This window comes from Polychytrium aggregatum (genome assembly GCF_025602895.1).
Source record: "Polychytrium aggregatum strain JEL109 chromosome Unknown BJ171scaffold_28, whole genome shotgun sequence".
NCBI lineage: Eukaryota > Fungi > Chytridiomycota > Chytridiomycetes > Polychytriales > Polychytrium > Polychytrium aggregatum.
The window spans coordinates 13,719-138,816 of record NW_026516230.1 but is presented as its reverse complement, the minus strand read 5'-3'; the positions used below and the strand labels follow the sequence as shown (position 1 = coordinate 138,816).

Here is a 125,098-nt window from a genome sequence, read left to right as displayed (position 1 = left end):
ATCCATCTTCCGATCTTTTTCAGGCACTTGGACGTGATCTTTTGGTCCAAACTTGAGGATGAGGGAGCCTTCCGCGTTCCATTCCAAATCTCCATCATGAGTGGACCGATGTTCGAGATCACATGCATCAGATCGAGAGGAAGACAGAAGCTGAGCTCGATGGACTCAAGTTGAGTTACACCTGGTCGCCCCACGATCCCTGATCAACATAGTTAATGTTAACATCGGAGTCGAAAACAACGCCCTGACTCGTCTCGTTAACGTACCGTTTCGGGGCATGCCGTCTTGATCGATGGCCTCCCATATTCTGTTCAGACTCTCTTCGGTGCGGTATGGACTGGGAGTGTCACGTTCATAGAAGCACATGGCACCCCCGGCCCTCGTGGCCGTTATTTCGCAGAGACGACAGCCCTTCGTGGCGGTGTGCCCAGAAAATTTACCGAATTTGTTGGATCCGGGCATGTCACTCTGGCAGTACAGCAAGTGACCTCGGAGAGTGAAAGAATGTTCCACGCCATTTTTGTCGACCCTTATCGCCTCAACACCTGGGAGCGAGAGACATTGCTCCGTCAGCAGCGTGCTCTCGCGAGGATTATGTGGAGTGACCAAGTGATCCACACCAGAGGGGCTTACGCACCGGTCTCAAGTCTCTTCATATCTTCGAAAAACGGCTTCAAAAATGTATCAAAGTCACGAGGCGATCGTGGACCAGGCGTAAGCAAGACCGTAATGAGATTTTCCTTTTTGTAGCGCAGAGCAGGTGGAAGATTGAAGTTGATCAAGATGAAGCCCCACGATTGATGGCTTTGCCTACACCAGATACAAAGGTCAGCTGTGGTTATAATCTGATTTTGAAACAGAGAGCGGGCGTACCTCTGATTGATATTGAAGCCATCAAAATGCAGCCCGAGAGCAACGTCGGTGGGCTGCTGGAACATTGAGCGACTACAAAGGTGCTGGTAATATTCGGCATCGAAAATGTCGCTCATGACGCCTGAAGATTCAGATTTGGTGAGTTCAGAGCACCATATAGCAATATAGTATTGGGAAATAATACGGGTGGAAAGTACCTGGTTCGCTCGCTCTGTTTGCTCTGTACATCATCAACTCTGCCATAGTTGGATTTCGGTAGAGTGTCTGAAGTATCTGAACAAAATCGAAATACTTGTAGGTCTGAATCGGCCTCAGTTGTGGTTGAATGCCGCCATTCAGAAGTTTTTCGTTCACCGTCGCATAAGCATCCTCTCCACAAAACGTGCATATTCGACTCTGGTTATCATTGATGTCGAATCCCATGCAGCTGTTTGGGCAGCAGGGAAGCCTCTGAAGATACTCGTTCCACTCGCAACAAATGATCTTTTGGATCTTGTACAGACTGGGTGCAGCTGGTAATGACAATCCTTGGAATTTGTTGCAATGATTAAGGACAGATTTGATGGCTTTGTCGGTAACATTGCACTCGGTCAACACCTTGACCAGCTGCGAATAGAAGGGCGGGATATCTGGGGGAAAGCCGCGGGTGAATACATCAATTCGGATGCTACATCGGATTGCTATCTGTCCTTTGAATTTGACTCACCATCTGATATGCGGGGCTCTTCGTCACCAGTTTCTTCATCATCTTCATTCATTTCAAGCAGTCGAAAGTGGCCGAGGAAGCTATCCGGATACTGTCCTGGAAGGTGAACCGTGGCATTTATATGAGTCAACCGGACTCTGAAGCAAGACCAGGAAGATTCGACGATACGATCAGGCTGGGTGACGTTGATATCTCACCCGAAATGTCATCGAATTCTCTCGGTGAGCTTGAAGTGGTGTCTTCTGAGTCTATCGAAGAGTCTTCAGAGTCTTCGTAGTACATGGACGCTTCTTCAGAGTCCCGCGATGCCCACATGCTTGGCGACCACGAAGGGCAGCGTTCAAATTGAGCTGGAGCAGGGCCTTCGTTGTCTTGGGTGCATTGCTGAATAGATGCTCCTGTTTGGATATCCATGCTCTCGTGCTCAAATGCGCGGGGTGAGCCTTTGGGCCAGGCCAAGGATGAAGAAACAAAGTCGGACAAATCGAGAGTGTATTGGTCATTTCGTAGTGAGCTCTGGCAGCGTCCAAGCACAGATCACTGATTATTGCTCAAGACTGAAACCGTGACGCACACAAAAATTTAGCGAGAATGTGATATCAGGTGCTCAGTCTTACCCAATGAAGGTCGCTGCGATGTTATCCCATGTGGTCGCAGTTCATCTACCACCAACACTGGGGGATGAAATGTCGGCGAAGTTCGCAAATTGGGGTTATTTTCGCATATGCTTGTAATAGGACGGTGAGGGAACGAAGAAAGATGGCCAGCTGTGTTTTCTTGAGGATCTTTGAGCGAGTACATGTGAACAGGGGGGACTCCAGGTGGAAAGCCATAGCGATAGAAGTGGTCGTAGTAGGTCGTTCTGGAGACAATCCTGAAGCCTTGCGAATCGGTGCTACACTTGCGACAACGACAGATGGATCTGTTCTTGGGAAGCCCATCGTGAGCCCTATTTATCGAGGATGGTACCCTGGTCGATGATATTGGATATGGAGTATGCCTTGGGTGATCGTGCCCAGATGGTTGAGCGGCTGAACTCATGATTAGAGTCGGATGAGAAGGTCGAGGGGAGAAAGGATCAAGAGGAGATTGACGAAGCAACTGGGGGCGGAAATGCCCGGTTTTTGTCCAAGTCCGAAGGCTCTGATGACCCATGAACACAGATGAGTCAGGAAAGCAGCCGGGGGTCATGGACAGTGAACGAGTCGCGGAAGACAGTGAAAAGCCGGGATGACTCGGATGCCATGTCACGTGAACGGAAGCAGCCCATTGGCCGAGGGCTCCACGGGATGTGGCAGTGCGGGTTCGGGGACACCCAGGGAGCCAGCAACCTGGACGAACAAGGAGAAATGCGGGTGACCCGAGCCCGTCGCGGTCGCTTCAGTGGCCAGACGCGACCCCCAAGGCAAAACAAAACGCGAGAAGACGTGTTTTTCCTTGTTATGCTGAGTCCGGTGGGGGATTTGCGAGGGAAGTATTGGCCAACGCGTAATTTACACGTCAGCTTTTTTTTCATAGTGCTCGCATCCGCATCCGTCACGGGTTGAACAGCATCTGAACATTCCATTTGTTTGTATTTCATGTAGCAATACCACTCAAACGTCCTCCCCGTGAGGACAGGATTGGTTCGGATCAGGGAGGTTGGAATCAAAAATGTCGTTCGAGAATGTATTCGATTGAAGGGAGGGGGAGAGAAGGGTGTATATCGTATGCAAGAAAAGAGAGGCAAATCAAAGAGAGCCATGGCAAGAAAGGGATGATGATCAAGAACTTTTGGCCGGATGGAGGAGCGGGGCGATAGGATTATTGGCTCTTCTCCAAACCCATCAAACTGCAACCGAGATGAATCATCGAGAGTTCATGGGGGTTGCAGACACATTATAAGCCCACAACCCAGAACAAGCGTCGCACGCCATCTCCAGGATCCGGAAAGGACTCGGCCAAGGCAAGGGATCAAAGGAAGGAAATTATTCTACAGGAGGAGATTGAGAGCCAAGCAAAGATGGTGGAAGGGAGGATGGGTCAATCAGGAAGTGCAAGCGGTTGCGCAGCGCCGTTTTGCAGGACGCTTAGATCTTGGGGCCGGCACCCTTGATCTCGTCGGTGGCCTTGTCTTCAAAGTTCTTGAAGTTGTTGGAGAAGAGGTTGGCGAGCTTGGTGAGGGTGGCGTTGAAGGAGGCCTGGTCCCCGAGCCAAACCTTGGAGGGGTTGAGGATCTCCGAGGGGACGCCGTTGACGTGCTTGGGGATCTGGAGGCCAAAGATGGGGTATTCTTCGTACTCGGCGTTGGCGAGCTCGCCGGCGTGGATGGCATCGATGATGGCACGCGAATACTTGAGCGAGATACGCTTGCCAGTGCCGTAGGCACCGCCGGACCATCCGGTGTTGATGAGCCAGGCATCGGCCTTGTGCTCGGACATCTTCTCGGCGAGCATGGAGGCGTACTTGACGGGGTGCCAGACCAGGAAGGGCGAGCCGAAGCAGCTCGAGAAGGTGGCCTGAGGCTCGGTAACACCCTCCTCGGTACCGGCAATCTTGGCGGTGTAGCCGGAGATGAAGTGGTACATGGCCTGGGCGGCTGACAGCTTGCTGACGGGAGGAAGGACACCAAAGGCATCGCAGGTGAGCATGATGATGTTCTTGGGGTGGGCACCGACACAAGGAATCTTGGCGTTGGGGATGAACTCTGTGGTGAAGGAGTGGAAGGCAAGCAAGGTTAGGCCACTTGTGGTTGACAGGAACAGATGGAAGGGGAGAGGGCGGTGCGCCCGTTCTACAGAACAGAGTCGATGAATCCTTCGAGTCACTCACCGATGGGGTAGGCGCAGCGGGTGTTTTCGGTCAAGGAGGCGTTGCCGTAGTCAACGTCGCGGGAAACGGGGTCGTAGACAACGTTCTCGACGACAGAGCCGAAGCGGATGGCGTTGTAGATCTCGGGCTCCTTCTCGGCAGAGAGGTCAATGCACTTGGCGTAACAGCCACCCTCGATGTTGAAGATGCCATCGTTGGACCAGCAGTGCTCGTCATCGCCAATCAGGAAGCGGTGGGGATCGGCCGAGAGGGTGGTCTTGCCGGTGCCGGACAGACCAAAGAAGAGGGAGACATCACCGTCCTTGCCCTCGTTCGCGGAGGAGTGCAGGGACAGGACACCGGCCTTGGGCATGAGGTAGTGCATGACGGTGAAGACACCCTTCTTCATCTCGCCGGCGTACTGGGTACCGAGGATGACCATCTCACGGCGCTCGAAGCTGATCGAGATGGAGGTGGTCGAGGTCATGCCGGTGGTGTAGCGGTTGGCGGGGAACTCGCCGGCGTTGAAGATGGTGAAGTCGGGCTCGCCAAAGTTGGCCAGCTCCTCGGCGGTGGGGCGGATGAGCATGTTGCGCATGAAGAGGGCGTGGTAGGCACGGGCACAGACGATGCGGACCTTGATGCGGTACTTGGGGTCCCAGCCGGCAAAGCCGTCGAGGACGTACAGGCGCTGGCGCAGGTTCAGGTAGTCAATGGCGCGCTCACGGTTGACCATGAAGGACTTGGCGGGGATCTTGATGTTGACGGGGCCCCACTACGAGACGGCAGAGGAAGGGAAAGCGTGGTCAGCATGGCGTCGACTGAAGCGGAGGAGCCGACAGTGGAGGAAGTGGAGGGAGAGGGTTGCGACGGGTTCGGTAACATGCATGTGCTATGACAGGGCATGACAAGGACAACGTGGGGGTTTGCAGGCCAAACAAGGAAACGGCGCGGCAACACGGTCGGGAGAGCCGATCGGACAGACCAAACGGAGACAAGCGCAATGGCTTACCCAGATGTCTTCGACGGTGGAGGGCTCGTCGGCAATACGCTTGTCCTTGGGAGAACGACCCTTCTTGGCACCCGAGTCGGTGAAGAGGGCACCGGACGAGGTCAGGGCAGTACCGGCCTCGTACTGGAGAGCCTCTTCGTAGAGGACGGCAACCGAGGCGTTGCGGATGATGGGCTTGGTGTAGTCCACATGGGCGAGCTTGGCCAGGGCCTCGTGGATTTCGTCGTGGATTTCGGGGTTGGCGGATTTACCGTGCATGGCTGAGGTCATGGGAGGAGGAGACCAGGTTAGAGGGAGATGTCTAGAGACACATTTGCTCTGGAGAGAAGAACAGCAGGTCATGGGCGGAGACGGCTGCGGCTATTTATCGGGGTCGCGGGGCTCTGACGGCGGGTGAGTCATAATGTGTGGGGATCGACGCGAACGAGATCGACCGGGGTGGGGAAGGACTGCCATGACGAGAACCCAGGTGGCGGGAGGCGGCGAGCAGCGAGGGCGGGAACGAGGAGCCGGGAGCGGAGAGGCCGGAGTGGGCAGCCAAGCCGCGGGCGAGAGGCGAGGCGGGGCCGTCATGGTGACGCTGCCGCCACCGCGATCGCTCGGTTGTCGCGGCCTGACCCAACCTGACCCCAACACGATCGCAGCGACACAAGCGGCCGACAGCGATCGGTCGCGACGGATTGTGACGGGCTAATGACCCACATCGAGCAAAGATCGCTAACGCGAGCGATCCAGGCCGATAAAGCGGGGGATCAACGTCTGCCGCACCGCCCTCGCCCAACGGCGAGCCAGCTTTCCCCCAAGATTGCCGGGCAACGGCCAAGCCAAATGGCCAAGCCAGCGGCCGCAACGAAGCGAAAATGCAAAGAAGAATGGCAAGGGGCCAAGTTCACGATCGCGAAGGAGGCAGTCGAAAGTGACAACCACGCGTATCAAAAAAGCTCCAAACGCGCAAGGCAGTCGGAAATAACGCCCTGCTGAAGGACGACGACCGCCATGAAAAAACGGAGAGCGAAGAGCGGAAAACAGCGGTTGTTTGTGGCAGACTCACGCCGAGGGAGGGCACAGTAACAGCATGGCTGGGGACACCAGGCTGCAGAGGCGACAGGATCACGGCGAACACGGCGGCATACCTGGAGTAGTCGCAGAACAGGTCTGGAAGCGAGAAGATCAGGGCAGAGACTGCGTTTGCAGAGTCCAAGAGGAAAAGGCGATCGGCCTGGAGAATAGATGCGATGGAGACGGTGGAGACGCCGCGGCGTATTTAACGAGGGCCAGTGTCGAGGGAGGGAGGGGAGGAAGCGACCCCGGCCGGTCTCGGGAGGTCTCTCGGGTGGTCTCTCGGGTGGTCTCTCTCGGCCGCTCTCGGCTGCTGTCGGGCTGCTCTCGCCGGCGCCCCCGCAGCACAGCGGGCCCCACAGCAACACATGAATTCCCGTTCGCCTCCGCCGCGTCCGCCGCTGTGCGACATGCGGAACGGAGCCGCCCGGTGCACGTGATTCCCCTTGATGCCGCCCGGTCTGTGGCGGTGGCCTGGGCCGGAGGCCGGCGAGGCGGCAGGGGGCGACGCAGGAGCAGTGTGCTGGAGCAGTGTGCAGGAGCAGTGTTGGAGCAGCGTGCTTCATAGAGATGCACTCGACTGAAGTGCTTAACAGAATCGCTTGACAGAGGCGATCAACAGACGCACTTGTTGGAGCCACTCGATGGATACGCCCGATTGATGCGTTCAGCGCAAGCGCTCAGCTCCACTTAGCTGCATCGACCCGCACTCGCCAGCGTCCGCACATGCTGCCATCTGCGCAACCAAGACAAGGCCGGCCTCTTGCGGCGAATCGCTGCTGTTCCGGGACCGCCCGTCGACGCAACCGCGGTCCCGGGATTCCGCGAGGGCAGACGGGCATGTGTCTTTGCGTTGCTGTTTGTTGGCCTTTGCCGATGCTGCCCGGCCGGTTCATGGCAAGATGGCCGCAGAGCGCTGCGTGGCATGCGACGGCTCCGTCCTCCCGATCCGTCTGGCACTTGCTTACGAGCCGTCATCAGCTGCCAAGTGCGGCCACTGCTCCATCACCCGGCGCTGTGCTGGGGGGCCTCACTATGAAAAAAAAGCTGACGTGTAAATTACGCGTTGGCCAATACTTCCCTCGCAAATCCCCCACCGGACTCAGCATAACAAGGAAAAACACGTCTTCTCGCGTTTTGTTTTGCCTTGGGGGTCGCGTCTGGCCACTGAAGCGACCGCGACGGGCTCGGGTCACCCGCATTTCTCCTTGTTCGTCCAGGTTGCTGGCTCCCTGGGTGTCCCCGAACCCGCACTGCCACATCCCGTGGAGCCCTCGGCCAATGGGCTGCTTCCGTTCACGTGACATGGCATCCGAGTCATCCCGGCTTTTCACTGTCTTCCGCGACTCGTTCACTGTCCATGACCCCCGGCTGCTTTCCTGACTCATCTGTGTTCATGGGTCATCAGAGCCTTCGGACTTGGACAAAAACCGGGCATTTCCGCCCCCAGTTGCTTCGTCAATCTCCTCTTGATCCTTTCTCCCCTCGACCTTCTCATCCGACTCTAATCATGAGTTCAGCCGCTCAACCATCTGGGCACGATCACCCAAGGCATACTCCATATCCAATATCATCGACCAGGGTACCATCCTCGATAAATAGGGCTCACGATGGGCTTCCCAAGAACAGATCCATCTGTCGTTGTCGCAAGTGTAGCACCGATTCGCAAGGCTTCAGGATTGTCTCCAGAACGACCTACTACGACCACTTCTATCGCTATGGCTTTCCACCTGGAGTCCCCCCTGTTCACATGTACTCGCTCAAAGATCCTCAAGAAAACACAGCTGGCCATCTTTCTTCGTTCCCTCACCGTCCTATTACAAGCATATGCGAAAATAACCCCAATTTGCGAACTTCGCCGACATTTCATCCCCCAGTGTTGGTGGTAGATGAACTGCGACCACATGGGATAACATCGCAGCGACCTTCATTGGGTAAGACTGAGCACCTGATATCACATTCTCGCTAAATTTTTGTGTGCGTCACGGTTTCAGTCTTGAGCAATAATCAGTGATCTGTGCTTGGACGCTGCCAGAGCTCACTACGAAATGACCAATACACTCTCGATTTGTCCGACTTTGTTTCTTCATCCTTGGCCTGGCCCAAAGGCTCACCCCGCGCATTTGAGCACGAGAGCATGGATATCCAAACAGGAGCATCTATTCAGCAATGCACCCAAGACAACGAAGGCCCTGCTCCAGCTCAATTTGAACGCTGCCCTTCGTGGTCGCCAAGCATGTGGGCATCGCGGGACTCTGAAGAAGCGTCCATGTACTACGAAGACTCTGAAGACTCTTCGATAGACTCAGAAGACACCACTTCAAGCTCACCGAGAGAATTCGATGACATTTCGGGTGAGATATCAACGTCACCCAGCCTGATCGTATCGTCGAATCTTCCTGGTCTTGCTTCAGAGTCCGGTTGACTCATATAAATGCCACGGTTCACCTTCCAGGACAGTATCCGGATAGCTTCCTCGGCCACTTTCGACTGCTTGAAATGAATGAAGATGATGAAGAAACTGGTGACGAAGAGCCCCGCATATCAGATGGTGAGTCAAATTCAAAGGACAGATAGCAATCCGATGTAGCATCCGAATTGATGTATTCACCCGCGGCTTTCCCCCAGATATCCCGCCCTTCTATTCGCAGCTGGTCAAGGTGTTGACCGAGTGCAATGTTACCGACAAAGCCATCAAATCTGTCCTTAATCATTGCAACAAATTCCAAGGATTGTCATTACCAGCTGCACCCAGTCTGTACAAGATCCAAAAGATCATTTGTTGCGAGTGGAACGAGTATCTTCAGAGGCTTCCCTGCTGCCCAAACAGCTGCATGGGATTCGACATCAATGATAACCAGAGTCGAATATGCACGTTTTGTGGAGAGGATGCTTATGCGACGGTGAACGAAAAACTTCTGAATGGCGGCATTCAACCACAACTGAGGCCGATTCAGACCTACAAGTATTTCGATTTTGTTCAGATACTTCAGACACTCTACCGAAATCCAACTATGGCAGAGTTGATGATGTACAGAGCAAACAGAGCGAGCGAACCAGGTACTTTCCACCCGTATTATTTCCCAATACTATATTGCTATATGGTGCTCTGAACTCACCAAATCTGAATCTTCAGGCGTCATGAGCGACATTTTCGATGCCGAATATTACCAGCACCTTTGTAGTCGCTCAATGTTCCAGCAGCCCACCGACGTTGCTCTCGGGCTGCATTTTGATGGCTTCAATATCAATCAGAGGTACGCCCGCTCTCTGTTTCAAAATCAGATTATAACCACAGCTGACCTTTGTATCTGGTGTAGGCAAAGCCATCAATCGTGGGGCTTCATCTTGATCAACTTCAATCTTCCACCTGCTCTGCGCTACAAAAAGGAAAATCTCATTACGGTCTTGCTTACGCCTGGTCCACGATCGCCTCGTGACTTTGATACATTTTTGAAGCCGTTTTTCGAAGATATGAAGAGACTTGAGACCGGTGCGTAAGCCCCTCTGGTGTGGATCACTTGGTCACTCCACATAATCCTCGCGAGAGCACGCTGCTGACGGAGCAATGTCTCTCGCTCCCAGGTGTTGAGGCGATAAGGGTCGACAAAAATGGCGTGGAACATTCTTTCACTCTCCGAGGTCACTTGCTGTACTGCCAGAGTGACATGCCCGGATCCAACAAATTCGGTAAATTTTCTGGGCACACCGCCACGAAGGGCTGTCGTCTCTGCGAAATAACGGCCACGAGGGCCGGGGGTGCCATGTGCTTCTATGAACGTGACACTCCCAGTCCATACCGCACCGAAGAGAGTCTGAACAGAATATGGGAGGCCATCGATCAAGACGGCATGCCCCGAAACGGTACGTTAACGAGACGAGTCAGGGCGTTGTTTTCGACTCCGATGTTAACATTAACTATGTTGATCAGGGATCGTGGGGCGACCAGGTGTAACTCAACTTGAGTCCATCGAGCTCAGCTTCTGTCTTCCTCTCGATCTGATGCATGTGATCTCGAACATCGGTCCACTCATGATGGAGATTTGGAATGGAACGCGGAAGGCTCCCTCATCCTCAAGTTTGGACCAAAAGATCACGTCCAAGTGCCTGAAAAAGATCGGAAGATGGATCAGCGAAGGCAGGATTCAGATTCCAACAGGCTTTGGTGCCTCTTGTCGGGACCCTGTCTCATACAAAAGCTTCAAAACCGAAGAATGGAAGAATTGGATTATCATGTACTCCCTACCTCTGCTCAATGCGGCGGGCTTTCCACTAGAACACTTGTAAGCTCTTGATATTGTACCCTGCTCGAACCGGGGCCCGTCCTACGGTCGATGAGATACTTGATTCGAATTGATCCTAACAGTGATGCTATTGTGCCTAGATTGGGATGGAGGCGCTTTGTCTATGCCCTTCGATTGATGCTGCTTCCCCAGTTGAATGTTGCTCAATGCAATCAGATCGAGAGAAATCTTCAGAGGTTCCAGGAGTACTACACAGAGCAAGTAGCACGAGACAGCAGTCCCTTCACTTGAGGATGTTGGGCAGCTCACTAATTCTCAATATCTAACCACGTATACTCGAAATGTATTCACCAGGTCAATCGCAAATCTCCCAGAGTCACTCGAACCTCCTCCAGACAGAGCTCCAGACCTGTCTGGACTTCGTTTGATGAAAACCTACGTGCATCAGCTCCAACACTTGCCTAGGTGCATCCGATTGTTTGGACCCTTGGTATATCAATGGCAGTTTGAAATGGAAAGAACCTGTGGTCGCCTGAAGCTCATCGGGCGATCGAAGGTCCATCCAGTGGACAATATGGCCAATCGGCTCGTCCTCCAAAGCTCTCTGAGCGGTCCAAGCATTGCTCCGAACTTGACCTTGAGAGGAACATCCAGGTTGGGCGAAGACCCTGGGATATGGCCATCCTCCTTTGCAAACAATGGGCGGGCCTCGAATCAAGATAGCCGCGGAACCTTGTCTGGCCAGCAACAAAAGCTGAAACTACCTTCTGAACAAGTCGCGAAGCTAAAGAGCGCTTATGCCAGGACGATTTCTGCCAATTCCTCATACGGCTATCGTGAAGCCTTGCAATATGTCCATTCACTTTGGGATCAGAATTCGGACACTTGCTCCAAACACACCAAGATGGACGCGGGGGAACTACATGTCATATCTCAATCACATCGGATGAGCACGGCACATCATCGGATGAACTCTGTTGTGAAGGTAAGGCATTCGGCAGCGCGCGATAGCGAAGCCTCATATGAGCTAATGCATTCTGAATCTACAGGTTTGGACCAATATGCCCGATGCATCAGCAAGCAATCACCCATATTCTTCTGTCCGCTTCTATCAAGTCCAATATTTCATCAGCCACTCCTTTGATGGAGAAACAACAAACTGGGCATACTGTGTGATTCCAAAGATCAACATCAGATATGGAGATGACAGTTCAGGATACCGCCCATGCAACGAGTGCGCTACCTTCCACCTCGACAGCATGGAGTCAACGAATCATATCTTTGTTCCAGCCGATGCCATCGTTTCTACTGTCGGATACTTCGAGATGGAAGGCGGTGGGTACAGCTTTGCTGCAATTGGAGAGGCAAAGTCAGGCTGATACTTATATCAACCATTCCAGGTGGCTTTTATATTATCGAGCAAGATCCTCCGATTTGACAAGTCGATGCAAATGTCGCAGGTAGTTGGGCCAAAAAGTGCTTGAGGCCGCTTGATGACGAAGGGAGTTTGTCCGAACTTGACCCATAGTGACCATATCAGTGTAATGACAGGTCAAGTCGGAAGGTTTGGAATATAAATATCCCCCCGACCACCGCTTCCTGCCCGCTTCCGTCGTCAGGCTCAAGTCAATACTCCCCTCAGGCCCTCTCTATCCTAACTTCCTCGGCGGGCCCATGAGCCGATCGATGACATAGGTGCCGTTAAACGCATGCATATTGAGGATGAGCCGCATCATGAATATGTCTCTAATGTTTTTAACTCTAACGCTTCCTCTTTCACTATCTTGAATATGTCTCGAATGTAGGAAGCCATCCAAATCCAAGTAAGTCCCTTCATGACGATTGAGTATCATCTGAGAGAGCTCGAAGGCGACGCTTCAACTAACCGCATCGCTCATTCCCTCCAGATATCCTCGCCCCCATGGGACATTATCTTGATTATTATCATTTCGGGTTTGTTATCACTTGCGTTTTTACTGAACACGGCATATCATACCGCATTCTGTTTGCGACTCTGAGGTTAAACTGGCTGGTGGAGCAGTGACCACCGCGGGTTTGACCTAATCCTGGACTAGTTAGAACGGCCGAGGATTGCCCCAGGAGTTCACGGTGCCGCCCAACGGCGGTCGGAACTGGGGTGTCCGAAAGGCAGTTCTCAGAACGGGTCATGGTGAGGGAGAATGAGGATATGAGAGGTTCGGGGCCGGGAGAAACCGGGGCGGAGGGGTCCCGGAACGGAGCGGGACGGAGCGGGACGGCAAGCGAATGCCAAATCGGGCCAGAGCACGTGTGGGAAGCAACGCTGTTGATTGGCTAGCGAGCAGTCCCAAAATGGCATCGTTCGGACGAGGCTGCACCAGACTGTCGGCACACACGTGACTCATTCTGTGTCTTAATGTGCCTGCTGACCAGGTCCCGAGCCGAACACAGCCACTGTAGAGGGGTCACGTCCTATTTTTTTCATCGTGCCTGCATCTGCTACGTGACCCCACCAGCGCCGGATGCACGATGAAAAAAATAGGACGTGACCCCTCTACAGTGGCTGTGTTCGGCTCGGGACCTGGTCAGCAGGCACATTAAGACACAGAATGAGTCACGTGTGTGCCGACAGTCTGGTGCAGCCTCGTCCGAACGATGCCATTTTGGGACTGCTCGCTAGCCAATCAACAGCGTTGCTTCCCACACGTGCTCTGGCCCGATTTGGCATTCGCTTGCCGTCCCGCTCCGTCCCGCTCCGTTCCGGGACCCCTCCGCCCCGGTTTCTCCCGGCCCCGAACCTCTCATATCCTCATTCTCCCTCACCATGACCCGTTCTGAGAACTGCCTTTCGGACACCCCAGTTCCGACCGCCGTTGGGCGGCACCGTGAACTCCTGGGGCAATCCTCGGCCGTTCTAACTAGTCCAGGATTAGGTCAAACCCGCGGTGGTCACTGCTCCACCAGCCAGTTTAACCTCAGAGTCGCAAACAGAATGCGGTATGATATGCCGTGTTCAGTAAAAACGCAAGTGATAACAAACCCGAAATGATAATAATCAAGATAATGTCCCATGGGGGCGAGGATATCTGGAGGGAATGAGCGATGCGGTTAGTTGAAGCGTCGCCTTCGAGCTCTCTCAGATGATACTCAATCGTCATGAAGGGACTTACTTGGATTTGGATGGCTTCCTACATTCGAGACATATTCAAGATAGTGAAAGAGGAAGCGTTAGAGTTAAAAACATTAGAGACATATTCATGATGCGGCTCATCCTCAATATGCATGCGTTTAACGGCACCTATGTCATCGATCGGCTCATGGGCCCGCCGAGGAAGTTAGGATAGAGAGGGCCTGAGGGGAGTATTGACTTGAGCCTGACGACGGAAGCGGGCAGGAAGCGGTGGTCGGGGGGATATTTATATTCCAAACCTTCCGACTTGACCTGTCATTACACTGATATGGTCACTATGGGTCAAGTTCGGACAAACTCCCTTCGTCATCAAGCGGCCTCAAGCACTTTTTGGCCCAACTACCTGCGACATTTGCATCGACTTGTCAAATCGGAGGATCTTGCTCGATAATATAAAAGCCACCTGGAATGGTTGATATAAGTATCAGCCTGACTTTGCCTCTCCAATTGCAGCAAAGCTGTACCCACCGCCTTCCATCTCGAAGTATCCGACAGTAGAAACGATGGCATCGGCTGGAACAAAGATATGATTCGTTGACTCCATGCTGTCGAGGTGGAAGGTAGCGCACTCGTTGCATGGGCGGTATCCTGAACTGTCATCTCCATATCTGATGTTGATCTTTGGAATCACACAGTATGCCCAGTTTGTTGTTTCTCCATCAAAGGAGTGGCTGATGAAATATTGGACTTGATAGAAGCGGACAGAAGAATATGGGTGATTGCTTGCTGATGCATCGGGCATATTGGTCCAAACCTGTAGATTCAGAATGCATTAGCTCATATGAGGCTTCGCTATCGCGCGCTGCCGAATGCCTTACCTTCACAACAGAGTTCATCCGATGATGTGCCGTGCTCATCCGATGTGATTGAGATATGACATGTAGTTCCCCCGCGTCCATCTTGGTGTGTTTGGAGCAAGTGTCCGAATTCTGATCCCAAAGTGAATGGACATATTGCAAGGCTTCACGATAGCCGTATGAGGAATTGGCAGAAATCGTCCTGGCATAAGCGCTCTTTAGCTTCGCGACTTGTTCAGAAGGTAGTTTCAGCTTTTGTTGCTGGCCAGACAAGGTTCCGCGGCTATCTTGATTCGAGGCCCGCCCATTGTTTGCAAAGGAGGATGGCCATATCCCAGGGTCTTCGCCCAACCTGGATGTTCCTCTCAAGGTCAAGTTCGGAGCAATGCTTGGACCGCTCAGAGAGCTTTGGAGGACGAGCCGATTGGCCATATTGTCCACTGGATGGACCTTCGATCGCCCGATGAGCTTCAGGCGACCACAGGTTCTTTCCATTTCAAACTGCCATTGATATACCAAGGGTCCAAACAATCGGATGCACCTAGGCAAGTGTTGGAGCTGATGCACGTAGGTTTTCATCAAACGAAGTCCAGACAGGTCTGGAGCTCTGTCTGGAGGAGGTTCGAGTGACTCTGGGAGATTTGCGATTGACCTGGTGAATACATTTCGAGTATACGTGGTTAGATATTGAGAATTAGTGAGCTGCCCAACATCCTCAAGTGAAGGGACTGCTGTCTCGTGCTACTTGCTCTGTGTAGTACTCCTGGAACCTCTGAAGATTTCTCTCGATCTGATTGCATTGAGCAACATTCAACTGGGGAAGCAGCATCAATCGAAGGGCATAGACAAAGCGCCTCCATCCCAATCTAGGCACAATAGCATCACTGTTAGGATCAATTCGAATCAAGTATCTCATCGACCGTAGGACGGGCCCCGGTTCGAGCAGGGTACAATATCAAGAGCTTACAAGTGTTCTAGTGGAAAGCCCGCCGCATTGAGCAGAGGTAGGGAGTACATGATAATCCAATTCTTCCATTCTTCGGTTTTGAAGCTTTTGTATGAGACAGGGTCCCGACAAGAGGCACCAAAGCCTGTTGGAATCTGAATCCTGCCTTCGCTGATCCATCTTCCGATCTTTTTCAGGCACTTGGACGTGATCTTTTGGTCCAAACTTGAGGATGAGGGAGCCTTCCGCGTTCCATTCCAAATCTCCATCATGAGTGGACCGATGTTCGAGATCACATGCATCAGATCGAGAGGAAGACAGAAGCTGAGCTCGATGGACTCAAGTTGAGTTACACCTGGTCGCCCCACGATCCCTGATCAACATAGTTAATGTTAACATCGGAGTCGAAAACAACGCCCTGACTCGTCTCGTTAACGTACCGTTTCGGGGCATGCCGTCTTGATCGATGGCCTCCCATATTCTGTTCAGACTCTCTTCGGTGCGGTATGGACTGGGAGTGTCACGTTCATAGAAGCACATGGCACCCCCGGCCCTCGTGGCCGTTATTTCGCAGAGACGACAGCCCTTCGTGGCGGTGTGCCCAGAAAATTTACCGAATTTGTTGGATCCGGGCATGTCACTCTGGCAGTACAGCAAGTGACCTCGGAGAGTGAAAGAATGTTCCACGCCATTTTTGTCGACCCTTATCGCCTCAACACCTGGGAGCGAGAGACATTGCTCCGTCAGCAGCGTGCTCTCGCGAGGATTATGTGGAGTGACCAAGTGATCCACACCAGAGGGGCTTACGCACCGGTCTCAAGTCTCTTCATATCTTCGAAAAACGGCTTCAAAAATGTATCAAAGTCACGAGGCGATCGTGGACCAGGCGTAAGCAAGACCGTAATGAGATTTTCCTTTTTGTAGCGCAGAGCAGGTGGAAGATTGAAGTTGATCAAGATGAAGCCCCACGATTGATGGCTTTGCCTACACCAGATACAAAGGTCAGCTGTGGTTATAATCTGATTTTGAAACAGAGAGCGGGCGTACCTCTGATTGATATTGAAGCCATCAAAATGCAGCCCGAGAGCAACGTCGGTGGGCTGCTGGAACATTGAGCGACTACAAAGGTGCTGGTAATATTCGGCATCGAAAATGTCGCTCATGACGCCTGAAGATTCAGATTTGGTGAGTTCAGAGCACCATATAGCAATATAGTATTGGGAAATAATACGGGTGGAAAGTACCTGGTTCGCTCGCTCTGTTTGCTCTGTACATCATCAACTCTGCCATAGTTGGATTTCGGTAGAGTGTCTGAAGTATCTGAACAAAATCGAAATACTTGTAGGTCTGAATCGGCCTCAGTTGTGGTTGAATGCCGCCATTCAGAAGTTTTTCGTTCACCGTCGCATAAGCATCCTCTCCACAAAACGTGCATATTCGACTCTGGTTATCATTGATGTCGAATCCCATGCAGCTGTTTGGGCAGCAGGGAAGCCTCTGAAGATACTCGTTCCACTCGCAACAAATGATCTTTTGGATCTTGTACAGACTGGGTGCAGCTGGTAATGACAATCCTTGGAATTTGTTGCAATGATTAAGGACAGATTTGATGGCTTTGTCGGTAACATTGCACTCGGTCAACACCTTGACCAGCTGCGAATAGAAGGGCGGGATATCTGGGGGAAAGCCGCGGGTGAATACATCAATTCGGATGCTACATCGGATTGCTATCTGTCCTTTGAATTTGACTCACCATCTGATATGCGGGGCTCTTCGTCACCAGTTTCTTCATCATCTTCATTCATTTCAAGCAGTCGAAAGTGGCCGAGGAAGCTATCCGGATACTGTCCTGGAAGGTGAACCGTGGCATTTATATGAGTCAACCGGACTCTGAAGCAAGACCAGGAAGATTCGACGATACGATCAGGCTGGGTGACGTTGATATCTCACCCGAAATGTCATCGAATTCTCTCGGTGAGCTTGAAGTGGTGTCTTCTGAGTCTATCGAAGAGTCTTCAGAGTCTTCGTAGTACATGGACGCTTCTTCAGAGTCCCGCGATGCCCACATGCTTGGCGACCACGAAGGGCAGCGTTCAAATTGAGCTGGAGCAGGGCCTTCGTTGTCTTGGGTGCATTGCTGAATAGATGCTCCTGTTTGGATATCCATGCTCTCGTGCTCAAATGCGCGGGGTGAGCCTTTGGGCCAGGCCAAGGATGAAGAAACAAAGTCGGACAAATCGAGAGTGTATTGGTCATTTCGTAGTGAGCTCTGGCAGCGTCCAAGCACAGATCACTGATTATTGCTCAAGACTGAAACCGTGACGCACACAAAAATTTAGCGAGAATGTGATATCAGGTGCTCAGTCTTACCCAATGAAGGTCGCTGCGATGTTATCCCATGTGGTCGCAGTTCATCTACCACCAACACTGGGGGATGAAATGTCGGCGAAGTTCGCAAATTGGGGTTATTTTCGCATATGCTTGTAATAGGACGGTGAGGGAACGAAGAAAGATGGCCAGCTGTGTTTTCTTGAGGATCTTTGAGCGAGTACATGTGAACAGGGGGGACTCCAGGTGGAAAGCCATAGCGATAGAAGTGGTCGTAGTAGGTCGTTCTGGAGACAATCCTGAAGCCTTGCGAATCGGTGCTACACTTGCGACAACGACAGATGGATCTGTTCTTGGGAAGCCCATCGTGAGCCCTATTTATCGAGGATGGTACCCTGGTCGATGATATTGGATATGGAGTATGCCTTGGGTGATCGTGCCCAGATGGTTGAGCGGCTGAACTCATGATTAGAGTCGGATGAGAAGGTCGAGGGGAGAAAGGATCAAGAGGAGATTGACGAAGCAACTGGGGGCGGAAATGCCCGGTTTTTGTCCAAGTCCGAAGGCTCTGATGACCCATGAACACAGATGAGTCAGGAAAGCAGCCGGGGGTCATGGACAGTGAACGAGTCGCGGAAGACAGTGAAAAGCCGGGATGACTCGGATGCCATGTCACGTGAACGGAAGCAGCCCATTGGCCGAGGGCTCCACGGGATGTGGCAGTGCGGGTTCGGGGACACCCAGGGAGCCAGCAACCTGGACGAACAAGGAGAAATGCGGGTGACCCGAGCCCGTCGCGGTCGCTTCAGTGGCCAGACGCGACCCCCAAGGCAAAACAAAACGCGAGAAGACGTGTTTTTCCTTGTTATGCTGAGTCCGGTGGGGGATTTGCGAGGGAAGTATTGGCCAACGCGTAATTTACACGTCAGCTTTTTTTTCATAGTGATGTCGTCCATGTGCTGTGCAAGCGTCTGCATTTGCGACATCCCGGCCATCCGGGCCAATGTCTTTGGGAGTCATTTGGCTGTGTCTGAGACAGACCGAGCGATGCATTCAGCGACATCTGTCCAGAGACGCTAACCACAGCTGCCTCTTGCCAGACCCGGCCCTTCGTTCGACCAGGCTGCCCGGCCCGAACCCGTCGTCTTTCCAGCCAGGCCGTGCTCTGCGCCAATCGGCATGCGTTCTCTCTCGCAGGAATCGCATCGGCCCGCCTGGCGCACGAAGCCCATCCGAGCGACCCTTGCCTGTCTGCCACCGCCACTGCGTGCCGCGCCCGCATTGGCTGGTCGTCTGGGGCCTCGCCGTCGGCAGTCCCGGCTTCCGTTCCCACTCCCGGCCTTCTTGACGCAACGAAAGAAGGAAAAAAAAAAGTATGGTCAGCCCCACTCGATCGGCGATGGTCTGGTTCGCCCGTGCAGCAAGCTGTATTCCGTTCGTCAATGACACCATCTCTCGAAAGCGGCTCGTGGCTCAAAGACCATCGACTTTGGAGGCAACCGCACCCCGAATTGCGCTATTGGGCGAAACTATCGGGCAAAGCCATCAGGGATGCTGACACACGGAAGCGGTTGTCCCGAATGCATCGGCCTTCTTGTGCCCGAATGGGCAGTAGCCAGAGATTTACGCAGAGAAGCAGCTGGGCTCTGCCTCCCCCCTTTCAAATCCTCGCTCTGTTGTTGACTCGGCCGGGCGCTGTGCCCTCTGGCCTTCGCCAGGCATCGCCGCATGTCATTGATCATCCGCGGCCGAGAAGCGCACGGACGGCTGGCGGCGTGTGGGCAGCTTGCTTGCCATCGGCGTCATTGACACCTGCCGCGACGATGCAGCCCCAGGCGTCTCCATCACCGCATCAAACATGCGCGTGTCGCTGGGCTCGTTGCCGATGCCTTCGTATCCGGATGTGCGCTGCCGGATGCTCGTTGGCGTTGGAAGTGGTGATGGTGCTGGCGATGGACATGGCTCTCCAATCATGCCACCGTCGTGCTCGCTTCCTTCCGGGGCCATGGTTGCGGCGTGGGCGCTGGCGTTGGCACGGTATTCCTTGATCAGCGTACTTGGGCTCCGTGTGAGCGACCACTGGACAGGGAATCTGTCAGGCGGTCACAGGCGGTCGCAAGTGATCACAGGCGGTCGAACAGACATCACATCAAACCGATACGGCGCGTCAGCAGTGTTTCACTCGGCCCCGTGGTGCACAATCCGAGTCCATCCGAGTCGATCTCGGTCACTAGACAGCCATCTGTGCCGCTGTGTCGCCTGGATGCTTCCTGTGCCTTGTCCGGGCCGGAATTCCGGCTCTGTTGCTGTCCTCGTCACCCCAGGGATAATTCGGCTTTTGGCGACTCACCGGATCGGTCTCTTGCGCGGAGTCTTGCCCGTCGGAGTGTCAATGGCAATCACCTGGCACGCAATCTTTTGCTGCATCTGGTCGATTGTAGAGTCGATCTGATCGAACAGATCCTCGGATGCGGAACCGGTGAACTCTTCGGTCTGTCAAGCGTCGCACACCAAGGGATTGTGAGGATATCGCCTTGGCTTGGAAGCCGATCCACCACCATCACCACTGCCGTCAAGTTTTATCGCGCCTTTGCTTGCCACCGATCTGTCTGCTCGTGACTCATCCTGCTCTTCCAGACGCAACCCCTACATACCTCCTGTGCCCATGCACTCAAGTGCGCCAAGGTTGCCTCGCCAAGTTGACTTGATCGTGTCTTCATATCGTTGAGGATACTTTGTGTATCCTGCTCTGCAACCGTGGCCGTCTCGGCCGCAGCTTCGTGTCTCTGTTGCCGAGCCAGTTGGGCTAAATCCAGGTTGAGACAGTCGCATCGGTCACATTAGTAGCGTCAATGGCGTCATTCACATCAGTCGAGTAGGCTGCGCCAGTGGATACCCAGCGACTTGGGTTGGCCGGGCCTTTGTCGCCCAACCTCCGCTGCATCAACCGTCAAAGACGCCCAAAGACTCGCCCGACTCCACAACATCCATCATGCACAGTTCGTGTTCTCACCAGCCTCGACAGTGGCCGCCAGCTTCGTGGTGCCTTGCTCAACGGTATCCACGGTGGCTTCAGTGTGCGCCTGCAGGGTCTGCTGAACACCATGTGTACCATCGACAAACGACCGCATCTTCTCATCCACCAGGTTGCTTCCGAGTGCCAACGTTTTCTCTGCGTCGGTCGATCGTGTGCCTAGCTCCACAAGTGCCGCATCGTGCGTCTTGACCGAGTCGTCGGCAAACGCCGCTGCGGTGCTAAAGAGACCTTCCAGACGTAAAACACAGCCACTGCAAAGTTATGGACTAACAACATCGCGCTGTAGCATCACCAATCGCATCCTTGCCCTTTGCGGATTCGGTCAGTGACTCTTGTGAAAAGGGTCTCCCTCCATGCTAGCCCAGACCGCTGCCTGCGCGGAGTAGCGGGGGGAGACTCAATCCTGACCAAACTCCACGAAGCCAATCGCCACCCTCTGCCGCATTCATAAAAAGGATATGATCAATCCGCTCTTGGGCAGCATCGCACTGTCGGGTCGCCGTCTCAGTGAATGCTTGCTCTCGGCGACTAGAGAACGCTGTGACCAGCTGCGTGATATCCGAGAGCAGGGTCTGCGTTGCCAAAGGCACGGCCTCGCGTTCCTGTGCCAGCTGCTCACGCAATAAGCGGTTTTGCTCCTGCAGGGCAGTGATCTGGATACGCGTGGAGCGGAGGCAATGAGCTGCATAAGTACAAGCAGCACAAGGAGACCACCGCTCTCATGAGTCCAGACACATCGGTGTCCTGACCACCCGAATCGCAGTCGTCGCATGACGCTAATGCGCACATTGATGCGCAATAACACCATGCAGGCGCACAGGCCAAGGTCTTGCTGTCCCAACCAACTCACCGCCGACGCCACCCCTTCGCCCAGACCACGCCTCGATTCTACGAATCGCTCGTGCAACGCACTACTCACCTCGGCACGAAGCACTTGCTGCACCTGTGCTTCTCGCTGTGACTCGGCGACCTTGCGCTGGTTGATGTAGCCTTCCATGGTTGAGAACGCAGCTCGGAGCTCGCTGCCAAACTGCTGGCTCCAGACAAGCATCTAGCAAGAGTTTCGTTGGTTATCCCACCACAGACACTCTGCCGGTCACCGTCGTATCCCTCCCCCATGTTGGCTACAATTGATCGTCTCAGTTGCTTCTGTTGAGTTCTTTACCTCGGTCTGGTGCTGTCCGAAAGCCTGCCTCATCGACTCGAACACACGCACGTTGCCCTCGACACTGGCACGGGCTCGGTCGTGTGCCTCTATGCGAATGGCCTTGATCAAGTCTTCGAGCTGGCTCAAATCACTTTGCAGTGCTTGATTACCGGTATCAAGTTGGGCCTTGATTTGCTCGCTATGGCCGAGCAAATGATGCAGGCCAGCATCGTGCTGGGCCAAAGCATCAGCCCAGTCCTGGAGAAAGCATTAGCGGGAACGTGGCGATGAGGATGTTGGAGCAAAGTCTGTTTAGTTCCGATATCTCGGCGTGTGTGTGTGTGTGTGTGTCTTTGTCGGTTTGCCAAAGTGCCCCAGTCGCCGAGTAAAAAAAGGTGGTTAAGCTACCTTGGATAGCTGTGACGAACACAGTCCAAATTTGCTGGCGAGCGAATCCAGAAACTCGCTGGTACTGTTTCTCATATTATCGACTTGGGTTTCGATCGTGTGGACATGGCTCTGCAGGTCCTCTTGGAATTCCGAGAAGACTCTGGTGTTTTGGATCTCGAGGGCCGACTTGCGCTCTGTAAGGTCGATGTAGATACGAGGGACAAGATGTGAGGATGTGATACGAGGATCAGATACGAGGACCAGATACGGGGACCAGATACGAGGACCAGATACGAGGATGAACTCAGATGCGGGGATTGGTGGCGGCCAGACTCCGTTTTTGTCGCTCCAAACGCATATCGCAATGACTGGGCAAAGCATAGTACCTAGCTTGGAATGCAGTCCGTGAATATCTTGCACGCTCGACTTGAGTGTGGAGACGAGACCGGAGGCGAGCGCATCCATGCGCTTCTCGGTTTCGGCATAGGCACTGACGGTGCAAGTGGGGTCAGATCAGGCGCACAAAGGTCAGGCATGCACAGACCCAACGTATTCCGGGCTGTGAGACCCTCCTCTGTCACCCAAATGCAGCCGCCTCATCGAGGTGGTTTCAAACACCGTTGTCCTTATGAATCGTCCTTGCTTGCGATCCTCAGTCACGTCTGCCTATCCTGTCACTCTATAACCTACCTCGTGATGATGATTTGGTTCTGGAGGGAATCGCGGGTGGTTTCCAATTGTTGGAGGGTCTCATTCAGTTCATTTTTCTTCTCGTCAATCTCATTCTGAGAGGGAGTAATGGCGTTTTTGACTTGTCAGTGGAGGTTGCATTGCTCTCCAAGGTGGCGCATGCGATCGGCTTCGTCGCTGCTCCGCCATCAGGATCTCCGCCCCTCCCTTCCTTCGTTTCGTTGTCCTCACCAGGGCCGCAGTCAGACTTTCGTTCGTGGTCTTGAGCAGCTCTGTGTGTTGCTCAAACTTTGTCTCGAGATGACGGATCATTTCTTGGCGGTGCTCGATGTTCTTCAGGAGCTCCTCGATGCGCTCCTTTCGTCCCTGGCTCTCACCAACGATGCTTTGGTAGGTCTGGTGCATCCGAGCGGGGTTTTCCAATGCAACAGTGATCAGAACGTGCCGGAGCAAGGTCCGTGCGGTCGACTATACCCCCCTCGATTGGTGTGCATGCGTTCCCAGATTGCAGCCCTTTCAACCCGGGGCGGACATCTAGAAACCCAGAAATGGAAGCACACGAGGAAAGCAGTCTTGCATGCCCATACCTCCTGCGACAAGTAGATGCCGTTCTTGTCTCGCGCAGCCTGCAGGTCGTTTTGCAGCCTCTCGATCTCGAAGGCATACTCGCGTATCAGCGCCTTCTTGGTCATCTTCTGGTTGACTTCGGGCTTGTTTCGGATGTTCTTGGCTCGACTGGCGTAGTCCAGCGTGGACTGCGATTCTTCCAAGTTGCACTTGGCCGGAGATACTGTGGGCCGGCAACGTATCGGCAAGCCCGTGTTATGGTGCGAATCTACTCTTCTGGACCGGCCGTCTCGCCAGACTTACCTGCAGCAATGATGCAAGTCTTGGTGCGGCCACCTGATTCGGGGATTCAAGTTGAAAGTGGAATCGTTAGCTGCAGATGGACGATGCCCCAGATAATCTCACTGCCTGTCTGCTTGCCGAGAGTCCAGCCTACCGAGTGAATCTTGGAGGAGGCGAGTCAGTTTACTCTCGCGATAGGGAATGTGCGGGCTGCGACCCACAAGGGCGTCGATAACGCGGCCCAGAGTGAGCAGGCTCTAGATATGATACAAGCGCAGGTGTCCAGGTCGATCCGCACGTTAGTGGAAGAGCGTCGCGTGCATTCGGGAAACTCGGTCCGATTCGGAATGACGCAGCGTAAGCGCCCTCAGGAACTATGTTGGTGAGTATTCATCCAGTGCTCTGTCCCATGTATGCTGCCGTCTCGCCAGTACCTGGTTGATCATTCCGGCCTCCTTGGCTCGCATTTTCTCGGCACCGGATCGGGCAATGTTCTCAGAGCCAGCCAAGTCGACAAGATTGAGCTTTCCGATCTGTGAAACGGAGTCGAGCGTTTGTTAATCAGCAGCAGTAGAAGTAAGCTTGTCTGCCGGTGCTACGACGGGCCACATCGGCGCTGTGACAGTCCATCCTGGCTCCCAAGAGTTGCATCGGCTCACCTTCAGCAGCTCCTCTCCATCAGGCGTTGACTCTTTGGTGTGGACGGTGATTGAAAAGATGCTGTGGGATCGACTGGAGGGGTTGGTGGTGGTGTGTTAGCACAGCCTTGGTAGTAGCACGTTGCCGCCGCCCAGCCTCTGTAGTCGACGTCAGTGCGCACCTCGAGACTTCGTTCATCTTGGTGGCCGCGATCTGGCGCTTATGCGATCCCTTTTGCAGGATTGAAATCACATCTTGGGCGTTTTTGACCATGATCTCCTCCAGCCCTTGGATCACCACCGATCCCTTCCGAGAAAGATCGTCGTAGATCCGCAGCTTTCGGAAATCGTCCTCGGGAGAAAGCAGGTCCTTCAGCTCCTCATTGTAGAGCTCAACAAACTATAGGAGCGCGCAATCGGTCCTGTGAGTCGACTCGACTCTTTCACTGATTGACTATCCTTGCCCAACAGAGCTGTGGCCGACGGATGGGCAAGTTGTACATACCGAAACTCTGACCGTGTACTCTGCGCATTCGCCGTCCAACGCATCGAACAGTGCGAACAGGGTTCGCGGGATCACACCAGCATCAGGGTGATTGGGGTCCGTGAGGTTGCCCTCCATCGTGTAGGTCTTGCCGGTTCCCGTTTGGCCTACACCCCCCCCCAACAAGCGGAGCATCATCAAAATGGACGTCGTCAGCAACCGCAGACCGTGGCTGCTTCGCGGACTGTGCGATTCCAACAATCGTCCTGTCCCTGCGCAGCTTCCCACATACCATAAGCGAATATGGTGCAGTTGTAGCCCATCAAGACCTGTCAGTTGTCCGTTGAGGATTTTAAAGGCGACAGCGACAGTCAATGGATGCAGTTAGCATAACGTTGAGATGAGGGGCCATAAGATGGCGAGTTAGACGGAAGAGCAGACCAAACGTGGGCACAGGTCCAGCTCGTTCGTCCTCAAATCGGGCTTCATTGCCACCACCGTCTCTGGCACAGCGATCAATGCCGCTCGTCAGTCTCACCTCCTCCAATATGGGAGAGACCACTTGATCGAAGACGTTCTTCTGGGTGCTTTCTGGCCCAAAAACCTTGTCGAAATGATAGGTCTTGGTGCTCATCGAGCTCGAGCCCGGTCCAACCTTCAGCAGCACTTCCTTGCCATTCTGGGCCGACGCAACCGAAGGACTGTTCTCGGCGATTTCCTTGGAGTTCCTCGGCCTGGTCGAGATATTGATGTTTCGGGGAGGTCCAAAGAATACGAATGGCAGTCGGCGGCATCAATCGAGAGAGAGACAGCAGGTTGGTGGCATTGGTGACATTGGTGGATGAACATACAATCATGACAGGGTTAAAATCTCGAGGCAACTTGTATCTGCACGAGCTCATGAGCGATCGCCGTTTGGACCAAGGACCAGCGCCTTCGCGAGGCATGTCCAGCAAAGCTTTCGTGCCGCTAAAGCCCAAGATCAATGCGAGACATCGCTCTGCTTCCGACCTCGAGGGCCGCAACCAACCTGCCCCTCAACATCGTCACTCATCGGTTGATGGCACTCATACCTGACTCTCACGATCACATTGATGTTTGTTTCTTTGTCGTTGTCCTTGCTCATCCTGGCTCCTCTCTGCGGTAGTCCGTTCTGGTGCGTTCAGGTCTGCTCTGGTGCGTTCTGGTCTGCCCTGGTCTGTTCTGGCGTGGCCAGCTCTGGAAGGTGTCCGCTTGCAGCAGCATCGATTTGGGTGCTGGGCACCTCGCCCATATTTGGGAATATTGATCCGGCAGTCCACGTGATGCGACTCCGACAGAACAAGCGCGGTTTCCAGCCAATCAGGGCGCGGCGCCGTCTCACTGAGTGCTCCGTCGGTTGCTGATTCCCCATGTTGAATCCGATGCTGCTCCATGCTTCGTGCCCCGGAGCACAGTCGTTCGCTCCAACTCGATCATCTCTCGTGAGGATTTCCCAGGGAGCAGAGACGGTTCATATATTTACTGCTGCACCCATCAGTATCGAATGCTCTCATCGTCAGGCTTTGGCTTTTGGCGATTCTCCAAGGCCTCCTGGTCGTCCGGATGCCCAGAACTGCCGTCATCGGCATCGTAGCGTTTGCGGGACATGACGTCTTCTTCCAGAGACTCGATGATCTCTTTAAAGACGCTCTTGCCCGACGAGGGTGCCGACGAAAGATCGCCAAAGACACCCAGGGTCCGTGCAACAGGCTTGGCCTGCTTCCATTCAGTCCGGCCGATGTGTTCCAGCCCAGGAGCGATCGTGGCCGATCCCTTGTATGCAGACTTGTCGCGCGGCAGCCCCTTCTTTTTGGATCGCTGGAAGCTGAGCTTCACGAGACTAAGATTGATGAGCCGCTCGCAGTTGCGCTTCAGGTATGCCGCCTTTTCGGTATCGGTGAAGCACGTTGGGAAGCGGACGCTGCGAGAGGAGCACACTGGCGGTGAGCTTCTTGCGGATATGAACGCAGCATCCCACGAAATCCTCTCCTCTCCTCTCCTCTCCCGAGCCGTGACCTGCAGCGTTACCTCAGCCAGAGATAGAGTGTGATGATCTTGTGCATCCCCTCGATCACACGCAGGGCCTCGATGGTTGCGGGAGGCTGTCGCGGCAGCACAATCTTTTGGTCGATTGGGCACTCGCGCCGTTCGATAAACGCATCCACAAAGAGCATCATGCATTTGTCTGCAAACCCGCCGTCGACTGAGTGCGGGGCGTTTGTGAAGATGAACCGGTCCCGGAGTTCGAGCGGCTTGTTCTCAAGAAGCGTGGCAACCTCTTTCTGGTTTCTGAGATTGCACAGAAAGTAGTCGCCATCGAGCCTCGAGAGATCCTCGTATCGCTCCTGAGCAGGATGCAGTCGTACGAGCACAACGGACGTTATTGACAGGCGGCGAGCCTTGGGCTAGTTGCAGTGCTTTGACTAGCTGCGGTACCTTTGCGTCGACGTCCTGACATCCACCGAAGCGTAGCCAACCCCGACAGTGACCACACACGACAGCCCGCACCGACTGCCGCACAACACGACGGTTACGTACGAGTAAGCTCGTAAAGCCCATGCTCGGGAACTTGTTCGAGAACTCCTCAACCTGTTCGAGTGTTGGAAGCAGACCGGCGGTCTGTCGCCCAAGACGAAGGGTGGCGGATGGTGTCAGGGGCCGGAATCAGGTTGCTTCTGTCATTCGTGACCGGTCCGTAGCACAAACCTCGACCAAGGGCAGATCGGCGTTCATGTAGTACTTGAGCCTCTCGTGATCGATATCATCGAGTCTGTAGACAGCGTTGGTTGACTGGGCGTGAGTATCCTTCATACTTGAACCCATCCATGCACACAGACAGCTTTGGCTGCTGAAGCTCCTCCCAATATACTCGGCTGCTCAAGGTCCTCTGGCCTCATCCACTCATTTGGTTCCTCTGACCTCGCATGCTCATGCTCTTTGAGAGGTGGAATCGGGGCTGGACTCACGCGCAAACGTATCCTTCAGGGTGCTCGGTACCAAAGCGTCCCGCACGGCCGGCTATTTGCTTGACCTGCGAGACACTGAGGTAGCGGCTGACCTCTCCGTCGAACTTTGTCAGTCGCTCGAAGACGATACGCTTGATGTTTCTACAAGGGAAGTATTGTGTTTCCGAGTAAGTCATAGCCACAGACTTTATAGGCCTCGTGTATACAGTTCTCTGGGCAGTTGGACCATCCACATGCATCTTGGAGAAGAACCTACAGATTGAGTCCCATCCCGATGGCATCCGAGGCGACGAGCACATCAAATCCGCTTCCAGGCTCGTTGAAGAGTCGCGCTTGCTCAGCCCTGGTTTCTGCCAGCAAAAAATGAAAATGAAAGCGACAAAGATTGGTCGGTTAAACACTGAGTTTATCACTGAGTCGAGCACCGAGTTCAGCACTGAGTCGAGCACTGAGTTTGCCAGTGCCCTCATCCTGCCGCTGCTAGTCCTGCGATTTTCCAGAATCTAGACACAAGGCAGTAGTATTGATATATACCCACGCACTTTTAACAGCCGTTGCGATCCGCAAGGAGGGGGGGCAGTCGGCTCACCTGGTGGCAGACTGCCGTAAATCACCGCACACTTGAATCCGGTGCTCTCCTCGATGTGCTTCTTGACCGCAAAGATGTTTCGGCGCGAAAACGTGACAACAGCGTCGCCCTTCTTGACATTGCCAAATTGGCCATCGAGCGATGGACTCAGATGAAGCGATGTCAGACGATTGTACTGATTGACTTCAACGTCCTCGCCTATCGAGGCACATATTCTCTTGATGAGATCGACCACGGTGGACTCGCCGCACAAGTGAATCTCTCGAGCCTGCAAACCTGCGAAAGCACGTCAAATGTCAGGACAGCCGAGGACATGCATCGGCTCCGAGTCAGATATCGGCACGTCTGGCATCGCGAGCCATGGCCACGGAGGCCAAATCTACCGACCTAGCAGGGCCTGTGTCCATGCCCAACCGCGATGTTCGTCGTTGATCATTTGGATCTCGTCGATGATCGCAACGTCATAGATCCGGTTCAGAGGCGCCATCTCAACCGTGGCCGAGTACAGATCCACATCGTCACTTTCGCGTCGCTCTTCGCCCGTGAGCAGGTTGCATGGGACACCCTTCCGATTCATTTTGTCGTAAATTTCGTGGGCCAGGAGTCTCAGCGGACCGCAGTATAGTCCGCTGGCACAGTTCTCGAATCGAGAAAGTGCTGAATAGGTCTTGCCCGAGTTGGTGGGGCCGACGTGGAGAATGATTTTCCTGGGCAGCATGGGGGGGGTCGGGGAGATTAGAATGCAGCTGCAAGACGTGTAGATCCAAGTGGCGGAGTGAGTCCTGGCATGGCCGTATCGTTCGCCAAGGCTCTATCTCGGGTGAAGGAGGTCGCTTGTTGCATCGTCTAGGAGTGGGCCTCCCTCACCGCGACGGTCTTCCACGGCCATTGAGAGAGAAACATTGTAAATGGAAAGAGCTCACCTGTCCATGCGTCGGGCTGCCGGAAACAGCTCGGTTGGAGATGTGAGATCGGTGGACTCGAGCATGGCCGACATCACCAGTGCCTTGGCGGGCTCCATCTTGGCAAAGTACTTGAGGATCTCAGGCAACAGGATCCGGTTCAAATTGGCTGTTCGTTCTCATCCGTTCCAGGCGGGTTCGGCAGGCGGATTAGTTTTGGTCCCATTCCGTTGGAGGTGCCATGTCGATTCAGGTCGATTGGGGGGGGGTTTACGAGGCCGGTTGGGGTTAGTCGAGATAGCGCCGTGGGCGATTATCAGGAGTTGTTCACAGCGAACGATCGAGCACGGATATGGTCTCCAGCGACCACAGAGCAAAAAACCATATTCATCATCATGTCTCGAGACACGTTCACGGCCATAATCACAGCCATAGTTGGAATCGGGATTGGGCCTGGGCGGCACGTACATCTCGCCTTCATGTGGATGATCAGATGCTTCAGTGTCAAATCCAGTTTTCCGTCCAGCAGATCGGCCCGGAAGGCAGAAATTGCGCGCCGATAAACTTCGGCGCCGATACCAACGGCAAAGCAGCGCGCGAGCAGGATGCGGTTCCTCGGGAGGTTCGTCAAGATCGGCTCCAGCTCTGAATTCATGAGCAGGATTGGCGGTGTGAGCAAGAACAAGTGCGGCGCACGGATGGTTGGCTCTGATGTTGCCCGCTTCGGCTGTACCATGGCTCTCCCACTCCATCTCTCTCTACCACTCGCCCATCTTCTGATAGCTGCGGCTCGCATTCCTCGTCAAACTCATGACGGCTTTTTCACGCGAGGTGTACTCACTCTGCATATACTTGTGGAACTCTTGATCGGAGAGCTCCTCGTTCAGGTCAATCAGTCGAGAATGCGGGATAAATTCGGTGACGGAGCTCTGGTTCTTGGGCGAAAGGGAGGACTCGTTGTGTCCCCCCTTTGCATACTGGCGAGTCGAGTACGTTGGCAGGTTGTCGGGTCGGTTGACGATCTTTTGGGCTTCGCCCGAAGACTTGCTGCTGCGGAAGCGAAGACTCTGTCCGCAGAAAGCCCCCAGCTGACGATAATGGCACGCTGTCGCCACCATCAAACGCCTTGGGGAAAGGAGGGCTCTCTGCAGAGCATAAGCAGAGACATGGAGACGCATTCTCGGCGAATGCACCGGTCGCTGTGGTGATGGCTGTGGCAGAGACCGATCCAGCCCAGATCGGGTCGGCTGGGTTTGGGCCGGAGGCTGCGGCTCGGCATCACTGCGGTCATGTGACGGGCGCCGACTCCGCGCCACAGCCGATCCTGGCCGCGCCACGCCGTGTTATATGTAGCCACATAGCCACGGCATATTCAAAAAAATGGAGTCCCTGACGATTGCTCCTTGGGTAGCCCAGTGTGGCTGCACCCGCCAAGGACAGCCTGAGTCCTGGACTACGTCACCTTGAATCAAGCACGCTGACCTGGGTGCAACGTCGACGCTGAGATTGATGTGCTGTCAGCCCGGCTTCTATCTGCATCTCAGTCGCCGCACCTGCGGGAGCCGCCATTAGTACCCGACACAGTCGCTCGGATCTTTTGACTCGGTCTCCGATACCTCATCGCATGTGCCAGGGTTTTCGACTCGGACTGCACACTCTGTCACCTTCCCACGGCCGCGTTCTGCTCCAAGATCGATTGCATTTGCCTGGGCGTACGCTTCGTCCATGTCTCCAAAGGAAGGGTATCTTCAGGTTGTCGATCCTCGGTCCAGCGAGGGCGGGCCTGACGCTGCGTTGTTGCTGAGCCTCGACCGCGAGGATCCATTCCTGTTGGAAACGCTCGAAGCCCTCATCGAGTCCCACGCGAAACAGGGCAAGTCCTTGATTCTCGCACGGGTGCAAACGATCGACCCAGCGGCGCCGCATCGGCCAGTATTCTTCTATTACTATGCGCCATCTCTGAACAAGGTTATTTTCCGAAAGTATGGTCGGCGACAAGAGTATCTCTTCCGGCTGTTTGCGCTCAACCCCCTAACCAACACCGAGATTGTTGGTGATGTGGACTACTTCATGGTCGAGACCACGGACAACAGCAACAGCAGTGACCAAGTCTCGTCCTCTCGCTCCACACCGGGCATGGGTATGAAAGCTCTCGCACAGCGATTCAACGAACTGGCCACAAACTTCCCCAGCAGCCCTCCGGTCAGTCGCATTTCTGTAGGCTCCAGGGACGCGCGGCGAAAGCTCTCGCTCAACCAGCTCATGCTCAACTCGGTCGGGAGTCTCAACTCGCTCAAGGTTGCCGAGATTGTCGGCCCAGAGTTGAACAAGTCCACAAAGACTCTGGAGCTGGGAACCGCCGCTCGAAGCCGGGGCTCTTCAGCGGACTTGAAGATCGAGCCGGTTGTGGCCGCATCCAGGGATGATCTCATGGTGCTGCAGGCCTTTGACGAGCTGCAGCGACTCAAAGACTTGCAGAGCACCACCATGGAAGAGTGCGTTCGTCGTCTGCGCTCGCAGCACCAGAACTATGTGAAGCAAGTGGCCAGCAAAAGCCACGAGCATCGAGGCAGCATCGGCCATCGCAACATGGACACAGCTTCGCCAAAGAGCATCGAAGATCAACCGGATCAAATCAAGAGCCCAAAGGACATAAGCGCACTATCTTCTATTTCGATTCAGGACATTTTTGAGCCTTTCGCCAACATGGGGTCTAGCGAGTGCCTCAACGGACCGAAGGCATATAGATCGGTCACGAACATTGCAGCTTCTCGAGCCGTTGCAGGTGATGATCTAGGTCACTATCCGTCGGCAGAGTGTCTGGATGCCAAGCCCACTGGCGACAGCCCCTTCTCACCAAGCACAGGGGCCGGCTGCGGCCAAACGAGTCAAGCTACGCTTAAACTGACGCTGAGGAAAAAGTCGATTCCCACGGAAGAGGTCTCGGGCAGCATCGCTGCGATCCGAACGGCGACCTTGGAGAAGAAGGGGGCTCCGCCGACAGGCGTCTTTGAGTCGAGTGACTGCGACAATGATCAATCCGAGGCCAGCGGGCATTCTCAGTACGGCGAGGACGAAAAGATGCTCGAGCAGGGCGAGCAGAGCCCGGTCGAGGCATACTCGTCCATGATACGATACCGGGCCGTGTTCATTGGCACCGACGATGACTATCTGGCACGAGCTGTCGTGCGCAAGCTCTTCGAGGTCAACGCCCTGGACCCGGCCGATTGCCAACTGTTTGACATTCCACGCGAGGCCCTGGAGAACGAAGGTTCGAATCCCACAGACAGCCATTCGCGGCAAGGGCCTATGGCTGGGCATGGCGAGCGAGTTGAGGGCAGAGTGGCGCCAGGATGCTCGGCTGCAACGAGCCTCGTAGCCATGATGACGTTGTGTGTCGGTGGCCAGGATAGCATGCGCACGGTTCAGCGTTTGAGGGAGTCTCCGATGCCGAAGCATGTTGCTCTGCGGGGCTGCCAACGAGGCGCGGCGCTTGTCGTTCTCATAACCGCGAGCAGTTGCCATGCGGGCTGGGAAAGTGGAGCATCACAGGCCCCTCAGATATGCGCCTCGAGCACACTTGGCTCACGTCCTTGTGTGGTTGTTCGGCTCTTGCTTCGACAGGGATTCAAATCGAACTCGACGAAGCTCAGTACGATGAAGTGATCGGACCGCAACAACTCGAGTCCAGTAACCACCCTGGCTTTCGTCCGTCATACTGGAATCGCCCGAACGCCCACCTGTCTGCCGTGGGCTTCTACGGGCGGGCCCGCCGAACCCTTCAGCCGTACTCGATCGTCATGGGCACGTTCTATGTCGTCCTATCGGGGCTGGTGCTGATTCTGACGTCGGGAACTCTGACAGAGAAGTCGCTTATGAGTGTGACCCTGCTGCTGATCTTTGTATGCGTGTTGCTGGGAGTCAAGGTGATGGACTCGAGGATGACTGCCCGATGGGGAGTGCTGGTTGATGAGGAGAGTCTTGTGGAATCTGCATCATGAATCGAATGCGCATCATGAATCGGTATGAAGGGTCGGGCCCGGCTGGAGCGGGGGTGTCGCCCCGGGGTGAGCTCTGGGCAAGCTCCCGTCCGTCGACCACTCCAAAGCCTTGTTGGTGTCGATCGCCGTCGGAGACTGACGGTGGGCCAAGCGACCCCGCCCTCGTGGCTCAGGGTCGGGGGGGGGTGTCCCTTGCAGGCATCTGGGGTCGGGGACCAAAGGGTGCAGGCGGGTCGAGGATGCGCAACAGTACCATGACGACCCAAGGGTGCCTTTGGAGGGTGCCTTCCGTGGTGGGTGGCAAGACGCAGACGGGATGCGATGGGATGGCGATGGGAGGACCCGTGTGAAGAGGAAAGCCTGGACGGGTACCAACCGTGGGATACAAAGTGACCGACAGCAGCGCTGGAGGGAGGAAAGATACATCGACAGCGATCAGGGCACCGGTGATCGTAGCATGAGTGATCATAACGTCGGTGGTCATAATATCAACGATCGTTACTTGGGCGATCATCGCTGCCGAGGCGGTCGTTGGATCGATCGATCGCCGACTCTGCAATCCCAGCACAAGCGCATTCGCGGAGGACCCTGTACCTTGGGGGTTTCAGTCTCCGCTGACATCGACACTGTTGCGGCATGCTTCCGCTGCATGCATCTTGCTATCGTTAACGCATACATTACTGCTAACACTCGCACCAGCACTCGCACCAACACTCGCACCAACACTCGCACCAACACTCGCACCAACACTCACATTAACACTCACGTTAACACCCCCAATAACAATAGCACCCCTCTGCATCCAAACATTCGCCCTCGGCGGGTCCATCCCGGCGGCCTGACGAACACCCTTGCGCTCCCCCCGTCGCCGTCCCTCGTTCGCAGCTGCCGTCTTTTCTCTGCCCTCCGCCCGACCCCAAGCTCGCCCAGCCCTCTTCGGGCTCGGGCAGACGATCGGCGTTGCCTCCGCCGTGCGTCGGTACATAAAAGTCCCATATACCTCATCTCTCGCAGCTGGGTGATCTCTGCTTTCGTTAGTGCTGCTTCGCTCACACTGGCCCCTGTCCGTTGCATATCTCGCCTGGCTCATCACTGCCACCTACGCTCCTATCCCAAAGGACTCATTGCCTCTGTTGTCAGCATGGGTCTCATGCGTCAGCTTCTTGTACTCGCCATCCTGATCTGGGTGGCTCGTCCCCATGCCATCGACTCTGATTCGCCCCGTAGAGGCAAATGCAGCAGTCATGAGCCTGCTCGATACCACCGCGACGACAACGACGATCGCTGCCGCGGCGTCGACTGGCGCTCGCTGGTTTGCTCGGGCTTCCGAGATCAAGACTGCAGCTGGGACGAGTCCGTCTATGAGCACGAAGACGAAGTGTGGATCAAGACGGTTGTTTGGCAGCGAGTGAAGCATCACCGCAAACCCGAAAAGTGCTTGCCAAAGCGCCCCCCGAGCCATTCTCGAACTTCCCAGCATCCACACCGCTCCACCAGCCGGGCTTCGGTCTCGCCAACGCACTCTCATAGCACCCCAGGCACCTCGCCCACTTCGCACATCCGCCGCTCCAGAACCCATGTATCTGTTGTTCCGACATCTGCAACCCAGCTCGCTCTCTCGGCCACAACCGCAACCGCAACCACCACCACCACCACCACCACCACCACCACCACCACCACCACCACCACCTCTACTACTACTACTACTACTACTACTACTACTACTACTACTACTACAACTACCACCTCGCCCAGCCCCGTTGCAACTTCCAGTTCTCCCTCTGGCATCGGAGTTGTGCCCACATCTGTAGCTGCATCTCCAACGGTCTCTGTCACCGGCAATGCTAATACTGTGCTGCCAACTGCCACAACGTCTGCCAGCGCAAGCCCGACTGGTGACTGCACCGCCTCGGTTCTGTCCTCCTGTAGTACATCGCAGATGGGCTCGTATCGCTGCTGCGACAGTGCCAACACTGTACAAATGTGCGCTTTCGGATCCAACTTTGGCTCCCTGACCTCACCCGAATGGGTCACCATTGCCGACTGCGGTGCTCAACAGCTCAAGTGCGCTCTGGATGACTGGGAATGGTAGCTATCCTGTGTTTTGCGCACCGCTGCTCTTCCGATTGTATCAATGCTGAAGGTCGTCTCTCCGAGCCGCAGCTATACTGACAGCGATGATGTTTTTTCTTTGATGTCCTTTAGTGTCTCCCCTTCGCAGCTCGGGCCTGATGGTCGTCTGGCTTGAACCGCCGCCTGCCCGGCACTCTGGGCCAGATTGTGTGCTTTTTGATCGCAGACCACTTTTTTCTGCCTACCCCCTGAACGTTTGCTGTGCAGTGCGTGCCGTTTCATGTTTGCTGTGCCGACGGTCTGTGCCGACGGTCCTGACGGTCCGGCCCTACAGACCATCTCTGTTCGACCAGTTGCCGTCTTATTGCTGTCCGCCAGACCAGACCGGACCGCTTCCGATCCATCCGATGCAATCGAATATCATTCAGTTAAAACAGTACCAGGCGCAGACCGAACGAGCCGGTCGCCCTATCCACGATCGCTGTCGGGGCCCTCTTCCAGACGACCGAGCAACTGGCACGCGCCCGCCTCCGGACATCCAGCGGGGTCTTCCGATCGCGGAGTGGCGGATGGGTGTGTATTCAGGCTTCGAAGAAGAGGCGGCCATCAGCCACAAACACACAACATCCCAGCCCCTTTCTCAAATACTGAGAGTGAAGGAAGTGGTCATTGGACTCATATGCCAAGGTGCCCTCGAGCTTCAGCTGACGAGCGTTGTAAAATCTGACCGTGAAGCGACCATGTGGCATCGGAGTCTTGGATTCGGTACAATTAGAGAACCTCAATGTAGGCAGATCCTAGGGCAATCTCTCGACCGTTCCTGAGCTTGTGGATGGTCAGCCCGATGTCGACGCCATCGATGGTGAAGGGGATGTGACCCTCGTGGTCGGGAAGGGCGTAAAAGCAAAGCGTGTACAGCGCCAGCTCAAACTCGGGGCTGAAGTCATTGCAGGGACGGAGTGCGAAACAGTGTCGTTTTAGATGGGAAACAACCATTGGTGCCAGTTGGCCTAGCAGTGAGCATTTCCTACCTGACGCCCATCAGAAAGGTTGAAACGGGCTTGACGCAACCGTGCCATTCAAGCTGGCAGGACATGATGTGATCCCTGCCCGTCGGCTGGACCACAGCAGAGTTTTAGTGTCTCCATGCCGATCCAGGTCTACATTGCAATCTACGCTTCCGCAACCCTTGCGTGTCGCTTGCGCGCTGGCAAGTGATCTGCTTACATGGTCCAGCTTGGTGCCCTTTCTCTTGGGCGTGATGTAGCCACGATAATTGGCGTTTCCGCGACTTTCTTCGATATAAAACTGGATCCAATTATGGAAGCCAATCACCTGGTTGTCGCGGATCTCGCCCAGGAACGTGTGTTCGAAGGGACAAGAGTCGTTCTTGCTGACTCTTCTGTACATCTGTAGCGCCATTGCGTCACGGTGGCAAGGTTACCAACGTGGTCCATGACCCATGTGTCCCGCTTCGAAGACACATGATGCATCGGCACAAACATAAATCTTCCAACATCCACGGCAGCGACATCAAACAAACAGGCCCAGGCGGAAACCTACTCCGAACCAGAGATGGATGACATTTCGCTTGAACTCATTCAGGTCGCAGTGGGTGAGTCCCTTGGCCTTCAGGTACTTGTACAGATACGCACCGCATTTGGTCTTCAGGACAGAATCAACAAACTTGTGCTGCTCGGTGACTTCGGCCGCAGTCTCATGCTCCTCGATGCCAACGGTAGCGTGATAATTATCCAGGAGGCTGATGAAATACTTGAAGGTTGGGCGTTCGAAGATGTCTTGGTGAAGGTTCGAGAAGAGCCTTTCTCGAGCGACGTCATCTGCCAGCCAAGGACTTTGTGAGCAGTCTGCATTATCGCAGACATGGACGCACCCGATCCACGGCGACTCATGCCCAATGCAGGATGGTGTCCATAAGTCCATGCGACGCATGTCTGGGAGCAAGGTTGCGCGGGCCTTTGGCTCTTTCGCTACTTACCGGCATTAGAGACAAATGTCTTATGCTGGAGATTGAGTTGGAAGTTCTGTCCAGGGGCCAGGCGGTCTGTATCCAAGTTCCACAGCTGTTCGACCGCCAGAGATATATCCCCCAGTTCCTGAGGTGTGGGCTCAGGACAGTCCGCCGAGGCATAAGTTGTAGTGACCGTGGAGTATGAAGTGGATGTGCCGAGGTTCGATGTGGTAGTTGTGGTAGTCGTTGTGGTGGTTGTGGACCCACCAACGGCTCCGGCTGCGGCGTGGTGTGCGTAAGAATTGTCAGCAGAGCCCTCGTTTGCAGTGGTAGTAGTGGCGGTTACATGTTGGGCATAAGTTGTAGTAGAGCCACCCGAGTGCGAGGTGGTCGCCGAGTAGGACGAGTGGACTTTGCCCTGCACTGGTTGATTATAGGTGGCGGCGGTCTGGTTGCCAGTGCTACTCGACGGTGGAGGGGGGAAGTTTTGGTCATAAGGCTGCTGCTGTTGGTAAGGTGGTTGCTGTTGGTAGGATTGCTGCTGTTGATACGATTGCTGCTGTTGGTAAGGCGGTTGCTGTTGGTAAGGCGGTTGCTGTTGGTAAGGTGGTTGCTGCTGCTGCTGCTGCTGCTGCTGGTGAGATTGTTGGAACTCGTTATGTAGCTGCCCGATGATTTGCCCCGCGCCAGGGATCTTCTTGTCAACTTCCTGCTGGACTTTGTTGATGATGTTGTTCAGGAACGACATGGCGGGCCGGTTATCCTCGTGGTCGTGGTGTTCGTGATGGCGGTCGCCGTGGCGGAGGGTTGGTGACGAGACCGGCGGGTGGAGGCCGCCATCCACCACGGCGGCGCTGCCCTGTGGCGAGCACACCATATGCACAAAATGGGGAACATGAATTTCATTAGGCTTGCGCCCCGCGGTCTGCTTGCCGCTCCAGGCCACCCAGAACCGACACGGCCGTCACAGCCCCGCAACGAGATCTCGGGGATTCCTGGCCCACCAAGCAGCCATGTCGACGGGATCGGTCCAGCGCACCGGGAGAGAGCTCCCGGCCAAGGAGTCTGCTCTGTTCAAGTCGATCCTGGTAGGTCGGCCGCTGTCCTGTTGTTTGTCACCCCCCCGGATTATTGCTTTGCTGCCCGCCAGCGGTGCCAAAGGATCGTCTTGCATCCGACTGGATCGTGACGGTGGCCGCCCCGGAAACGATACCAACCATCACCAGTATCAAGCGGCCTCCTGGTCCAAACCACGCAGCTGGCTTGGATGCCACCACTCAACACCCGGTCCATGACGGCGCTCCAGATCACCGCCACCTCGGGTGCCCGACCGACCTTGGGGCAGGAACGACACCTGAGCACAGCTATCAGGCAGGCGGCAGATCGACAGCAAGTCTGAGTCTTACCAGCCAAATGACCATGAGTGGGTCCATATGGCTGGCGATCGGATGATTGTCTGATGCCGCCACTCAGAACCCTATTCGGATGGGATCGCAGCGACCACACAAATCATTACCGGACATGATCTTGCCAAGCCCACGAGGATCGCCGCTCAGTTCCTTTTGGGATCAGTCCCAGACGCATCGCTGAAACAAGTCATGGAGTCGTCTCCAGCTCAACCAATGCTGTCGCGGATCGTCCCCAGCCTATGACACGCCATATTCTCGGGCACATGCATATGGTTTAAAGACATGTCCTGCACAACAGTACAGCAACATTCCGACTGACGTACTCGGTTGTGGCCTTGCAGAAATTTTATGAACATAAGCAGTACAAGAAGGGAATCAAGGTTGCCGAGCAAATCTTGAAAAAGTTTCCCAATCATGGAGGTCTGCACCCGCCCTAAGTCGTGCTGCCAAACTTCCTGGCCTCCGTCCGCTGTGGAAACGACTGTTCTGAGAACTTGAACTCTTTGCTCACGAATCCTGCGATGGATATTCCACCATACCTACAGAGACTCTGGCCATGAAGGGTTTGTTCTGCGGACACCTGGATCGCAAGGAGGATGCCCATCAGTTTATCAAAAAGGGCATCGTGGCCGATATGACGAGCCATATATGTAAGACAAATGTGCTCCGATGTGTTGGAGAGGTCCCTTGTCCTTTGCGATGGACGCCCTTTGGTCTGCTATGCCTGTGGGTGCTTTGACCGTTGGGCTACCATGCCAGCGGACGGATCTTGGTGCAGTAATGCCTCCTCTAACCAAGTTGACTCCCGGGTCTGCATCAGGCTGGCACGTCTACGGATTGTTTTACCGCGGCGAAAAGAACTACGAAGAGGCGTCCAAGTGCTACATCCAGGCTCTGAAGTTTGACAAGGTACCCGCGCTGTGACCTGGTGGCAAACTCATTGGCGGTTCGCTTCGATCGATCTTCCACCGAGAGAAACTCTGGCAGTGAATCTGACCCTCAGCTCCTTTGGCCGGATATATGTAGGAAAACATCCAGATCCTTCGAGACTATTCGCTCCTTCAGTTGCAAATGCGCAACTACGAAACGCTCAAGGACTCGCGTCTTTCGCTTATCCAACTGCGCTCGAGCAACCGACTGTTTTGGGTCGGTCTGGCAATTGCCTACCACCTTCTTGGGAACTACGACCGTGCCATCGATGTGCTCACGACCTATGAGCAGTGTGATGCCGGTGCCATCGAGGGTCCTCTGGCTGCCTTCGAGATCAGCGAGCTACTCTTGTACCGCAACTCTCTGATCGAGGCGTCGGGTGATCTGCAGAGGGCCTATGACGACCTGGAGGACATCAAGCGCCGCGTCGTCGACAAGCAGTCCTGGAAGCAAGCCAAGGGCCGCCTTACTATGAACCTGGGCTACGAGACCGCGTGCCAGCAGGTCTACGAAGATCTGGTTCGCTCTAATCCAGACTGTGTCCAGTACATTATCGGATACCAAGGCTCCTTTGGATGGAGCACCGTCGCCGATGACAATATCGAGGAGGTTTTGCAGTTTTACGAGAAATTGTCCAACGCGTACCCAAGGTCCAACACACTCAAGCGCATACCCCTGCAATATGCCACGGGTAAGGCGCAAGGGCTGTTGCAGCACATGCCACCGATCTGTACTTGCCGAGTCCAAGCGCCTTGCATGACACTTGTTACCAGCAACATCCTACTCCTGCCGGACTCGCGCGCGTGTAGCACAGTGGCGATCCGCAACCGCCTCGCGGCTTGGTCTCTGGATGGGATATTAACTCAATTCGTGGACCCTAGGCGATCGCTTCGCGCAGCTGATGGATGTGTATCTCCAGAACAACTTCCGCAAGGGTGTCCCATCTCTCTTTGTCAGCCTCAAGGACTGTCTCAAGGATGCAAAGAAGCTCCGCGCCATCGAGGACTTGGTCAACGGCTACAAAGACTCTCTTGAGCGTACCGGTCGCTTCGGTGCCGAAGGTCAGTGCAGTACGATTGTGGGCTGAGAGGCAGGCAGCATCCCCATCAGCATCAGGGCTATCTAGGATCAGTCACGCGTGCAGCTGCGGTTGATCCTTCCGAACTTGCCAATCCCATTATACTTGGTGCCTGAGCTATTGTTGTCGTTGAAAACAGGCGAGAAAGAGCCGCCAAGCACCTTGCTGTGGGTGCTGTACTTCCTGGCCCAGTTCTATGACAAGCAGGGCCAGGCTAACACGGCGCTGAAGCACATAGAGGCCGCCATCAAGCACACCCCTACCTCTGTTGAGCTGCACATGACTCGGGCTAGGATTTACAAGGTATACAATGGCCTGCATTTGGTGTCGATTTGCGTTTCGTGTCTGCTTTTGAGATGGGTCGGGTGCTACGGCATTGCATTTGGCCAGTGAGCAATTTCGGATCTGCTGGTGTTTGTGTTTATTGCCTTTGAATCGTTGTTTGGCGGGGGTTCATTTGTTCCGACGTGCTGACCAGTTCGCCTCCCTTTCTTGCCGCCCGGGTTCCCTCCTCACTCACTGTGTCCTTCGCCGAATACTCTGGATTTGCGCTGTCCGCATGAATCCAGCACGCCGGCGACAATCTCAGCGCAGCCAAGTTTATGGAGGAAGCTCGCGAGCTTGACTTGCAAGACCGGTTTGTCAACTCGAAAGCCACCAAGTACTGGCTTCGAGCCGATAACATCGCGCAGGCGGAGAAGACTGCTGGCTACTTTACAAAGGTAAATCCGACGAGTTGATACAATCCGCTTTCAATTGTGCTGATTCGCGTTATGCAACCTTTCTCGCTCTGCTCGACGAGTCGCTGGCTTTGCTAACAATTTCCCCGCCGCCACCCTATACTCTGCATCAGCACGATGCACCTGACCCCGTCAGCGACCTCACGGACATGCAGTGCTTTTGGTTCCTGGTGGAAAGCGCCAAGAGCTATGTCCGGCTCAACAAGCCCGGAATGGCGCTCAAGCGCCTCAACTTGGTCGAAAAGATATTCAACGATATTTACGACGATCAGTTCGACTTCCATTCATATTGTCTGCGCAAGATGACCCTCCGCTCCTACACCGAGTTCCTGTTCCTCGAAGATAAGTTGAAGAGCCACCCCTTCTTTTTCCAGGCTGCCGTTGTGGCGACCAAGCTGCTTATCAATCTTCACGACAAGCCAAAAGGTCTTGGCGACATTGACATGGAAGAGTATGGTAAGCATGCTTGGGTCGGATGATGTTGACGAGCCATGTCCGGTTTAATCTGTCGCGTGTGCGACCTGATCGAGGCTGTGCGACGACATTAGGCTCAACCTTGGCTCTTTACTCGACCCCACATTGTAATCCTCCATTTCTCTCTTGTAGCCAACATGTCCGCTTCGGACCGCAAGAAGGCCCAGCGTAAGGCTCGCAAGGCTGAACTGAAGAGTGCAGCGGAGGGCAATGTCACTCCAGCGGCCGGAGCCACGGCCGTTACAGTGGCGGCGGGCTCGAGCAGCAAGAAGAAGCCCGTTGACGAGGATCCTTCTGGCGAAAAGCTCTTGAATTCCAATGACTTCTTGGGTGATTCCTTGAAGTTCCTTCGCCCCTTGCTCGAACTGAGCCCAACTCGGATCGAGAGCCAGTACCTGGGTGCCGAAGTCTACATCAGAAAGAGTATGTCATTGCAATACTTGATTCGCATGGCCAGCGATTGTTTGCTTGCTCGCTCGTCCATAATGGCGGTGTACGGTAGCTATGCATCGTGTAAGCGGCGTGCCATGCCATCTCTAATGCGTATTCAAATCGTATACAGAGAAGTATTTGCTTGCTCTGAAGTGCATCAAGGCTGGCTTAGCCATCGACCCTCGCGACAGCAATCTCCACAAGGCCATTGTCCGCTTTATTCGCGACGGTGGGTGCAGACTTTCCTCCGAGCAGCTTGATACATATGTTTTGGGTCTTTGTGGCTGCTAACAGCGACGGCCCTTCTCTCTTCAGTTCGCAATCCTGAAAATGAAGCCGATGCAGCGGTCGCCGCCTTGATCGATGAGGAGCTTGAAGCCATTATCCCTGGAGCTTTTGGCGATGTCGTCAAGTACAACGACCGATTCTGTGAACAGAATGCGCTCAGCCTTGCACATGTCCTAGCGGCAAGCGAGATCGGCTCGGTGCTTGGCTCCGCACACAGCAAGGCCCAAGGGGCCAAGCAAGTGAAGGAGGCTTTTATGAAGGACGGCTGCGAGTTCACACTAGAGGTATGGCTGCCTCCCCCCCCTTTTCTTACCTGGGTGGCCCGGTGATGACCCGTGGTATCCGCTCGCTGCTTGCTCGCAGTTTGAATTCCAGCTGGCGTTGGCTCACACGCTCGTCCTATACAACAGACGGCCGTTGCTGCATATGCGTTTGTCAAGAAGAACAGCGATTCTGCTGCCATTGAGGCAGTACAAGCCAAGTGCAAGCAGTCTTTCCCGCTGGCTCAGGCTTCGTCGTTCGCCTAGAACAGCCCCGACGGTAATGGAGCTGGGCGGGGTTGGCGAGGTTATGCACTCGCATCACCCTCCATATCCATTCTTCGATCTTGGCTAAATTGCAGCGTTCATGAAGGGCATTGTGTATTCATGGAGATTGGCGTCTCTTCAGGAACTGAATACATACACGTTCATCCATCCATGACGCACTTTCGCTGCTGACCGGGATGAGTGCGACTCGGGACGAGCCGCGCTTCCGGTGGTTCGATCACGGGCCTGAAGCCCAATGTTCTGCAGGCCGCATGATCATCCCAAGCATGCGAATGTTTCTTACACTTTACTCAGGGGGGAATGGGACACTTGCCCACAACCCATTCGTCAGCGTAGTATGCGATGGCATGCGTCTAACTATGCCATAAGAAATAGAACAGATCACTTTGGCAGCCTCCGAGTGAAGACCACCGGGCGCAGTGCAGCGATGCGGAAATCGAGGGTGATGTGTTTGGCCATGATTGCCATGATTGCAATGAGTGGGTGGGTGTATTCAGGTTCCAGAAACAAAATATATGTCCTGGTTAAAAACGGGGGGGGGGATGTCGCATTTCATTTTGGAAACGCTGTATTGTGCGCATGTTCGACGATTTGCACAGCCCCGTGCAAAGCGCGATTTTCTCGACATCCGAAAGTAAAACAGGGCGCCTCCATTTCATTTTTGCGAGCGCTGCCAGGCAGATGAGCTGGCAAGGTTGTATTGACGCGAGGTGGAATGCACAGCTGTTCAAGATGGCGCATCGTTGGCGCATCGTCGGCGCGGAATGGCGCCGGAATCAAGGCGCTCACATCGGCGAGGCTTAATCGGCAATGTCAGTGATTGCAGGGCATACAACGGTGATATCTCCGCTCATCGAGGCAGAGGGCCTGGTGCTGTGAATATGGGTCCAGGGTGCTGCACCGACAATGCGAATGTCGACGGGGCTCTTGTCCATGTTTGGTATGATTCGGATGGGAATGCGCTCAAACATGCCGACTTTTTGCACGTAGATCCGGCTCTGATCGATCTCCTGTTTGTACGATCGATCTGCGGCGAGTTTCGATAGCATATCGGAGTAATCTTCGTGGGACACGGTCTCGTCGACAGCCGGTGCGCCGGTGGCATCCCGGATCCAAAAAATGTACAAAGCCAAACCTTGTCCGTCGTAATGGCTTCCAAGCGCCAGGCCCTCATCCACCAAGTCCTCCACATAAACACGCTTCTCAAGGCCGTATTTCTCAACGATGACATCGAAGCTTCGGCTGGCAACGTTGTAAACCAGAGCGGGCTCGGTGATGCTGTCATTCCCATCAGATTCAAGTCTCTTGGCAAGGAGAGCACAGAGAAAGAGCCGCTGCGAGGCATCTTGTGCATTCTTAGAGTTATCCTTTCTCAGGTTGCATTGTTTAGCAATCGCTTCGATACTCTTGAGACTGTAAGGGTTCGGCTCTTTTCGGAGAACAAAGTCCAGGGTACGGTGGACAACCAGATCGCAATATCGCCTGGAAGAATTGTACAAGTGCCGTTGGCGTGAATGTGCGGAAGCATGAGCAATCGCATTCAGGATTGCGCATCCAGGATTGCGCATTCAGGATTGCGCATTCAGGATGACGCATTCAGGATTCCAATCAGGATCGCAGTGTGCTGCTCCTAATTCTCATCGGATCGGTCGTGGCGACTCAGCAGAGTCGCGCAACTTATCAACCAAAGCGGCATGACAGCGCCGTCTTCTGCCAATCACTCTGGCTGTAGCCAATGCGAGGATCCGCCGGGTACTCAACAGCGCTGTATGAAAGTGGACTGTGATAAGTCACATCCCTCACCTGATTGGGCTTGTAAAGTGCGTATACAGGGGCACGTTCAGAGCATAATGGTGGAAATAGGACAAATCAACTGATCCGGTACAAAAGTATTTTGCTCGTTGCATTGGCTTGATGCAGAGCAGGCGAAGGACCTGCCGAATCTCGTTGTTCTCGATAGCATCGAAAGATGCCTGCAGCGTGGAGCTGGTCTCGGGATTGATCTCGAAGCCCAGCTTAGCAGCCAATTCGATAAAGGTCACCATCGATCCTTTCGAGGGCGGTGAGTGCTGGCGGAGTAGCGAAGCTTTTGGGAAAGTCTGCGAGATCTTCTTTGCAACGGACATATTGGCGAGGAGCATGAACTATGAAAAGAACGACAGGTTCACAGGGAGGTTACAGGAGTTACTAGGCGATAGCGGCATCGCATCCTCGTCAATCACAGATTCCACAAAGTGAGCCACAACGACGATGGGCGCTGATCGGGGCCAACGGAAAGAAGGTGCAAGGAAGCACGGGTGTCTCTCAATGTCGAGCGGGGGGCTTACCTCTTCTATGAGCTTGTTGGCCTCCTTGATCATATAGACACCTGTGTCGGTGGGGTTTTGGTCTTCATCCAAGGCAAACCAAAGCTTGATCGAGTTGATGGCTAATGCACCGTCCTCAAAGCGTCGCTTACGCAACTCTTTGCTGATTTGATACAGAATGAGGATGTCGTGTTTGAGATCACCAAAAGTGTAACCATTTGAGATTTGCACTGCTGGCAAGCCGTTCCAATCGTCCTTCCCTTCGATTATGGCTTGTGCGTGGTCATAGCTAAGCTTGGCACATGATTTGATAATCGAGCGCCCAAACCATGGGTTGCCTTGGATGTTTCCATTCCGATCCATCTCCCAGACGACTGAGAAGGCAAGGCGCTCGACTCCAGGATTAAGACTGCAGAGTTCTTCGCAAAGAAGGCGTGGCAGCATTGGGATCGCATTTTGCACCAAATAGACGGTGGTGGCACGATTATAGGCCTCCACGTCGAGAGCCGAGTCTTGCGGCACAAAGTACGACACGTCGGCAATGTGAACGCCGACTTCGAGATTGCCGTTTTCGAGCTCGACACACGAAACCGCGTCGTCCAAATCGCGAGCTGTTTGAGGGTCGATGGTAAAGATACGAGTGCTTCGGAAGTCACGTCGCGATTCATATTCTTGTGCCGGGATATGCCACGGCTAGGTGAAGTCGTTTCGTAGACGAATGTTACCGGTCACATTCCACAAACTGACATTGTTGGTGCTTCGCACGTACGATCGACTGCAACCCGGTCACCTACCACATCAGGGAGACACTGAAGTACGCTCTCGGAAAAGTCCTTCCAGGCGATTCCATTGTCAATCAAGAGTGCCTCTGTTTCGATCGGAATCTCGCCGATTTGACCAATAGTGCCCATGATGCTTCCAAACGGGAAGTTGTCGGACGCCCTCCACTTGTATATCCCAGCCTTGAACAGTATGGATGAAAAAGCATCGGGATCTTGGAAGAATTCTTTGGGCACACCATTCTCAACTGGGATCATCATATAAGGTGCACGCTTGTCGGTCTACCCGGAGGGTTAGAAAGTGAGCAAAAGATCAGCGACTGGCCTCGATCAGTGTCGGATCGCTCGATAAAGTGTCTGCTGTTCTTCAACCGAGAGTCGACCAGCTGTACATCGCTCCTCAATGCAATCGCCATTTCCGCCAGCTGGAGAGAACAACCCTCCGTATCCTTTCCCCGCCAGTGAGGGATATTCGCTGTGCTGACACCTACAGGTTTAAACCATATGAATCGCAAAGGGCGGCCTTCTCTACGCTTTGGCTCAGCCGAGCCATTGTTGATATCCAAATGAAGTGTACCGCTGAAGTATTGATTGGGCCGACGGTCCATAATGTACACGACTTTTCCCAACGGGCGATCTATATCTGGATGAGCAAGCACGGAGCGTCGGTGATCTCATCAGCTTTCTTCACCATTTCCAATGATCAGTGGCCTCGACGATTGGGGCTGCTATTGCAGTCGGCTTCGGATCGAGCCCCAGGTTGGTTGGCTCTCCGCGCCGTCGAGCGCGCGATTGTCCCGGCGATGTGTAGATACCGATTCTGCGACATCACAAGTTCGTTGCGCCAGTACCCACCTTCAACTTCTTCGTTGTTTGCATCACCCGAAAAGACATCGACCTTTTTCTGGCGAGTTTCTCCATCCATTTTTCTCTTTCGAACAAACTGCAGCTCGCGTGATTTCTCTGCGGTCAGCTCCTTTCCTTCCAAAAGCCTAACAGCCACCATGTCCCCTTCGAGCGAGCGGTTGCGCGATATTTGCCCGCAAATCATGACATCATCATCCATGCCCTGAACAGTGACGTATGCATTGGAGCGATTGACTTTGTTGATCCGAATCGAGCCAGAAACAAGCTTTCCGGAACGAAGGCCTTCTTGGAGCTCGCTACTGGTGATGTACCTTCGGCCAGAAGATGCGACATGAGCATATGCGGTTAGTCTTGGGCAGTACGCTTATCCATTCAGATGTACTCGCTATGATCTCGTCATTATCCAGCAGCTACGGCGCAGGTCCTTCGTGGGACGTGCTTGACTTACTCCTCGTAGAAAAGCCGGCGCTCAGTCGGGGTTGAATTGCTGGCGCTTTCGCCCGACTCATCATTTTTCGCAGCGACAGCATTTGCAGACTGTCCTCGGACGGGAGTTGCAGAATTGGGGCGCGATTGTGGGTTGGATCCAAGCGGAGACGCATTGTCGATTTTCTTGGCATGGTTGCCGCGATCAGACCCGTTTCCAGCATGCAATTGTCCTCCAGCGCCCTCTTCAGCTTGCTTTACTCGGGCTCGACGATTTGATCGAGCGGCTCGTCCATCGCTTCGAGGGGCGGTGGCAATGCTGTCGCTCCGAGACCCAATTGGCTGCTGATCTTGTCCACGCTCACCAGAGTTGACAGTCGTGCTGGAATCTGCGCTAGCTTGCGGACGCTCGGCAGAAAGGGCGTGTTTCGGAGACTTGGAGGTCTTTGGGTACCGTTGCGGTGCAGCACTTGAACTGGCCTTGGCCTGGCGCTCTGATCCGACACCACCGGAAGGTGTGCTTGCAAAGGTAGAAATCTCGTCCTCGATCGCGGTCGCTGAGGCTGTTGGCACAGCAGACGGTCGGTTCCTTTTGGGCCCAGCTCTAGATTGGCGCGTCGGTGTGGGTGTCGGGGGAAGGGCGTGCTCGAGATCTTTGAAGTCATAGATATCGCTGCCATCTTCCGTCACCTCGGGAGGAGATGAATGCGCAGTGCTACCGGAAGGATCGCCATCGGGGCGGCTCGCGGATATATGACCGCCCTCAATTGAAGACTTGGGTCGACGCTTTTGTCGTGCCCGGCGCGATTTATGCGGACCCGGCTCGCTTGTGGTAGCTTCTCCTGCAAGATGATGGACATATTAAGCAGCGTCAATGTTGATCAAAATAGACGATAGAGATGGTGCGGGAAACGGAAACAGGATGCTGGACTCAGTGTCCACATGAGAAGATTCAGATTTAAGATTTGGAACAGACTGAGCAATGCTCAGAGCGCTCTGCTCGGACGCTACCGGACCGAATCTGGGCTTTCGGAGCTGACACGGAGACGTTACCGGAAATGGTGGCGGCAGAGGCGGACGCACCTACGTCGGCCGGTTGTTCTTCCGCCTCGCCTGGGCCCTGGGGCGACGTACTGGACGGGTGCCTTGGATTGTCACGGTTGGACAGCTCTTGCGAAGAGCGATTCGAAGTCTGTGTGGATTTTGTCGATTTTGACTGACGTGGCATGAGCCAATATATCGTTGGAAAATATGCATTCATTGAGCTGGCCAACAGCTCTCACTCATACCCTCACTGCCTTGCGCTGCTGACAAGACTTACTCCAATCTGATCAGCGATAGGAAGCGGCTCTGCAGGGACAGCGCCATCGGCAAGCTCCGTGTCGTCGTGGTGACGAGATCGCCGTGGACGACGCCGTCGCTGAGGAGATGCTGAAGGAGCGAGAGAAGTACTAGAGGCCTCAGAGGGAATAGAGAGGCCTCCCTCTTCGATGACCTTGGGGTCAAGGGCGGGTCCGTATGATCCTGGGTGCTGGGCCCGGACAAACTCCACCTTCTTGGTAAGAATGCTGGATTTGGACCGGCGTGGTCTGGTGCGCGGGGGGCTGGCCGTTGACATGGGCTACTGAACGATGAAGTCACACCGAGCGGTCAATGAGGGAAGAGAAAGGAATGGAGTAGTAGACGGGGGCGATTTGGACAGGCTGTGATGTCTTGCGGGTGTGGGTGCGGGTGGGCTGGGCCAGATCGATCGAGCCAGAGACGACGGGCCGATCGGGGCTGCCGCAGAGTTGGGCCGTCATGTGGGTGTCACGACGGGACTGCGCCGCTGCTGTCCCAGCCCGCCACCACATCGCATTCCAGGAAATTACAGGCAATCCAATAAAAAAGGACACCCGGGTTTTTGACCATTCATCGAATATTTTGTTACCCAATGTTATCGCGCGCTGGCCATGACCATTCGCCACACATCCGACTTTCGCACCGCCGCATTGCGATGCTACGCCCTCATCCATAGCCTGCGTAAGGTCGCCACCATATTCAATGTGTCCAAAAGCACCATCCATCGATGGCACCGAGGATGCAAGCTGGATGACCCATCCCGGGTCCCAGCTCGCAGATCCACTTTCTTCGAGCAGGCATGTCCAGTCATTCGCACCCTGATTGAACAGGACCGTTCCAGACTGGTCCTGTGTTGCGATGCAAGCTCGAGTCCATCCTCCAGAGGAAAGTTTCACTCTCACTCTGCCACACTGCCATCCACCGAGCAGGTCTCTCGCACAAGAGGGCAACACACCTCTACAAGTCCAAGCGACTGGATGAGCGAGTGGCACAGTTCAGGGACCAGGCCCGCTCCATCGACCCACGACGGCTCGTTTTTGTCGACGAGACAGGGATCAGGAGATCCATTTTCCCTCTCTACGGATACTCGCCGAAGGGTGCTCCGCTTCGCCAGCTCAATCACATGAAGCACAAGTCTGTCTCGGCTGCATTTGCCATCAACCACTCTGGTGTGCTGCATCGCATGTACATCCCCACATCATTCAAGACACTCGATGGTCGAGTTCTTTGAGCGAGCGAGCTTCCCAGACGACTCTGTGATTGTGATGGACAATGTCAGCATGCACAAGACAATGGCTGTCCTGGACTACATCGAGCGCCGAGGATGGTCAGTGATCTTCACCCCACCTGCCTCGCCCGACTTCAATCCCATCGAGAACTTCTTTGGGGTTGAGTCCCCACCGATTTGGGGTTGAGTTCCTCCAATTTGGGGTTGAGCTCCCCAATCACGCCGCCATTTTCGCTTTCACATCCCTGGCTTGAACCTCTCGGCGATTTTTGAACAGGTCGCTTCCCCAACCAGCCCGCAAAGACGGGTTCCTGCTCTCGGGTATAAATGCCACACCTTCGTCCTGCTGCTTTCTTCCCTCATCTCGCCTTGATCTGATCATCGCGCTATTGTACGATAAAAAAGTCTCTGCTCTGACCAGTACCACTGGCAGGCATCCAGCATCCTCTGTCCCCATGCCTCCGAAGCGCAAGGGTGCCGGTGATGGCCAGCCTCGGCCACCCAGGCCCAAGAAAGCCAAGTCACAGTCGGAGCCTGTCTCTGGTTCGTCTTCTGACCCCACGCATGCTTGGTCGTCTGTTGCTCCGTCGCTCACCACCACTGCTTCTGCAGATCCAATGGATGTCGATCCCACCGAGCCTGGTCCATCTACTTCCTCGAGTACCGGCAAGCGATGTCGCCAGTGCGATGGCACCGATCACGAACGTTGCAACACCAGCAAGTGTCCAAAATACCGGCCCCTCAAGAGTTCTGTCGTCCCTCTCGTGGATGGAAGGTCATCCGCCCCTCAGTTCAGCTGCTTCAAGCAGACGATGGATGGCTGTTGTCTCAATCCCGCTCTCCGCGACAAGATCCAGGCCACCGTCGAGGCCATGACCCAGATCCAGTTCGAGGCATCCAGGCTGCTCAACCTGCACATCCTCCGGTGCATCGAGCAGGATCTTCCCGTCCCCGTCATCTCCAAGTCCACCCCTGCTTTCATCCGCCAATGCTTCACGATTGTCGAGGCCGATGCCCTCTCGCCGACCGGGGACAATGAGAAATACAACGAGCATCTGGTCGCTTCCTTTCGCGACTACCAGACCACTCGGCACGCAGACCTGCCTCCGGCCCCTCGTCTGCCTGATGGTGCTCACAGTCAGCTTCTCACACTGGCTGTCAATGCCTATGCCACCAACTGCACCACCCACCTCGACCTGGCCTACTGGCGACTTCTTCGCCGCTTCTGTGCTGCCGTCTTCCCTGCCAACAAGCATAAGCACGACGCCATCGAGGCTTGTCTCGAGCTCTTCGAGAAACCGGACTCGACTCCACCCAAGGCCGATCTCGAGTTCCTCTATCCCGAGTTTGGCCACGTCCTGGACGAGTTTCGGTACAGCAACGACCAGGACCGCTTCCGGGCCCTCCATCGCCTCTCACACCATGTGAGAATCCTCGCCCGAGACAAGATGGTCGACAATGTCCACAAGTGGATCGACTGTGACATGCCCGCCCTCCGAGTCACCGAGCTGCAGCGCCAGGCCAAGCTGGACAAGCTCACTACCCAAGGCATTCCCTCCGACGACAAGAGGTTCACCACGGCCAAGTCGGAGCTCGGCACCACCAAGTCCAAGATCAACAGGCTGGCATCCAGGATCAAGTGGGCACTCAAGCAGCTCGCTCTTGACACTCCTCCGGCCGTGTGCACGATGGTTCCTCTATGCACTGCAAGGGCCAAGTACATCAAGATTGACACCGTCACTCTCTGGCAACTCCTTGACACCGAACATCGTCTTGGACTCACCAGGGACATGCTCAAGGAAGAAGGTGAGGACGGTGTCAACAACCAGGATCGTCTCTGGCGCAGTTGCTTCAAGCTGCGTAGTTCCCTCTTCCAAGAGCGGGACGTGAACAAGAAGCTGTTCAACTACGAGATCAGCACCGATGGCATTGGATGCACCATCGGTCTCGTCAAGTTTGTGCCTCGAACCGATCACACCGAGACCATCGAGCCTCCTCCGACTGCCGAGCAGCGCATCCAGGCCCACATCGGCGACCCAGACCCCGATCGCACCACTTGGATTGGCATCGATCCTGGAGTCGGCTCCATCTTCACGGCGGTCATCCAAGCACCGGGCCACCAAGACGAGGTGGTCTCGTTCTCCAATGGCCACTACCAGCACATGTGTGGCCATACGTCCAACACCAAGTGGTACACTATCATGAAGTATCGACTCGGCATCGAGACCTGGATGTCAACCACTCCCTCGCCCAAGGTGTCATCCTCGGAGGCCTTCAAGGTCCATCTCACCCATGTCCTGCGACCGGAGCTGCGAGTGCAGCTCGACTTCCACCTTGGCAAGAAGGCCCGTCACCATCGCTTCACGGGCCACAAGAGGCGCCAAGTGGCCGTCGACAGGATGTGCAAGGCCGTCCTGAAGCACGCCCCGAGGGAGAATGATGTGGTGATCGCCTTTGGCAATGCATCATGGCGTCAAGGCAAGGGCTATGCATCCAGCCCTCGGAGGCAGCGGTTTGCTCGGTACTTTGAGCAATTCGAGCACCACCGCCGCCGTCCCAATCACCATCATGGAAGCGTCAAGGTGGCCTCGACGAACGAGTTCAACACCTCGCAAGTGTGCTCCAAGTGCCTGGAGCCAGTTCGGTTGGAAGGACTCGATGCGCCCAGTGTTGCGAATTCCCACTTTGTCAGGAGCTGCAAGAATCCCAGCTGCCGGACAGTGTGGAATCGCGACGTCAATGCGGCGCGCAACATGATCGCAGTGTGCAGGTCGATTGTGGAGATCGGAGAGCGACCGGCGGTCTTCACTCGGAGGCTGCCAAAGTGATCTGTTTTATTTCTTGTGGCTTTGCTTGACGCAAGCACAGCACATACTACATGTTCATGGAAACGGCTATATTGTCCCGTTTTTTTCTGAATAAAGTGTACCGCTGCATTGGCCGATCGCCGCTCATCCAGACCGACCTGCGGGAGCCATGAGCATCCAGGGCTGATGGAAGCTCCACCCAAAGCGCGCTTGCCAGCGACTGATGACCGATGCGGTCAAGTAGAGCCACAGTGAAATCTCATTGATAAACCGCTCATATGCGTGCTATATGAACATTCAAGAATAGCGTGTGACATGATGCTCCTCTCTTGGCAGAATCTCGGTGTCGGATGTATCAAGACAAAGACGTCAGCCCCTGGTCTAGTCCTCCCGACGCCGCCCCGACTTGGCGTGGTTGCCAAATGTGTGCTCGCCGTCCCTCTTCCGCTTTACGGAGGAGGCATGCGAGGAGCGCCCGAAGGAGCTTCTGGTACCATTATCGTGGGGTTTGGAGAGGACCGTGGTGCGACTAGCTCGACACTGTTCCGCCTCATCGCTTGTTGCATCTCGAATGCTCCCATCCGGGGCGCTCGCCGTAGTAAGGAGAGCACTTTTGACCGCTTCAACTTGGTCAACAGGCACCAGCACCGTCAGAGCCTCGCCTGCGGGATGCCGATAGACCCAACCAGGGGAGAATCCACAGCTGGTTTTGATTGCGTGCTTGAGTGAGGTCAGAAGCGGACCATAACGGATATCACAGATACGACCAGAACGAGGTCCAAGCGGCGAACGAGAAGAAGACATCAATGATGAATGAACTATAAAATGGGCCTGTTGTAGTTGCTGGCCTGTACCGCCGCTATCTGGGCTCTCTGCCAACTTACCTTGACCTCCTTAACATCAAAGTCGCCGAATCCAATCAGAGTCAGGGCATGCTCATCTTTTTGCTGCCCCTGATTTCTTCCAGCACCTCCGCCGCTGCGGTTCAGTCTCTTTGCATCAGACCATCGCTTTCGCTCGTGGGTGTTGTCGATGGCATTTTGATGCTCTTCTTGGCTGGCCACGCGGACAAAGACTTGCGTGTTGGCGATGCCATGCTCTGCCGGAAGCAGGCCAGGACCGCCAAGCGCCTTGACGGCTGTTGAGGCTGACGATTGGCTCTCCAATACCGCATATGCAAACTTGTCACCCATGTTGAACACCACCGATCGGACTGAGGCTCCGGCTCGGGAAAGGATATCCTGGTCAAGAAAGACGAGTTTGGTGAGAGTTGGCTCAGCGACCGGACAGGGTGTGGCTCTGTCGAGTTGATGCCGAGTAGTGCGATTCCAAGAGCAGGGCCATTCCGCTAATCCGCATGCACATTCAACGAGTCGGGCAGAGACGTCGTGCATTGGTCCAAACAGTAATGGATTCCACTCAATTGCATTTTGCCAGAAGTGCTCGGCCAGATCTCACTGTCCCTGTGCCCATGTCTGGGCTTGACATGGCGGACATTGGCGACAATAGCGAGCCAAGGCGCCCAACCAACCTTGATATCTTCCGAAAGAACGAGCGAGCCAAGTTCGCCAAAGTAAATAACGGAATCGAGTTCATGACCATTGGGCCGCTGGGCCTGGGTTTCTTCACGAGGTCTAGGGTTTCGGTATACAAATGCAACAACCAGGCGGTAAGTGCCGAGGCAGGGCCAGAGTCTGCGTTCGGAATGGTCCCGCCGAGCACAGGGCTGGCCATGAGAGTTAGAGCCAGGCCCCCTGAATCCTTGCTGGGCATCGATGCTTACACATGAGCAGACACCACTAGCTTGCGGTTGTAAGCAATTTCGGATCCAATCGCCGCCTTGGCGGAAGCCTCGTTCTGGTATTCAACTACAGCTGCGCCCTGGGTATGAGATGATAATCATGCCAGATAAGCCCGAGCGGCGCCTTTGTCGCTCGCTTATCCATCGCAGCAACCAATAGCGACTACGGCCATGGCGAGCCTCAACCCACTTTGAACCGCTTGGATGCATCGCGGATCAGACGAATGAAGGCAATCGGGCCGAATTGCGACATCAAGTTCTCGATCTCTTCCATGGGATTATCAAGACTGCCGTCCAGGCCGCGCTGAAGATGGCGCAGAATCAAATCAGTCGAGTGCGTACAAAAATATTGCTGATACCAGCTGAAATCGGAGGTAGTAGGGATGCAAGCTTAGGACCTGCTTGAACACGATAGAAAGAATTGTACCGAAGCATCGCTGCGAAAGGTCGCCGATGATGGCGCACCGATGAAGAGGAAATGCCACTGAAACGAACCAAGGTACCGCCGATGACCCACCAAAAACACCGAAGCATTGACTGAGTTCTTCATGGCTTCCTCCGCGACAAACTCGGCAACACGCCGGACGGAGCGATGGTCGCTGTTGAGCTCGAGGACGGTGCAAGTGGCAAGGACTTCAGCGACGAGGCCTTCATCGTTGGTCAGGCTCTCCATGCGCTTGAATGACATGATGAGGCTGATTGGCACCCCTAGGTTGTACATGGCAGACGTTCGATGGGGTTCAGCCAGCTGCAGGACGACAGTTGGGCCACCCGAGCTGGGCGACGATCCGCTGCAAATGATCTCGTTGGCATCGAGCCCATTGCACAGGCCTCGATGCTTGCCTTCATTGCCAGCAGATAGACTTACATCCTCCCTCTGCCTCCTCGATCTTTGCCCTCATAAATCGATCTGAGAGCAGGTTCCGATCTGCAACAGACGCCGCAGTCAGCATCAAGCAGCGGAGTAAGGCTCCAGTCCAAGGCTCCTTGCATGATATCCAGGTTGCCGAGATATTCAGAAGCAGCTCGACAGTGCCGAACACAGACAAAGACCAGCGAGGACCTACCGCTAAAGTAAAACTCGATTTGCCTTTGGATCTTCTGTTTGAGCTGATGAACGGGATCGAAAGCTGGGGGCACGCTGTCGTCGATCGTCTGATCTCGTTGCTTCTCCAGCCGCGCTGCAGGGCAGATCACCTCCGAGGGAGCCACAGTGTCGGCAACAGGGCTCGAGGCAGTTGGCTCTGCAGCAGCAGCAATCAGAGCGTCGGCAGGGGCGGGTTCAGCCATGATCGATGGCGCTTGTTTGAGAGAGTGGGAGCGAACAAGTGCGAGCACCAGATCGACAGAGTGCACTGCGGGCAACCAGATCCGGCGACGGGGCCGAAAAAATTGGTCGCCAGGAGCCGGCCCACTGCGAGGTTGCACAGACGCTGGGGTGGCGGAGCAGTGGCTCGGGTGGCTCATTGGCTGGACATGGGCTGCGCGTGCGCAGCCAGGGCAAGGGCTGCGGCCTGGGCGGCCCTGGTCTGACGACAAGGACGCCGTGATGAGCCGAGGCTCTTGGGTGCTCTTGGATGCTCGATGCCGGTCGCCCACACACTGGATCGCCCTTGGGGACGACCGCCGTCATGGAGATTGCATTCTCGGATCAGCAGTCCATCCGCCCTTCGTTCGTTCTGGACTCGGGGCAATGTGTTCACCTCTCGGATCCTCATGTCTCAGTGCAGCGTCATTCCGGCCAGTCGAATCCCAGGCAACTTGGTTCGGCGGACTCGTCGGAACCTGGCTCCGGTCCGGTCGTCGATGGCCTTTACGACGATCTCCTATATATTTCCAAGGATCATTCTCGGCCCCCAGTCGTGGTGTGGACTCGCTCGGGCATCATCAAGCAGACCCTGACCCTGGACACCCCAAGATCCGATCCGTTGCCTCAGCCGCTGGCTTCGCAGGCAGCGATCGCATTCGAGCCAGATCTGGATCTGGAGCAACACCATGATTTCAATCGCGATCAAGACGGCGATCAACACCAAGCCAGAGATCAGGAAAACATCGCTCGATTTCATCTGTCGAGAAGGGACGATTCTTCCAGCGCCCGTGATTCTTTATCGAGCTCTGGTGCCTCGACTGCAGTTCAGGCCGCTTGGGTCTACTTTCCGGCCGACACCTCTCCAGCCAAGGATTCACATCAAGATTCATCCGATTCTCTGATCAAGGCACTCTGCGTTTTGTTTCCAGAGTATTTGCAGATACAGTATCTCTGTGGTCGGCAGTACGTCACTCCTCTGCCTTTTGCCATGCAACGGCTTTGGCCTCTCGGTTGCGGAGTTTTACTCGAGCGCAAGGAAGCAGCATCCGGCGAGTCGCTACTAGGATCCTCATCCCTGTATATTCTTGAGCATCCTTTGGATAGTTTGCGCGCTGTCTCCATCAGCGAACAACCATATCCTATTCTCAGTCTGTCGGCCCACCGATCGGCCCACCACCAAGATGGGGGCTGTGCTGATCCTATGCCCACGGGCTCCACCTGGACTGGGCAGCCTGAATCAACCCCATCCGAAACCATGCTGAGAATGTCCGACTCGCTGGCCTCCATTGTCGGGCAGAGGATCGTGCATATCTACATCGATGGCCCAAGACATTCAGGGTCCGGTTCCAAGATATTGTTGACTTCCCACTCGCCGACGACGATGAGATATTACATATGGAGCCTTGTCTCGTCAACGGCTGGACCAGAAGAAGCAGTCGCTCCGACCTTTGTTCATATGAGCACTGCACCTTCAACAACTGCAGCGGAGAAAGATAATGGAAGCACGGCACACAATCCAAAACTGGATAACCAGCGGTGCAGTAATCGAGCCTCACCCGCGACAGTCCTTGATCGCCCTTCACAATTTCGACTCCTATGCATATCATGTGTAACGCACAGGTGAGTAGGTGTGGATCTAAGGTCGCAACTGATGGCGCACAGTGACCGCAACGATCCGCAGAGGACGTGTGGCCGTCTGGTTTTGGTGTGAGTCTGGTGTGAGTCTGGTGTGAGTCTAGTGTGGGTCTGGTGTGCGCCTATCGATGACCGGTGCTGAGCTCATCATTTTATTTTGCGATTGCTCCATAATTCTGAACCATCCATATCTTGGCCGATCTGCCTGTACTTTGCGCAGTTCCGTGTACTCTCCCTCCCAACTCCCATTCCTCACGACTACGCCGGTCTCAGGGTACTATTTATGGTGGATCATGAACAGCCAGCGACAACAGCTTTGCTGTTTGCCGCTAAGTGTCGATGCACCGATACACAATTCTGTGGACGGGAGTGTACCAGAGTTTGGAGCACGCCGCTCCTATCGGGCCCTCACCGCCGTTCCAGTCACGGCAACAAGATTAGGCGACCAGGATGTCCTGATTCTCCAGCCCGACAACACTCTCGCACTTTGGTGCGGCCTCGAGGATCCGATTCCATGCACAATGCCTCGCAATTTCCAGCGCCGTGCTTCAGAGACCTTTCCGTCTTTCGTCTCGACCAAGCGACGTCGCTCATCGTCGACTGAGGATCCCCCTCAAGCCACGAGCCAAGCCGCGAGTCAAGCCCCAAATCACGGCACCGGGCCATTGCCGGAAACACTTCGTTCCCCCTCGAAAGAATCCCGAGTTTGCGATCTGCGCCTTGTCTTGGGCAATCGAGTAGATGTAGTCTTATCGGACGGAAACTCTGTGCGAATCGCACTCCAGTTTTGCTCCGAGGAGCCTCTTGTCAAACAGTGTATAGCTGCCTTGCGAACGGTCCTACCTGCCAGGTCGCTGACACCCTTCTTGAGGCGGCATCTACTCTGCCAACACTCGCTTCAGTATGAGGAGGAACTGAGCTACGGACTGACTCCATGGGAGCGCTTTTTGATTGTGCTTTTCTCTTTTTTACATGGACCCGCCCCAACGGTAACGATCGTGGGGGATTGTGCTAACAAGCATGGCTCAACAGCAAGCTCACAACCCTTTCAGGAGCTACTCAATCGGCAGCCTGTTGATTTCGGATGCCCCGAATATGAATGCTTGAATGCGAGTGCCGACTGCCGTCCGAGCACAACTCTTTCCATCAGCAGTCGCCTTGAGTATCTTTACACCATATCGTTGCGGTTGAAAAGTCGTTTCTATCCCTTGGAGCCGGACATCACCGGAGACGGCCCCCTGATTTTGCTCACTTTGCATTTGGTGTACGAGGATCTCAAACTCAATACCCTGCGGGAGCAGGCTCGTGGTCACTTGGGCGCTGCTCTCTGCGTGCTGGCTCACCGAATCCAATGGAAATCATACGTCGACTACTACCGCCGTGACGGCGTCTTTCACTCCGATGTTTTTAAAGGTTCGCTATTGCCCGCCCATGTACGTGCACATGTATTGTTCTGTCGTCTCCGTCATCAGACTCATGGCCGTACTATGATTATACTGGCGACATGATCGCCTCTACCATCGATCCTACCCTTGGAAATCTAGGGTCAGCCCGACCAGAGTCCCTTCATCAATCCCTCCAAATCTTGATACATGCTGCGCCCAACATCTTCGAATGGCTTTCTGATAGCGTTGCTGGCAAGGAAGTCAAACCTTTTCTGGATCTGGGGCAACTCTCAGAAGTTGTGCAGCGCAACCAGGATGCAGCTGTCTCAAAGATAGCCACCGGTTTCTACGACCCTGCTGAGGCCGTTTTCTCAGTCCTCAAATCGAGTCTTGATTGCAACTTGGCATGCGCACAAACCACCCGAATCGTCTGTTTTTACAAGGTTATCTCGGATCCAGACTTTGACCGGCATCCAGAGGCCCTGATAGCCGCAATGAGTCTGTGTCGGTTTCAGCATGCGGATTTGCTGCTACTTCCAGAAGGTGTCGCTATTCCACTGCGCGAAGCCCTCTTCCGCATCCGAAGCACGCCGCCTTCAGAACAAATCACTCGCACCTGGCCCATGGAGGCCTTCAAACTGATCGGTGGGTTTGCGACTTTCTTTTTTGCACTGCATTCACATTCCCAATGTGGCGATGACTCGGCCTGTTCAGAAACTTTGCTGCTGACGATATATCGAAAACTGATCCGAAATCAAGGTCGCGAAGATCTTGCCGAACAGAGGGCTACCATCAAAAATCTCCTCAAAGCACGATGCTTTTCGCTGAAGCGATCATCCAATTCGGTATGAGTGTATGATCAGAGAGAATCGCTACGAGAGCATATTTTCGAGAATCAGCATCTCGCCTCCAGTACTTTGGGGTGTTGCAGAAGACGCGGAATTGGCAGTACTGGGCAGCCCTTAATCAAGCACTGTTGCTCCGAGCCGATGGCGCGCAAATGAGCATTTCAGTGGATCGATCCAAAGAAGGATGGTGATTCCCGGAAGCCTTGCATTCGACCATGGCGCGCTTCTGGCCGAAGCAAGCGGATCGAGAGTCGGGGGCGGTATGTTCACAACAGCTTACCAAATGCCTTGGTTCCGGCGCCCAGGCTTCTGAGGGCGCAACGCACAGCAAGATGGATACAAGCATCGTCTCTCGACTCAGATTTATGATTGATGATCGAATCAAAGATGTCCAGGACATGCTTGGGGTCAATCCGAGGCCTTGTGAAATGGATATCCATATTGATGGGGAAATGAGGTTTGTGTCTGTTCCGACTGACATGGTTGTGCCGACGACGAGTCTAGCATCTGGCGCGCATGCCAGCCAATACTTTGGATACCGGTGTTGTATAGACTACTTACCAAGATCTCTTCGTGATCGGTCCAAGCGAGCACGACATTGCGATCGAGCAACAGTCTCGCCTGATGATCCTCGCCAATCGGGTTCTCTCGCTCCCATTCGGACGAGCGGCTTTGATGTTCAAGTCAACGCCATTTCACTCTAACAGCCAAATCAAGTCGTTGAGGCCGATTTCCATATCAGCCAAGATGCCGCCTGTGGGCTCGGTTGTGACTTTAGACCTGACTCAGTGTCTACCTGATTTTCTGGAAGGACCGGAATTTCACGAAGGTGTTGCAGATGGACTTTGCGTTGATGCAAACGAGAGCGAGCTCGATGGCGCGTGGATTGCCTTCAACAAGCCCGACGATCTCGACCCACATCATGCCGGATTCCTATTTTCGATGGGGCTTCTTGGTCATCTCCGAAATCTGGTTCAATGGCGCGGCTTCCACTATCTCACCCCAAAGCACCCAAGCACAGTAATGGCCTATCTCCTAGGACTTGGGGCGGCCCACGTTTCCACCTGCGAAGAGCAAGTTGCTCGTATACTCTCCGTTCACATCCCTGGCCTGCTCCCTCCAAGCTCTCTTGAACTCCAGATTGCACCTATCAATCAGGCTGCTGCGACGTTTTCTCTCGGCCTCGTATACATGAGTAGCATGCACAATGTCATGGCCAAGTCCATGCTCGATGAGATGCAGAGCCACACTCGCTCCGACACAGACTCGGCCGACTCTTGCCAAGAGAACCTGGCTCTGTGTGCTGGATTTGCCTTCGGCATGATCACGCTCGGTCACGGCAGCAAAATCGGCGGCATCGATAGTGGGAAGGCTGTTCAACGGCTCGTTGCGATGCTGGAATCAAGCACCAGTCAAGAAACGTCCTTACATGGTCAAGTCTGGTATCGCAGATCATACAGCGGCGGCAACTTTGCGACACCCGAGCGCTCGAGTCGAAGCACGGCCTGGTTGACTTCAAGTGTTTCCCCCGATGTCGTTGCACCCGCTGCAGCTGTGGCGCTCGGACTGGCTTTTTTGAAGACAAACAACCGACAAATCGCCAACCGATTGGCCATTCCAACCTCGCTCTACCACCTTGACTTTCTCCCTCCAGATCAAATTGCCTTGAGAATCCTCTGCCGCAACCTGATCTTATGGAGCTATATCGAGCCGACAGAACGCTGGATTCGATCCCAGATTCCAGAGTCGGTCAAGCGCGGCCTATTTGGCAAAGCCGACTCGATGGATTTCACTCGAGTTGCGATTCCCAAGATTGCGCTGAGCAAAGATGACTCGCTTCTCTACTCATACTATGGCGTGATTGCTGGATGCTGCCTTTCCCTGGGGCTGCGGTTCGCTGGAACCGCTAATCAGATGGCCTGCTCCGTTCTCTTGAATTATCTGGATCTGTTCCTCGATTTGGGTCTCCCAGAAGGTATGGCTGGGGCGACTCGGGGGCGTTCGTGTGGTCCATATCCGATATTTAAATCCAGAGTCGATCATGAGGACACATGCTCTGATCGAATACTGAGGCGCATGGCACACACGAAGATGCCCGGTTGACTGTGGTTGTGCATGGTTATGCATGGCTGTGCATGGTTGTGCATGGCTGTGCATGGTTGTGCAGCGGTAACGGTTAACGCCTGACCACCGTTTCTAATCGTGGCCGTACTTCTATCCCATGCGGCATTGATTTGTGCCATTGTAGATGCCGGCTTTCGGCCTCAATTGCAACACTGTATTGCCTTGTGGTGCCAGGATTCCGTCGTGATCTCCGTTGGATTGGTGATGGCTGGAACAGGAAATCGAGCCCTCTTCCAAAGATTCACCCGACTTCACGAGCGTCTCGTGCCGCACGTTTCTTTCGGGAGTCATGTAGCCACTCATATGGCCATCGGATTTCTCTTCCTGGCTGGCGGCACGCGGACCCTTGGCACATCGAGCAAGTCTGTCGCGGCTCTGTTAGCCTCGGTGTTTCCTCGATTCCCTTCATCGGTCACCGATCAACGAGCTCACCTCCAAGCCCTTCGATACATGTGGGTTTTGGCCGTCGAGGATCGATGCCTTGTTACACGCGATGTAACGACCCGCGAGCTGTGCTGTGTGCCCGTGTCGATCAAGGTCTACGACCAAGTGCATGGAGGCAACGTCAATACTTTGAGCCCGGATCAGAGACTCGTGGAAATGCGGATGGTTACCCCTTGTCTACTGCCGCCGTATGAGTTCATCCATTCAATACGCATATGCGGGCCTCGGTACTGGTCGTGGATACTCGAGTTGGGAGCCAAGCGACCAGTCGATTCCCAGAAGCGGATTGAACTGGTGGTCAAGCGCAAGATTGGCCAACTTGGCTATTTGCAGGTCAGCGTTCCTGGCAACGGTCGGCTGTTTATATCCGATCGGCAATCGAGCCGTCTTCTTGATTCCAAAGATGTTATTTTTCAGTCCTGATGCTTAGCCCCGGAAATCAAACCTGCCTGACGGAGCAACCGGGCCGATGAGGGGCAAAAATAGACTAACCGCTTGGTTGTGCACAACAGGATCCTAAAGGTGTCGAGTCATTTATTGGTCAAATGTTTCCGCGACACCATAGCTTCTTGATCAAAGAGTCTCATCAAGACTTTATTCAATCCTTTTCGGCCGATCCACAGATCTTGGCCTTTGCCGAGTATTTCTGTGGGCTTGGAAGCAACGACCGAGCGTGGCAATCAAACTACTCCGCGCCAAATCCACAGAGGACAAGAAAGTTCCATGCCTCCGTCCTGTACGAGTGTCTGGCGCATGATCAACCGGAAATGATTCAATCATTCTTGGAGATATACGAAGGTGTCCGCAATCTTCGAAGGTCGACTGGTCTATCCAATCTCTGGAGTGCAATCATCGTTCTATCCTTCTACGAAAGGCAGTCGGTGAAACCGAAGATTCAAGGACTCGCTCGATCAAACTCAGCGGCCCCTGTTCGCGAGCACTTTGCAAGATCCCTTCGACATGAGCTCGAGTCCTACTTTGGCCATATTTTCGGAAGCAGCTCCGTGAGGAGTTTAGGGACATCGTTGCGGTCGAAAGCGCTCGGCGCCAGGGCATCGTGTAGTATCTCAACTCCTGTGCCGCCACCCCGTGATACCGATAACGCCAAGCCGCCGAGCGGAGCCACAGCCACTCAATCGCATATCGAGGCGCCGCCTCCATCGCGATGTGCGTTGGACGCTTTGGGCGATTCATTGCGGGCCATGATCCAGAGCGATTTTGAAGAAGATTTGCCGGTTGTTTCAGGTTACCCCAGCCCCAGGGATCTTGCCCTGTACTTGACGTTCGCCCGGTGGCCCCTCAAAGGCGATCTGGAAGCCATCTGGTCTCTTCTCAACCAATTGAAGAATGGTCGAGCTGGAAGCCACCTTGGCATATCAGGCCACGGTTCAAAGGAATTACCGAGAGGGCTTTCCACGCACCCCTTTGAAAGGATAGCTCTGGTGATCCTCTGCAAGCGATATCCGCAAACACCGACATCCACTCTGGGCCAGCTGGTGTCATTGTTTGTTGAAAGCGAGCCCGGGGACGACCAAGATACGCTCTGCCAGTGACTCCAGTCCCGGACCAGGAATACACGCATCTGTCCGCCACTCGCCATGGCCATCCATAGATAACTGTATTGGATTCTCCTTTACTGGGTCCCGGGCGCTGTGGTTTTGTGGAGGAAGAGGAAGTTACACTGTATTCAGGGGGAAATGAGGCATCACGGTTTCATTACGAGTGCAATACACACACAGTAACCATCCACCCCTTGGAAACCACGGCTATGCCTCCACTCTCCGCCATATGAGGCTCCTTCGCTCATTCAAGTGGCCCCACACCGCCAGAGCAAGTCCAATCAAGACGACCATAACAAGCGGCGTCAATGAGCTATGGATGAGCCATTCCTGAGTGGTGCAAGAGTGGCTGACCCAATATACATGTGCTCCCCTTCAGAGACATGCCAAGGTACTCTGCGAGTGATTGTGGTGATGCGCTCTCAAATTTATTCTTGAGGTGAACCAAGCGCACATAAAAACAGAACGAATGCGCACCGACCTTGCTGGAGAAGAGCTGGGAGTTCTCCTCGTGGTATTTGGCAGATACAGTGGTGCTATGGACACGTGGAGTCTAGATCGGCATATTGCTGTTGGACAAGTCACCGAGGCTCTCAGTTCTACCAAAAGTTGTGGGTTGTGGCGACAGCTCATCGGAATCCAATTGTGCGTCTGAATCAGCTTGGGCCGAAATCGCGCCTTCGAAGAGATACCGGTTGGGAGGGATGAAGGTAAACGGAGCGGCTACGACGGGTGCCGCTTCGTTGACCGCTGACACCGAGTCGCCCTTTAGAGACTGTGGCGCGGCTGGAAGGCTCCACGAGAGCCTCCGGCAGAGCTCTTGTACAATGACGTCACAGTATCCAAGTAGTTGGATGTCAAATCCGGCCATATGCGGGAGCGCCTCCAAGTTGATCAAAATTTGCGGGACATCCCGGGGGATGTGGTCTAGTGGCGCATTTGAAGGAGATATAGGTCAAAACCCAGGACTACTGCTGTTCATCCAAGAACCTTCCGCTGGATGGAGGCAGCCAGTATTCGCCATCGGTAGATTAGTGCTCTACCTTTCACGTTGGCCACTGGTGAAACTTTGAGCGAGGATCCCATGACAATAAGTAGATCAATCTTGTCGCGGTCCTCGGCAAAGGCAGCATCGAATGATTGCGGGAGCTTTTCACCAAAAAACACAATATCAGGTTTCATGATGCCGTCGGCCTCCTCAGGGCACTTGGGACACAAGGGTACCGTCTTGGGCAGTGGAGGAGAGGGGCCATATCATTAGAATTCGTGACCGCTCGGATATTTACTCAAAGCACCAGTAGTTCTTTCGCAGCTCCCGTACCTTGGCCAAAATATCATCCTTGATAGCCTTTCCGTCAACTTGATGCTTGCATACGATACATGACGCTGTGGCAAACGAACCTAGAGTGACGATGTCGAAGACATATTTAGATCGTGCCATGCAGAGCTCTTTGTGTGGGTGCGTGGAGACTGAGGAAGTTGTCCCTTCCTTGGCTTTAGAGAAGCATTTTCGGGACAATCAACTGGAGCGACGCCTTGCCACCTGAGCAAACAGATATCCAGGAGCCCTCATCATACCGTGACACTGAACCACATTTCCAATTTGCGCAACTTGCTCGAGCGTGTCGATGTTTTGCGTGTAATTTCTCAACAGCTTTCCTTTTTCCTCAAGTAGCTTCACAAACATGTGGCTTGGCGAGGGTCTGAAGTTGCTGGGAAAGATTTCCTAGAGATGATGGCGACAGAACCGGTCTGTTATGATCGATTGCTGAGCCGGTGCATTCTTCTTGCCGCATCTGCTCGTGTCCCTATGCCGGGATCTCATGAGAGAGGATGGGCATGCGGTGGAATGCCTTGAATGGCGATACCTTTGCAAATGAATAGAAAATTTCAGGCCGATACTTGAAATATTCAAGATCAAACATTTGTTGGGGATCCTCAAGCTCGAATTCGTCCAGTCGTGAGTAGATACCGTTCTTTGATCGAAAATCCGGGATGCCACATGAAACCGAAACGCCTGCTCCAGTCAAAACGACAATGTTGTGTGATTCTTTGATGAGCCGCACGGCATCGTCGATGGTATTGATGTGCGCAAGCTTGGGTCGTCGTGAGAGCCCAAGAAGAATATGCAGAATATCTGGGCGGAATCAGAAGGGGCCCAAGGTACTTCGTTAGTGAAGCTTGTCGCCAATCGATCGGAGAGCAGAGCCTCATCTCCCCAAGACCGGCTGAATCTGCCGGGACACTCAAGCGCCCCGGATAGGCTGAATCAAAGGGCCCATGCATTTTGCGGAGGTGGCGGCTGACTTGTCTTGACTTCTAGCGGCACTTGGAACCGCAATGGCTCAACAACGAAAGCATGATCCTGCGTCTGGCTGGGCCAAGATCAACTCACCCAAGCTCTGTCCTCGCTGTTTCAGAGCCAGTGCCAGAGACTCGAGGTCATCCGAGTCGTAGGCATCCGAATCATAGCCATCCAGTAGCGGGTCCTCGCCAGAATTCAGGTCATCAAGATCTCCATTTGAAGAGACAGATCCCAGTCGACTGTCGTCGTCGTCGTCGTCCCCCATGGAACCACTGCCGCTGTTGATTTCTTGAGCCGCTATGTCTTCATCTTCGATAGCGCCATTGGCAGGTAACCCAGCGGGCTTTTGAGCGCTGCATTCGTCACCGGCAAGGCTCGACCGCTTTCGCCTCTTGAAATCTTCCTTCGACGGTGGTTTGGAATCAGGCGAGATAGCAGTGTGCCAAGCACTGCCATCCTGTGATCGGAGTCGCTTCATCGATGGACGAAACGTGTGGTGTGTTTCGGCCTGGAGAATGAGATTGGCCGATGAGGGCAGGGGAAGAGGGAATGAGATCTACGATGGACCGATGATAGGCCAGGATCGCAGCCGCCTCCGGGCACTCCCTTGGCCGGCGGAATCGCCCGGATTTGAGGAGTCGGTGCAATCAGGAGGCAGTATACCTGAGGCAGGCGTGGGTCGGATTCAAGAGGCTTATCCATGGGCTTCTCTGGAGTGCGCTTCTGGGCAAGCAAGATGCTGTCTCAAGCCAAGGTCCTCCCTCACAGGGCCGGCCAGATTCGGCGAGCCGGCGCTTTGCTCGGTTCCCGCCCAGGCCCGACAACGAACACCCCCCGTGAGCGTGGCGAATGCCGACTTGCGCCAGCGATGCTTGATGCGCCCGGGTCTCCACGGCCGAGTGCGTTTTCTTGAACGTTCAGCTCGACGGTGGGGTGGTGCGCAAAAAATATATAACTTCAGTCACAGGAGCGGACTCGAGGGTCCGGCTGGTGATTTTATATCTACTTTCTAATGTGAAAGAAGTATACATACAGCACGACAACCAACACAAAGAGGACCATATAGAGAAACCACCGCCCGGTCTGTGTCTTGGCCATTTGCTGCAAGCGCTTCATCGACTGGCCAAGGAGGTCGCCTGTCGCTCCGAATTGCGTTTCCTAGCCAAGGGTATCGATCGGTCGACCATCAGCCGGGGAAAGCGCACCACTCAAAGCAACATATCGAATGGACCAACTTGGGGCGATGCTTTCTATCATTTGGATCCAACTCGGCCGAAAGACTTACCATTCCACGCAGCATTTCCTGTTGGTTGCGGACCTCGTCTCCGAGGCTCAAAGTAATCTGAGGGTATGTGTGGGAGTGGCCGGTTGGATGACTGAGCCGCTCCATTCGCACTCAACTTTGGTCCAGTTCTCGGTCCTGGTTGCCTCTCCCTGGTGGTTTCCGGGCGATATGCCTGAAGATGTCCATGATACTCCTCAACAGCCCTTTGCGAGCAAGATCTCTTGGCTCACCTCTCGAAGTTGACTGGTCTTTTGCGAGAGCAGATCGACCTGCTCGTCGTTCTGGTGCTCCATGCTATAGCCAAAGTCATCATTATATCGACTTCCCGTTGGCCTAGAGAGCGCAGTTTGAGTAAATCAGTTCAGAGGATGCACTTTAGGAGGCAAAGCTGGCGCTCATAGGGCTTTAGGATTGACAATCGCTGCTGACGTGACTGGATCGTGGCTGGAATCCCAACATCGATCGGGTGGTGCAAGGATCGAATCTGGCGGCATGGGCTGATGGAAACCGACCTTGAGACAGGACGGTTGTAGCGATTCATGATTTGCTGGGCCTTGGGCGGTTTGACCGGAGCTGCAGCGGCGCACGCTGTTGGGACAGACAGCGGATTGGGAAAGGGGATGAGGTGGAGGTTTCGGGCGCGGCTTTTGTTCTTGCTGGCACAACGGCTGCCACGGCCTCCTTGACCCTCTGGGACATTGAGCCTCGAGAGAACATGGTGTTTCGCACAGGAGCGACCAGGGCTCTTTTCGGCTGTGGCAAGCTTCCAGGACCCAAAGCACATACATGTCCATCTAGTGTGACCATGAACACCATCAGCCATCGTTCGAGGGGCTCACTTTATTCAGGGAAACGGGACAACGCACATGGTTCCATGAACATGTAGTATGTACCGGCTTGTGCCCAACAAAGCCACATGCAATTCAACAAATCACCTCCGAGTGGAGGCATTGGGTCGCTCTCCGGTCTCTATTCGACCTGCACTGCTCAAAGTACCGAGCAAACCGCTACCTCCGAGGGCTGGATGCATAGCCCTTGCCTTGACACCATGACGCATTGCCAATGGCGATGACCACATCGTTCTCCCTCAAGCGTGCTTCAGGACGGCCTTGCACATCCTGTCGACGGCCGCTTGGTGCTCGACGCAGTCCAGGACAGCCCCTGTCATGTGGATGCTGGCATTGTCCATCACAATCAGACAGTTGTCTGGGAGAGTCCTGCTCGGTGGATGGCAGTGTGGCAGAGGGAGAGGGACACTTTCCTCTGGGAGATGGTCCCGAGCTTGCATCGCAACACAGGACCAGTCTGGAACGGGTCGTGTTCAATCAGGGTGCGAATGACTGGACATGCCTGCTCAAGGAAAGTGGATCTTCGAACCGGGGCACGGGGTGGGTCATCAGGTTTGTGTCCTCGGCGCCGGCGGTGAATGGTGTCCTTCGACACACTGACAAATAGTCATGGCCAGCGCGCAATGGTCTCCGGTGACAAAAATTGATCCATGCTCAAAATCCTGGATTGACTGTATTCGGGATGGCGCTTTCCACGACATATATCCGCAGCCATGGGTGGTGGGCACTGTTGTGATCACGAAGCAAATGAATACCCGTGGTTGGGTCCACCGAAGAGCCGCCACAATACACCCCGAGGTCCTAGACCCCAGGATCTTTGGAAGGAACTCATCGAGCGCGTGAGCGTTGATCAAAATATGAACAGATTACATTTCGTCGGATACAAGACTTCCACACTTCTGAGGAGCCGCGCTTCTCGGTTCGAGACATGTTTTCAGGCCTCGGATGCTGATCCACGCAGCCGGAGCGGGAGAAATCTAGTATGGAACTTGTTCGAACAAGAATGACACACTCTCGCCGTTATGAATACGACGAATGGCTTCGGCGAAAATGGCAGCCACATCAAACTCTCTGATCTTGGAAGATTGTTCCATGTGCGTCGCCTGTGGGACAGTGTTGCTGACAATGACCTCGTCGATCGGTGATTCTTGGATGCGGCTGATGGCATTACCGGACATGATACCATGGGTAATCACAGCGTATATCTTCGTTGCTCCTTTTTCTACCAAGAGGGCCGCGGCTTTCGTCATGGTATAAGAGGTGTCGGCAATGTCGTCAATGAGGATGCAAACTTTGTCCTTGACATCACCGACAAGCATCATATCGGTAGCCGAGCTGGCAGCATGGCGTCGCTCCTTGTGGATCAGGGCGAAATCCATGCCGAGTTTGTCCGCTACAATTGTGGCTCTATAGGCAAGTATGGTCGGGATGAGAGTCTGTCAGGCGGGCCGCTGCATACTTCCAAACTCAGGTTGGGTCTATATAGGACGCTGGCGGATTCGGTGCGTCGGTATTTTGATCAGGTCGACACGGCTGAATCCGTGGACATACTTTACCGTTTGGCGCCGCCTGCATCAGGCGATACAATTACAGCCGATCGGTAGTCGGGGATATGCTCTTTGATGTACTTGACAACCAGAGGCTGGCTGACAAGGTTATCCACAGGGATATCGAAGAAGCCTTGGAATTGAGGATCGTGCAGGTCCATGGTGATGATATGATCGGCGCCTGGATGTTGATGCACACATCAAAGTTGCGATGATCAGCGGGCTGTTTTGAGTACGTTCGAGGAGGGGCGGCGCCAAAGCCGCGGGGGCTTGGCATTGAAGAGCTTCACGCAGCATAATAGACGCTTGGTCGGTAGGGCTGGCTTGGGGATACGACAAGAAGAGAGCCGGCAAGCAGCGGCTTTCGACAGAGTACAGAGGCGTTTCCAGATCGAGCCGCAAAAGCTTACCGGCAGCGACAAGCAGATTTGCAATCAACGTTCCAGACCGAACAGTCCAGTGTTTGTATCCACCGTTTGTCGACGAGCTACCCCAGTCAAAGGCTGCGGGATTCAATGAATAGTCGAGGCTTTGGACAGACGATGATCTCGTTTGAAAGAGCTGGGGACTCGAATATGAGAGATCGTGGTCGACGACGATTTCATCCTTGTGGACCGTGCCGACAATTTCCGAAAGTGGAGCATGGCCGCCCGTCATGCTTGAAAGCCGCTCGGCATCTCCAGGGGACACACGCGCACTGATGCCACCGCTCCGCTTATAAGGCGTTTCGGGCTGACGGGCATAGGGGAAGCACGGAATAACCGCGGTGACTTTTCTAGAGAACCAGAAACCCAATGAATATAAAGGGCACCACTTGTGTGAGCCGCGATCGGAGCCAGGAGGCCCAAGCAGTGGCCATAAACCTCCAGCAGTTCGGGAAGAGCCGCGGCCGCAGGGTTTGCTCAAACGGCGCGTTGGCCACGATGCGATATCGGCATAATACTGCCAAGACAGAGGCGCGTCCGCGGCGATGGAATAACGAGTGGAGGGGCGCCAGACTTACCGTGCTGAAGCGGTTCGGCACGCAGCGATCATAATGAGGAGCTCCATGAAGTTATCATTGACGTGCCCGCATCCAGACTGGATAATATAGACATCGGTATCGCGCACAGATTCGGAGATTTCAACGTTGGTCTCTTGATTCGAAAACTTTGAGAGCTTACACCTCGACACGGGTATGCCTAGCTTCTGACAGATCTTTTCTGCAAGGGCCGGGTGCGAGGTGCCTGAGAAGATGCTGATGTCGCGCATGTGTGCAGTCGCCAAGGATCGTTGCGGAAGTCGGCAGGGTGCTGAAGCGTGGCGCTGACGGGTAGTCGCTGCGATGAGAGCCCGAGGACAGACGGCAGAGCTTGCTTGCGAATACTGCAGGCCGTGGCCGAGAGGGCTGGTGGAGATGAATCCAGGGTGCTTGAAGGACAGCCAAGCGGTTTTTTCTTGCAGGATGCCGGGCGGGGTTCAGGAAGACCGCTCCAAAAGGGGCCATATTAAGAGCGTGCCACGAGCCATCAGGCGGAGCTCCTTGGTGATCGCAAGGAGCGTCTGGATCTGCGGCCTCACGCTGATCAGCAGCATCCACGGCCGAAAGTGCTCTGACCAGAATCGCCGGATCCAGGACGGGAACGGCCAGTCCGATCCCCACAGCACCACCATACACCGCGAGCGGCTCTGCCCAGATCGATCATCCCGACACACATGGCCACATCGGCATTGGAGGGGTCTGCGCTGGCTACCGGCAGACCCGAGGAGGACATTGAGCCGCAGGCCAACATGGTGAGTCGGCGAATAGCTTATCGGGCGAGTTCTGATGGCTCGGATGCTGCGCCCAGACAACTCGCAGCCGGCGCCTGGCAGTCCCTGTATACGCGGACAGGAGCATTCCTGCTATGCATTGGGGGCCAGGATCGACGCCATATCGAGAGCAAACATGCATTCGCTAATGAGATCGAGCTTTGCTGCCTTCCCATCATTCTCATCGACATCGGCATCAGGTCGTCCTTCACCTCGCCGAGTTTTGCTCTCGACTTGTCGAGATCGCGCGAGAGCTTCCCAGCCAGCCGCCCGCCCAACTGGAAAGCTTCGTGAACGAGATGCTGCTGGTATGGGTGTATGAAGCAAGGGCCTCACATCCGGTGACCTGTCGATGTACCGACGGTCTTATCAGTATTGCGCCAATCGTATACTTCGTATTGCTTCAAGCTCATGATTCTGAATCCAATTGACATAGAAAGGGCTCGAGGATCCTGATAAGTTACTGACGCAATTCTCACGGTATGGACGGTGACGCTCAGCCCATGTGCTCAGCAAGCGAGTTCAACTACATTATTGCACAGGCTCTTCTCCATCGGGCGATAGCTCTCGGCACTGAAGGCCACACAACACTCTCGCGCGTCTCCGAAATGTTGGAGGAGCATGTTCACATGATATATAGCAACAGGTGAGACCCGCAACGCTGAGACGAGCCCACATTGGTTCCGGACAGTGCGGGCCATGAGTCTGTCAAATGGAGCTGATTATGGTAATTTTTTTTTTAATTGGATGGTCCAAGGTCGAAAGTCGTCCGAGAAACAGCGAATTGCATCGGCCCTCTTTCCAGAGAGGTAGGACTGTTTATATCGAATGTGGAGACGTCAGGTCGGTTGTCACAGGGAGATATGCAGAAGGTACGTTCGTGATGGGCTTCGAATCATCCAACTAGTTCATTTCTCGAGTGCCATTCGAGTGCCGTTCGAGTGCTTCGGAGGAGTAGTCCGAAACGGGATGCGCGAGTTGGGTGAGCATTGAGCGGGAAACCGGACTCGTACACTTTTGGGGTCGATGTTGGCTCGATATTCGGGCCCATAGTAACACGGATTGCCAGTTTTCTGAGCTCTATGTCAGCTCATCGGCTTCCCCGAGCTTGGATCTGGTACGGCGGGCAGAATTTATGGGTAAGTATAAAAGCCGACTCTTTGGTGGTGAGATCTCAAGGGGCCAAGTCAACCCCGACAGGTGTACTGGCACCGTTCGTAGGCTTTTGGGGAGATGTGAAGCTTCTGACACCGAGAGCGAATCTATTGATAGATGCGCTGGTTATACATCTTTTCGGAGAAATGCGGATATCCGATGTTCCCAACGCCAGCGAAAAAGCTTTCATATTGGCATTTATCTCGAGTGCCATTCTACTCCCAGACGGATCGGTGAGTGCGCGACGGCATTGTTGATCCGACCAAAGACGTGGCTTCGAGCCAACAATTGGAGAGAGGCAGTCCCTCATTATCGCTCTATCTTAATTCGACGCGGACGGCAGCTCGATACAAGTAGGGTGGAACCAATGAAGGAGCGAATACTTGAACTTGGGGGATTACTTGAACGCGTTACTAGCACCATCGAGGTTAAAAATGCATTTCCAGAACTTCTACAAGCTCTCGAGTAAGTTGCGAGAGAGGATTTAGGAAGCTCAACTGGGTTTTGAACGAAAGGCACTAATGTCAATTGGCTGATCAAACACATGTACCTGCAGACATCCGTTAACATCGATGGCATTGCTACATTGGATTTCGAAGATGCTGGAAGATACTGGTTTCATCGAGTCGGATATCATGATGGGTGACACGCCTCTCATTTTCTATTTGTTAGACGAGGTGGGCCTGAGAAACGAGCTGATCATTCATGAGGGCTGAATGATGCTACTTAAAAAAAGTTTGCGCTGTCGTTGTCCGTGCGTATGGTCTGATTCGGTATTTGAACGGTTCTCCAGGCGACAATATTGAGGCCATTCCAGCGTCCTCGCATCTTTGATATCTGGACTCAAAATCTTCGCAAGAGCTTCGATGGAAAAGATCCATTGATAACCTCAAGGTTCAAGGATGCCTTCGTTGACCGAGTTCTTTTCATGGCTGGTGCTGGCTATCAATCTCCGATTATCGAGTATTTTGAAAAACAATCAGAGGAAATTGATGAGACCGTGATGACATACTTTATCAAGAAGGTAAGTGAGTCATTCGATGGACGGACAAAATCTTGCCACCAATGCCACTATGACTGGGCGTTGCGCTGCTCAAAATTGGCTTGGGAGACTGCCCACCCACTCACAGAGAAGTGCAAAACCGTTTAACATGCATGATGTCCAAACTTTCTGCCGAAACTGTCGGGCTGATATAATCGATACCTCCAATAGCTACTTGAACGAACAGAGCCGCCCTATCCACGAGAAATGGCACTTTCGTTGTTGGCGATGATCAATGGATTGGACTCTAGGAGCCCACTGAGGAGACCCGAGTCGATCGATCATTATAGCAGATTTATGGCCGCCTGCGCGGATCCTCTCAACGACCTCCCTCCACAGGCACAGGCATTGGCCGCAGAAATGAATGCCCTTTGAACTCGTTGGCACAATCTCGAGAAATCCAAACTGTGGAGCCTGTCCGACGAAACCCCAGATGCCGCAGAATTGACAGTTTATTGCGAAAGCCGATAAATGTTTTTCAAGAATCCCAGGGCTCCACTCACTCAATCGCGTGAGAGTTGCGCCGCGGCTCGATACGACCCAAGGTTTGCTGTGGGCTGCATCGTCCTGAATACAAGGGTACGATCGGCAATGGATCGGAATTGAAAATGATAGTATCTTCCCAGCGCATACATGAACCAACAGAACACCTGCTGACGAATGGCAGCATATTCAAAGCAAAAGCCCCCTTGTTTAGTAGTAAATATCCATGATTTGTGGGCTCCGAAAACGAACAACGATCATGACCTGTGCCGATGGAGACTGACGGTTGTGCATGCTTTTGGAAACAATTGTGGAAGAGAGAGATGGAAAATGCAACAGATCCAAGCAGAGCCTGGGTTACAAATCATTAATAGCTCAGCCATAGCCAATACGACTAAGCGAAGGGAAACACAACGAGCGACCCGTTCGACCCGACTATTATGAGGTCGGGAACCGAGAGTGATGTTAAGATGGTCTTGATTGAGAACAAGACAGCCGCTTCCGAAGATGGATGCAATTGATCATCTCCACAATGGAGACGGGGATATTTGAGACTGCGTTCCCTAAACCAATACGTGGGAGTGGCTGATGTGGGGGGTGATGACGGCACAGCTGCCTAGTTTCGTTCTGGAAGAGCTGAATCGCTGGCATTGAAACCCGGGGTTGTGATTGATGTTTCAAGTTCAGATATTTGCAGATCCCAGCGGCAGATATTCAGGAACAATATATCATAAAATGGCCATATTTGGCATTTTTATGTGTGATGGAGTGATTGAAATGGATCAGATTGATATCCTGTGATCTCACAAAAATTATCGGAGTAATACGAACATTCAGGTAAAATCAAGCATTGCATATCGATGGGCTCCAGTCCGTTTCCATGTTAATACCGAATGGTAACATAATCTGGAAGTCGTGAAGGACTGGATTCAGGGTACAGGGACTTGCAGTGAAAATTGACTGTTCCGCATGCGAACGATTCCCGATACATCAAAACACAACTTCACAGTCGTATTGACAGGGTGACAAACTGGAATGTCAATTGCTTGAATAAGCCCTGAGATGTGCTCAAAAATGAATGATCAAAATATCAATTCCACAAAAAAAAATTATGCACATGATCAAGAGGAGAACACCACATATATAAACCGATCAGAAGGGTGAAAATGGTGCACAATAGCTTCGTGTAGTGTCAGTAAATGGACATGAGAGCAGGACAGGGCCAGAGTGGAATAATCTGACTGGAACTATGGTCATCAAGATGATTGATAATCATTTTTTGGGATGATGACTCAAGAACGTTCATTCAGAAGGAAAGATAGGTGGTCTATTCGGTTCAGCGCTGAGCGCTTTCTTCTCGCATTCCAGAGAACTATTCAAGCTCCGACCTGATACTGCACGTGGTAATGAATGGCGCGTCACACGATTTGGCTTTCGAGTCCAAACAAATGGTTCCTGAAGTAGAGTAGAATGCTGGAGATAGGGAAACTCCGAAAGTGCGGCTCAGAATCTAGAGATAACGAGGGTGAGTTGTTTCACACATTGGGATATCAAAGGTAATATATGCTAACCCAAAACCTTGCAAGGATTTTGGGGGTAGGGTTTCCATGTTGTACTTTTGGGGAAATTTGCATTCAGGAATAAATGGAAGAGCTCAGGAATTTGATTGCACAGCTATCATGATGATCCTGGAAAATACGATAGATACACATAAGAGAAGCCTTATGAAATCAGTGGATACTGTATCAGAATATTGTAAACAACGACGATAGGAGTCTAAGTAAGGAAACGAGTGGGGGATTGCCAGATAAGTGACAATAAGTCAGAGAAATATGAATAGAACTTCATGCAGGATGAAATCTCGAATAGACGGACAATACAAACACAATGGAAATGGGGCTCCAGAGCAAACAGGGGCAGCATGAATGCAATATAGAGATCTGAAGTTGATAAAATACGAAGCATAGTATGTAGAAAGCCTAATTGTACAGCGCATAACGCGGAGCATGATAGTAAGGAGGTTACCTCTGACGTTGACAGTGTCAATGAAACAGATTTGGACTCGCCAAAAGTCCCTCGGTTTTCCAAGCCGCGATGAACGACATCTTCCGCGAGTTCATCGACGATTTTGTGTTCGTCTACATCGACGACATCCTGATCGCATCCGAGGACGAGGACCAGCACATCCGCCACATCGAACTGGTCCTCGACAAGATCCACCGACACGGCTTCAAGATCCGACCCGAGAAGTGTTCGTTCTTCAACTCGACCGTCACCTATCTCGGCTTCATCATCGGCGAAGGACGCATCCAAGTGCATCCCTCGCGCATCGACGCCATCAAGAACTACCCGCGACCAACGACTGAATACGAACTCCGCAGCTTCCTCGGCCTGACCAACACCATCATGAGCTTTGTCCCTGGCTACGCTGCCCTCGCCGGTCCGCTCTCGACGCTGATCACCACCCGCTCCGCCAACTCGACCAAGTCCGTCGTCTGGGACGACAACGCCATCGCCGCCTTCGAGCAGCTCAAGTTGCTCTCGCCTCAGTCGCTGCACATGGTCAACCCGGACAAAGACATCCACCTCTTCACCGACTGGTCCGAGTCAAGCGCATCGATTGGTGGATGGATCGGGCAAGACATGGACGGATCCGGCACCGTGCGCCCCATCGCCTTCAACTCGCAGAAACTGCACGGATCCGAGCTCAACTACTCGCCCTACAACGGCGAGCTGCTGTCGATCACCCGCCACCTCGACAAGTTCAAGAACTACCTCGTCGGCCGCAAAGTCTTCCTCCACACCGACCAGAAGGCGCTCAAGCACATCCTCGACTCCAAGACCCTCAACAAGCGCCAACAACGGGCCATCGACACGATGCTGGACTTTGACCTCGAGATCCAGTGGATCCCCGGCTCGTGGAACAAGGTCGCCGACGTGCTCTCGCGCACACCGACTGTGACGACCCGGCGTGGTCGCCACATCGGGCGTGCGTTGGCTTGTTCCAAGCCACGCGCGATCGTCTCTTGCTAGGCCTCAGTATATAAGGGCTGCCTCTCCGGCCGCACGAGAGCCCAGCAAGAGAAGTCATCTGTACTCTCCCGTCCTGCAATATATTCCTGTCCAGCTCCCAGTTTCGCCTTTCGGCCCCGTCCCCGTTTGCCCTGCCTGTTCGCCCTGCCTGCTTGCCCTCGCCTCGGTCCACCCTCGCCCGTCCGTTACATTTGACTTCTCTTCCTCACCCCGTCCTCGCTATGGCTGATCCCGTCATCCGTCTCCCCGACCCGTTTACCGGGGACCGCCGTCAACTCAGGACCTTCCTCACGAAGGTCAACATCGTCCTAACCCTGAACGATGCCCGCTATCCAACTGCCAGCCACAGAGTTGGCCTCGTCGGTTCGCTCCTCTCCGGCCCGCCCGCCGACTGGTTCGCAAGCCTCGTCCGCACTGAGGACCCTGCGCTTCAAGACTTCCGCCAGTTTTGCACCATCCTTGAGGCCCGCTACGGAGACCCAAATGCCTCCAAGAGGGCCGAATCCTCCCTGATGAAGCTCATGCAAGGCAGACGGCCCGCCACCGTCTACGCCTCGGAGTTCCAGCTGCTCCAGTCAGAGGTCAGATGGAACGAACCAGCATTCGTCGCTCAGTTCTACCGTGGCCTGAGCGGCGAGATCAAGGACATGCTGGCCATCCGAGGCGACCTCCCCGAAGCCCTCTCCGAGTTGATCGAGGTGGCCATCCGCCTCGACGCTCGCATCCATCAACGCCGCCTCGAGGAGTCCCCCGGCCACCGCTACCGTCCGACCATCCACCCTGGTGTCCACCCAAGCTCCGAGTCCAGGTACGCCGACGATCCCATGGACGTCGACACGGCCAACGCTGCCTCTCTCAGCGACCGCGACGTACAGCACCGCCATCGCCGCTCCAACAATTTGTGTCTTTACTGCGGTGAAGCAGGTCACTACATCAAGTCGTGCCCTCGTCGCAAGCCCATGAACAACCAGGGAAACGACAAGCGCCAGAGCCTCTAAGGGCCTCTGCTCTGGCGCTGTCCATTGACAACTGCAATAAAGTCGCCGTCAACCACAGCACTTCTCCAGTTGTCCCCTCCCCCTTGGCCCTACCTCTCCGAACCATCGACCTCCGCATGCGACACCATCCAACTCCTGGGGACACCTCAGAACTCCCGTTCCCGCCGAGACCAGCGGCTACCCCGACCAGCCCATGCCGCCACCAGCCCGACCTCCCAGGTGCTCCCAATGGTGCGTGCTCATCCCAGAGCACGCACCCCAAATCTTCAGCAATCCCCACGACGTCCGGGACCTCAAGCCGCGTGCCCGACTCACCCATCACCAAACAAGGACTCCCGCATCCCCCAACGCAAGCCACGCCCCCAAACGCCCCCAACCTGGACCAAATTCGCCCAATCATATCGGCAACAACCACATGCTACCCCAACGCCAGTTTGTTCCTCATGCCCATCACCCTCATGCAAAACGACATCCGCGTGCACACCACAGCAATGTTGGACAGCGGGTGCACCACATGCTTCATCGATCCCACGTTCACTCGCGAGAACGACCTGGCCATCTGCCCCAAACCAAGCCCATTGGCTGCAATAGCCATTGACGGCCACGTTCTTCCACCCGTGTCGGAGGAAACACTGCCCATCGACACCATCGTTGGAGACCACATGTCCACCGTAGTGTTCGACCTCCTCTCGTGTCCGCATGCTCCTGTCGTTCTGGGACTGCCCTGGCTGCGCGAGCACAACCCCAACATCAATTGGACCGCCGGGGTCATGGAGCTCCCACGGGCCCTCGTAGCTGCTGTTTCAGCTCTGCCCAAGCTGGCCGCCTTGCCTGAAGGCCTTCCCGCAAAGTACCGAGACTTTGCCGACGTCTTCGCCAAGGGTAGTGCAGACCGGTTACCCGAACATCGACCCTATGACTGTGGGATCGACCTCCTCCCTGACATGGTGCCACCATTTGGACCGATATACAGCCTATCGACGGACGAGACCAAGGCGCTGCGGGAGTACTTGGACGAGAACCTCGCCAAGGGGTTCATTCGCCCGTCCAAGTCTCCTGCGGCCTCCCCGGTACTGTTTGTTCGGAAGAAGGACGGATCGCTTCGCCTCTGCGTGGATTACCGAAATCTCAACAAAATCACCGTCCGCAACCGATATCCACTCCCGTTGATCCAAACGCTGCTGGAGCGCCTGAGCGGGGCGAAAGTGTTTTCCAAAATCGACCTGCGCGGTGCCTACAACCTTGTACGCATCCGCGCGAGCGATGAATGGAAAACAGCATTCCGCACCCCGTTCGGCCTCTACGAATACCTGGTGATGCCCTTTGGGCTGACCAATGCGCCGTCTGTATTCCAACACTTTCTCAATGACGTCTTCCGTGACGTCTTGGACGTCTTCGTGGTCGTCTATCTCGACGACATCCTCGTGTTTTCTCAGTCCCAGGAGGACCATGACAGACATGTCACCGAAGTCCTGACCCGTTTACGACACCATGGCCTGTTCGCCAAGTTGGAGAAGTGCCTCTTCGACTGCCAGGAGGTGGATTTCCTTGGGTATATCGTGGCTACGGGATTCATAGGAATGGACCCGGCCAAGGTGCAAGCCGTGATCGAGTGGAATGCCCCATCGTCAACCAAAGGAGTCCAACGCTTCCTAGGGTTCGCCAATATCTACCGACAGTTTATTCGAGACTACTCCTTGATTGCCATCCCTCTCAACGCCACGACACGCAAGGATACTCCTTTCTCCTGGACCCCTGAAGCCCAAGCAGCCTTCGACACCCTCAAGGCCGCATTCACCACCGCCCCGGTCCTTGCCCACCCACAAATGGACGCCCCATTCGTCGTAGAGACGGATGCGTCTGATTTTGCCATCGGAGCGGTCCTATCCCAGCCGGACGGAGATGGAGTACTACACCCTGTAGCATTCCACTCCAGGAAGATGCTGCCAAACGAGAGCCGCTACGATGTGCATGACAAAGAGCTTTTGGCGATCGTTGACGCATTCAAGCGCTGGCGCCACTTCCTGGTCGGATCGCCGCATAAGATCACCGTATACTCAGACCATAGGAACCTGCAATACTTCACAAGCTCTCGAACCCTCAACGGGCGACAGGCCAGATGGGCCATGCTCTTGTCAAACTTTGACTTTGTCATCACCTACCAACCTGGGAGGATGCATGCAAAGGCTGATGCCCTGTCTCGTCGGACGGAGCATGGCTTTGAGGAGGGAGAGGGCTCCGCCAAAGTCGAACAGCCCCTTCTTAGGCCCGAGCAGATACTGGCCAACGCACTGCACCTCCGCGGAGACGACGAAACATCCAACGACGATGACCAAAGCGATGGCGACTCCGAGTTAGCAGACCTCGACGATAGCGGCGCGAAGACCGCCACCGACGACAGCCAACCTCCCACCCCCGACGAACAGCTGCAACTCTTGCGAGCTTACCATGACAGCCCCATGGCAGGGCACTTCGGAATCGCAAAGACCTACAAACTGCTGCGCCGCGACCACAAGTGGCCGGGAATGAAGCGCATGGTCACTGAGTACGTCCGTTCATGTGACACTTGCGCTCGCGCCAAGGCCCCCCGACACGCACCGCATGGACTCCTGATCCCACTCCCGATCCCGGATCGACCATGGGGATCAACATCTGTCGACTTTGTCACCGACTTGCCGCCTGCAAACGGCATGGATGCCATCATGGTAGTTGTATGCAGGCTAACCAAGATGGCGCACTTCGTCCCGTGCACGAAGACAACCACGGCACCACAAGCAGCATCACTGTTCCTCCGAGAGGTCGCCCGGCTTCACGGAATGCCGGATACAGTGGTGTCCGATAGAGGGCCGCAGTTTGCCTCACGGTTCTGGAAACGGCTGATGGAACTGCTGGGCACCACAGTTAACCTCACTTCTGCGTTTCACCCCCAAACCAACGGCCAAACAGAACGAGTGAACCAGATCATGGAACAATACCTGCGATGTTACGCCACATACCGACAGGACAACTGGATTAACCTGCTCCCATTGGCGGAGTTTTCGTACAATAATGCGACTCACGAGTCAATCGGAATGTCCCCCTTCTACGCGAATTACGGGTACCACCCGCAATTTACGGTGCTACAGCCCCACACGGCTGTCAATCCCGTTGCCGAGGAACACGCCAAATTGCTCGAAGAAGTTCGATCGCACCTCGCCACTAACCTTCAGAACGCTCAGGACAGGTACAAACGATTTGCCGACAAACACCGCGAGGAACAACCGGAGTACTCTCCCGGGGACGAGGTGTGGCTCCGGCGAGCGAATATAAGAACAACCCGTCCTTGTGAGAAGCTGGATTACAAAAGAATTGGGCCTTACAAGGTGAAGCGCAAGATCAATGAGGTGGCGTACGAACTCGACCTGCCGCCCCATTACAAGATCCACCCCGTATTTCACACATCACTATTGGAACCGTATCACAGATCTCAGATCCCAAACAGAAGCATCGAGCCACCACCACCAATCGAAATCGAAAATGAGCTCGAATGGGAAGTGGAAGAAATTCTGGACTCCCAGCGTCAAGGGAGGGGCATCAAGTACTTAGTGGCATGGAAAGGGTACCACGTCTCGGATGCAACATGGGAGCCCGCATCCTTTTTGACACACTCACGCGAGGCCGTAGAAGACTTCCACAGTGTCAGATCACGGGATCAAGAGGAAGTCAAAAGAAGAAGATAGAGAAGGGTTTTATTGATCTTAGCGAGGCTATGATCTAGAGTCAAGTGTGTCTGGGGTCGAAGGTGATGACCAGAAACATGAGCGGGCGAAGGCGGGCTATTTATCTGTCTGGCGGTCCCGGAGGCGAAGCCTGCCGCAGCGGGGGCGAAGCAGCGGAGGCGGCGGGACAGCAGCCAGGCAGCAGCGGCTAACCGGAGAAACATGTGAAAGTCTGGCAAATGCTCGGTGGCTGACAAATGCGGGTGACACGGCGTCTGACTAATGCATGGTCGATGACAAATGCAGGGAACACAGAGCGGCATGTGCAACATGAGAGCAAGGAAAAAGGAAAGGCGTCACAGGACAAAGGAAAAAGAAAGTGTGCGACGCAAACAGTGACACAAGTGCGACGGTGCAGCCTGACGGGCAGAGGGATCTGTGACATCAACTCTCTCATCGACGAACCCCACCGCATTGCCGCCAACCGCGGCAAGGGACTGCTTGTGATCGACGCCACCCTCAACGGCTCCCCGATCACCGTCCTCATCGACCCTGGTGCGACCAACTCGCACATCTCCGAGACCCTCGCCTCGACCCTCGACCTTCGAACCAAGACCACCGCCAACGCCGTCACGATGCCCAACGGCAAGTCCTTCCCGTCCTCCGTCACCGATCCCGTCGACCTCACCATCCACGACTACCACGCCCGCATCAACCTCTTCACCGCGCCACTCACCTGGGACGTCATCCTCGGCAAGAACTGGCTCGACCAGACCAACCCCGAGATCGACTGGCCCTCCAACCGAATCAAGTTCTCGATCGACGGGAAGAACCACACTTGGACGGCATCGCGACCCGACTCCGGAATGCCACTCACGACCCTCGAACTCCGATCCCAGTACCACATGTCGACCCAGCAGATCAACGCACTCGCCTCGACTCCCGGCGCCGTGTATGTTTGTACTCTGAGCAGTGACTTGAATACAGTTGCTGTTGAACCCTACGACCCTGTTGCCCAACTCGCCCGTGTCCTCGAACCACTGACCCCCGAACACCGATCCATCATCGCAAAGTACCGCGATGCCTTCAACGAACTCAAGGAACTCCCGCCTCACCGACCCGGCATCGACATGAACATCCGACTCGACGACTCTGCCAAGCCAACTTGGTCGTCGCTCTACCAGATGTCGGCCGAAGAACTCGCTCGACTCAAAGACGAACTCGACCGATTGCTCCGAATCGGCCACATCCGCAAGTCCGTCTCACCCTTCGGCGCACCGATCTTCTGGGTCAAGCAGGGCGACAAGTTCCGACTCGTCTTTGACTTCCGCGCCCTCAACAAGATCACCGTCAAGGACCGCACCGCGCTGCCCAACATGCGCGAGATCATCGACCGCCTGTCCAAGTGCCGTGTCTTCTCCAAGCTCGACTTGCAACGCGGATTCCACCAGATCCGCATCGCCGACGCCGACACCCCCAAGACGGCCTTCAGGACCAAGTACGGCCACTTTGAGTGGCTTGTGATGCCCTTCGGCCTCGCCAACAGTCCCTCGGTTTTCCAAGCCGCGATGAACGACATCTTCCGCGAATACATCGACGATTTTGTGTTCGTCTACATCGACGACATCCTGATCGCATCCGAGGACGAGGACCAGCACATCCGCCACATCGAACTGGTCCTCGACAAGATCCACCAACACGGCTTCAAGATCCGACCCGAGAAGTGTTCGTTCTTCAACTCGACCGTCACCTATCTCGGCTTCATCATCGGCGAAGGGCGCATCCAAGTGCATCCCTCGCGCATTGACGCCATCAAGAACTACCCGCGACCAACGACCGAACACGAACTCCGCAGCTTCCTCGGCTTGACCAACACCATCATGAGCTTTGTCCCTGGCTACGCTGCCCTCGCCGGTCCGCTCTCGACGCTGATCACCACCCGCTCCGCCAACTCGACCAAGTCCGTCGTCTGGGACGACAACGCCATCGCCGCCTTCGAGCAGCTCAAGTTGCTCTCGCCTCAGTCGCTGCACATGGTCAACCCGGACAAAGACATCCACCTCTTCACCGACTGGTCCGAGTCAAGCGCATCGATTGGTGGATGGATCGGGCAAGACATGGACGGATCCGGCACCGTGCGCCCCATCGCCTTCAACTCGCAGAAACTGCACGGATCCGAGCTCAACTACTCGCCCTACAACGGCGAGCTGCTGTCGATCACCCGCCACCTCGACAAGTTCAAGAACTACCTCGTCGGCCGCAAAGTCTTCCTCCACACCGACCAGAAGGCGCTCAAGCACATCCTCGACTCCAAGACCCTCAACAAGCGCCAACAACGGGCCATCGACACGATGCTGGACTTTGACCTCGAGATCCAGTGGATCCCCGGCTCGTGGAACAAGGTCGCCGACGTGCTCTCGCGCACACCGACAGCCATCTCCAAGGCCGTCCAAGTCTCGATCATCAACGCGATTGTCAACCTCGGACCCTCGCCCGACGATCTCTTGGACACCATCCGCACTCAGTACAGCTCCGACCCGATCCTGTCAGCACTGATCTCGGCCCTCCGCGACAACTCGACCGACGGACTCAAGCCGTGGATGAAGGCACAGCTGCACCGCTTCTCACTTCGACACGGGATTCTCTACTTCGACTCGACCCGCATCTGCATCCCCGGCAAGGACCTCCGCATCTCGATCATCAAGGACCACCACGACTCTGTCTGTGCAGCTCACCCCGGCACCAACACGCTCTACAAGGCCATCTCAACCCACTACTACTGGCCCGCCATGTCCAAGGACATTGCCGAGTGGGTCTCGCACTGCGACATCTGCCAGCGAGCCAAGATCCGACGACAACAAGCGTACGGCCACTTCTCCCGGATCCCTGTGGCCACCCGCAAGATGGACACTGTCGCCCTCGACTTCATCCTCGGACTCCCGCCTGTCACGGACTCACTCTCGGGACGCACCTTCAACTCGATCACGATCTTTGTCGACTCCCTCACCAAGTACGTTGTCCTGGTTCCTGGCAACAAGACCGACTCGGCCGAAGACGTCGCCCGCCAGTACTTCCGCGATGTCTTTGTGCACTTTGGACTCGCCGGCACTTTCATCTCGGATCACGACACACGCTTCCGATCGGCCTTCTGGACAGGACTCAACGTTCTGCTCAAGACCGAACTCCGGATCGCCTTTGCCCACCACCACGAGGCCGCCGGACAAGTCGAACGCTTTGTGGCAACCGTCGCCGAGGCCATCCGCTGTTCGACTCTGGCCCTCGGCTCCCGCTGGATCGATCAAGTACCATACATCCAGTTCGCGCTCAACTCACACAGCTCAGCTTCGACTGGACATTCGCCCTTCTTCCTGATGCATGGTCAGCATCCTCGCACTCCTGCCAACACCGACATCATCGCCGAGTCCAACCCCGCAGCACAGTCGATCGAGGAGATGCAAGCGACTCTGGACTTGGTCTCGGACAACATCGGCAAGGCCCAGGACCGGGCCCTGTACTACGCCAACCGACATCGACGGGATATCAGCTACGACATTGGCGACCAAGTCCTGATCGACACGACCGCGTATCACTTCAGCACGGACGACGTCACACCCTCCAAGATGCGGATGCCGTACTTGGGACCCTTCAAGATCATCGAGAAGATCGGGACGACTGGATATCGACTTCGACTCCCGAGGACCCTCCGATTCACAACCGAACTCCCAGCTTCCGCCCTCGTCCCGTACAACACACCATCGACCGACCAACTTGTGTTTGACGAACCCGGACCCAACCACAACGACGAATCAGTGTTCGAAGCGATCATTGGACACAGGATCAACCGACGACGTCGACTTCCTGGATATCGACACGAGTTCCTGCTCCGCTGGCAGGGATACGACCCATCGTACGACTCGTGGGCACCACTGGCCGAACTCTTGGATGGAGGACTCGCAGACATCCACGACTTCCTCAGCCGCAACCGCAACCTTCCGGAAATGGACACACTGATCGACCTTTGCCAAGCACAAGTGTAGGAGATGGTATCTCCGACGCTGTGCTGCGCGTACTGCGCGTACTGCGCGGCGCAGTGGGTCGTGACCTGTGCTGCGCTTTGCGTTTTCACGCACCGCAGGCAGGCCACCGCAGGGTATACCTGCGGGTTGCCCCCGTTCCCCCCGTTTGTCTGGAGTTCGGTTTTATCGTGAATAAACGTAAGTGCTCCCCGAGCTCACCCGTCCGCTAGAGTAGCCTAGCACCGCCCTGTTCTGCCCCGTCCTGTCTTGTCTTGTACCCCCTCCCTCCCCGTCTTGCCCCAACGTCCCAGTAGTGGACGTTACATGGTAGCATCGGAAATCCTCGTCTTGTTTTCGTCCTGTTTGTCCTCTTTCTAGATCCTCAAGCTGGATCCCGCCTCTCTTGCCGACCGACTCTCCTCTCTGTCCCTGGAGCCTGCCCCTGCCATGAGCAACCCCCGCCCACTTCCGGAAGCCTTCCTCAAGACCTTCCGTGCCCCAGTGTTTACTGGGAAGAGCCGCTCCTCCTCGGTGGAGGACTGGCTGCAGCAACTCGAGGACTACCTCGATGCTGCCCAAGTCGCCCCCACCCACCACATCGTCGCCGCCAAGCTCTGCTTAAAGGACCAGGCGTACCGTTGGTACCGCCGCCAAGGGTTCGACGAGCAGAGCGAAGGTGTGTTTGACGACTTCAAGGACCGCCTCCGTCGCCGCTTCGGCAGCCCCAATGCTGAACTCATTGCCCGTGACAAGCTATACTCTCTCGTGCAGCGTGGTTCTGTGACCCGCTACATCGAGGAGTTTGAAGACCTCTCCTCCCAGATTGAGGAGCTGGGCTCTGCTGATGCGATGTACCTCTTCCAGAAGGGCCTCAAGCCCAAGATCAGAGAGTACATCGCCAGCAACCCTGATGCCCGCAAGTCCCTGGACGTGATGATGGACGTTGCCGAGAACCTCGACAACGTCCAGTACCATGGCCGCCAGTTCTACCCGCAGCTGGCAGGCGGCCATCGGTCTCATCACGTCCCAGCCCGTCCGCCTCGCCCGGCCCCGCCCGCAAGACCCATGCCTGAGCCCATGGACGTTGACGTCAACGCCATGGAGGCTCGTGGCCCTCCCCGCTCCCGGTTCCAGCAAGCTGCCACTGTCTCCCCCAAGGACAGACAGAAGCAGGAGGACCTCCGCCATGGTTCCTGCTTCTTCTGTCACCGACCGGGACACCAGGCCAAGGAGTGCCCCATGAAGTCGGGAAACGGCCGACCCTACTAGGTGGCTCTGGAGCCCTAGTAGGAGACCAACGCCGTGGATTGCTCAATGCAGTCCACGCGTCTCCAGAGGAAGTTCACCTCGCCCCCTCCCCCGAAGGAGAAACAAACCAAGTGTTGTGCGTCGTGCGAGAGGTGCATGGTGGCGCAAGCCGCCTGCCTCTCCACGAACGTGAAGAGAAAACCAAAATTGAAAACCAAAACAAAAAAGAAAATCAAGAACCCTTGAGGGACAGGACCGCCTGTGCCCTCACCCCTGTCAAGTCGTGTGTGTCGGATGCTTCCGACATGTGTCCGCAAGCCGTGGACGTCGTGTGCAATGGCGTGCTGACGCCGCAGGCCCCCGCAATGGCCGAACCCTATCCAAAATGTCCGAGTGGCCGTGATGAAGCCAACCAAGACCAAGTGTCGCCCGTTCCCCCAAGTCAAGTCATGGTGCAGGAGGCTGTGCAGGAGGACCATGAAGAGTCCCTGCTGTACCTCCCTGCCACCGTCCAAGGTCACACCGTCCGAATGATGGTGGACTCTGGAGCAAGCTGCAACTTTGTCAGCAGACGCTTGCTCCAGGAGCTCAACATACATGCAACCAAGAAGAAGTCGCCGATGAGTGTGGCGCTTGCAGACGATCGTGTGCAGCAGTGCACACACCAAGTGGTCCTGCGAGTGGCCCTCCATCCCAAGTACCATCCTGTCCTGTTGTTCCAAGTGATCGACACCAAGTTCGATGCCATCCTCGGCATGAGCTGGCTTGCTCGTGCCGAGCCGACTCCAGTCGTCGACTGGAAAGGCCGCACTGTCCGTGTTGGCCCTGACATTGTCCTGCAGGGCATGGCCTCACCCAACATGCCACCTCTCCTCTCAGCCATGCAATTCAAGAGGCTGATCAAGAAGGACACGTCGTTCCTCTGTGTCGTGCGTGAGGTCGACGACACCGACCAAGCCGGTCCCGGTCCCCCGCCTGTGGTGACCAAGCTGCTCGACGAGTACAAGGACGTATTCCCCGACCAGTTGCCACAATGCCTGCCACCCCAACGCACCGTCGATCATCGCATCGACATCGAACCAGGCTCGTCGCCTCCGTCAAGACCGACGTACCATGTCACAGATCGCTCTGCCCGCCTAGCTGCACCGTCGCACTTGTGTCACTGTTTGCGTCGCACACTTTCCTTTTCCTTTGTCCTGTGACGCCTTTCCTTTTTCCTTGCTCTCATGTTGCACACGCCGCTCTGTTTTCCCTGCATTTGTCATCGACCATGCATTAGTCAGACGCTGTGTCACCCGCATTTGTCAGCCACCGAGCATTTGTCAGACTTTCACATGTTTCTCCGGTTAGCCGTTGCTGCCTGGCTGCTGTCCCGCCGCCTCCGCTGCTTCGCCCCCGCTGCGGCAGGCTTCGCCTCCGGGACCGCCAGACAGATAAATAGCCCGCCTTCACCCGCTCATGTTTCTGGTCATCACCTTCGACCCCAGACACACTTGACTCTAGATCCTAGCCTCGCTAAGATCAATAAAACCCTTCTCTATCTTTTTCTTTTGATCTCCTCTTGATCCCGTGATCTGACATGGTAGCATCGGTCGATCCCGCCGTCAATGCCTGTCTCCAGGCCCTTGAACAACTATCGCTCGAGGACCGCGCCCTGGTCCTCTCCGCCCTGACTGCCCAGCCGAATCTCCCCACGGTCCCTCCCGGTTTCAAGCGTCCCAAGATCCCGCTCCCCGACGCCTTCACTGGCGAGCGTAAGGCTGCTGTCGTTGACGAGTTTGTCTTCTCAATGACCGAGTACATTGCCTTCCACAGTCTCGATGACGCCACCGCTGTCGCCACCGTCGCCATGAACCTCAAGGGCAAGGCCAAGACCTGGTGGCGCCTCTGGTCCCAGGGCAAGCAACTCGACAACCTGACCCCGGCCGCCGTCCTGTCCCTCGTCCGCGACACCTTCCTTCCGTCCACCTCGCTGCGCACCACCGAGGATGAGTTCGAAGCACTGCGCCACACCGGCTCCGTCGAGCAGTTCAACTCTCGCTTCCGCGATCTCCTCCTCGAGCTGCCCCACTTCAGCAACAACCGCCAGAACCTGCAGCGCTACCTCACCAAGCTCAAGCACAGGGTGCGCATCGAAGTCGAATGGAAGCTTGACTCCAACACAGCCACCCTCGAAGATGCCATGGCCCTCGCCGAGCGATACGAGTCCATTATGGGTCAATCGCAACCCCTGATGCAGCAGCCCGCTCGCACTCAGTTCCGCGATCAACCCTTCCGCGAGCTCCAGTTCCAGCGACCTCCTCTCTTCCGCGCTCCACCTGGTCAGCCGCAGTTCCGCCCAATGGTCCGTCCTCCTCGTCCCGCCTTCCAGCCGACCCAGCCTCCCGCACGTGACCCCAACGCCATGGACCTCGACAACGTCGACATGCGCCCGATCAAGAAGCTCACCGACCGCGAGAAGGAGTACCTCCGCCGTAACGGAGGCTGCTTCCGCTGCCGCAAGTTCGGCCACATCGCCTCGCAGTGTCCCTTGAACCAGCCCCGCATCAACGCCATCGTCGAGACCGCCGACCAGGCCACCTTCTACGAAGATCAGGGAAACGACGAGGCGGCAACCCCTGGATACTACGACCTCTGAAGGACCCGGCGAGTTGCCGCCATCCGACTCCGACCCCCGACGCTGAACTATTGACTCTCGCCACCGGACCTCACCTGATCAACTCTCTCATCGACGAACCCCACCGCATTGCCGCCAACCACGGCAAGGGACTGCTTGTGATCGACGCCACCCTCAACGGCTCCCCGATCACCGTCCTCATCGACCCTGGTGCGACCAACTCGCACATCTCCGAGACCCTCGCCTCGACCCTCGACCTTCGAACCAAGACCACCGCCAACGCCGTCACGATGCCCAACGGCAAGTCCTTCCCGTCCTCCGTCACCGATCCCGTCGACCTCACCATCCACGACTACCACGCCCGCATCAACCTCTTCACCGCGCCACTCACCTGGGACGTTATCCTCGGCAAGAACTGGCTCGACCAGACCAACCCCGAGATCGACTGGCCCTCCAACCGAATCAAGTTCTCGATCGACGGGAAGCACCACACTTGGACGGCATCGCGACCCGACACCGGAATGCCACTCACGACCCTCGAACTCCGATCCCAGTACCACATGTCGACCCAGCAGATCAACGCACTGGCTTCGACTCCCGGCGCCGTGTATGTTTGTACTCTGAGCAGTGACTTGAATACAGTTGCTGTTGAACCCTACGACCCCGTTGCCCAACTTGCCCGTGTCCTCGAACCACTGACCCCCGAACACCGATCCATCATCGCAAAGTACCGCGATGCCTTCAACGAACTCAAGGAACTCCCGCCTCACCGACCCGGCATCGACATGAACATCCAACTCGACGACTCTGCCAAGCCAACCTGGTCGTCGCTCTACCAAATGTCGGCCGAAGAACTCGCTCGTCTCAAAGACGAACTCGACCGATTGCTCCGGATCGGCCACATCCGCAAGTCCGTCTCGCCCTTCGGCGCACCGATCTTCTGGGTCAAGCAGGGCGACAAGTTCCGACTCGTCTTTGACTTCCGCGCCCTCAACAAGATCACCGTCAAGGACCGCACCGCGCTGCCCAACATGCGCGAGATCATCGACCGCCTGTCCAAGTGCCGTGTCTTCTCCAAGCTCGACTTGCAACGCGGATTCCACCAGATCCGCATTGCCGACGCCGACACCCCCAAGACGGCCTTCAGGACCAAGTACGGCCACTTTGAGTGGCTTGTGATGCCCTTCGGCCTCGCCAACAGTCCCTCCGTGTTCCAAGCCGCGATGAACGACATCTTCCGCGAGTTCATCGACGACTTTGTGTTCGTCTACATCGACGACATCCTGATCGCATCCGAGGACGAGGACCAGCACATCCGCCACATCGAACTGGTCCTCGACAAGATCCACCGACACGGCTTCAAGATCCGACCCGAGAAGTGTTCGTTCTTCAACTCGACCGTCACCTATCTCGGCTTCATCATCGGCGAAGGACGCATCCAAGTGCATCCCTCGCGCATCGACGCCATCAAGAACTACCCGCGACCAACGACCGAACACGAACTCCGCAGCTTCCTCGGCTTGACCAACACCATCATGAGCTTTGTCCCTGGCTACGCTGCCCTCGCCGGTCCACTCTCGACTCTGATCACCACCCGCTCCGCCAACTCGACCAAGTCCGTCGTCTGGGACGACAACGCCATCGCCGCCTTCGAGCAGCTCAAGTTGCTCTCGCCTCAGTCGCTGCACATGGTCAACCCGGACAAGGACATTCACCTCTTCACCGACTGGTCCGAGTCAAGCGCATCGATTGGTGGATGGATCGGGCAGGACATGGACGGATCCGGCACGGTGCGCCCCATCGCTTTCAACTCGCAGAAACTGCACGGATCCGAACTCAACTACTCGCCCTACAACGGCGAGCTGCTGTCGATCACCCGCCACCTCGACAAGTTCAAGAACTACCTCGTCGGCCGCAAAGTCTTCCTCCACACCGACCAGAAGGCGCTCAAGCACATCCTCGACTCCAAGACCCTCAACAAGCGCCAACAGCGAGCCATCGACACGATGCTGGACTTTGACCTCGAGATCCAGTGGATCCCCGGCTCGTGGAACAAGGTCGCCGACGTGCTCTCGCGCACACCGACAGCCATCTCCAAGGCCGTCCAAGTCTCGATCATCAACGCGATTGTCAACCTCGGACCCTCGCCCGACGATCTCTTGGACACCATCCGCACTCAGTACAGCTCCGACCCGATCCTGTCAGCACTGATCTCGGTCCTCCGCGACAACTCGACCGACGGACTCAAGCCGTGGATGAAGGCACAGCTGCACCGCTTCTCACTTCGACACGGGATTCTCTACTTCGACTCGACCCGCATCTGCATCCCCGGCAAGGACCTCCGCATCTCGATCATCAAGGACCACCACGACTCTGTCTGTGCAGCTCACCCCGGCACCAACACGCTCTACAAGGCCATCTCGACACACTACTACTGGCCCGCCATGTCCAAGGACATTGCCGAGTGGGTCTCGCACTGCGACATCTGCCAGCGAGCCAAGATCCGACGACAACAAGCATACGGTCACTTCTCCCGGATCCCTGTGGCCACCCGCAAGATGGACACTGTCGCCCTCGACTTCATCCTCGGACTCCCGCCTGTCACGGACTCACTCTCGGGACGCACCTTCAACTCGATCACGATCTTTGTCGACTCCCTCACCAAGTACGTCGTCCTGGTTCCTGGCAACAAGACCGACTCGGCCGAAGACGTCGCCCGCCAGTACTTCCGCGATGTCTTTGTGCACTTTGGACTCGCCGGCACTTTCATCTCGGATCACGACACACGCTTCCGGTCGGCCTTCTGGACAGGACTTAACACTCTGCTCAAGACCGAACTCCGGATCGCCTTTGCCCACCACCACGAGGCCGCCGGACAAGTCGAACGCTTTGTGGCAACCGTCGCCGAGGCCATCCGCTGTTCGACTCTGGCCCTCGGCTCCCGCTGGATCGATCAAGTGCCATACATCCAGTTCGCGCTCAACTCACACAGCTCAGCTTCGACTGGACATTCGCCCTTCTTCCTGATGCACGGTCAGCATCCTCGCACTCCTGCCAACACCGACATCATCGCCGAGTCCAACCCTGCAGCACAGTCGATCGAGGAGATGCAAGCGACTCTGGACTTGGTCTCGGACAACATCGGCAAGGCCCAGGACCGGGCCCTGTACTACGCCAACCGACATCGACGCGATATCAGCTACGACATTGGCGACCAAGTCCTGATCGACACGACCGCGTATCACTTCAGCACGGACGACGTCACACCCTCCAAGATGCGGATGCCGTACTTGGGACCCTTCAAGATCATCGAGAAGATCGGAACGACTGGATATCGACTTCGACTCCCGAGGACCCTCCGATTTACAACCGAACTCCCCGCTTCCGCCCTCGTCCCCTACAACACACCATCGACCGACCAACTTGTGTTTGATGAACCCGGACCCAACCACAACGACGAATCAGTGTTCGAAGCGATCATTGGACACAGGATCAACCGACGACGTCGACTTCCTGGATATCGACACGAGTTCTTGCTCCGCTGGCAGGGATACGACCCATCTTACGACTCGTGGGCACCACTGGCCGAACTCTTGGATGGAGGACTCGCAGATATCCACGACTTCCTCAGCCGCAACCGCAACCTTCCGGAAATGGACACACTGATCGACCTTTGCCAAGCACAAGTGCAACGCAACTCGGGATCGAAAAATTGATGGTTTGACTTGAGCACAATTTTTCTGGGGGGGATGTCACAGATCGCTCTGCCCGCCTAGCTGCACCGTCGCACTTGTGTCACTGTTTGCGTCGCACACTTTCCTTTTCCTTTGTCCTGTGACGCCTTTCCTTTTTCCTTGCTCTCATGTTGCACACGCCGCTCTGTTTTCCCTGCATTTGTCATCGACCATGCATTAGTCAGACGCTGTGTCACCCGCATTTGTCAGCCACCGAGCATTTGTCAGACTTTCACATGTTTCTCCGGTTAGCCGTTGCTGCCTGGCTGCTGTCCCGCCGCCTCCGCTGCTTCGCCCCCGCTGCGGCAGGCTTCGCCTCCGGGACCGCCAGACAGATAAATAGCCCGCCTTCACCCGCTCATGTTTCTGGTCATCACCTTCGACCCCAGACACACTTGACTCTAGATCCTAGCCTCGCTAAGATCAATAAAACCCTTCTCTATCTTTTTCTTTTGATCTCCTCTTGATCCCGTGATCTGACATACCAACTGTCGCTGACGGAGATGGACGAACTCAAGCGCCAGTTGGATGACCTCCTCGCCCATGGGTTCATCCGCCCGAGCCAGTCACCGTATGGTGCACCAGTGCTCTTTGTCAAGAAGAAAGAAGGTGATCTCAGGATGTGCGTCGACTATCGCGCACTAAACAAACAGACCATCAAGAACACCTACCCGTTGCCCAGGATCGACGAGTTGATGGATCGTCTGAGTGGAGCAAAGGTCTTTAGCAAGATAGACCTCCGCTCAGGCTACCATCAGATCCGCATCCACGAGGATGATGTCCACAAGACCGCCTTCAGGACTCGCTACGGACTGTACGAGTTCCTAGTGCTGCCGTTCGGATTGACGAACGCACCTGCCACGTTCATGCAGCTGATGAACGATGTGTTCCGCCAAGAGCTCGACAACTCTGTCATCGTGTACCTGGATGATATCCTTGTGTACAGCAAGGATGAAGCGACCCATGAAGGTCATGTCGCCCGCGTGCTGGCCAAGCTACGCGAGCACAAGTTGTATGCCAAACTGTCCAAGTGTGAGTTCTTCAAGAATCAAGTCCCGTTCCTGGGACACGTTGTCTCAGGAAGAGGAATCGAAGTCGACCCCGCCAAGGTCAAGTCTGTGGTCGAGTGGCCGCCGCTCGCATGCGTCTCTGACGTGCAGTCGTTTCTCGGTCTCGTCAACTACTACCGCCGATTCATCCCCGATCTGGCGCGCACTGCCGGTCCACTCACAGACCTACTCCGCAAAGAGTGCCCCTTCGTGTGGGACCACCCACAACGCCAAGCGTTCGAGACCCTCAAGCACGCCTTGACGAACGCTCCTGTCCTCGCTGTGTTCGACCCGAACACGGATGTCTCCGTGCACACCGACGCCTCCGACTTTGCGGTGGGAGCTGTTTTGATGCAGGAGGGAAGGCCCGTTGCCTTCGAGTCGCGCAAACTGTCCCAACACGAGATCAACTATCCCGTGCACGAGAAGGAGCAGCTTGCGATCATCTACGCGCTGCAGAAGTTCCGAGTGTACCTCCACGGTACCGCCAAGCCCTTCAAGATTGTGACGGACCACCAGTCACTGCGTTACCTCGACACCAAGAAGAACCTGAGCCGACGCCAAGCGCGATGGATGGAGTTCCTCGCCGAGTACAACTACGAGGTTGTATACCAGAAAGGCAAACTCAATGTGGTGCCTGACGCACTGTCCCGACGCCCCGACTACCAATTGGCGTCACTGTACGAGTCGACTGTCAGTGTCGACAACACGATGCTGGATGTTGTCCGAGACAACATCGCCAACGACAAACAGTTCGGAGAACTGTTCCGAAAGGTGTCTAAGCTCCCCAAGGACGACGAATCATCCGAGTACACAGTGCGTGATGGCCTGCTCCTCCTGAAGAAGGACAGCCGTGTCTGTGTGCCGGACATTCCGTCGTTGAAGACCAAGTTGCTCCAAGAGGTCCACGACTCGCCCCTCGCTGGACACTTTGGAGTCGAGAAGACATACGACCGACTGGCCAAAGTCGCATACTGGCCTGGAATGAAGCGCACCGTCGAGAAGTACATCGAGTCCTGCCATACCTGCAAGATGGTCAAGTCACGCACGACCCGAGAGCAAGGATTGCTGCAACCCCTGCCTGTTCCCGACCGCCCCTGGACCAGCATGTCCATGGATCTCATCACGCATCTACCGACGACCAAGTTGGACCACGATGCAATCGCTGTCTTTGTCGACAGGTTCAGCAAGATGGCACACTTTGTGCCGTGCCAGACGACATGCTCCGCGCCTGACCTTGCACTGCTGTTCTTCAAGCATGTGTTCAAGCACCACGGCCTCCCAAAGTCCATCGTCAGTGATCGAGACCCCCGATTCACCTCCTTGTTTTGGACAAGTCTGTTCGACCATCTCGGCACCAAGCTGAACATGTCAACCTCGCACCACCAACAAACGGATGGACAGTCCGAGCGGACGATCCGCACCCTCGAGCAATACCTGAGGACATACGCCTCGACCAGCCAAGACGACTGGGACATACAGCTGAGTCATGCAGAGTTTGCATACAACACCGCCAAGTCGAGCACAACTGGCTTGAGCCCCTTTGAGGCGCTCTACGGATTCCAGCCTGATGTTCCCACCTCCTTGACACTGACCGAGTCCACGGCTGGATTGCCTCCCAAACCAAGTGCCTTTGTCAAAGATCATCAAGTCCGACACAAGATGATCGCCGACGCGCTCACGGATGCGCAACAAGTGATGGCGAAGTACTACGACCGCCGACACCAGGATGTCTCCTTTGAAGTTGGAGACCTTGTCTACCTGGACGCCGACAACATCAAGGTCCCCGAAGCCCAGTCAAAGAAGTTGTTGCCCAAGTACCGAGGACCGTTCAAGATAGCGGCCCGACCCAGTCCCCTCAACTACCTGTTGGACTTGCCACCTGGAAGCAAGCTCCATCCTGTCTTCCATGTGTCCAAGCTGCGTCGCCACACGACCCGCAGTCCAGCACAGTTCCCCGACGCCGACGAAGGTGTCCCGGACGACGCACCACTGGAAGACGACCTCGGACAATACTATACTCAAGAATATGAAGTCGAAAGGATCGTGAGGCACAAGAAAGTGGCTGATGGGTCACTTCGGTTTTGTAACGTCCACTACTGGGACGTTGGGGCAAGACGGGGAGGGAGGGGGTACAAGACAAGACAGGACGGGGCAGAACAGGGCGGTGCTAGGCTACTCTAGCGGACGGGTGAGCTCGGGGAGCACTTACGTTTATTCACGATAAAACCGAACTCCAGACAAACGGGGGGAACGGGGGCAACCCGCAGGTATACCCTGCGGTGGCCTGCCTGCGGTGCGTGAAAACGCAAAGCGCAGCACAGGTCACGACCCACTGCGCCGCGCAGTACGCGCAGTACGCGCAGCACAGCGTCGGAGATACCATCTCCTACACTCCCACACTTAAGAAGGCTTCCTGCGAGGAGCCCTGCGTGTGCTCTTTATTTGGGGCTCCTCGAGGTGTTTACCGTATTTACTCAGCTCCTCGGGTGCATGGGACAAGTCCTCCAGTGTTTGCCATGTGTTGCCCGAGTGTGGGTAACCAACCCACTTGACATAAAACCGAAGTGACCCATCAGCCACTTTCTTGTGCCTCACGATCCTTTCGACTTCATATTCTTGAGTATAGTATTGTCCGAGGTCGTCTTCCAGTGGTGCGTCGTCCGGGACACCTTCGTCGGCGTCGGGGAACTGTGCTGGACTGCGGGTCGTGTGGCGACGCAGCTTGGACACATGGAAGACAGGATGGAGCTTGCTTCCAGGTGGCAAGTCCAACAGGTAGTTGAGGGGACTGGGTCGGGCCGCTATCTTGAACGGTCCTCGGTACTTGGGCAACAACTTCTTTGACTGGGCTTCGGGGACCTTGATGTTGTCGGCGTCCAGGTAGACAAGGTCTCCAACTTCAAAGGAGACATCCTGGTGTCGGCGGTCGTAGTACTTCGCCATCACTTGTTGCGCATCCGTGAGCGCGTCGGCGATCATCTTGTGTCGGACTTGATGATCTTTGACAAAGGCACTTGGTTTGGGAGGCAATCCAGCCGTGGACTCGGTCAGTGTCAAGGAGGTGGGAACATCAGGCTGGAATCCGTAGAGCGCCTCAAAGGGGCTCAAGCCAGTTGTGCTCGACTTGGCGGTGTTGTATGCAAACTCTGCATGACTCAGCTGTATGTCCCAGTCGTCTTGGCTGGTCGAGGCGTATGTCCTCAGGTATTGCTCGAGGGTGCGGATCGTCCGCTCGGACTGTCCATCCGTTTGTTGGTGGTGCGAGGTTGACATGTTCAGCTTGGTGCCGAGATGGTCGAACAGACTTGTCCAAAACAAGGAGGTGAATCGGGGGTCTCGATCACTGACGATGGACTTTGGGAGGCCGTGGTGCTTGAACACATGCTTGAAGAACAGCAGTGCAAGGTCAGGCGCGGAGCATGTCGTCTGGCACGGCACAAAGTGTGCCATCTTGCTGAACCTGTCGACAAAGACAGCGATTGCATCGTGGTCCAACTTGGTCGTCGGTAGATGCGTGATGAGATCCATGGACATGCTGGTCCAGGGGCGGTCGGGAACAGGCAGGGGTTGCAGCAATCCTTGCTCTCGGGTCGTGCGTGACTTGACCATCTTGCAGGTATGGCAGGACTCGATGTACTTCTCGACGGTGCGCTTCATTCCAGGCCAGTATGCGACTTTGGCCAGTCGGTCGTATGTCTTCTCGACTCCAAAGTGTCCAGCGAGGGGCGAGTCGTGGACCTCTTGGAGCAACTTGGTCTTCAACGACGGAATGTCCGGCACACAGACACGGCTGTCCTTCTTCAGGAGGAGCAGGCCATCACGCACTGTGTACTCGGATGATTCGTCGTCCTTGGGGAGCTTAGACACCTTTCGGAACAGTTCTCCGAACTGTTTGTCGTTGGCGATGTTGTCTCGGACAACATCCAGCATCGTGTTGTCGACACTGACAGTCGACTCGTACAGTGACGCCAATTGGTAGTCGGGGCGTCGGGACAGTGCGTCAGGCACCACATTGAGTTTGCCTTTCTGGTATACAACCTCGTAGTTGTACTCGGCGAGGAACTCCATCCATCGCGCTTGGCGTCGGCTCAGGTTCTTCTTGGTGTCGAGGTAACGCAGTGACTGGTGGTCCGTCACAATCTTGAAGGGCTTGGCGGTACCGTGGAGGTACACTCGGAACTTCTGCAGCGCGTAGATGATCGCAAGCTGCTCCTTCTCGTGCACGGGATAGTTGATCTCGTGTTGGGACAGTTTGCGCGACTCGAAGGCAACGGGCCTTCCCTCCTGCATCAAAACAGCTCCCACCGCAAAGTCGGAGGCGTCGGTGTGCACGGAGACATCCGTGTTCGGGTCGAACACAGCGAGGACAGGAGCGTTCGTCAAGGCGTGCTTGAGGGTCTCGAACGCTTGGCGTTGTGGGTGGTCCCACACGAAGGGGCACTCTTTGCGGAGTAGGTCTGTGAGTGGACCGGCAGTGCGCGCCAGATCGGGGATGAATCGGCGGTAGTAGTTGACGAGACCGAGAAACGACTGCACGTCAGAGACGCATGCGAGCGGCGGCCACTCGACCACAGACTTGACCTTGGCGGGGTCGACTTCGATTCCTCTTCCTGAGACAACGTGTCCCAGGAACGGGACTTGATTCTTGAAGAACTCACACTTGGACAGTTTGGCATACAACTTGTGCTCGCGTAGCTTGGCCAGCACGCGGGCGACATGACCTTCATGGGTCGCTTCATCCTTGCTGTACACAAGGATATCATCCAGGTACACGATGACAGAGTTGTCGAGCTCTTGGCGGAACACATCGTTCATCAGCTGCATGAACGTGGCAGGTGCGTTCGTCAATCCGAACGGCAGCACTAGGAACTCGTACAGTCCGTAGCGAGTCCTGAAGGCGGTCTTGTGGACATCATCCTCGTGGATGCGGATCTGATGGTAGCCTGAGCGGAGGTCTATCTTGCTAAAGACCTTTGCTCCACTCAGACGATCCATCAACTCGTCGATCCTGGGCAACGGGTAGGTGTTCTTGATGGTCTGTTTGTTTAGTGCGCGATAGTCGACGCACATCCTGAGATCACCTTCTTTCTTCTTGACAAAGAGCACTGGTGCACCATACGGTGACTGGCTCGGGCGGATGAACCCATGGGCGAGGAGGTCATCCAACTGGCGCTTGAGTTCGTCCATCTCCGTCAGCGACAGTTGGTACGTCGGTCTTGACGGAGGCGACGAGCCTGGTTCGATGTCGATGCGATGATCGACGGTGCGTTGGGGTGGCAGGCATTGTGGCAACTGGTCGGGGAATACGTCCTTGTACTCGTCGAGCAGCTTGGTCACCACAGGCGGGGGACCGGGACCGGCTTGGTCGGTGTCGTCGACCTCACGCACGACACAGAGGAACGACGTGTCCTTCTTGATCAGCCTCTTGAATTGCATGGCTGAGAGGAGAGGTGGCATGTTGGGTGAGGCCATGCCCTGCAGGACAATGTCAGGGCCAACACGGACAGTGCGGCCTTTCCAGTCGACGACTGGAGTCGGCTCGGCACGAGCAAGCCAGCTCATGCCGAGGATGGCATCGAACTTGGTGTCGATCACTTGGAACAACAGGACAGGATGGTACTTGGGATGGAGGGCCACTCGCAGGACCACTTGGTGTGTGCACTGCTGCACACGATCGTCTGCAAGCGCCACACTCATCGGCGACTTCTTCTTGGTTGCATGTATGTTGAGCTCCTGGAGCAAGCGTCTGCTGACAAAGTTGCAGCTTGCTCCAGAGTCCACCATCATTCGGACGGTGTGACCTTGGACGGTGGCAGGGAGGTACAGCAGGGACTCTTCATGGTCCTCCTGCACAGCCTCCTGCACCATGACTTGACTTGGGGGAACGGGCGACACTTGGTCTTGGTTGGCTTCATCACGGCCACTCGGACATTTTGGATAGGGTTCGGCCATTGCGGGGGCCTGCGGCGTCAGCACGCCATTGCACACGACGTCCACGGCTTGCGGACACATGTCGGAAGCATCCGACACACACGACTTGACAGGGGTGAGGGCACAGGCGGTCCTGTCCCTCAAGGGTTCTTGATTTTCTTTTTTGTTTTGGTTTTCAATTTTGGTTTTCTCTTCACGTTCGTGGAGAGGCAGGCGGCTTGCGCCACCATGCACCTCTCGCACGACGCACAACACTTGGTTTGTTTCTCCTTCGGGGGAGGGGGCGAGGTGAACTTCCTCTGGAGACGCGTGGACTGCATTGAGCAATCCACGGCGTTGGTCTCCTACTAGGGCTCCAGAGCCACCTAGTAGGGTCGGCCGTTTCCCGACTTCATGGGGCACTCCTTGGCCTGGTGTCCCGGTCGGTGACAGAAGAAGCAGGAACCATGGCGGAGGTCCTCCTGCTTCTGTCTGTCCTTGGGGGAGACAGTGGCAGCTTGCTGGAACCGGGAGCGGGGAGGGCCACGAGCCTCCATGGCGTTGACGTCAACGTCCATGGGCTCAGGCATGGGTCTTGCGGGCGGGGCCGGGCGAGGCGGACGGGCTGGGACGTGATGAGACCGATGGCCGCCTGCCAGCTGCGGGTAGAACTGGCGGCCATGGTACTGGACGTTGTCGAGGTTCTCGGCAACGTCCATCATCATGTAACGTCCACTACTGGGACGTTGGGGCAAGACGGGGAGGGAGGGGGTACAAGACAAGACAGGACGGGGCAGAACAGGGCGGTGCTAGGCTACTCTAGCGGACGGGTGAGCTCGGGGAGCACTTACGTTTATTCACGATAAAACCGAACTCCAGACAAACGGGGGGAACGGGGGCAACCCGCAGGTATACCCTGCGGTGGCCTGCCTGCGGTGCGTGAAAACGCAAAGCGCAGCACAGGTCACGACCCACTGCGCCGCGCAGTACGCGCAGTACGCGCAGCACAGCGTCGGAGATACCATCTCCTACACTCCCTGTAACGTCCACTACTGGGACGTTGGGGCAAGACGGGGAGGGAGGGGGTACAAGACAAGACAGGACGGGGCAGAACAGGGCGGTGCTAGGCTACTCTAGCGGACGGGTGAGCTCGGGGAGCACTTACGTTTATTCACGATAAAACCGAACTCCAGACAAACGGGGGGAACGGGGGCAACCCGCAGGTATACCCTGCGGTGGCCTGCCTGCGGTGCGTGAAAACGCAAAGCGCAGCACAGGTCACGACCCACTGCGCCGCGCAGTACGCGCAGTACGCGCAGCACAGCGTCGGAGATACCATCTCCTACACTCCCACACTTAAGAAGGCTTCCTGCGAGGAGCCCTGCGTGTGCTCTTTATTTGGGGCTCCTCGAGGTGTTTACCGTATTTACTCAGCTCCTCGGGTGCATGGGACAAGTCCTCCAGTGTTTGCCATGTGTTGCCCGAGTGTGGGTAACCAACCCACTTGACATAAAACCGAAGTGACCCATCAGCCACTTTCTTGTGCCTCACGATCCTTTCGACTTCATATTCTTGAGTATAGTATTGTCCGAGGTCGTCTTCCAGTGGTGCGTCGTCCGGGACACCTTCGTCGGCGTCGGGGAACTGTGCTGGACTGCGGGTCGTGTGGCGACGCAGCTTGGACACATGGAAGACAGGATGGAGCTTGCTTCCAGGTGGCAAGTCCAACAGGTAGTTGAGGGGACTGGGTCGGGCCGCTATCTTGAACGGTCCTCGGTACTTGGGCAACAACTTCTTTGACTGGGCTTCGGGGACCTTGATGTTGTCGGCGTCCAGGTAGACAAGGTCTCCAACTTCAAAGGAGACATCCTGGTGTCGGCGGTCGTAGTACTTCGCCATCACTTGTTGCGCATCCGTGAGCGCGTCGGCGATCATCTTGTGTCGGACTTGATGATCTTTGACAAAGGCACTTGGTTTGGGAGGCAATCCAGCCGTGGACTCGGTCAGTGTCAAGGAGGTGGGAACATCAGGCTGGAATCCGTAGAGCGCCTCAAAGGGGCTCAAGCCAGTTGTGCTCGACTTGGCGGTGTTGTATGCAAACTCTGCATGACTCAGCTGTATGTCCCAGTCGTCTTGGCTGGTCGAGGCGTATGTCCTCAGGTATTGCTCGAGGGTGCGGATCGTCCGCTCGGACTGTCCATCCGTTTGTTGGTGGTGCGAGGTTGACATGTTCAGCTTGGTGCCGAGATGGTCGAACAGACTTGTCCAAAACAAGGAGGTGAATCGGGGGTCTCGATCACTGACGATGGACTTTGGGAGGCCGTGGTGCTTGAACACATGCTTGAAGAACAGCAGTGCAAGGTCAGGCGCGGAGCATGTCGTCTGGCACGGCACAAAGTGTGCCATCTTGCTGAACCTGTCGACAAAGACAGCGATTGCATCGTGGTCCAACTTGGTCGTCTGTCAGATCACGGGATCAAGAGGAGATCAAAAGAAAAAGATAGAGAAGGGTTTTATTGATCTTAGCGAGGCTAGGATCTAGAGTCAAGTGTGTCTGGGGTCGAAGGTGATGACCAGAAACATGAGCGGGTGAAGGCGGGCTATTTATCTGTCTGGCGGTCCCGGAGGCGAAGCCTGCCGCAGCGGGGGCGAAGCAGCGGAGGCGGCGGGACAGCAGCCAGGCAGCAACGGCTAACCGGAGAAACATGTGAAAGTCTGACAAATGCTCGGTGGCTGACAAATGCGGGTGACACAGCGTCTGACTAATGCATGGTCGATGACAAATGCAGGGAAAACAGAGCGGCGTGTGCAACATGAGAGCAAGGAAAAAGGAAAGGCGTCACAGGACAAAGGAAAAGGAAAGTGTGCGACGCAAACAGTGACACAAGTGCGACGGTGCAGCTAGGCGGGCAGAGCGATCTGTGACATCCCCCCCAGAAAAATTGTGCTCAAGTCAAACCATCAATTTTTCGATCCCGAGTTGCGTTGCACTTGTGCTTGGCAAAGGTCGATCAGTGTGTCCATTTCCGGAAGGTTGCGGTTGCGGCTGAGGAAGTCGTGGATATCTGCGAGTCCTCCATCCAAGAGTTCGGCCAGTGGTGCCCACGAGTCGTAAGATGGGTCGTATCCCTGCCAGCGGAGCAAGAACTCGTGTCGATATCCAGGAAGTCGACGTCGTCGGTTGATCCTGTGTCCAATGATCGCTTCGAACACTGATTCGTCGTTGTGGTTGGGTCCGGGTTCATCAAACACAAGTTGGTCGGTCGATGGTGTGTTGTAGGGGACGAGGGCGGAAGCGGGGAGTTCGGTTGTAAATCGGAGGGTCCTCGGGAGTCGAAGTCGATATCCAGTCGTTCCGATCTTCTCGATGATCTTGAAGGGTCCCAAGTACGGCATCCGCATCTTGGAGGGTGTGACGTCGTCCGTGCTGAAGTGATACGCGGTCGTGTCGATCAGGACTTGGTCGCCAATGTCGTAGCTGATATCGCGTCGATGTCGGTTGGCGTAGTACAGGGCCCGGTCCTGGGCCTTGCCGATGTTGTCCGAGACCAAGTCCAGAGTCGCTTGCATCTCCTCGATCGACTGTGCTGCAGGGTTGGACTCGGCGATGATGTCGGTGTTGGCAGGAGTGCGAGGATGCTGACCGTGCATCAGGAAGAAGGGCGAATGTCCAGTCGAAGCTGAGCTGTGTGAGTTGAGCGCGAACTGGATGTATGGCACTTGATCGATCCAGCGGGAGCCGAGGGCCAGAGTCGAACAGCGGATGGCCTCGGCGACGGTTGCCACAAAGCGTTCGACTTGTCCGGCGGCCTCGTGGTGGTGGGCAAAGGCGATCCGGAGTTCGGTCTTGAGCAGAGTGTTAAGTCCTGTCCAGAAGGCCGACCGGAAGCGTGTGTCGTGATCCGAGATGAAAGTGCCGGCGAGTCCAAAGTGCACAAAGACATCGCGGAAGTACTGGCGGGCGACGTCTTCGGCCGAGTCGGTCTTGTTGCCAGGAACCAGGACGACGTACTTGGTGAGGGAGTCGACAAAGATCGTGATCGAGTTGAAGGTGCGTCCCGAGAGTGAGTCCGTGACAGGCGGGAGTCCGAGGATGAAGTCGAGGGCGACAGTGTCCATCTTGCGGGTGGCCACAGGGATCCGGGAGAAGTGATCGTATGCTTGTTGTCGTCGGATCTTGGCTCGCTGGCAGATGTCGCAGTGCGAGACCCACTCGGCAATGTCCTTGGACATGGCGGGCCAGTAGTAGTGTGTCGAGATGGCCTTGTAGAGCGTGTTGGTGCCGGGGTGAGCTGCACAGACAGAGTCGTGGTGGTCCTTGATGATCGAGATGCGGAGGTCCTTGCCGGGGATGCAGATGCGGGTCGAGTCGAAGTAGAGAATCCCGTGTCGAAGTGAGAAGCGGTGCAGCTGTGCCTTCATCCACGGCTTGAGTCCGTCGGTCGAGTTGTCGCGGAGGACCGAGATCAGTGCTGACAGGATCGGGTCGGAGCTGTACTGAGTGCGGATGGTGTCCAAGAGATCGTCGGGCGAGGGTCCGAGGTTGACAATCGCGTTGATGATCGAGACTTGGACGGCCTTGGAGATGGCTGTCGGTGTGCGCGAGAGCACGTCGGCGACCTTGTTCCACGAGCCGGGGATCCACTGGATCTCGAGGTCAAAGTCCAGCATCGTGTCGATGGCTCGCTGTTGGCGCTTGTTGAGGGTCTTGGAGTCGAGGATGTGCTTGAGCGCCTTCTGGTCGGTGTGGAGGAAGACTTTGCGGCCGACGAGGTAGTTCTTGAACTTGTCGAGGTGGCGGGTGATCGACAGCAGCTCGCCGTTGTAGGGCGAGTAGTTGAGTTCGGATCCGTGCAGTTTCTGCGAGTTGAAAGCGATGGGGCGCACCGTGCCGGATCCGTCCATGTCCTGCCCGATCCATCCACCAATCGATGCGCTTGACTCGGACCAGTCGGTGAAGAGGTGAATGTCCTTGTCCGGGTTGACCATGTGCAGCGACTGAGGCGAGAGCAACTTGAGCTGCTCGAAGGCGGCGATGGCGTTGTCGTCCCAGACGACGGACTTGGTCGAGTTGGCGGAGCGGGTGGTGATCAGAGTCGAGAGTGGACCGGCGAGGGCAGCGTAGCCAGGGACAAAGCTCATGATGGTGTTGGTCAAGCCGAGGAAGCTGCGGAGTTCGTGTTCGGTCGTTGGTCGCGGGTAGTTCTTGATGGCGTCGATGCGCGAGGGATGCACTTGGATGCGTCCTTCGCCGATGATGAAGCCGAGATAGGTGACGGTCGAGTTGAAGAACGAACACTTCTCGGGTCGGATCTTGAAGCCGTGTCGGTGGATCTTGTCGAGGACCAGTTCGATGTGGCGGATGTGCTGGTCCTCGTCCTCGGATGCGATCAGGATGTCGTCGATGTAGACGAACACAAAGTCGTCGATGAACTCGCGGAAGATGTCGTTCATCGCGGCTTGGAACACGGAGGGACTGTTGGCGAGGCCGAAGGGCATCACAAGCCACTCAAAGTGGCCGTACTTGGTCCTGAAGGCCGTCTTGGGGGTGTCGGCGTCGGCAATGCGGATCTGGTGGAATCCGCGTTGCAAGTCGAGCTTGGAGAAGACACGGCACTTGGACAGGCGGTCGATGATCTCGCGCATGTTGGGCAGCGCGGTGCGGTCCTTGACGGTGATCTTGTTGAGGGCGCGGAAGTCAAAGACGAGTCGGAACTTGTCGCCCTGCTTGACCCAGAAGATCGGTGCGCCGAAGGGCGAGACGGACTTGCGGATGTGGCCGATCCGGAGCAATCGGTCGAGTTCGTCTTTGAGACGAGCGAGTTCTTCGGCCGACATTTGGTAGAGCGACGACCAGGTTGGCTTGGCAGAGTCGTCGAGTCGGATGTTCATGTCGATGCCGGGTCGGTGAGGCGGGAGTTCCTTGAGTTCGTTGAAGGCATCGCGGTACTTTGCGATGATGGATCGGTGTTCGGGGGTCAGTGGTTCGAGGACACGGGCAAGTTGGGCAACGGGGTCGTAGGGTTCAACAGCAACTGTATTCAAGTCACTGCTCAGAGTACAAACATACACGGCGCCGGGAGTCGAAGCCAGTGCGTTGATCTGCTGGGTCGACATGTGGTACTGGGATCGGAGTTCGAGGGTCGTGAGTGGCATTCCGGTGTCGGGTCGCGATGCCGTCCAAGTGTGGTGCTTCCCGTCGATCGAGAACTTGATTCGGTTGGAGGGCCAGTCGATCTCGGGGTTGGTCTGGTCGAGCCAGTTCTTGCCGAGGATAACGTCCCAGGTGAGTGGCGCGGTGAAGAGGTTGATGCGGGCGTGGTAGTCGTGGATGGTGAGGTCGACGGGATCGGTGACGGAGGACGGGAAGGACTTGCCGTTGGGCATCGTGACGGCGTTGGCGGTGGTCTTGGTTCGAAGGTCGAGGGTCGAGGCGAGGGTCTCGGAGATGTGCGAGTTGGTCGCACCAGGGTCGATGAGGACGGTGATCGGGGAGCCGTTGAGGGTGGCGTCGATCACAAGCAGTCCCTTGCCGTGGTTGGCGGCAATGCGGTGGGGTTCGTCGATGAGAGAGTTGATCAGGTGAGGTCCGGTGGCGAGAGTCAATAGTTCAGCGTCGGGGGTCGGAGTCGGATGGCGGCAACTCGCCGGGTCCTTCAGAGGTCGTAGTATCCAGGGGTTGCCGCCTCGTCGTTTCCCTGATCTTCGTAGAAGGTGGCCTGGTCGGCGGTCTCGACGATGGCGTTGATGCGGGGCTGGTTCAAGGGACACTGCGAGGCGATGTGGCCGAACTTGCGGCAGCGGAAGCAGCCTCCGTTACGGCGGAGGTACTCCTTCTCGCGGTCGGTGAGCTTCTTGATCGGGCGCATGTCGACGTTGTCGAGGTCCATGGCGTTGGGGTCACGTGCGGGAGGCTGGGTCGGCTGGAAGGCGGGACGAGGAGGACGGACCATTGGGCGGAACTGCGGCTGACCAGGTGGAGCGCGGAAGAGAGGAGGTCGCTGGAACTGGAGCTCGCGGAAGGGTTGATCGCGGAACTGAGTGCGAGCGGGCTGCTGCATCAGGGGTTGCGATTGACCCATAATGGACTCGTATCGCTCGGCGAGGGCCATGGCATCTTCGAGGGTGGCTGTGTTGGAGTCAAGCTTCCATTCGACTTCGATGCGCACCCTGTGCTTGAGCTTGGTGAGGTAGCGCTGCAGGTTCTGGCGGTTGTTGCTGAAGTGGGGCAGCTCGAGGAGGAGATCGCGGAAGCGAGAGTTGAACTGCTCGACGGAGCCGGTGTGGCGCAGTGCTTCGAACTCATCCTCGGTGGTGCGCAGCGAGGTGGACGGAAGGAAGGTGTCGCGGACGAGGGACAGGACGGCGGCCGGGGTCAGGTTGTCGAGTTGCTTGCCCTGGGACCAGAGGCGCCACCAGGTCTTGGCCTTGCCCTTGAGGTTCATGGCGACGGTGGCGACAGCGGTGGCGTCATCGAGACTGTGGAAGGCAATGTACTCGGTCATTGAGAAGACAAACTCGTCAACGACAGCAGCCTTACGCTCGCCAGTGAAGGCGTCGGGGAGCGGGATCTTGGGACGCTTGAAACCGGGAGGGACCGTGGGGAGATTCGGCTGGGCAGTCAGGGCGGAGAGGACCAGGGCGCGGTCCTCGAGCGATAGTTGTTCAAGGGCCTGGAGACAGGCATTGACGGCGGGATCGTCCGATGCTACCATGTCAGATCACGGGATCAAGAGGAGATCAAAAGAAAAAGATAGAGAAGGGTTTTATTGATCTTAGCGAGGCTAGGATCTAGAGTCAAGTGTGTCTGGGGTCGAAGGTGATGACCAGAAACATGAGCGGGTGAAGGCGGGCTATTTATCTGTCTGGCGGTCCCGGAGGCGAAGCCTGCCGCAGCGGGGGCGAAGCAGCGGAGGCGGCGGGACAGCAGCCAGGCAGCAACGGCTAACCGGAGAAACATGTGAAAGTCTGACAAATGCTCGGTGGCTGACAAATGCGGGTGACACAGCGTCTGACTAATGCATGGTCGATGACAAATGCAGGGAAAACAGAGCGGCGTGTGCAACATGAGAGCAAGGAAAAAGGAAAGGCGTCACAGGACAAAGGAAAAGGAAAGTGTGCGACGCAAACAGTGACACAAGTGCGACGGTGCAGCTAGGCGGGCAGAGCGATCTGTGACATCGTCGGTAGATGCGTGATGAGATCCATGGACATGCTGGTCCAGGGGCGGTCGGGAACAGGCAGGGGTTGCAGCAATCCTTGCTCTCGGGTCGTGCGTGACTTGACCATCTTTGTCACAGATCGCTCTGCCCGCCTAGCTGCACCGTCGCACTTGTGTCACTGTTTGCGTCGCACACTTTCCTTTTCCTTTGTCCTGTGACGCCTTTCCTTTTTCCTTGCTCTCATGTTGCACACGCCGCTCTGTTTTCCCTGCATTTGTCATCGACCATGCATTAGTCAGACGCTGTGTCACCCGCATTTGTCAGCCACCGAGCATTTGTCAGACTTTCACATGTTTCTCCGGTTAGCCGTTGCTGCCTGGCTGCTGTCCCGCCGCCTCCGCTGCTTCGCCCCCGCTGCGGCAGGCTTCGCCTCCGGGACCGCCAGACAGATAAATAGCCCGCCTTCACCCGCTCATGTTTCTGGTCATCACCTTCGACCCCAGACACACTTGACTCTAGATCCTAGCCTCGCTAAGATCAATAAAACCCTTCTCTATCTTTTTCTTTTGATCTCCTCTTGATCCCGTGATCTGACATGGTAGCATCGGACGATCCCGCCGTCAATGCCTGTCTCCAGGCCCTTGAACAACTATCGCTCGAGGACCGCGCCCTGGTCCTCTCCGCCCTGACTGCCCAGCCGAATCTCCCCACGGTCCCTCCCGGTTTCAAGCGTCCCAAGATCCCGCTCCCCGACGCCTTCACTGGCGAGCGTAAGGCTGCTGTCGTTGACGAGTTTGTCTTCTCAATGACCGAGTACATTGCCTTCCACAGTCTCGATGACGCCACCGCTGTCGCCACCGTCGCCATGAACCTCAAGGGCAAGGCCAAGACCTGGTGGCGCCTCTGGTCCCAGGGCAAGCAACTCGACAACCTGACCCCGGCCGCCGTCCTGTCCCTCGTCCGCGACACCTTCCTTCCGTCCACCTCGCTGCGCACCACCGAGGATGAGTTCGAAGCACTGCGCCACACCGGCTCCGTCGAGCAGTTCAACTCTCGCTTCCGCGATCTCCTCCTCGAGCTGCCCCACTTCAGCAACAACCGCCAGAACCTGCAGCGCTACCTCACCAAGCTCAAGCACAGGGTGCGCATCGAAGTCGAATGGAAGCTTGACTCCAACACAGCCACCCTCGAAGATGCCATGGCCCTCGCCGAGCGATACGAGTCCATTATGGGTCAATCGCAACCCCTGATGCAGCAGCCCGCTCGCACTCAGTTCCGCGATCAACCCTTCCGCGAGCTCCAGTTCCAGCGACCTCCTCTCTTCCGCGCTCCACCTGGTCAGCCGCAGTTCCGCCCAATGGTCCGTCCTCCTCGTCCCGCCTTCCAGCCGACCCAGCCTCCCGCACGTGACCCCAACGCCATGGACCTCGACAACGTCGACATGCGCCCGATCAAGAAGCTCACCGACCGCGAGAAGGAGTACCTCCGCCGTAACGGAGGCTGCTTCCGCTGCCGCAAGTTCGGCCACATCGCCTCGCAGTGTCCCTTGAACCAGCCCCGCATCAACGCCATCGTCGAGACCGCCGACCAGGCCACCTTCTACGAAGATCAGGGAAACGACGAGGCGGCAACCCCTGGATACTACGACCTCTGAAGGACCCGGCGAGTTGCCGCCATCCGACTCCGACCCCCGACGCTGAACTATTGACTCTCGCCACCGGACCTCACCTGATCAACTCTCTCATCGACGAACCCCACCGCATTGCCGCCAACCACGGCAAGGGACTGCTTGTGATCGACGCCACCCTCAACGGCTCCCCGATCACCGTCCTCATCGACCCTGGTGCGACCAACTCGCACATCTCCGAGACCCTCGCCTCGACCCTCGACCTTCGAACCAAGACCACCGCCAACGCCGTCACGATGCCCAACGGCAAGTCCTTCCCGTCCTCCGTCACCGATCCCGTCGACCTCACCATCCACGACTACCACGCCCGCATCAACCTCTTCACCGCGCCACTCACCTGGGACGTTATCCTCGGCAAGAACTGGCTCGACCAGACCAACCCCGAGATCGACTGGCCCTCCAACCGAATCAAGTTCTCGATCGACGGGAAGCACCACACTTGGACGGCATCGCGACCCGACACCGGAATGCCACTCACGACCCTCGAACTCCGATCCCAGTACCACATGTCGACCCAGCAGATCAACGCACTGGCTTCGACTCCCGGCGCCGTGTATGTTTGTACTCTGAGCAGTGACTTGAATACAGTTGCTGTTGAACCCTACGACCCCGTTGCCCAACTTGCCCGTGTCCTCGAACCACTGACCCCCGAACACCGATCCATCATCGCAAAGTACCGCGATGCCTTCAACGAACTCAAGGAACTCCCGCCTCACCGACCCGGCATCGACATGAACATCCGACTCGACGACTCTGCCAAGCCAACCTGGTCGTCGCTCTACCAAATGTCGGCCGAAGAACTCGCTCGTCTCAAAGACGAACTCGACCGATTGCTCCGGATCGGCCACATCCGCAAGTCCGTCTCGCCCTTCGGCGCACCGATCTTCTGGGTCAAGCAGGGCGACAAGTTCCGACTCGTCTTTGACTTCCGCGCCCTCAACAAGATCACCGTCAAGGACCGCACCGCGCTGCCCAACATGCGCGAGATCATCGACCGCCTGTCCAAGTGCCGTGTCTTCTCCAAGCTCGACTTGCAACGCGGATTCCACCAGATCCGCATTGCCGACGCCGACACCCCCAAGACGGCCTTCAGGACCAAGTACGGCCACTTTGAGTGGCTTGTGATGCCCTTCGGCCTCGCCAACAGTCCCTCCGTGTTCCAAGCCGCGATGAACGACATCTTCCGCGAGTTCATCGACGACTTTGTGTTCGTCTACATCGACGACATCCTGATCGCATCCGAGGACGAGGACCAGCACATCCGCCACATCGAACTGGTCCTCGACAAGATCCACCGACACGGCTTCAAGATCCGACCCGAGAAGTGTTCGTTCTTCAACTCGACCGTCACCTATCTCGGCTTCATCATCGGCGAAGGACGCATCCAAGTGCATCCCTCGCGCATCGACGCCATCAAGAACTACCCGCGACCAACGACCGAACACGAACTCCGCAGCTTCCTCGGCTTGACCAACACCATCATGAGCTTTGTCCCTGGCTACGCTGCCCTCGCCGGTCCACTCTCGACTCTGATCACCACCCGCTCCGCCAACTCGACCAAGTCCGTCGTCTGGGACGACAACGCCATCGCCGCCTTCGAGCAGCTCAAGTTGCTCTCGCCTCAGTCGCTGCACATGGTCAACCCGGACAAGGACATTCACCTCTTCACCGACTGGTCCGAGTCAAGCGCATCGATTGGTGGATGGATCGGGCAGGACATGGACGGATCCGGCACGGTGCGCCCCATCGTTTTCAACTCGCAGAAACTGCACGGATCCGAACTCAACTACTCGCCCTACAACGGCGAGCTGCTGTCGATCACCCGCCACCTCGACAAGTTCAAGAACTACCTCGTCGGCCGCAAAGTCTTCCTCCACACCGACCAGAAGGCGCTCAAGCACATCCTCGACTCCAAGACCCTCAACAAGCGCCAACAGCGAGCCATCGACACGATGCTGGACTTTGACCTCGAGATCCAGTGGATCCCCGGCTCGTGGAACAAGGTCGCCGACGTGCTCTCGCGCACACCGACAGCCATCTCCAAGGCCGTCCAAGTCTCGATCATCAACGCGATTGTCAACCTCGGACCCCCGCCCGACGATCTCTTGGACACCATCCGCACTCAGTACAGCTCCGACCCGATCCTGTCAGCACTGATCTCGGTCCTCCGCGACAACTCGACCGACGGACTCAAGCCGTGGATGAAGGCACAGCTGCACCGCTTCTCACTTCGACACGGGATTCTCTACTTCGACTCGACCCGCATCTGCATCCCCGGCAAGGACCTCCGCATCTCGATCATCAAGGACCACCACGACTCTGTCTGTGCAGCTCACCTGTCACAGATCGCTCTGCCCGCCTAGCTGCACCGTCGCACTTGTGTCACTGTTTGCGTCGCACACTTTCCTTTTCCTTTGTCCTGTGACGCCTTTCCTTTTTCCTTGCTCTCATGTTGCACACGCCGCTCTGTTTTCCCTGCATTTGTCATCGACCATGCATTAGTCAGACGCTGTGTCACCCGCATTTGTCAGCCACCGAGCATTTGTCAGACTTTCACATGTTTCTCCGGTTAGCCGTTGCTGCCTGGCTGCTGTCCCGCCGCCTCCGCTGCTTCGCCCCCGCTGCGGCAGGCTTCGCCTCCGGGACCGCCAGACAGATAAATAGCCCGCCTTCACCCGCTCATGTTTCTGGTCATCACCTTCGACCCCAGACACACTTGACTCTAGATCCTAGCCTCGCTAAGATCAATAAAACCCTTCTCTATCTTTTTCTTTTGATCTCCTCTTGATCCCGTGATCTGACATGGTAGCATCGGTCGATCCCGCCGTCAATGCCTGTCTCCAGGCCCTTGAACAACTATCGCTCGAGGACCGCGCCCTGGTCCTCTCCGCCCTGACTGCCCAGCCGAATCTCCCCACGGTCCCTCCCGGTTTCAAGCGTCCCAAGATCCCGCTCCCCGACGCCTTCACTGGCGAGCGTAAGGCTGCTGTCGTTGACGAGTTTGTCTTCTCAATGACCGAGTACATTGCCTTCCACAGTCTCGATGACGCCACCGCTGTCGCCACCGTCGCCATGAACCTCAAGGGCAAGGCCAAGACCTGGTGGCGCCTCTGGTCCCAGGGCAAGCAACTCGACAACCTGACCCCGGCCGCCGTCCTGTCCCTCGTCCGCGACACCTTCCTTCCGTCCACCTCGCTGCGCACCACCGAGGATGAGTTCGAAGCACTGCGCCACACCGGCTCCGTCGAGCAGTTCAACTCTCGCTTCCGCGATCTCCTCCTCGAGCTGCCCCACTTCAGCAACAACCGCCAGAACCTGCAGCGCTACCTCACCAAGCTCAAGCACAGGGTGCGCATCGAAGTCGAATGGAAGCTTGACTCCAACACAGCCACCCTCGAAGATGCCATGGCCCTCGCCGAGCGATACGAGTCCATTATGGGTCAATCGCAACCCCTGATGCAGCAGCCCGCTCGCACTCAGTTCCGCGATCAACCCTTCCGCGAGCTCCAGTTCCAGCGACCTCCTCTCTTCCGCGCTCCACCTGGTCAGCCGCAGTTCCGCCCAATGGTCCGTCCTCCTCGTCCCGCCTTCCAGCCGACCCAGCCTCCCGCACGTGACCCCAACGCCATGGACCTCGACAACGTCGACATGCGCCCGATCAAGAAGCTCACCGACCGCGAGAAGGAGTACCTCCGCCGTAACGGAGGCTGCTTCCGCTGCCGCAAGTTCGGCCACATCGCCTCGCAGTGTCCCTTGAACCAGCCCCGCATCAACGCCATCGTCGAGACCGCCGACCAGGCCACCTTCTACGAAGATCAGGGAAACGACGAGGCGGCAACCCCTGGATACTACGACCTCTGAAGGACCCGGCGAGTTGCCGCCATCCGACTCCGACCCCCGACGCTGAACTATTGACTCTCGCCACCGGACCTCACCTGATCAACTCTCTCATCGACGAACCCCACCGCATTGCCGCCAACCACGGCAAGGGACTGCTTGTGATCGACGCCACCCTCAACGGCTCCCCGATCACCGTCCTCATCGACCCTGGTGCGACCAACTCGCACATCTCCGAGACCCTCGCCTCGACCCTCGACCTTCGAACCAAGACCACCGCCAACGCCGTCACGATGCCCAACGGCAAGTCCTTCCCGTCCTCCGTCACCGATCCCGTCGACCTCACCATCCACGACTACCACGCCCGCATCAACCTCTTCACCGCGCCACTCACCTGGGACGTTATCCTCGGCAAGAACTGGCTCGACCAGACCAACCCCGAGATCGACTGGCCCTCCAACCGAATCAAGTTCTCGATCGACGGGAAGCACCACACTTGGACGGCATCGCGACCCGACACCGGAATGCCACTCACGACCCTCGAACTCCGATCCCAGTACCACATGTCGACCCAGCAGATCAACGCACTGGCTTCGACTCCCGGCGCCGTGTATGTTTGTACTCTGAGCAGTGACTTGAATACAGTTGCTGTTGAACCCTACGACCCCGTTGCCCAACTTGCCCGTGTCCTCGAACCACTGACCCCCGAACACCGATCCATCATCGCAAAGTACCGCGATGCCTTCAACGAACTCAAGGAACTCCCGCCTCACCGACCCGGCATCGACATGAACATCCAACTCGACGACTCTGCCAAGCCAACCTGGTCGTCGCTCTACCAAATGTCGGCCGAAGAACTCGCTCGTCTCAAAGACGAACTCGACCGATTGCTCCGGATCGGCCACATCCGCAAGTCCGTCTCGCCCTTCGGCGCACCGATCTTCTGGGTCAAGCAGGGCGACAAGTTCCGACTCGTCTTTGACTTCCGCGCCCTCAACAAGATCACCGTCAAGGACCGCACCGCGCTGCCCAACATGCGCGAGATCATCGACCGCCTGTCCAAGTGCCGTGTCTTCTCCAAGCTCGACTTGCAACGCGGATTCCACCAGATCCGCATTGCCGACGCCGACACCCCCAAGACGGCCTTCAGGACCAAGTACGGCCACTTTGAGTGGCTTGTGATGCCCTTCGGCCTCGCCAACAGTCCCTCCGTGTTCCAAGCCGCGATGAACGACATCTTCCGCGAGTTCATCGACGACTTTGTGTTCGTCTACATCGACGACATCCTGATCGCATCCGAGGACGAGGACCAGCACATCCGCCACATCGAACTGGTCCTCGACAAGATCCACCGACACGGCTTCAAGATCCGACCCGAGAAGTGTTCGTTCTTCAACTCGACCGTCACCTATCTCGGCTTCATCATCGGCGAAGGACGCATCCAAGTGCATCCCTCGCGCATCGACGCCATCAAGAACTACCCGCGACCAACGACCGAACACGAACTCCGCAGCTTCCTCGGCTTGACCAACACCATCATGAGCTTTGTCCCTGGCTACGCTGCCCTCGCCGGTCCACTCTCGACTCTGATCACCACCCGCTCCGCCAACTCGACCAAGTCCGTCGTCTGGGACGACAACGCCATCGCCGCCTTCGAGCAGCTCAAGTTGCTCTCGCCTCAGTCGCTGCACATGGTCAACCCGGACAAGGACATTCACCTCTTCACCGACTGGTCCGAGTCAAGCGCATCGATTGGTGGATGGATCGGGCAGGACATGGACGGATCCGGCACGGTGCGCCCCATCGCTTTCAACTCGCAGAAACTGCACGGATCCGAACTCAACTACTCGCCCTACAACGGCGAGCTGCTGTCGATCACCCGCCACCTCGACAAGTTCAAGAACTACCTCGTCGGCCGCAAAGTCTTCCTCCACACCGACCAGAAGGCGCTCAAGCACATCCTCGACTCCAAGACCCTCAACAAGCGCCAACAGCGAGCCATCGACACGATGCTGGACTTTGACCTCGAGATCCAGTGGATCCCCGGCTCGTGGAACAAGGTCGCCGACGTGCTCTCGCGCACACCGACAGCCATCTCCAAGGCCGTCCAAGTCTCGATCATCAACGCGATTGTCAACCTCGGACCCTCGCCCGACGATCTCTTGGACACCATCCGCACTCAGTACAGCTCCGACCCGATCCTGTCAGCACTGATCTCGGTCCTCCGCGACAACTCGACCGACGGACTCAAGCCGTGGATGAAGGCACAGCTGCACCGCTTCTCACTTCGACACGGGATTCTCTACTTCGACTCGACCCGCATCTGCATCCCCGGCAAGGACCTCCGCATCTCGATCATCAAGGACCACCACGACTCTGTCTGTGCAGCTCACCCCGGCACCAACACGCTCTACAAGGCCATCTCGACACACTACTACTGGCCCGCCATGTCCAAGGACATTGCCGAGTGGGTCTCGCACTGCGACATCTGCCAGCGAGCCAAGATCCGACGACAACAAGCATACGGTCACTTCTCCCGGATCCCTGTGGCCACCCGCAAGATGGACACTGTCGCCCTCGACTTCATCCTCGGACTCCCGCCTGTCACGGACTCACTCTCGGGACGCACCTTCAACTCGATCACGATCTTTGTCGACTCCCTCACCAAGTACGTCGTCCTGGTTCCTGGCAACAAGACCGACTCGGCCGAAGACGTCGCCCGCCAGTACTTCCGCGATGTCTTTGTGCACTTTGGACTCGCCGGCACTTTCATCTCGGATCACGACACACGCTTCCGGTCGGCCTTCTGGACAGGACTTAACACTCTGCTCAAGACCGAACTCCGGATCGCCTTTGCCCACCACCACGAGGCCGCCGGACAAGTCGAACGCTTTGTGGCAACCGTCGCCGAGGCCATCCGCTGTTCGACTCTGGCCCTCGGCTCCCGCTGGATCGATCAAGTGCCATACATCCAGTTCGCGCTCAACTCACACAGCTCAGCTTCGACTGGACATTCGCCCTTCTTCCTGATGCACGGTCAGCATCCTCGCACTCCTGCCAACACCGACATCATCGCCGAGTCCAACCCTGCAGCACAGTCGATCGAGGAGATGCAAGCGACTCTGGACTTGGTCTCGGACAACATCGGCAAGGCCCAGGACCGGGCCCTGTACTACGCCAACCGACATCGACGCGATATCAGCTACGACATTGGCGACCAAGTCCTGATCGACACGACCGCGTATCACTTCAGCACGGACGACGTCACACCCTCCAAGATGCGGATGCCGTACTTGGGACCCTTCAAGATCATCGAGAAGATCGGAACGACTGGATATCGACTTCGACTCCCGAGGACCCTCCGATTTACAACCGAACTCCCCGCTTCCGCCCTCGTCCCCTACAACACACCATCGACCGACCAACTTGTGTTTGATGAACCCGGACCCAACCACAACGACGAATCAGTGTTCGAAGCGATCATTGGACACAGGATCAACCGACGACGTCGACTTCCTGGATATCGACACGAGTTCTTGCTCCGCTGGCAGGGATACGACCCATCTTACGACTCGTGGGCACCACTGGCCGAACTCTTGGATGGAGGACTCGCAGATATCCACGACTTCCTCAGCCGCAACCGCAACCTTCCGGAAATGGACACACTGATCGACCTTTGCCAAGCACAAGTGCAACGCAACTCGGGATCGAAAAATTGATGGTTTGACTTGAGCACAATTTTTCTGGGGGGGATGTCACAGATCGCTCTGCCCGCCTAGCTGCACCGTCGCACTTGTGTCACTGTTTGCGTCGCACACTTTCCTTTTCCTTTGTCCTGTGACGCCTTTCCTTTTTCCTTGCTCTCATGTTGCACACGCCGCTCTGTTTTCCCTGCATTTGTCATCGACCATGCATTAGTCAGACGCTGTGTCACCCGCATTTGTCAGCCACCGAGCATTTGTCAGACTTTCACATGTTTCTCCGGTTAGCCGTTGCTGCCTGGCTGCTGTCCCGCCGCCTCCGCTGCTTCGCCCCCGCTGCGGCAGGCTTCGCCTCCGGGACCGCCAGACAGATAAATAGCCCGCCTTCACCCGCTCATGTTTCTGGTCATCACCTTCGACCCCAGACACACTTGACTCTAGATCCTAGCCTCGCTAAGATCAATAAAACCCTTCTCTATCTTTTTCTTTTGATCTCCTCTTGATCCCGTGATCTGACATCACCCCGGCACCAACACGCTCTACAAGGCCATCTCGACACACTACTACTGGCCCGCCATGTCCAAGGACATTGCCGAGTGGGTCTCGCACTGCGACATCTGCCAGCGAGCCAAGATCCGACGACAACAAGCATACGGTCACTTCTCCCGGATCCCTGTGGCCACCCGCAAGATGGACACTGTCGCCCTCGACTTCATCCTCGGACTCCCGCCTGTCACGGACTCACTCTCGGGACGCACCTTCAACTCGATCACGATCTTTGTCGACTCCCTCACCAAGTACGTCGTCCTGGTTCCTGGCAACAAGACCGACTCGGCCGAAGACGTCGCCCGCCAGTACTTCCGCGATGTCTTTGTGCACTTTGGACTCGCCGGCACTTTCATCTCGGATCACGACACACGCTTCCGGTCGGCCTTCTGGACAGGACTTAACACTCTGCTCAAGACCGAACTCCGGATCGCCTTTGCCCACCACCACGAGGCCGCCGGACAAGTCGAACGCTTTGTGGCAACCGTCGCCGAGGCCATCCGCTGTTCGACTCTGGCCCTCGGCTCCCGCTGGATCGATCAAGTGCCATACATCCAGTTCGCGCTCAACTCACACAGCTCAGCTTCGACTGGACATTCGCCCTTCTTCCTGATGCACGGTCAGCATCCTCGCACTCCTGCCAACACCGACATCATCGCCGAGTCCAACCCTGCAGCACAGTCGATCGAGGAGATGCAAGCGACTCTGGACTTGGTCTCGGACAACATCGGCAAGGCCCAGGACCGGGCCCTGTACTACGCCAACCGACATCGACGCGATATCAGCTACGACATTGGCGACCAAGTCCTGATCGACACGACCGCGTATCACTTCAGCACGGACGACGTCACACCCTCCAAGATGCGGATGCCGTACTTGGGACCCTTCAAGATCATCGAGAAGATCGGAACGACTGGATATCGACTTCGACTCCCGAGGACCCTCCGATTTACAACCGAACTCCCCGCTTCCGCCCTCGTCCCCTACAACACACCATCGACCGACCAACTTGTGTTTGATGAACCCGGACCCAACCACAACGACGAATCAGTGTTCGAAGCGATCATTGGACACAGGATCAACCGACGACGTCGACTTCCTGGATATCGACACGAGTTCTTGCTCCGCTGGCAGGGATACGACCCATCTTACGACTCGTGGGCACCACTGGCCGAACTCTTGGATGGAGGACTCGCAGATATCCACGACTTCCTCAGCCGCAACCGCAACCTTCCGGAAATGGACACACTGATCGACCTTTGCCAAGCACAAGTGCAACGCAACTCGGGATCGAAAAATTGATGGTTTGACTTGAGCACAATTTTTCTGGGGGGGATGTCACAGATCGCTCTGCCCGCCTAGCTGCACCGTCGCACTTGTGTCACTGTTTGCGTCGCACACTTTCCTTTTCCTTTGTCCTGTGACGCCTTTCCTTTTTCCTTGCTCTCATGTTGCACACGCCGCTCTGTTTTCCCTGCATTTGTCATCGACCATGCATTAGTCAGACGCTGTGTCACCCGCATTTGTCAGCCACCGAGCATTTGTCAGACTTTCACATGTTTCTCCGGTTAGCCGTTGCTGCCTGGCTGCTGTCCCGCCGCCTCCGCTGCTTCGCCCCCGCTGCGGCAGGCTTCGCCTCCGGGACCGCCAGACAGATAAATAGCCCGCCTTCACCCGCTCATGTTTCTGGTCATCACCTTCGACCCCAGACACACTTGACTCTAGATCCTAGCCTCGCTAAGATCAATAAAACCCTTCTCTATCTTTTTCTTTTGATCTCCTCTTGATCCCGTGATCTGACAATCTTGCAGGTATGGCAGGACTCGATGTACTTCTCGACGGTGCGCTTCATTCCAGGCCAGTATGCGACTTTGGCCAGTCGGTCGTATGTCTTCTCGACTCCAAAGTGTCCAGCGAGGGGCGAGTCGTGGACCTCTTGGAGCAACTTGGTCTTCAACGACGGAATGTCCGGCACACAGACACGGCTGTCCTTCTTCAGGAGGAGCAGGCCATCACGCACTGTGTACTCGGATGATTCGTCGTCCTTGGGGAGCTTAGACACCTTTCGGAACAGTTCTCCGAACTGTTTGTCGTTGGCGATGTTGTCTCGGACAACATCCAGCATCGTGTTGTCGACACTGACAGTCGACTCGTACAGTGACGCCAATTGGTAGTCGGGGCGTCGGGACAGTGCGTCAGGCACCACATTGAGTTTGCCTTTCTGGTATACAACCTCGTAGTTGTACTCGGCGAGGAACTCCATCCATCGCGCTTGGCGTCGGCTCAGGTTCTTCTTGGTGTCGAGGTAACGCAGTGACTGGTGGTCCGTCACAATCTTGAAGGGCTTGGCGGTACCGTGGAGGTACACTCGGAACTTCTGCAGCGCGTAGATGATCGCAAGCTGCTCCTTCTCGTGCACGGGATAGTTGATCTCGTGTTGGGACAGTTTGCGCGACTCGAAGGCAACGGGCCTTCCCTCCTGCATCAAAACAGCTCCCACCGCAAAGTCGGAGGCGTCGGTGTGCACGGAGACATCCGTGTTCGGGTCGAACACAGCGAGGACAGGAGCGTTCGTCAAGGCGTGCTTGAGGGTCTCGAACGCTTGGCGTTGTGGGTGGTCCCACACGAAGGGGCACTCTTTGCGGAGTAGGTCTGTGAGTGGACCGGCAGTGCGCGCCAGATCGGGGATGAATCGGCGGTAGTAGTTGACGAGACCGAGAAACGACTGCACGTCAGAGACGCATGCGAGCGGCGGCCACTCGACCACAGACTTGACCTTGGCGGGGTCGACTTCGATTCCTCTTCCTGAGACAACGTGTCCCAGGAACGGGACTTGATTCTTGAAGAACTCACACTTGGACAGTTTGGCATACAACTTGTGCTCGCGTAGCTTGGCCAGCACGCGGGCGACATGACCTTCATGGGTCGCTTCATCCTTGCTGTACACAAGGATATCATCCAGGTACACGATGACAGAGTTGTCGAGCTCTTGGCGGAACACATCGTTCATCAGCTGCATGAACGTGGCAGGTGCGTTCGTCAATCCGAACGGCAGCACTAGGAACTCGTACAGTCCGTAGCGAGTCCTGAAGGCGGTCTTGTGGACATCATCCTCGTGGATGCGGATCTGATGGTAGCCTGAGCGGAGGTCTATCTTGCTAAAGACCTTTGCTCCACTCAGACGATCCATCAACTCGTCGATCCTGGGCAACGGGTAGGTGTTCTTGATGGTCTGTTTGTTTAGTGCGCGATAGTCGACGCACATCCTGAGATCACCTTCTTTCTTCTTGACAAAGAGCACTGGTGCACCATACGGTGACTGGCTCGGGCGGATGAACCCATGGGCGAGGAGGTCATCCAACTGGCGCTTGAGTTCGTCCATCTCCGTCAGCGACAGTTGGTACGTCGGTCTTGACGGAGGCGACGAGCCTGGTTCGATGTCGATGCGATGATCGACGGTGCGTTGGGGTGGCAGGCATTGTGGCAACTGGTCGGGGAATACGTCCTTGTACTCGTCGAGCAGCTTGGTCACCACAGGCGGGGGACCGGGACCGGCTTGGTCGGTGTCGTCGACCTCACGCACGACACAGAGGAACGACGTGTCCTTCTTGATCAGCCTCTTGAATTGCATGGCTGAGAGGAGAGGTGGCATGTTGGGTGAGGCCATGCCCTGCAGGACAATGTCAGGGCCAACACGGACAGTGCGGCCTTTCCAGTCGACGTGTCACAGATCGCTCTGCCCGCCTAGCTGCACCGTCGCACTTGTGTCACTGTTTGCGTCGCACACTTTCCTTTTCCTTTGTCCTGTGACGCCTTTCCTTTTTCCTTGCTCTCATGTTGCACACGCCGCTCTGTTTTCCCTGCATTTGTCATCGACCATGCATTAGTCAGACGCTGTGTCACCCGCATTTGTCAGCCACCGAGCATTTGTCAGACTTTCACATGTTTCTCCGGTTAGCCGTTGCTGCCTGGCTGCTGTCCCGCCGCCTCCGCTGCTTCGCCCCCGCTGCGGCAGGCTTCGCCTCCGGGACCGCCAGACAGATAAATAGCCCGCCTTCACCCGCTCATGTTTCTGGTCATCACCTTCGACCCCAGACACACTTGACTCTAGATCCTAGCCTCGCTAAGATCAATAAAACCCTTCTCTATCTTTTTCTTTTGATCTCCTCTTGATCCCGTGATCTGACATGGTAGCATCGGTCGATCCCGCCGTCAATGCCTGTCTCCAGGCCCTTGAACAACTATCGCTCGAGGACCGCGCCCTGGTCCTCTCCGCCCTGACTGCCCAGCCGAATCTCCCCACGGTCCCTCCCGGTTTCAAGCGTCCCAAGATCCCGCTCCCCGACGCCTTCACTGGCGAGCGTAAGGCTGCTGTCGTTGACGAGTTTGTCTTCTCAATGACCGAGTACATTGCCTTCCACAGTCTCGATGACGCCACCGCTGTCGCCACCGTCGCCATGAACCTCAAGGGCAAGGCCAAGACCTGGTGGCGCCTCTGGTCCCAGGGCAAGCAACTCGACAACCTGACCCCGGCCGCCGTCCTGTCCCTCGTCCGCGACACCTTCCTTCCGTCCACCTCGCTGCGCACCACCGAGGATGAGTTCGAAGCACTGCGCCACACCGGCTCCGTCGAGCAGTTCAACTCTCGCTTCCGCGATCTCCTCCTCGAGCTGCCCCACTTCAGCAACAACCGCCAGAACCTGCAGCGCTACCTCACCAAGCTCAAGCACAGGGTGCGCATCGAAGTCGAATGGAAGCTTGACTCCAACACAGCCACCCTCGAAGATGCCATGGCCCTCGCCGAGCGATACGAGTCCATTATGGGTCAATCGCAACCCCTGATGCAGCAGCCCGCTCGCACTCAGTTCCGCGATCAACCCTTCCGCGAGCTCCAGTTCCAGCGACCTCCTCTCTTCCGCGCTCCACCTGGTCAGCCGCAGTTCCGCCCAATGGTCCGTCCTCCTCGTCCCGCCTTCCAGCCGACCCAGCCTCCCGCACGTGACCCCAACGCCATGGACCTCGACAACGTCGACATGCGCCCGATCAAGAAGCTCACCGACCGCGAGAAGGAGTACCTCCGCCGTAACGGAGGCTGCTTCCGCTGCCGCAAGTTCGGCCACATCGCCTCGCAGTGTCCCTTGAACCAGCCCCGCATCAACGCCATCGTCGAGACCGCCGACCAGGCCACCTTCTACGAAGATCAGGGAAACGACGAGGCGGCAACCCCTGGATACTACGACCTCTGAAGGACCCGGCGAGTTGCCGCCATCCGACTCCGACCCCCGACGCTGAACTATTGACTCTCGCCACCGGACCTCACCTGATCAACTCTCTCATCGACGAACCCCACCGCATTGCCGCCAACCACGGCAAGGGACTGCTTGTGATCGACGCCACCCTCAACGGCTCCCCGATCACCGTCCTCATCGACCCTGGTGCGACCAACTCGCACATCTCCGAGACCCTCGCCTCGACCCTCGACCTTCGAACCAAGACCACCGCCAACGCCGTCACGATGCCCAACGGCAAGTCCTTCCCGTCCTCCGTCACCGATCCCGTCGACCTCACCATCCACGACTACCACGCCCGCATCAACCTCTTCACCGCGCCACTCACCTGGGACGTTATCCTCGGCAAGAACTGGCTCGACCAGACCAACCCCGAGATCGACTGGCCCTCCAACCGAATCAAGTTCTCGATCGACGGGAAGCACCACACTTGGACGGCATCGCGACCCGACACCGGAATGCCACTCACGACCCTCGAACTCCGATCCCAGTACCACATGTCGACCCAGCAGATCAACGCACTGGCTTCGACTCCCGGCGCCGTGTATGTTTGTACTCTGAGCAGTGACTTGAATACAGTTGCTGTTGAACCCTACGACCCCGTTGCCCAACTTGCCCGTGTCCTCGAACCACTGACCCCCGAACACCGATCCATCATCGCAAAGTACCGCGAT

General features: G+C 55.9%; 15 protein-coding genes across 15 annotated transcripts; 5 read left to right on the top strand and 10 right to left on the bottom strand.

Moving 5' to 3' along the window:
* Nucleotides 1-3,648: 3,648 nt before the first annotated feature.
* On the bottom strand, nt 3,649-5,639 carry BJ171DRAFT_476303 (ATP-utilizing phosphoenolpyruvate carboxykinase; the record flags this gene model as incomplete). Its single annotated transcript, XM_053108825.1, has 3 exons — nt 3,649-4,265; nt 4,391-5,144; nt 5,382-5,639. 3 exons carry the CDS (start codon nt 5,637-5,639, stop codon nt 3,649-3,651), a joined length of 1,629 nt encoding a protein of 542 aa, XP_052964880.1.
* A 13,668-nt stretch (nt 5,640-19,307) lies between these two features.
* Nucleotides 19,308-26,398, bottom strand: BJ171DRAFT_511981 (P-loop containing nucleoside triphosphate hydrolase protein). The gene is made up of 21 exons (XM_053111631.1): nt 26,233-26,398; nt 25,698-25,893; nt 25,452-25,488; nt 25,181-25,326; nt 24,858-25,075; nt 24,697-24,769; nt 24,472-24,570; nt 24,192-24,294; nt 24,059-24,091; nt 23,776-23,978; nt 23,420-23,584; nt 23,189-23,283; nt 22,885-22,988; nt 22,517-22,692; nt 22,127-22,366; nt 21,881-22,012; nt 21,423-21,614; nt 20,938-21,199; nt 20,579-20,730; nt 20,275-20,417; nt 19,308-20,016 (listed from the first exon to the last, which is right to left on the bottom strand). Exons 1-21 carry the CDS (start codon nt 26,283-26,285, stop codon nt 19,656-19,658), a joined length of 3,183 nt encoding a protein of 1,060 aa, XP_052964879.1. The 5' UTR covers nt 26,286-26,398; the 3' UTR covers nt 19,308-19,655.
* Nucleotides 26,399-27,204: 806 nt separating this feature from the next.
* On the bottom strand, nt 27,205-29,723 carry BJ171DRAFT_426088 (P-loop containing nucleoside triphosphate hydrolase protein; the record flags this gene model as incomplete). Its single annotated transcript, XM_053107755.1, has 8 exons — nt 27,205-27,525; nt 27,719-27,799; nt 27,887-27,950; nt 28,147-28,287; nt 28,403-28,496; nt 28,736-29,011; nt 29,123-29,442; nt 29,659-29,723. 8 exons carry the CDS (start codon nt 29,721-29,723, stop codon nt 27,205-27,207), a joined length of 1,362 nt encoding a protein of 453 aa, XP_052964878.1.
* A 1,732-nt stretch (nt 29,724-31,455) lies between these two features.
* BJ171DRAFT_398049 (uncharacterized protein) lies at nt 31,456-31,713 on the top strand (the record flags this gene model as incomplete). Its single annotated transcript, XM_053107193.1, has 1 exon — nt 31,456-31,713. A coding segment is annotated over one exon (258 nt), but the record flags the coding sequence as incomplete, so codon positions are not given.
* Nucleotides 31,714-32,045: 332 nt separating this feature from the next.
* Nucleotides 32,046-32,972, bottom strand: BJ171DRAFT_511974 (uncharacterized protein). The gene has a single exon (XM_053111630.1). It carries the CDS (start codon nt 32,956-32,958, stop codon nt 32,491-32,493), a length of 468 nt encoding a protein of 155 aa, XP_052964876.1. The 5' UTR covers nt 32,959-32,972; the 3' UTR covers nt 32,046-32,490.
* A 316-nt stretch (nt 32,973-33,288) lies between these two features.
* Nucleotides 33,289-33,661, top strand: BJ171DRAFT_511973 (uncharacterized protein). The gene has a single exon (XM_053111629.1). The coding sequence runs from the start codon at nt 33,438-33,440 to the stop codon at nt 33,636-33,638; it is 201 nt and encodes a 66-aa protein (XP_052964875.1). The 5' UTR covers nt 33,289-33,437; the 3' UTR covers nt 33,639-33,661.
* Nucleotides 33,662-36,259: 2,598 nt separating this feature from the next.
* Nucleotides 36,260-38,526, bottom strand: BJ171DRAFT_511970 (Endoribonuclease XendoU-domain-containing protein). The gene is made up of 5 exons (XM_053111628.1): nt 37,711-38,526; nt 37,275-37,552; nt 36,939-37,121; nt 36,743-36,828; nt 36,260-36,648 (listed from the first exon to the last, which is right to left on the bottom strand). Exons 1-5 carry the CDS (start codon nt 38,429-38,431, stop codon nt 36,483-36,485), a joined length of 1,434 nt encoding a protein of 477 aa, XP_052964874.1. The 5' UTR covers nt 38,432-38,526; the 3' UTR covers nt 36,260-36,482.
* Nucleotides 38,527-38,658: 132 nt separating this feature from the next.
* On the top strand, nt 38,659-43,733 carry BJ171DRAFT_511969 (NMDA receptor-regulated protein 1-domain-containing protein). The gene is made up of 13 exons (XM_053111627.1): nt 38,659-38,771; nt 39,434-39,512; nt 39,638-39,742; nt 39,913-40,001; nt 40,119-40,713; nt 40,904-41,083; nt 41,240-41,403; nt 41,670-41,822; nt 41,954-42,296; nt 42,447-42,737; nt 42,877-42,975; nt 43,062-43,318; nt 43,445-43,733. Exons 1-13 carry the CDS (start codon nt 38,697-38,699, stop codon nt 43,559-43,561), a joined length of 2,547 nt encoding a protein of 848 aa, XP_052964873.1. The 5' UTR covers nt 38,659-38,696; the 3' UTR covers nt 43,562-43,733.
* Nucleotides 43,734-44,059: 326 nt separating this feature from the next.
* BJ171DRAFT_511967 (uncharacterized protein) lies at nt 44,060-49,713 on the bottom strand. Its single transcript, XM_053111626.1, has 9 exons — nt 49,282-49,713; nt 49,014-49,152; nt 47,983-48,802; nt 47,523-47,845; nt 47,159-47,310; nt 46,683-46,949; nt 45,910-46,581; nt 45,386-45,726; nt 44,060-45,064 (listed from the first exon to the last, which is right to left on the bottom strand). Exons 1-9 carry the CDS (start codon nt 49,576-49,578, stop codon nt 44,383-44,385), a joined length of 3,693 nt encoding a protein of 1,230 aa, XP_052964872.1. The 5' UTR covers nt 49,579-49,713; the 3' UTR covers nt 44,060-44,382.
* A 3,988-nt stretch (nt 49,714-53,701) lies between these two features.
* BJ171DRAFT_511924 (uncharacterized protein) lies at nt 53,702-56,510 on the bottom strand. The gene is made up of 8 exons (XM_053111625.1): nt 56,205-56,510; nt 56,006-56,065; nt 55,655-55,845; nt 55,328-55,441; nt 55,120-55,217; nt 54,868-54,970; nt 54,221-54,577; nt 53,702-54,056 (listed from the first exon to the last, which is right to left on the bottom strand). The coding sequence occupies exons 1-8, from the start codon at nt 56,425-56,427 to the stop codon at nt 53,718-53,720; spliced, it is 1,485 nt and encodes a 494-aa protein (XP_052964871.1). The 5' UTR covers nt 56,428-56,510; the 3' UTR covers nt 53,702-53,717.
* A 210-nt stretch (nt 56,511-56,720) lies between these two features.
* Nucleotides 56,721-64,631, top strand: BJ171DRAFT_443970 (uncharacterized protein). The gene is made up of 8 exons (XM_053108128.1): nt 56,721-58,066; nt 58,302-59,494; nt 59,626-60,111; nt 60,226-60,311; nt 60,620-60,771; nt 60,902-62,289; nt 62,563-63,215; nt 63,395-64,631. The coding sequence occupies exons 1-8, from the start codon at nt 56,769-56,771 to the stop codon at nt 64,433-64,435; spliced, it is 6,297 nt and encodes a 2,098-aa protein (XP_052964870.1). The 5' UTR covers nt 56,721-56,768; the 3' UTR covers nt 64,436-64,631.
* A 242-nt stretch (nt 64,632-64,873) lies between these two features.
* On the bottom strand, nt 64,874-67,591 carry BJ171DRAFT_161296 (DHS-like NAD/FAD-binding domain-containing protein). The gene is made up of 7 exons (XM_053105873.1): nt 67,410-67,591; nt 66,837-67,254; nt 66,310-66,578; nt 66,020-66,167; nt 65,763-65,842; nt 65,485-65,668; nt 64,874-65,368 (listed from the first exon to the last, which is right to left on the bottom strand). Exons 1-7 carry the CDS (start codon nt 67,446-67,448, stop codon nt 64,995-64,997), a joined length of 1,512 nt encoding a protein of 503 aa, XP_052964869.1. The 5' UTR covers nt 67,449-67,591; the 3' UTR covers nt 64,874-64,994.
* A 1-nt stretch (nt 67,592) lies between these two features.
* BJ171DRAFT_161295 (uncharacterized protein) lies at nt 67,593-68,647 on the bottom strand. Its single transcript, XM_053105872.1, has 4 exons — nt 68,544-68,647; nt 68,262-68,364; nt 68,032-68,088; nt 67,593-67,904 (listed from the first exon to the last, which is right to left on the bottom strand). The coding sequence occupies exons 1-4, from the start codon at nt 68,570-68,572 to the stop codon at nt 67,749-67,751; spliced, it is 345 nt and encodes a 114-aa protein (XP_052964868.1). The 5' UTR covers nt 68,573-68,647; the 3' UTR covers nt 67,593-67,748.
* Nucleotides 68,648-69,527: 880 nt separating this feature from the next.
* BJ171DRAFT_511918 (phosphoribosyltransferase-like protein) lies at nt 69,528-71,823 on the bottom strand. Its single transcript, XM_053111624.1, has 4 exons — nt 71,430-71,823; nt 70,837-71,201; nt 70,436-70,607; nt 69,528-70,286 (listed from the first exon to the last, which is right to left on the bottom strand). Exons 1-4 carry the CDS (start codon nt 71,675-71,677, stop codon nt 69,857-69,859), a joined length of 1,215 nt encoding a protein of 404 aa, XP_052964867.1. The 5' UTR covers nt 71,678-71,823; the 3' UTR covers nt 69,528-69,856.
* A 572-nt stretch (nt 71,824-72,395) lies between these two features.
* Nucleotides 72,396-74,932, top strand: BJ171DRAFT_160783 (TH1 protein). Its single transcript, XM_053105871.1, has 9 exons — nt 72,396-72,525; nt 72,718-72,863; nt 72,975-73,089; nt 73,287-73,356; nt 73,490-73,605; nt 73,716-73,837; nt 73,929-74,049; nt 74,166-74,396; nt 74,586-74,932. The coding sequence occupies exons 1-9, from the start codon at nt 72,517-72,519 to the stop codon at nt 74,787-74,789; spliced, it is 1,134 nt and encodes a 377-aa protein (XP_052964866.1). The 5' UTR covers nt 72,396-72,516; the 3' UTR covers nt 74,790-74,932.
* Nucleotides 74,933-125,098: the final 50,166 nt, after the last annotated feature.

Bases quoted from the DNA above. Each gene is read 5' to 3' on its own strand.
- BJ171DRAFT_511981 (XM_053111631.1), bottom strand. From the start codon at position 26,285: ATGAGCAAGGACAACGACAAAGAAACAAACATCAATGTGATCGTGAGA. The intron at 23,284-23,419 runs GTGAGGACAACG...ACTCCCTCTCAG, and splicing joins AAAGTCTGACTGCGGCCCTG to AATGAGATTGACGAGAAGAA. The intron at 20,418-20,578 runs GTATGTAGGGGT...GACGCTTGACAG, and splicing joins TGAGTGCATGGGCACAGGAG to ACCGAAGAGTTCACCGGTTC.
- BJ171DRAFT_511974 (XM_053111630.1), bottom strand. From the start codon at position 32,958: ATGCCCAGCCATAGGCCCTTGCCGCGAATGGCTGTCTGTGGGATTCGA.
- BJ171DRAFT_511973 (XM_053111629.1), top strand. From the start codon at position 33,438: ATGGGCACGTTCTATGTCGTCCTATCGGGGCTGGTGCTGATTCTGACG.
- BJ171DRAFT_511970 (XM_053111628.1), bottom strand. From the start codon at position 38,431: ATGTCGTTCCTGAACAACATCATCAACAAAGTCCAGCAGGAAGTTGAC. The intron at 37,553-37,710 runs GTAAGTAGCGAA...CTTGGCTGGCAG, and splicing joins GACATTTGTCTCTAATGCCG to ATGACGTCGCTCGAGAAAGG. The intron at 36,649-36,742 runs GTAGGAAATGCT...CAATGACTTCAG, and splicing joins ACCTTTCTGATGGGCGTCAG to CCCCGAGTTTGAGCTGGCGC.
- BJ171DRAFT_511969 (XM_053111627.1), top strand. From the start codon at position 38,697: ATGTCGACGGGATCGGTCCAGCGCACCGGGAGAGAGCTCCCGGCCAAG. The intron at 40,002-40,118 runs GTACCCGCGCTG...GGATATATGTAG, and splicing joins AGGCTCTGAAGTTTGACAAG to GAAAACATCCAGATCCTTCG. The intron at 41,404-41,669 runs GTATACAATGGC...GCATGAATCCAG, and splicing joins CTCGGGCTAGGATTTACAAG to CACGCCGGCGACAATCTCAG.
- BJ171DRAFT_511967 (XM_053111626.1), bottom strand. From the start codon at position 49,578: ATGTCAACGGCCAGCCCCCCGCGCACCAGACCACGCCGGTCCAAATCC. The intron at 46,950-47,158 runs GTAGGTGTCAGC...CCCTCCGGGTAG, and splicing joins GATTCATATGGTTTAAACCT to ACCGACAAGCGTGCACCTTA. The intron at 45,065-45,385 runs GTGAGGGATGTG...CAATTCTTCCAG, and splicing joins CACTTTACAAGCCCAATCAG to GCGATATTGCGATCTGGTTG.
- BJ171DRAFT_511924 (XM_053111625.1), bottom strand. From the start codon at position 56,427: ATGGCTGAACCCGCCCCTGCCGACGCTCTGATTGCTGCTGCTGCAGAG. The intron at 54,971-55,119 runs GTAAGCATCGAT...CCGAAACCCTAG, and splicing joins CTAGTGGTGTCTGCTCATGT to ACCTCGTGAAGAAACCCAGG. The intron at 54,578-54,867 runs GTTGGTTGGGCG...TTTCTTGACCAG, and splicing joins TTCTTTCGGAAGATATCAAG to GATATCCTTTCCCGAGCCGG.
- BJ171DRAFT_443970 (XM_053108128.1), top strand. From the start codon at position 56,769: ATGGAGATTGCATTCTCGGATCAGCAGTCCATCCGCCCTTCGTTCGTT. The intron at 60,112-60,225 runs GTGGGTTTGCGA...TCCGAAATCAAG, and splicing joins GGAGGCCTTCAAACTGATCG to GTCGCGAAGATCTTGCCGAA. The intron at 60,312-60,619 runs GTATGAGTGTAT...TCCGGCGCCCAG, and splicing joins TGAAGCGATCATCCAATTCG to GCTTCTGAGGGCGCAACGCA.
- BJ171DRAFT_161296 (XM_053105873.1), bottom strand. From the start codon at position 67,448: ATGGATAAGCCTCTTGAATCCGACCCACGCCTGCCTCAG. The intron at 65,843-66,019 runs GTATGATGAGGG...TCGTCACTCTAG, and splicing joins AAATGTGGTTCAGTGTCACG to GTTCGTTTGCCACAGCGTCA. The intron at 65,369-65,484 runs GTAGAGCACTAA...ATGCGCCACTAG, and splicing joins ACCAGTGGCCAACGTGAAAG to ACCACATCCCCCGGGATGTC.
- BJ171DRAFT_161295 (XM_053105872.1), bottom strand. From the start codon at position 68,572: ATGAATCGCTACAACCGTCCTGTCTCAAG. The intron at 68,365-68,543 runs GTCGGTTTCCAT...TGCGCTCTCTAG, and splicing joins TACAACCGTCCTGTCTCAAG to GCCAACGGGAAGTCGATATA. The intron at 67,905-68,031 runs GTAAGTCTTTCG...ACCCTTGGCTAG, and splicing joins AGGAAATGCTGCGTGGAATG to GAAACGCAATTCGGAGCGAC.
- BJ171DRAFT_511918 (XM_053111624.1), bottom strand. From the start codon at position 71,677: ATGCGCGACATCAGCATCTTCTCAGGCACCTCGCACCCGGCCCTTGCA. The intron at 71,202-71,429 runs GTAAGTCTGGCG...CTGGTTCTCTAG, and splicing joins TGCCGAACCGCTTCAGCACG to AAAAGTCACCGCGGTTATTC. The intron at 70,287-70,435 runs GTAAAGTATGTC...ACTTGCCTATAG, and splicing joins GATGCAGGCGGCGCCAAACG to AGCCACAATTGTAGCGGACA.
- BJ171DRAFT_160783 (XM_053105871.1), top strand. The intron at 73,838-73,928 runs GTAAGTTGCGAG...ATGTACCTGCAG, and splicing joins GAACTTCTACAAGCTCTCGA to ACATCCGTTAACATCGATGG. The intron at 74,397-74,585 runs GTAAGTGAGTCA...TACCTCCAATAG, and splicing joins TGACATACTTTATCAAGAAG to CTACTTGAACGAACAGAGCC.